This window comes from Sciurus vulgaris (genome assembly GCF_902686455.1).
Source record: "Sciurus vulgaris genome assembly, chromosome: 1".
Classification (NCBI taxonomy): domain Eukaryota; kingdom Metazoa; phylum Chordata; class Mammalia; order Rodentia; family Sciuridae; genus Sciurus; species Sciurus vulgaris.
This window is the reverse complement of record NC_136461.1, coordinates 207551705-207695883: the sequence shown is the minus strand read 5'-3', so window position 1 is coordinate 207695883 and position 144179 is coordinate 207551705.

Genomic DNA, 144179 nt, shown 5'->3' with positions numbered 1-144179 from the left:
CCGTGACCAGTCACGGCTCTCACCTTGTCTGACTCTTCCTCAGTGCTTGCCACCCACCAGAAGTATGTATGATGCACATATCACCAGGCTGTGCCTACGTAGCAACAGCAGCAGTGGGTACCAGTGCTATTATTTCTATTCAAATGAAGAGGCTAGATAATTAGATAAGTGATTATACATGTATATGTACATGCATGTGTAACAATATCTATATATAATTGCATTGCCTATATATAGTACATACAAAATATGTTATTACATATGTAATAGTATTAAAATGTCATATGATTATTATGTGATTATTATTGCCTTATTAAAATGTGATCTATTATTATAATCTTATTACAACATAATTATATATTAACATCACCTGTCACAAAATAGGTCCTATATCACTTTTTTAGTTATTATTCTTATCTGTTCTTAGTTAACAAAGCTAAGGTGGTAGAAATTGAATTCAAATGAGGGTAGTTTGATTCTAGGGCCCATTTAAAAAATGTTGTAATCCTTTCCTGCCTATTTATATTGTAGTAACAAATCTTGAAAAACACTCTGCTATGGTTTGGAGGTGAAGTGTCCCCAAAAGCTCATGGTGAGACAATGAAGGAAGGTTCAGAGGAGAAATGACTGGATTGTGAGAGTCTTAACCCAATCAGTGGGATTAAATGAAGTGGCAGGGCGGGGCTGGAGGAGGTGGGAATCAGGGCATCGCTATGGGGTGTATGTTTTGTATCTGGAGAGGGGAGACTCTTTCTCTCTGCTTCCTGATCACCGTGATGTGAGCTGCTTGCCTCCACCACCCTCTCCCGCCATGAGGTTCAACCTCACCTTGAGCGCTGAGGAATGGAGCCGGCCTTCTATGGAGTAAGCCCTCTGAGACTGTGAGCCCTAAATAAACCTTTCCTCCTCTGCAGTTGTGCTGGTCGGGTCTTTCAGTTGCAGCAGCAGGATAGCTGACTAAAAAAAAACTCCAAAATCTTCAATCCTGTTATTCCCAGAAAACAGGTGCTAACCCTGCCCTGAGTCACATCGTTAGCAGCCAGTAGACCAAGATTCATCCCGGACATGCCAAGCCTCAAACTCTGAGCGCTTGCCATGGCGCAGGGCGGAGCCCTGTGCCCAGGGGAGGCAGAGTGCCCGGGGAGCTCGCCTTGTGCTTCACCTGCAGGACAGGGAGACCATGTCAAGCCAGCAGGACCTAAATCTTCCTTTTCACAGAGTCTGCACCCTTCTGTTTCGTGATCAATGCTGCCTTTTGATGTGAATAACATTTATCTTTGTCATTTATTCTGGAGTAATTATTATGATTTTTCATCTCTAAAAAGCTATTAATGTCAGTCTTCAGCAAAAGAAATAATTAAATAGAAATATTTCAAAAAATGTCACAACTGATTGTAGTTCTAATTGTGCTTGTTCCCAAGTTTAGTGTGACATTGCACATTACTGAGTAGAAACAAACCATAAATTACTGTATTTATGACTCGCATTGCAGTATAGAACTGCATGCCAAATTCTTATGACAGGCATGAAAGAATTATCCAGAAATACTGCTCTGTTTGGTGCCAAATTCAGTGATAATTTATAGCTGCCCGAATTTCCACACCTGCTACAAATTCCCCTGGGTCCTCGAGTTTTACCGACTCCCGAGTGGTGGGATTTGAAGGGCATCATTTACGTGGGGGAAAATCTTGACTCCTTCACTGTGGCCCTTCATTACAAGAGCCTAAAAATCTCAATGTGCCTTTGCCAGGATTTGACAAGGGCCCCATGGAAATGTGTCTCATTCTCCTGTGTCCCAGGAGGTCGCTGGGCTACCCAGGCTGGCGGTGTGCTTCTTCCATTAGTCTATGGTGAATGGGGGTTTGGAAAACACTCAGTTTGGGCATGAGGAAACAGGATCCGATCTGTGCCTGGGTTGACTTACAGCCAACATTCTTAAAGGTATAGACTTACTTTAGAAACAGTAAAGGCATTCTTTCATGAGCTCAGTAATCAGGGTCTTTTTCCTCCAATAATAAAGTAGCAGTTATTATAGTAATTATTTGTATGTAATTTACTAATGACCTATTGTATTCCAATTTTTTTCTAGTATATCAAATACTCTCATTGTAATTCTGTAAAGCTGATAGCATTTGACTGTGTTTTAAGTGGGGGTGCTCAAGGCTCTGTAAGATCATGATAGGTTCGTGGCTAAGGAGAAAGAGCTAACACTGATGAGTGTCTCAGGCGTCCCTGCTAACCCTGTGAAGCGGCTACTAGTGTCCCCCACGTTACAAACGGAATCCGAAGCACAGGGAGGTAACTTGGTCCCTCACAATCGAGCAGCCCTTCCTCATCTCTTGCAGCTGTCATTGAAAGTCCAGCATTAATCCTTCGTATTTTTACATGCTTTGGGTGGTACTGCGGGGAGCCCTGTCTGGGGCTGCCCAACCTTGCTGTCCTCTGTGATGGATGAAGCTCTCCACTGCACCTTCTAGAAGATGCGCCCTATGCAGTGCTGCTGGGACTGCATGTCCAGGTGCCCATCCTACCATGGCCAGGGGCGGGATTACGATCCCAAGGGTGTTGACTGCCCTCCTAATTTTAGGACATCAGACGGTAAGGCCGGGCAGAGGACAGTTACAATTATCATTGTAGTTGTTATTTAACCTCTGCTCTGCCGAGCCCAGAGGCCGTCCTGGCTTTCCTCCTCTAGCTTACTCATTGACTTGCCAGCACCTCCACAGCCCTTCCCAAATTCCAGATGCCCCTTAGCAGCCTCCTATCTTCTAACAACTTGCATCTTTTCTTCATTCCTTCCTTGTTGGAACTGACCCTCTCAACCCCTTGCAATCTCCAGAGCAGGTCTCTGTCACTGGCAACCAAACACTCACGTTTAAAGGTAAATAAACCGGCACACTGCAGTTGATCTGTGCACCTCTTTTTATCCCTACCAGTTACATCTTCTTGAAACAGAGACAAGGGACAGGGGAAAGTGAGGCACTGGTGCAGAAGAACCGTAGCTGGGCAGAGCTGGCTAGCAGCCCTAGGCAAGCCTGCCTCCTCTGCTGGGGGCCCGGAAGGGAGTTGCGCTCACCGCCACCTCTGTTTGCCCATGCGCTCTGCTGGTCTGCCTGGGTGTGGGCTGCAGGGCGGCCTTGGCGCTGCATCAGCTGGACTAATCTCAAACCACTTTGGTTAATTCTGCTACAATAGATCTGGGAGAGGGAACTCAGCTCAGTGAAATAAATTAGTAAAATGTGGACAAAGGAGTGGACTGAGCCTGGGTCCTGGTACCTGCGTCTGTCAGGAAACTGACTTCATTTTCCTAGCTGCAGAATAAAAGCATTTGGAGTGCTCCTTTCAGGTCTTCACTTATGGCCTCTGATATTATGTTTTCATGATTTTTATTTGAAGAAATAGTAGGTACATTAAAGAAGTGAGGGTCAATGTGATTCACTGTGGATCTGGACATTTTGTGTTTTACAAACCCCTCCTCATAAACCATATTATTAGGGCCTTGTGACCCTCAGGGATAATCTCCTTTGTTGTAAAGTGTGTGGAGTGAGTTTAACAAGATGTCACCGTGTGCTGAGCACCACGCTTCCAAGCATTCAGGTTTGGATCAGCTCTCCTCAAGTTCCCACCCCAGCTCCGCCAGTTTACAGGATTGGCATTTCACCCTGTTGAGAGCAGCAATAAACTGGGGTCATCCTGCACATGCCCGAGAGCTGTTGAGAGGAAACAAGAAGCACGAGCCCACCTGGCAGACACCCTGGCCATTTATTCACTCTGACCATAAATATTAATTACCTCCACCCCCAAAACACACAGCAAGGTGGCTGTAGTCCATGAAATAACAGACCTTCATAGGCTTTCAGGGTACGGTGCTTTCCTTTGAAATGCACAGTCTGAGAAGAGAGGGAGTTTTGGTGAAGAAGCGTGTGGAAGGGCCTACCGTGCAAAGCGCAGATCTTTGTGCCTCATGTCAAGGCCCACAGAGAGCACTGGAAGGCCCAGAAGGCAGGATGTACAACCCCAGTGGATACTGACCACCACTGCTCTTAGCAACCCTGCTTGTTAGGCAGTGTCACCATGGTGACAGGAATGGATGCTCTGAATGGCCAGCAGCCTGGGTTCCCCTGGCTACAGCTAATGTAGCACCAGCTGCTACCGAAGTCTTCCTCTTTCAGCGTGAGAGACCAAGGCTGGGCCAAGGCATGCCGTGGTGACGAGCAGACCCGGCGAGGCGCCCCGCGGCAGGGTTGTCTAGGTCTTCTAGGTCACTGCGAGAGCTTTGCTTTTCACTCACTGAAGTAGGAAGCCTTGGGGGTTGGAGCAAGGAGGTGTAACCATCTGACTTGTTTTGCCGGGATAAATCTTACTGATTTGTTAAGTGTAGATTATAGAAAATAAGTTTGAATGAAGAAAAGTAGTGAGGAGGTTCCTGACATGATTTTGGTAGAGATTTAGGGTTGTGATATTAGTGGTGTAAATGGTGATAAATGCTCATATTTTGGATATATTTCAAAGATAAAGAGGATTCATCGATGGGCTATTTTGGGGATTTGGGAATAAGAGATAAATTCATGATAATTAGATTTTCTTTCTGGCTTGATCTCATAGAAGAATGAAATTCCCATCAAAACAGATGAAAATCTAAAGGAGAGGCAGCTTTAAAGAATAAATGAAGGCATTTCATTTTAGGCATGTTAAGTGTAAGAGGCCTCTTAGACCTGGTTGGAGATGCAGAGTGGCCAGTGGATGTATAATATGTAATTCAGGGCAACGTCTAATCTGAGGATATGATTTTAGGGACATCAGCATATAAAATGCCCCAATCCATAATAAGGTCATTAGGAATAATGATACAATATTTAAACTCAAAGGGATGGGAATACTGGGAAATGTGATACTCCAATACTTTAAGATTATGAAATAAGAGGAAACCAAGGATGTAAAAACAGAGTGTCCAGCAGGGTAGAAGTTAAGTCAGAGACGTACGGTATTAGGGAAGCTCAGTACATGCAGTGTTTTAAAGGGCCAGAGTCAATTCTGCCAGGTGCTGCTGAGAGAGCCACTAACAGGAAGATCAAGCCCTTAGCCACTGGGCTTAATGAAGCCCCAATCATTGGGGGCATTGACAAGCTGAGTTTTGCAGAGAAGGGGAAAAGGATGATTGGACTAGATTTAGGAAAGTATGAGAGGAAACAAGAGCCTTCCTACAAAGAGGAAGAGGTGGGTATTAGTTGCAGGTTGATGGGAAGAGCTTTGAGGGTTTCTGCTTGGAGACAGGGGAGACAGAGAATACTTTCATGTGATAGAGATGCTTCAATAAGATGATTGGAAAATGACAAAAAGTACTGACGAGAAGTAGATGATGATTGCTGAACAATGCCCTTGAGTAAGTAATGCAAAACTTTTCTTTTTTTTTTTTTAAAGCATCGAATTTGCGAACAGTGCCTCTGTGGCATATCAAATTCTTCTGAGTTGGCCACACAGTGCCTCCCACCCTGCACGGTTTTCTGCAGTTTGATTTTGTAACACTGATCCAGAGACAAAGCCCATCATCGTGATTTCTGTGTTTACTTTGATCAGCGGTACGTGGCGGAAGTCACGCTCTGAGAGTCTCAGGCAGCCCTTAATTAGACTGGCAGTGGCCACACCCTGCCTCTTGGAACATTTGTTCTTAGAAGTTCCAGCTCAGAACCAGCCAGAAGCTCCAAGGCGCCCATGCTTGCTATGCAGTGGACCTCTGCTTAGCTGAAGCCCACAGCCAGGGACAACTGCCAGCCCATGATGACTGACGTTCCCTGTTCAGCCACCGGGGCCCTCCGAAGACTTCACCCAGAATCTGAGCAAAACAGCATGAAAGGCCCAAAGCAAATAAAATTTGCCAGAGCTCAGGCAGCCTACTTGATCATGAGAAAGACAAAAACAATGATTTTAAGCCAGGAGGTTTGGGGATGTTTCTTTTCATGGTCAGCACAGACTGGCACTGAGGTAAAGGGAGGCGCTGCTGCATCAGGAACCTCAAATAGCAGCTCCGGATTCAGGGCCGGCGGAAGGTCTGCAGGCTGGCTGCTCCCATGGCCTGGATGGCAGTGGGGTGATCGTGGTCATGGGCTGGAGAAGCACAGTCTTCCTCCCGGAAGGCTGAGGGGACACTGCCAATAGCAGCATGAAGTGCACACTATACAAACAGTGAATGGATGTGTCCAGCTGGAATGACCAGCAGGGGACAGTTGCAGGCTTTCTTTGAGTCACATATAAGGTACAGGTAGACAGAGAGGAGTTAAAAAGAGCTGTTCAGTTTTCAAGCAGAATTTAGAAGGAACCTAAAGGACCCAGGACATGCCAAAATCCAAAAATGAAACTATTTTCTTATCTAGACTTTGCTGAGCACAAAATAAAACAAAGACAGAAACGGCCACTGGTAGAGATCCTCTCAAGTGTGTGTAGCTATGAAATACATACTCACATTAAAAAGAAAGTATAGAAATTATCTGCATGTCCCTCAACTGAAAATACATCCTTCTAAGGAATTTAAGGTTACTTTTGCATAGCACCCTGATTTTAATACCAAGGAGGGAAGAGGGCTATGGCAAGGGAGTTACTTATGTGGACAGACTCTTTCTAACAGATTGGACTTGAAGAGATTCATCGTGAACACACAATGTTCACAAGACAGATCCCTATTATTCCATCATAAACCCTGTCTGTTTAGATGACAAATGCACAGAAGTAGTCCAGAATGGAAAGAAGCTTCTAGACTTCAGACATCATCTGACAGGCTATAGGCTGGAGAAAATATTCAGCTGTGTTCACAGCTATTTCTTGTGGAGGATGTGTGGGTGGCTCAGATAGTGGAGCCATCCACCAAAGAGCAACCTGGACACTGGGTCTGTCTCTCACCAAAACCCTGGCAACAAGCGTCCAGTTGGATTTCAGAACCGCCATGGACCAGTGATTACCAAGCACCTCCTGATGCATATCCTCTTTGCTGGGATGTATGTGAAGACGTTCTCCCTCCTCCCGGGTGTTAGATGACTTGTATCCTTGCTTCTCAATTCCTCAGATGGAGAAAAGCGGTGCTTCCCAAAGTTGATTTTTAAATAATCTCCTCTGTTGACACGTGGATCTCCTGGGACTGATGAGACCCTGTACGTCAGGCTGTAATGGGACTATTTGAACCTGGATTCCTTGGAGGAGCAGCAAGCACAGTTAGCATGTGAGTTGTAGAGGAGGGTCATATTTCCTGCAGATGGTGCAGAAAATATGACCCTTCCTGTCATGATGCGGCTTTCATGTTCTGTCCCATGGAGTCTGAACTAGCCTTAGGATTGCTTCAGACAACAGGACTCAGGAGAAGGCATTTTGCCAGTTCTAGTGGATCCTCTTAAGTGGCCTAGTGCTCCCTCCTCCTTCTCATGGGTTGCTCACTGTTGAGCCACGTTCTTCCTGGACCCAGACACCATGCTCTAAGAAGCCCAAGCTGCTTGAAACTGTTTTGCACCGTCTTCTCTTTGGTGCTGCATCTGCTATCCACAAGGACCAACATAGAATCCCAGTCATAGGCATGCATCTCCCTGTATGTCAGTGTAGTTCAGATCTTCAGAGGACTCTGCACTGCTTCTGTCACCCTGTAACCACAGAAGAAAGTCCCTGAGAGGATGATCCATCCAAGCCCCAGTCACTGTGGGATGCTGAGGAAAAAGCAGCATTGTCTCAGCCAGTAGGCTTAGGGGCAGCAGGTACACACCTGCTTGATAACAGAAAGGAGACTTCGGTTGTGTGATGATTGGAGATGGAGATGTACCTTCCTTGCTATAAGTAAGGTTCATTAATAGAAAGTAAAAGTCATTACACTTAACTCTGTATAATGAATTCAGTACAGTCTGCAAACGCGACCTATCATTGTCCCACAGCACAGCCATAGATAACTGAACAGCAACCCCGCTGTGTGTCAGAGGCGATCAGGGAGTGAGTGGATGCACCAGGCCTGGCACAAATGCAACACAAAGCAACTGACCTCCATTCTTTCCTCTTTGTTTCAGATAGAGTTGAAGGAGAACCAAGTGTGGTATTGGAAAAGCCTTGATAATGCATGTCTTTCTCAGTATTTAGCATTGTTAAATGAAAATTCTCCCATGCTAGCAATTAAAAGAAATGGGAACAAAGTTCTCCTGTGCCTCTTGAATGTGCCACACCCCGTGACTCACCCAGGCATGCAATCATTGTCACTTATGACAGGTTCTTAATGAAGCATCAGATATCAAGCTCTCTGAGCCACTCTCAGGATACATGGGAAATGTCATATTCAATGGGAAATAAACATTGGAACAAAATTAAACCCACTTGTACCAGAAAGGAAACTTCCACTTGTGTGCTGTATTGCAGACTGAGATTTGGGTTTCTTGTTATAAGTAGGGTCTACTTATAGGAAGTAAATAGTTCGCTCAAATCTTTATAGCAACTCAATGCAATTTGCAGATGAGAGCTTTGTGGACACTGTCATCTATCCATCAACATGGAGGCTCTTCACTGTCAAGCGCTCATCAACCTAAGATCAAACACGAGTGTGTGATCAGTTCACCACCCATACTCTGCAACGCACAGCAAGATTCAAGTTCTGAAAAGCACTAGTGCAAACCATCAAACAGACCCCTTCTGTTCGCAGCTGCGTTTTGCTCAAGCTCAGGGGAAAGTTTCCTCATTGCTTGCACATCTGCATGCTGACAAGCTGCATAGGCTCTTATGGGCCAGGTGCTGTGTGCAGGGTCCCCGATCCCCTCTCCAAGCTGAATGTGTCCCCTGGTTTCTGGCAAAAGTGTCTGAAGAAGCTACACTGGTTAAACCTGAGGCTCCTGGTTACTGTCAGTAATGGGCTGGAGACAGTTCAGCTCTATGGGTGCTGGGATGCTCCCTGGCATGCTGAGCCACTGGGGGGCAGCAGAGGGCCATATTCCTGCAGGCAGCCCTGCAGCGCTGTCCTGAATCTCCATCCTATTTTTCTGAGCCCCTCCTGGTGTCTGGATATCAGGTTGGAGCAATTATTTGTCTGATCCAGTCTGCAGATCCCAGGATTTCCTGTTTTTACCTCCATTCAGTCTGTTTTTGAATGGGCTTGTCCCATTTCCTGCGTTCATTTGTTCATTCTTCAAGCGCGTACCTTCCAGGTTCTGGGCACTAGTCTAGAAAACACGTTCGACTAGTCCTTTCCCATAAGTCCCTGCTGGACTAGTTGTGGAGGCCATGTGACTTGTAGGAACCACCCAGGCAGGAGATGGAGACCCACCTGGGCCCAGCCTTGCCTGCTGGCCTCACTCGCCCAGCTCTGACACTGAGCACGTCATCTCTGGGATGCTCGACCTCTGGAACGTCCAGGTTCCCGGCATGCCCCATCCCTCCTGCACGTCCTCTCACCAGCAGTCCTGCCGTGACCATCGTCAGGTTGAGGCCAGGGTGGGAAGCTTACCACACTCGCCCATCAGGGAAGGAGCTCCTTTCTGGCTTCAGTTGCAGGACTTGCTAAAGTGCCCACTGTGTGCCTGACCCAGGCTCAGGTCCCGACGGAGGCAACAGAGTACCTGTTTTCCACTTGGAGAGGCTAAAGCCTAGAGCGGCGAGCAGCCATCACCTGGTGAGGGGAGTGTAGGTGGGGCAGAGGATTGAGCTTCCCAGGGGAGAAAGGTTCTTCACCTAAGGCATTCATTCGCATCGTGGGTGGTCACCTTGTATACCATGACCCTAGTCACTCCCAAACCTTTTTAATAAAATGTGTTTCCCAGTTATGTAAAGTTGAGGGCTTAGAGGATTGAGAGAAAGGCCATGTGTTCCTATCAGCAGACAGACGCAGGGATAATACCATGGAGGAGTGGCAAGAGGTCCTGGTATTGAGGACCTACCATGCCCCATGTGTCTTCGTAGCCCTTGAGAGAGTTCAGTCGGAGAGCGCCCTGCTGCGGCAGACGCAGAGGAGGAGCAGAGGGGCCACCTGGGGTCCAAAGCTCCTGCATCCAGCCTCCCTGGGATTGCCACACCGCCCTGGAACCCTTCCCTGGTACTGCCAGGTAGCAGCGAAAGCCTTCTCTGTGAATCGCCCTCACCTGAGGGTGCCGCCTTATTAAGCTCCGCCCTCTTCAGAGAGCACCTGTTCCAAATGATTAATCCCACAATGGAGGAGCATCAACCCTAGCCCCGCCTCTCAACTTGGGACAATGTGAACGTTGGTCCCATCAGCAGGGCCCCCTGAGATCATCTGAGCTCTGTTCATCACCCACGTTACTTCAACCTTTCCTCTTCCCAGTCCCCTCCCTCCATTCCTCCACTGGTGTGGATCCTCGGAGCTCTGCCTGCCCTCCCTCCCACACAACAAGCCCCACCTCAGAGACTCTGATCTAACGCCTGCTAAGCTCAGGGAATGGAGACCCAGACTGTCAGGGTCCAAATACAGCTCTGCCACCTACTGAGAGACAGGGGCAGCGACTGGACCCTGCCCGCCTCTCTCCCCTCATCTCCTAAGTGGAGATGATTCACTGTTCTCACTGGACCGTTATCAAGATGAACTGACACTGACGTGCAACTAGGAAGATAGAAGAGTCCCTGCCACACAGTTGGCCCGATGAAACTGTTCTCTGCTGTTATTATTGTTATTGTTGTGGCTCTGGGACAGGCTCTGTTAAGAATGGAGAGTCTACCAAGAAAGAAAAGCCCAGGAACAGACAGATTATCAACTAAGTTCTACCAGAACTTCAAAGAACTAACACCAATCCTCCTGAAATTATTCCATGACATAGAAAAAGAGGGAACCCTTCCAAACTCTCTATGAAGCGAGTATCACCCTGATACCAAAACCAAAGATACACATGCCTTAACCTTGTAAAAGCTATCTATGCTAAACCCAGGGTGAACATTATTTGAAATGGAGATAAATTGAAAGCATTCACTCTAAAAATTGGAATAAGACAGGGATGCCCTCTTTTTCATCTTCTATTCAACATAGTCCTGGGAAAACCTAGCTAAAGCAATTAGAAGAGAGAGGTTAGAGGGATACAAATAGGAAAAAGAAACTCAAACTATCCCTACTTGCTGATGACCTAATTCTATGTTTAGAAGACCCCCAAAAAATTCCATCAAAACTTTTGAATTCAAAAGTAGCAGGATGTTAAATTAACACTCCTAAGTCAATTGCATTCCTATACATCAGTGATGGATCAAGTGGAAAAGAAATTAGGCAAACTACCCCATTCACAGTAGCCTCAAAGAAAATAAAATATTTGAGAATCAATCCAACAAAAGAGGTGAAAGACCTCTACAATGAAAATTACAGAACACTAAAGAAAGAAATTGAGGAAAACCTTAGAAGATGGAAAGATTTTCCACATTCTTGGATAGGCAGAATTAATATTGTCAAAATGGCCATACTACCAAGAGCACAAGACAGATTCAATGTAATTCCTATTAAGTTTCCAATGATGTTCTTCATAGAAATAGAAAAGCAGTCATGAAATTCATTTGGAAAAATGAGAGGCCCAGAATAGTTAAAGCAATCCTCAGCAAGAAAAATGAAGCAGGTGACATCATACTATCAGACCTTAAATCACACTTCAGGGCTAAAGTAACAAAAGCAGCATGGTATTGGCCACCAACCAGAGTACAAGACACAGAGACAAACCCACATAAATACAGTTATCTCGTATTAGACAAAGGCACTATAAACATACACTAGATAAAAGATAGCCCTTTCAACAAATGGTGCCGAGAAACCTGGAAATCCACACACCTCTCTCAGACCTGCACAGTAGTCAAAGTGGATCAAGGACATAGGCACTAGAGAGACCCTGTGCCCACTAGAAGAAAAAGTAGGCCCAAATCTCCATGTCAGCTTAGGAACAAATTCCTCAACAGTACTCCTAAAGCTCAAGATGTAAAATCAAGAATCAATAATGGGATTTTTGCCAAACTAAAAAGCTTCTTTACAACAATGGAAAAAATCATAAATGTGAACTGAGAGTCTACAGAATGGGCAAAAATCTGCAACCTGCACTTCAGATAGAGCACTAATCTCCAGAATATATAAAGAACTTAAAAAGCTTAACATCAGAAAAACAAATAACCCAATAAATAAATAGGCAAAGGAACTAAACAGACACTTCACAGAAGAAGAAATACAGATAGTCAACAAATATATATACATATATATATATATATATATAAAGTTCAACATCTCTAGCAATTAGAGAAATGCAAATTAAAACTATACTCAGATTTTATCTCACTCCAGTCAGAATGGCAATTATCAAGAATCCAAGCAACAATAAATGTTGGTGAGGATGTGGGGAAAAAGGTACACTTATGGGAGTGCAAATTGGTGCAACCACTCTGGAAAGCAATATGAAGATTCCTCCAAGTTTAGAAAACTTGAAATGGGACCACCATTTGACCCAGTTACCCCATTCCTCAGTTTATACCCAAAGGACTTAAAATAAGCATCCTACACTGATGAAGCCACATTAATGTTTATAGCAGCTCATTTCATAATAGCTAAGCTATGAATCTAAACTATGTACCCTTTAACAGATAAATGGATAAAGAAAATTTGGTACATATACACAATGGAATATTACTCAGCCATAAAGAATGGAATTGTCATTTTCCAGTTAATGGCTGAAATGGGAGAATATCATGCTAACTGAAATGAGCCAGTCCCAGAAACCCAAAGACCAAATGTTCTCTTTGATATGCAGATGCTGACTTTCACAATAGGGTGCTGGAAAGGGTGGAATGGAGGTTCGCTGAATTGGACAGGGGTATTGTGGGGAAGGGGATTTAGGATGGGAATGAGAAAGACAACAGCGTGCAAAGGACATCACTTTCCTATGTTCCTATATGAGCACATGACCAGTGTAACTCTGCATCATGTACAGCCATAAGAATGGGATTCTCATTAGAGTAAGTTATACTCCATGTATTTATAAATAGGTCAAAATACACTCTACTGTCATATATAACTAAAAAGAACAAATAAAAATTTTAAAAAAAGAAAGACTGGAACTGGACTCTCATTCACAGTTTGCCTACAGGGTTACTTCATGAGCTTTTGGATTTACTTTCTGCTGGCCTCTGTGAACTGGAGATAGTAAAGGTGATTGTGGACTAAATTGTATGAGAATTATTCATCAGGGAGTGCTTTGTTTGTTTTAAGGAAAACAATTCTTGACTAATGGCCTACCCACATCAATCCATGCAGCCTGTAAAAACTTAAAAGCTAACACACAAGGAATAATTATTATAAGCCAGACAACATGCATCTGATTTAACTCTTATAACATCTCCATTTGATATAAAATCTGCCCCGAAGTCTCTATGCTGCATACATGAAACTACAATCCAGACACTGAACCAGCTATGTCATTGGAGCTACATGGCCCTGCTTCTAGGAGGCTGTCTCTGAGGGACAGCCTCTCCCGCCTTTCCACACACCAATGCACATGCTGCATAGGGTTTCCTGTCATCTGTTGCATCCCTACCCCCTGTTCTATCCCAAATCTCACAGCTCTGTGCTCTTCCTTTCCATGGATTTTATCTAGTTACCTCTTTGGGGACAAGGTCTCTAGTATTTGGCGTTGGGTGCCCGGTTCTGCCCCGGTGCAGAGTAAGCATTCTACAGTATTTGTTGATTTACTATGAATTCATTAGAATTGCATCTTATCATGCAGATATAAACCTAACTCTTGTTTTATGTGCACTTCAGGGTTCTGTTTAGGATATCCTGCTGAGTCCTCCTCCTGGTGAATGTCGTTCACAGGGGCACTCATTCTTTTTAATATTTCTCACGTAGACTGGGGTCATGGTTAAGCCCCTTCCCCCAGCCAACACCCACTACGGTAACTCTTCCTTTGAACTCGGAGGCAGCCTTCCTCCAAGGCATCCTCCAGAAGGGTTTCCATAGCAACCACCACCACTTCACAGGAGCAGGACTGTCCCTCCTACACCTGACATTCTCCTTCCCAACATGCCATGCAGGGGTCACCAAGCAGTTGGAAAGAGTCTCAGGTCACAGTGCCAAACGGCTCACAGCTGGCAGAAGCAGGTGCACCTATTAAATAAATAATGCAAGCTCCATAGAAGCTGGTGCCCAATCTTCCCATGATTCCACAGACAGGCCTGCTGCCACCAGGTCCCACCCATGAGAAGGCCCTGAGCTCAGTGCAAAGGGCCACAGTGCATGGTGGCACTCAGTGCCCATTAGCCAGTGGAGTGAGAGCCCATGTCCATCTGTTTCTCTTCTGATTGTTTAGTTCCTGTGATACGTTCTGCATCTGCTTCAATGACCGTGGTGTGAATGCCACGCGTGACCTCATGAGATACAGCATCACTTTCTTACACTCAAGGTTCAGCTCCTCAGGTGTAGCTGCCTCTCATAATCTGTGGAAGGAAGAGGGTGATTTGCTTTTGAATGTATTAACCCTTTTATTATGGAATTCCACACTCAGGAATGACCCCTCATTGTTTACAAGATCAAACGCTGAAGACCCAGAGCCAAAGGCTTAAGCGGTGGACAGTTCACTGTGGCTCACGCATTGTCTGGAGTCAGCTAGTCCAGCTCCTGGTCTGTGCTTCTGGTGGGTTACGGATGCCTATGACAGGACAGGAGAATACTGAGACCTAAGTTATGGGTTGATCCATGGTGGCCTTGGTTATTCTTGTCCCCTTCCAGCCCTCTAGTCAGCTCCTCTGGGCTTGTTCTCCAGTGTGAGTGTGTGGTGAAGGACAGAAGTATCACTTTCTTATGCTTCTGCTCGTTTGCAGAATGGCCAGGTCAGAGTCAGGGTGGAAGGTACTCTCAGAGGACCTGAACTGAAGAGCTGAGCTAAATGAGGGATTCGTGCCATCAAGCTGTTACCATGTGGCTGTCCACACAGCCTGGCCATGTTCCGAGCTCCTCCAATGAGATGAAATACTTGGATTTATGGCTCAGAATAAGGTACATTTTTAGATTGTGAAGAGATTCTGCTTTACTTTGTTTAATTCTGTAACTAATTGAGATCTTTTTTTCAGTACTGGGAATTAAACCCAGGGGTACTTTGCCATTGAGCTACATCCCTAGTCCTTTCTATATTTTATTTTGAGACAGCATCTCCTAAATTGCTGAGGCTGGCCTTGAACTTTCAGTACTCCTGCCTCAGCCTCCCAAGTCCCTGGGATCATAGGCATGCACCATTGTGCCCAGCAAGAATAATTTTTAATATCAAATAGTTGGAACAGGGTTCTGTGATCAGCCTTCTTTAATGTATGGCAAATTTTATCCTGCTTTATTCCCTTTTCGTTTGCCTTACATTGTAAATAACTGAGAGATGTATGTTGATATTTTTCACTGCATTGGGATTTACTAATTTTGATTCTGTGAATTATATGTTTTGGGGTACCTTATTAGGAGTTTGTAGTTGTATAATTAAATTTAATCGTCCGCATTAATAATAATTCTTTGGATCTGAAAGTCTATATAACATTTATAAAATAAGCCAGGAGTATTTTAGTTATTATTTGCCTGGCAAACTTTTTCCAGTTTTAACATTAAATATGTCTAGGCTGTATCTATTATAAATAGGAAGCATCAGTAATTATGTTTTAAATTGTATTTGAAAATATTTTAAATGAAGAGTTTGGTTTACTTATATTGTTTAGAATATTTGGACTTGTTTTCATTTTATTTATCTATTTCTACTTTATTGATAAATTTCATGTGCTTCTTTTTTCCTAAACTTCAACTATCCCCTTTTCCTTCTTTTAAACTGATTTATTTTATTTATTTTCTGATTGCATTCATCAATCTTATTTTATTATACTAAATTTTAAATTAGTAAAATTTATTTATGTTCTTTGAACTACTGCCATTGGATGTTTTTTATTTTTTTATTTTATTTGTTCTAATTAGCTGTACATGACAGTAGAATGCATTGATACATTTTGATAGATCATACATAGAGTGTAATCTCCCACTCTTCTGATTATGCATGTTGCAGGATCACATCAGTCATGCAGTCAGACATGCACATGAGGTAATAGTGTCTGTTTCACTCTATCCTTCCTTCCCCCACACCCCTTCCCCTCCCTTCACTCCCTCTACCTAATATAAAGTAACAGATTTTTACATTTGGTAATTAATCTTACTTTTCCAGCAAGACAATAGTTATATTCATCCTGATCTATATGTGACAATTCTTGAAAGTTTTCATTTGTACTTATTTTAAAAATAATAAATTTGAAAATATTATTATTATCATGCAGTCTTAATTCAAATATTGTTTATGTATCTTTAAACACACTTGCAAACTTCTTGCTGTTTCTATCACTTTTGATTCTTTTGGAGTTCTTTAATTTTTCCCAAAATAAATGCTTTAGAAAGACCTTAGAAACATTCTATTAAGGTTAGATCATTTTTCTTTTTTGTTGATATACTTTACAATGTCTTTATTATTCACATAGTGTTTTAGCAAATATTTAATTTCATACTCCCAGCTGTTTCCTTAGTTCGTTGAAGACACTGTTTCATGTTCTTTTTGACTTTTTGGTGAAGTGTTGCAATTGATCTCAGTACTGTTCTTACTGAATGCTCTGTCTCTGCTCTTGCCATTCGTGAGCTCACCTCTTTGCGGATGCTCTGCCTCTGCCTCCTGACAGTGTGTCCAGAGTTGGACTTCTTCCATTTATCTAACTTGGCACGCTTCGTTTCTCAGATTTTTGGTTCACATTTTCCAAAAGCCTGAGCATTTATTTAAAATGATTATGTCACACATTACGTTTCCTGTCATTACTTCCTTGAAGAGGCCGAGTATGTCAGACTTACATTAGACACTCATATTCTTAATGTCTCCTGACTTCCTTTATGATTTCCATCTCCTCTTTTTTTCCTTAATCCTTTATTTATTTTTTTATTTATTTTATTTTTATATTTTACAGACTACATTTAGATTCTTTGTATACAAATGGGGTATATCATTTTGTTTCTATGGTTGTACATGATGTAGATTTATACTATTCGTGCAATCATATATGTACATAGTGTAATGATGTCTGTCTCATTCAACTATTTTTCATACCCCCCTCTCATTTCCTTTTCTGTAATATAAAGTTCCTCCATTCTTCTCTCACCCCCCACTCCCCCACCCCATTATATATCATCATCCACTCATCAGGGAAAACATTTGGCTTTTAGTTTTTTGGGATTGGCTTATTTCACTTAGCATGATATTCTCCAATTCCATCCATTTATCTGCAAATGCCATTATATTATTCTTCTTTATGGTTGAATAATATTCCATTGTGTATATATACCACAGTTTCTTTATCCATTCATCTGTTGAAGGGCATCTAGGTTGGTTCCACAATCTAGCTATTGTGAATTGAGCTGCTATAAACATTATCATTCATTATTAAGCATTCTAAAGAATTTCCACATGTCTCTGTTCTTTGTACTAATCCTACCTTCTCCTGTAGTTAATCTGCTCTGTATCTCTCTCCTGGGTTTTCTGGGTGGCTCACTCACTGAGGTCCCCACTGAGAACAGCAATCTGCTTTGTCCAGTCTACCAAATGAAATGTTAGACTCAACCAGAAACATCCTCACAAGTCTACTATAATAATGTTTAATTAAATGTCGGGTCCCTTTATTGCACAGTCAAGTTGACACATAGGATTTATCATTACAGGTACACACTACTGCAGTATTACCTCATCTCAAATAATTACGTCTGCAATGACTGTATTTTCAAAACAGGTCATATTCTGAAATGTTGGAGGTCAGGATTTCAACAGGGGAATTTTGGGGAAAAGTGAGCAGCACAAGCAACCCATGATAGAAAAATTTTTTTTTCAGTTCCATTTTTTATTCTTAAAAGAATTTATAAGTTATTTTATATTCTGTATCTGTCACTCCTAATATCTGAAATCATAGGAATCCAAGTTTTCTTAAATTGTTCTTACTTCTTTCAATAATTTTCTTGTATATCTGGTGATTTTTTTCTTTCTAAAATGGTGCTTTCTTCAATTTAACCTATGGGGTTCCTGGAGGCCTGCATTTGGGGAACTTTCCTACAGAGAGGATTTGTATTTGCTTTTCCAGGGACTGCTTCCTGGGACATGCTTAGGGTCACTTAATCCCGCCCCAGGGGTTCTTGAGCAATGCCAAAATTAGCCTCCATAACTTCTCTTGTTGTCCAGGCAGAATTCCACTCAAGCTTTTGTTTGTCCCAGATTTCCAGAAGCGAACCTGTCTGCAGTGATGTTAGGTGAGAGTGCTTGATGACTCCTGCATACTTTCTCTCCTGAGTGGGACCTTGTGTTCAGACCTGCAAGAACAACTTAGCATTGCACTTGGCTTAGATATTAGATGTTCCCCAAAAGTTCCTGTGAAACAGCGTGAGAAAGCTTGGAGGTGAACTGTTCGGGTTATGACAGTCTGGACCCAATCAGAGCATTCATTTCCAGATAGGGATTAGCAGGGTGATAACTGTGGGCAGGTAAGGTGTAGCTGGAGAGGGTAGGTCCTGGGGGCATGCCTTTGGGGTTTGTATTTGTTCTTGGTGAGCTAAGCTCTTTCTCTGCTTCCTGGTTTCCTGTCGTGAGCTGCTTTCCTCCTCTATGCCCTCTGCCATGATGTTCTGCCTCACCTGTGGCCCAGGGCAATGAAGTCCACAGCTGATGGACTGAGACTTCTGAAACCATGTGTAAAATAAACTTTTTCCTCCTCTAAAATTGTTTCTTTTGGTCACAGCAGCAAAAATGCTGACTAAAACACTGGCACTATCTCTATTTTCTTGGGAGGTTTCACAAGCTTGTTTGGAAGTCGTGTTGTTGGTAAGGCACAGGAATAGAATAACTTCTTTGGAGGGAACTGGTCCTAGGGTGAAAAATGGCTTTCTATTTTGTTTTTATTAGGTAACTTCTCAAACCTTCATCCTCATCCTTCAAAGAAGACAGATTGGAGATACGCCCTCAACTCTCCTGAAGAACAGTAGGAGGCAACACACTTCACAAGGCGGCTTGAGGCCTACGTACTTTTTCCTTAATTCATCGAATTACTTTTTGAGTCACATATTGACCCCAAATCCATTTTTAAGGTGAAGTGCATTGTATACATTTGGAATTCACACTTGACTTTTAAGGATTGTAATGTGACCTTTATATCAGTCAGCATGATGTTTTCTCTTTCGTTTTTGAATTTGTTTCCTCTTGATTTCAGTGAGTGGTATGGCTGGAAACACCAATGAGCTCTGCCTGTAAAAAGGCGGGCAGGTATTGAAATCTCCCTGCAGACAAGCTCCTCTTGAACAGGAACAACACCGGAGAGAAAGAACCGCAGATGCGTCTGGGAAAAGAACTCCAAAATAGAAATCCGCCTACTTCACAAAAGGTATTTGGGTGAATTTGGGAGGATAGATGTGATAAACAAACAGTGTTCATAACTTGCTACTTCTCAGAAGACAGATGTAGCAGAGGGTGTGCTCTATCAATGTGCTTAGAGACAGTGGGTATAATACATAAAGATGAGGTCATCTCAGAAGTTGAGCATTCCAGATAAGAGCTGACCATTTGATATCAAGACCTGATATGGTTCCATAAGTCAGGTAATGCTCCCAGTCCTGTGCAGTCTGTAGTCCTGGTCTTGAGGAGCTGGGATTCCACAGCTGTCATCCGCAGAATTAAAAATGGCATCAAACAGTCAAATGCTGACAGGTAGCTTCAGTTACAATTAAATACGTATTAAGACACATTCACATGCTACCAATCTTACTTCCAACCAGGTCAGAGGTATGTAGGATGCAGCCAAAGCAGGAGCAACAGACGTACCCGGACTCCTCCCTCAGTGCCACTTAACCACACTCTACTCTTCTGCAGGTTAGTCCAATCTTCAGGCTCAGAGGTGTCGTGCCCTTGCCCTTCATGGCATATCTGTCCTGGGTCTAGAATTAGAGTTACTTTTACTCGTCTGCTTATTATGTATTAAGGACAAGTTAGATCTATAAATTGGAGCAAGGTCCTTACAAAATCAACTGGAGAGCTAGTATCCCTTCCCGGTGGCAGCGAACCTGTTTTGCTTCTTCTAGTGGAGACAGAGGAGGGTGAATGAACGGGGTTCTGAGAGCACAGGTATAGAGGCACCTGTCCTCTGCTCTACACGTCGGTCCCCTGCATTCTTTTTCCTTCTGTGATAGCCTGTAATATCCAATCTATTCATACAATTTTCATTTGTTAAAGCACAGCTGATTCAAGAAAAAAAATGTTTGGAGAAAGTAACTTGCCTATAAATCCATTTGCTTCACAATAATTAATTTGAACAAACTCCAAATATATGCTTTAATAACTTTTCAGATCCCAATTAGGGCCAAATAAATGACTTCCATTTATGACAGAACCAATCCGATTATGGTTCTTGTTTGGTACACTAGAAGCCTGCAAAATATCTACCCTGAGGGGCAGCACACGAAACCCAAAACTTCAGATTTCCTTAACCACAAATGCATATTTATAAATTGCAACAGACTTTCCTAATTAATTTTTCATCATGCTAATGACTTTGCTCTGTAACAACTGGTTGCATTGGAATCTCAGTCAGTTCTGGAGCCGTTTCCTGTCATAGTTAGTTTGGAGAAAAATGAAAGGAAACTATGAAGGAAGGAACTTTTAGGGCCATGGTTCTAGCTAGGTAATTACTGATTTCACCATTGTCTAGCACGCCCATCCAATCAATAACCATCTTTTAACAAGACTCTTTACATTGTCCATTTTGCAGGTAGATGTCCCTGCAACTGAAATGTTTTCTGCTGAAGAAAATCATTTTCTCAAGATAGATGTCATTGCTGGATGTGGGAGAATATCACACAACTACAGATTTTGAGAAAGAAAATTGATGATGACCCAAAACAGTGGGTGTTCTCTGTACATAGAGTATGTCATGAAATAAGCGCTGAACTAAGGGGAAATGATCTAGGTCCCTGTGTACTTCTGCCTCTGAGATTAAAGAGAATTCAGAGTTGGCCACTGGAGGCACTGGAGAAGGTTGGAGGGAAGGGGTGTGGGGCTGGCATGGCAGCAGGGAGGAAATGCACAGAAGTAGCAAGGACCAGCCTCAGCACTGGTAGAGCTGAGTGGTGGGGAGGGCAGCGCTGGATTCCTGCTGGAGAGCAGGGGCAGAGGTGTGAGTGCGCAAGGCAGAGCTGCTCAGGGGGCTGACTATAATCCACTAGAATGCAGTTCCAGTTTTGTGCAAGATGTTAAGTGAAATAATTCAGGCACAGAAAAGCAAGTATTACATGACCTGTCAAATAGAGAAGCTAAAAAACATCAAGCTGATCATAGAATAGTGGACACTAGGCATTGGGCAGGGGAGGGTGGGTAAAGGGAGGCTGGATTTGATCCATGAACATGTTGGAAAATCATACCAAACCCTGTTAACATGTACAATTCACACGAGTTTATCAAAGACCAAATAAAATTTAAGAGAGGCTCTTAGAATGCCATGTACTTATGTTTTGGGCTAGTTAGGGAGGTAAGTTAGTAGAAGCCAAAGGGATTCCAACTGAAAATCTCCACATTTTCATGCATCCGTAACTAAGAAAAGAGTCTGGAGTTGAGGGGCGGATGCTGAATTTTTAAACCATGACTCCTCAGGATTGAAGTAGGCTCTTCTGATCTCAATCACTCGTGTTGTTCTGTTTCTCCAGAACAAGCTGGATAGAACTACAAAGGAAATAAAGCAAGCAAGAAAGAACCACATCTCACCTTGTCAATGAAAGTTTCAGATTTTAAATTAAAATTGTGTTCAAGAAATCTCTTCTAATTGAATGGTGGCACCTGGGAGGAGACTTGGGAATCAGTAAGTCCACTGCTGTTTCTCAAGAGGGGCACTGCAGAGCAGAACTGAGGGTTTAGATTCAATAAGTCAGACTGGAGAATAATAGACGTGGAACACATTCCCCAAAGTGCCTGCTTATTTGGAGGCAAGTCTGATCAGGAGGACTTCAAATTGAGGCTTGGGGGAATCACAGAATAGGAAAAGAAGCAAGAAAACAGATTTAAGTGACTTGATGAGTGTGTAAGTTTATATTTTCTGGGTGTGTGCTTTAGTAACCTACTTTGGTTTGTTTAAGGAGAAAGGAAATTGATTTCAGGGCTAAGAGAGCTCCTTGTGATACGTAGGGGCAGGGCTACCACTGAGCTTGAGAAGGGATAAAATGAAGGACCTGGCCTTTCTTTGAGATCAGCCCATGGCAGAAAGCTGTGTCCATCATTCATGCAGAGCTAATAATCATCCGATAGGGTATTCCGACTGTTTGAGATCAGTTAGTCCCAATTTCTGTTGGCTGGGTCAGGAGTCTCTTTCGAGGTGTCCACTGTGGCAGTGGGTAGCAGGTGAGGTCACTATGCATTTTTTCCTTTGGTTCTTTTTATGTAAACCACGAGGACAGGAGGGATGTGGCAGTGACCTCTGGGAAGTCATGCACAGGGGCAGTTTTCCAAAACAGTGGGTGCTCTGTGTACACAGTCAATGCCACTGGATGAGGAGCTTAGTATTCTGGAGGCAAGCCTTAGCCAAAAGGTACAAAGTTTCAGTTATGCCAGAGAAGGAAGTTCTAGAGTTTTTGAAGTAGTAGCCTGTGCCTGTCACCAGCAATACTGTGCAGTGTACTAAAAAATTGGCCGAGAGGGTAGCTCTTAAGTGATCTTGTACCACACACTATAGTAATGATGAATCAAGAGAGCAGGAGGGAACTTCTGGAGGAGACGGATGTGTCATGCTGGATTATGGGGATAGTTTCACAGATATGTTCTTATCTCCAAGCCTGTTGGGTCATATACATTATATATTTTTGAAAGGTAAGGCAGCCTGTAAGTCTGATCACATCAACAGGGCCCCAGTTCTTTTTAGATATGTACAGATTTTTGCATGCCAATCATACTTCCATAAAGTGGGTTACAAAAAGGACACGGGGCATAACCATCATTATTTGAAGAAAGCAGTGATTTGGTGCATATAGGAGCCATTCTAGAATAGTGACTGGGACTCTGAGCTGGCTCTCTGGAGTTGAATTCTCAGCTGCAACTTTGCAGCTGGATTTAATTTCCTTTTCTTATGTCCCACACAGTTCAGGGCTTAGAGGGAGGGTCCCTGCCCTCCTGCCTTTCTCCCCTGCTTCCAGATGACTTTTCTTTCTCCTTCCCTCGAACAAAACAAAACTGACAGAAAACATGCACCTTGGAAGGTGTAATGATGACAGCTAGGTCATGAATTCAGTTAATTAATTAGTGTGAGCTAAGCACTTACTAGGGCTTAAATACACAGCATGAGCAGTCAAGAGTAGCCTCAGCATTATTATTATCCAAGTATACATCTTCAAAGTTATGTAACCTAGAAGTCTGGTCACATCAAAAGAGTCACAATCTTTCTGGAATATAAAGACCATTGCTTGAATGTGCTTCATGCCTTTGGAGTAATTCTCACCGAAGCAAGCTGGTTTTATATTCATGGCAAGCATTTTCAATTTTAATATGTTTGCTTACATGAGATGCAGATTGTAATTTAATGGCAGACTGTTTAATTATGCCTTCATTTGTATAAACTGTAATGTTGCTGCTGAATAAATGAAATAAAAATCTCTTTAATTTCCTTCTCAATATTTAATTTAAATCAATGATAAACAGTGGCCGTCTCTTTGAAACAATGTTAATTAATATTCAGAGGACTAAATTTGTTTTTGGATGTATGGTATGTGCAGCATGTTTGTTTCATAATTGGACTAGAAATAAGATTGATAGAGTTAAATAACTTCTAAAGAGGAAAAAATATTGTATAATTCTCCTCAATGTATTTGTGGTAATAGGAAAATATACAATATGAGCTTTGTAGTTTCAAACGTCTCATATGATTGTCACCCAATCTATAGTTCAGGCTATAGGTTTAGAAATATTTTACACACATCCCCCTAATTATTTCAATTTTGAAACATCAATTTCTCTCTCAAGTGGGTCTGGCCATCTGCACATTTTATTAAAGAAGTGATAGGGTGGAGAGGGAAGTGTGGGCGACGATTTTGTTCAGGCTGCAGATAGCAGGCACTGCACCTAGTTCCGGGGATACAGGTGGATCAAACCAGAAAACAAGCCTCTGGGAATTTACCATTCAACAGAAGTGTAGCCAAACAATAGATCGCTTTAATACTCACAGAGTGCAGCTCCCTAGAGAGTAAGGTAAGTGAGGGGCAGGGAAAGTCCTGGACAGAGTTCATGTGCCCCAGTCAGCACGAGCAAGGCCATTGGTGGCCCCCACTGTCCCTGTCAGCCTCCACAAGGTTGTTAGGGGCACTGTCTTCCTTTCGAATATTCATCGAGCACTGAGGTACCACTCTGAGGCCAACTGTGTGTTAGGGAACACATGAGCTCTCTCAGCTCTTATGTGACCTAGCACAGACACTCAGGTCAGAGACATCCAATTTTTTCCCTAAGAAGACAGAGCTAATGAGCAGGGACTGGGTCCTGGCACAGTGGACACGCTCTCCCATCCAATGTGAGCTTTACAAAGTGTGGTGGGAATTGTGGTGACAAGGTGTAGTTCACTGGGTTTTAAAGGGGTGGATGTGACAGGAGCTAGTTGCTGAAGACCACACCATGAATGTAGCTGGACAGCCTGGAACACAAGCCAACGGGGGACTACCAGCCTCGGCCAGAAATGGTATTCCGTGGACAGTCAGAGCAGCAAGAAGGTGTCCGGTGTGAAGCCACAAAATTTGAAGATGTCAAGGGTCAGCAGGACACTGGAAGATCCTGTCCGTTTTGAGAGAAACACTCACTGAGCTGTGGCTGGGCAAGGAATCAGAGCCCAGGTAAAGAAGAGGCCTGGCACACGTGAAGTCCCTGAGGAGGATTTAGGCCAGTGAGTCAGCAGAGGACTGGGTGGGGCCAGAGTGACAGTGGTCAGAGCAAACTCCACCCACGGACAGCTGTGCCAGCAAGGAGGTGGTGGCAGCACTGGACATGAGTTCACCACGGGTCACCTGCTGTATTAAGCCCAGGTCTGGTAGCAGAAGAGAACTAAGTGAGTCACATGTGACCCTGCAAGTGGGCTCAGCCACTCTGAGGATCAGAGAATGGAACTTTGGGGTTAGGTCTGAGAATGTCCTGGTCAGGATCACTGAGAAGCGAGGAAAGGCTCTTATCTGTAACTGAACACCAGGTGTGCCTCTTCAGATTCCAGCCAGAACTTGCTGGGGCAGTCGCTCCTCATGGCCCTGGCAACCCTGCACATGCACACTGGCCACACAGGCAATGGCTTCACCTGCACCTGCTCCCACTCCCAGGCTCAGGAGCATACTCCGTGGTCCTCCTAGAACCAGAGAGGACAGAGGGGTGCCACAAGAATGTCCCCACTCACTCTGCGGCTCTCTCCCCTAGAAAACGGTCATATCGTGGTTTCTCGTCACCTCTCCCCAGGGTTCTCAAGAAGTAGAAAGAGTGGCAGAAAACAAAGTCACTCGTCCACAATCCAGAAATGACTCCTCAGAAGTGGGGTGTGCTAGCTTCTTAGGGTTGCCATGACAAATTACTATAAACTTGGTGGCTCGAGGAGTAGGAATTTATTCCCTTAAGGACTGGAGGCCAAAAGTCCTGATTCAGGGAGTCAGCATTGCTGTACCTCCTGCAAAAGCTCTTGTTTAAAAAAAAAAAAAAATTGTTAAGGTGTTGACAGACCTTCATTTTATTCATTTATTTATATGCTGTGCTGAGAATCAAACCCAGTGCCTTACACTTGCTAGGCAAGTGCTCCACCACTGAGCCACCACCCCAGCCCCCTGCAAAGACTCTTAAGGGTGCTCCTTCCTCATGGCTTCCAGCTTCTGGAGGACCTGCAATGGATCAGTGTGGCATTGCTCCAGTCTCTGGTTCAGTCTTCTGCCTCTGTGTGTCTCTGTGTCCCCTTCTTGTGCTGTAAGGACACTGATTATTGGAACTAGGTTTCCCCTGAAATCCATGATCATTTTAACTCAATATCTTTCACTAATCACGTCTGCAAAACCCCAAATAAGGTCACATGCTCTTGTTCTGGATAGACAGGAATTTGGGGAAGATCTACTCAGTCCACTACACTGGGCACCCCTGTTGTTTCTGTTGCACATTGATGTATAGGGCAAAGACCTCAGGGGGCTGGCACCTTTGCTTGATCTTCCCTTCAGTATGTGAAATCTAAAGTGGTTTCATGTGGTGCTCCATGTCAATCCAGCCAGGTTCAGTCCTTGGTCTGACTTTGTCTTGTGGGTATACTTGACCATCACCCAAAAAGAAATTCAAACACAAATTTTAATCCAAATAACTCCTCCCTCCAGCCCCCAGTTTCAAACCCCCACCCCATCGTACGAGCTCAGTCACTGCTCCATCTGTTGAACTGAGATCCTGCCCTTCATCTCCACTGGTTTTTCTTTGTCCCGCAAGGTCTAAATGTGGCGATGAACTTGCCACATAGAAGACATGCAACGGAAGCTGTTTTCTTTCTCATCACTGTCTGACCCTGCCATGCATCTTCCAGAAGTTGCTATTCATTATGTTTGTAGATGAGTTGTTGAAACAATCAAGACCGCCATATCCTTTTGGAAGCAATCACCATAAATTAGCTTTATAATTCTCAAAATAGCTAAATGTCAACAGCAAGTTTATTCTATTTTTTTCTCCTGTAATTACCCTGAATGTTCCTCCTATTTCAAAAGTACTTTCCACTTTCCCCCTCCATGCAGTTCTGGACAAAATGCTGCAGTGCCCAGCGCTGCTTCCTGTCCTCCTCTGTCTCGTGCTCCTTTTCTTCATTTTTCCCTTCCTTTCCCATTTGAAAAGTAAAAGTCGTTAATGAGCTTGTGGACCGTGGTCACCACCTCCCCCCATAGAAGAGGCCCTCTCTAGAAGGCAGGGTGTCCGTCCATTTGTACTTCTCCCACAAGCACGTGTACAGAGCTCCCAGATGTTCAGGTGCTGAGCTGGGCGCTCTGGGTAAGGGGACGAGAGTGGGGTTTCTGACCGCTGCAGCCTGCTCTGTCCTCAGATTCTTTCCTGCCATTTTTGCTCCTCACACAAGCCTTCATGAACTACTTTAGTAATCCCGGAATCTTTTCTTCTTGAAGAATGATTTAACCTTCTATGATTCAACTGAAATGCCAACTGTGTCTGTTGCCTGTCCAGCAGAGCAAACTCCTGGCCACTGGGTTTCCCTCTGTGTATCTCGGACACTTCTGTTTCAATGAGCACCCACTGATTGCAGCATGGTCACTCTGCTTTGGCTAGCTCAGAAGCCTGCGATTCCTTAATGCATGGGCCCGCTTCCAAGGAGGCTATGTCCTCTCCTTCTCATGCCAGACCAGCTCACAGGACATAACCTCAGACTTCAAGGGGGGCCATGACCACTTCTCCATTATCTCAAAGAGGAAATGAAGGATTGCTAAAGGAATTGCCAACAGTCTCAGCAACGTCCTGCAGGAGAGATGCCTGTCCTCAAAGAGGAATATCAGTCTGCTTTGGAAGGAGACATCCCACCTTGCTATCCCCTGAGACATATCTGTGATGAAGCACTGTGATGCATGCACAAGGCAGGTGACATCAGGGTCAGGGAGGACAAGTAGGACCCTGAGGGTGTGCACTCAAGGAATACCTGAGGGCAGCATCTCCAGCACACGCTTTCACAAGGCATGCTGGGAAGCTCTGCTGTGGTCTTAGCTGGTATTATTCTAGTGCTTATTTCCAAATGTTGTTTGCCTGGCAAATCTATTGCAGTCATCACACAAACACAGAGGACGTTCCTGTCCTTGGGTGGGCTAGAATGGAAGCTTTCTCTGGGTGGTTTCTCTATTCACATCCACAGTCAGGAAAAAAGGCCCATGTCCTTCAAGCATGACCTCTGCCCAAACAGGGTAGAATAGAGAAGAGTGTCCAAGGCCAGAAGGAAGGGGAAGGCAGAGTTCAGCAGGCCAGGGTTGGTTCCATATGGGATGCTAACTTCAAGGGCCCTGCAGGACTCAGTTCTGCTCATGGGGTCAGGTTGCATTTTTGAAACCCTGCCTCTCCCCAGGATTATTGGATACCTGGTTATGAGACTCAGGGGAAAGAGGAATTCTTAGCCTCCAGATCCTGTGAGAATAGAATGCCTGACACCAGTTGGTGGTAGGGGTGACTTCTCTCCTTGTTGTTGTTTTTATTTATTTATTTTGGCAGTGCTGGGGATTGAACCCAGGGCCTTGTGCTCAAAAGGCAAGCACTCTACCAACTGAGCTATAACCCCAGCCCTTCTGCTTGTTTTGAGAGGGGTCTTCTTTAGAGGAAAACCAGTTTTCCTCTGTTGTTTCAAGGAAAGAGCAAGTTTTCTGAGTGGGGAGTTGCATCAGGACTGAGCCCTTTCCTTTCTGTGGGCTGTCTGCGTCTCTGCAGCAGGGAAGCACACACTCCCGGCAGTTACCTGTGAACTATTTATCAGTTGGACACATGAGAGGAACTGTCGGTCCCCAGTGCAGCAGTAACACCAGTGACCTGAATTCAGAGGTGCACTATATATACATCCTCTTAACTCACGGTCCTAAGCTCCATTCTCCAATAAAGCTTGATCAATAATAAAGATGACATTTTGGTCCCTGACTTTTTGAAAATATCATCTTTCACTTTGTTCTGAGACATAGAACTATTACTGTTTAAGCCTCTAAAATCATAAAGCTTATGATTTTTCACCCCAAAGTTATTCATGTCATTTGTTTTCTTCATTCACTCTTCCCAACGCCTATGTAAACAGGTCTTCTGTGAGGACAGATGCTCAAGAGTTATCATTAAGTCATAGCAAAATGCAAGTCACAGCTTCTCTGAGCCTTCCTTCTTCACCCTTAAATGGTATTAATGTAACTACCTTAATGGTGACTCCGGGGTTTGGACACCACATCAGAGTCCAGCACAGAGCCCGATGGACGGAAGGCACACGGAGAAGGCGGGGTTCCTTCTCTCTCTATTTCCTTCCTCCTTCCCTTTGCTTCTGAAGATGCCATCCTGAGTCAGGTGTAGCATTTAATTATGGAACAAGCACAGAACCCAACAGGACTCTGAAATAGGGGGTGGGAACATTTGTATTTAAAGGCCATGTGGTGATATTTTAGGTTATGTGGGCCAGTTAGCTTCTGTCACAAATATTTAAATTTCTTTTGTAACATAAAACAATGAGAACAATGCAGGAAAAAATACATGAGGTTTTGCTCCAATAAAACTTGATGAAAGACAATGTGGGGCCACATATGCTGAACCCGCTCTGTCCTGCTGTCGGAACATTACTTTGTTTCCCAGAAGCTGCCTCTTGAGATGTCCTGAGATGGCAGAGCCTGGGAATCCAGCAAGAGCCACACACAGCGAGCAAGAAGGAAGACTTACGCGGTCCCCAAACAATCTAATTTTGAATTAATTTTAGTTTGTCCAGATGCGATAGAAATGTTTTTCAAAGTAAATAAAAATAATAGTGTGTCATTAATGTTTCTAATAACCTCGCTCAGATATCTTTCCCTATTCTACTGGGGGCTTTTGGACACAATTTTATTGAGGCAAATATGGAGTGGCTGACCCCAGTGGCTCTGAGGTATATGAAGGGGACCGTTGTACACAGTGGCCTTCAGGAGCCTGCACGCTGTATCTGATGGAATTGCCGAAGGTCACACAGCATGTGACGGTGAACTCAGACCTGCAGCTTCAAGCCTGTGCCCTTCTCTGGCACCAACCATCCTTCGCAGTGTTCTTTGACGTTTTCTGAAATGTGATCTCTGAATTTGACCTCTCATTTGTAAGGATACCTGTTATGTTAGGAAAACATGTCATGAATTTGAAGAATCTCAGTTTCTCTGGCAATGAATCCCCAGAGAAAAAAGTAATTTTCCTTTCTATTTTAATATATTTTGGGAGAAAGTAAGTCACTGTGACAGCTTTCAGGGTTTGAGGTCAGAGAGGCCTAAATTTGAACCCTGACACCACCCTTTGGCAGTGGTTCCTCAGTTCCATCATCTTTAAATTGGTGGTAAAAAATATCTATTTTTAATTTATATGCAATAAGTGATCATGCATAGGTAATGACCACTACATAATAGATATTTGATACATGCAGTTAATTTTAAAGCATTTAAATATTTCTAATAAAGCAAAATTAGAATCATCTTCATTGTTTAATCTGAGTTGGAGAATGACTGAATTTGTTTCTATGCAACATGTCAAAACTTTCCTTCCATGGAGTGATTGACACTGCATTTGCTTCAGTACTGCCAATCATAGCCTACTTATGTGTGCAAAAATATGCATATGCATACATATGCGTATATATATATGTATATGAGGATTAGATGTATGTGGTTGTATATATACATATGTATGTGTGTGTGTATATAGATATACATGGTAGGTTTATTGAAATTAACCTGATTTTCCTGTAATTTCAGAATTACTGCACCATCTCCAGCAATGATTCCAGCAATTTCCACTGCAGACACTGGAAAAATGACTGAATAGGTACCGAAACATAAAAACATCAGCAATGGAGCAATTTTTGTGAACATTCAGTGGGAGGGAAGATGACAACCTTCATTATCCACCTGGAAAATTTAGTATGGAGCCTGCAAGCCTCCCTCAACTCATTCTCCTCACTTACCCATTGCTGGACACTAGTCCTCTGCTCCATAGCTGTGTGTCCTTCCCCCTTTGTGCTGCCACTTCTGCCCTACCTAGATTCTCATCATCTTTATCTGGAAAATGATGGTCATCTCCTGTCTAGAGTTCTCTCTGCCCGCTTTGCATCATCTGATCTGTCTAAAATGCAAATTCAATTCTGTGGCTCTTCCTTCGAATGCTGTGTGTCTTCCTGTGGGGCAGGCAGGGTCTGCTGTGACAGGGTGGCAGTCACTCTCTCCCTGCACACACTCCCGAGGCACCTGTGTCCCTGCTGCCTGCCTCGTTCAGGCTGATTGCTCACACCATGCCCACACTGGGATCCCGCGGTCTGAAGAGCAGCTCCAGCTCCTCCTGGACAGCCCAGTGCTTTCCCCTCCACCCCGCCCTCAGAGCCCTCTCTCCTCATAACAGCCACGCCCCTCCCTTGCGCTTCCACTTAACAGACTTCTCCCACTTTCTTGATGACCTGAGGCTCTCTCCAGCAGAGCACCCTAACACAGGTCATGGCTCTTCTTGTCTTCCTTTCTCCTCCGCTGTGGCTCTTGGAGAGCAAGTCCATCTGATGAATTTTATAATTCCAGATCTTTCTTTCCTGTTGCTACTTAATCCCTTTTCAGTCTTAGGGTGTACAGCCCACTGTGCAAATCCTGACCATCTGCAGAGACAACCAGCCTCCTGCCTCCCCAAGAAACACCATCTAAGAGGACTGTCCCATGAGTCCCCTGCACTTCTGTCTCCAGGTTGCTCTGTTTCCTCCTCTGGAGCTGCTGCCTCTCCTCACTACCCAGGGTCACCCACCGCTCACACATGCACCTCCTAAAGGAAGCTTCCACTAGTTCTAAGCTTTACATTGTCTTCTAAGCTTTCCATTGGAAGTTGGACATTTTGAAAGCTGAGGCAGGAGAAAGTGGCAACCCCTGTAGTTCTCAGTTAGGAGCTGCTGTACTCCCCTCTTACCTTGCCACACCCAGCAGCCTTAGCTCACAGCCTGGCAGATGAGTGGCAGATAATGGCAGGGCCATGCCTGCTTACTCTGTGGCCCCTGCAGGATGAGGCCATGTCTGTCCTTGCTTAATCAGGTGAGAGCTCAGACACAACCCTGCCTAGTTCCAGACTCAACCTGACCTTTGCAGTCCATGAAACGAAGGCCAGGCAGCACCCATCACCTTTCCCAGAATTCCTCCTGCTCCCTGACAAGGACCAGGAATCCCCAAACGAACTTAGGTGACTCAGAAATGGCTGTGTAACTATAACCAACCTAGGTTTCAGTTATAGATAACAATGGATGTGGCTAACTTAAACACGAAAGGGCTTCTGGGAAGTAAATCAGGGAACTGACAGAAACTGGCAAAACGGGGCAATCGAGCTGGTGCAAAGGACCAGAACTTCAAGGGTCAAGGTATCAAGAACATCCCCAAGATCCAAACGCAGGGGTGATTTGATTAGGATCTCATGTCTGCGGACTCTGCCTGCATATAAAGTAGGAGTAGAAGGAGGGCTATTTATTGACAGAAACTTGGTCACATGACTGAGGACTGTTTTAGGGGACAAGGAGACTTGGTCTTCCTTTGGAATCTTTGCCATCCACTGGGACTTACACTCCAATGTTGAATAGAATTTCTGTGCTGGGTGTAAAATACCCAGCAGGTGACAATAAAATACCTTTGTTTCTACCCAGGGTAGTTCCACCCCCTTTGCTTCCAACCCAACTTTGGAGGACAGCGCTTGTCCTTCAGAGATCCTTGTGCAGCTCTGTAAGGCACTCTTGCTCCAGATACATGAAGATTTGGCTTGTGCTGTGTGGCCCGCAGGAGCGGAACCAAGAACAGGTTATTGGGAAGCATTTCACAATGAAAGAGCCCCTGCAGCAGCAAGGGCCGCGCGAAGATGAAGTGGTGTGCTGGCATGGGGTCCTCAAGCTGAGGCCGCGGCATGTCCCCGCAGGAGACCCTCGACCTCCACAGCACAACTCAGGAGCCCGAATATCAACTTACATGAACTCAATTCCAAAATGGAGATCCTCAGAAATACCAGCTACGTTCCCAGGCTCTGCAGTCCCAGGTGGCTGCGTGTAGCCGGATCTGCGGCAGGGCCGTGAGCATTTCCTCTGTCGCAGCACATTCCTGCAGTCGGGACTGCTGTGAAGTCTCCAGCACAGCCACGCTCAAATGAGGTGGCCCTGAAGTCTGGCAGTCAGAGCAGCACCAGGGAAGCAGCGGAACTCAGGGTGGACAGCACAGGTGCTGTGTAGGAGAGGGCGGAGGAACAGAGCAGAAGCCACCAGGCAAGGCTGCATGCTGGAGGCCAGTGTGCCTCAAAACAGGTACAGCAAGTTGGGGGACAGCCAGGAAACGCTTTGATCTGCAGGGTCCCTGTCATGACTACTCACTTCTGCTCCAGCACAGAGTGGACACAGACAGCCCACGAACACACTTGTGACTGCGTTCTGAGAAGCTGTGTTCACACACGCCAGCGAGTAAATGTCACATGACTTTCTCATGTTACATGATATTTTTCTTTTTATTTTCTTCAAACATTTAAAATGTTAAAAATTCACAATTTGCTATTCCCTTTTCTAAAAAATTTCTCTTGTTTGGAATGATTAGGAAAAAAAAAAAAAATACTCCCATGCACTGACCAATCCTCTCCAATTGTTGCAATTTCCCAAACTTCTAGCATCTACTGAGGGTTACTGCAGGGTGCTGCACATCAATGCCACGACTACCCACTGCCCTGTGCTGTGTCCTACCACCCATGCACCTGAAAATCAATGTGGCTTAGTAACTAGCAGCACAGACTAAGCAACGGAGCAGACCTACTGAAGCATACTAGCCTTGCCAATTATTGATTAATTTGAACAATTTACTGATTGATTTTAAATTTTTGTTTTGTGATGTTACCGTTGCTCTTTTTAACTGTAAAATTTGGCAATATCACAACATGACTCTTAAGGTTATTCTGAGAATTGAATGTGATACTCCGGGTAGAATCTTTGGAAAATAGATGTCAGCTAAGTATTCCAAATGGAACACATATACCTTTGTTACCCATATCATAGAATGTAATAATGGGAATGAAAGTGGCTGAATTGACGTTCAGGTTTGCAAATGTAATGATACAATATTGGTATAGGTTACATAGGAAAACTAAGCTCTATCAAACAAAACCAGGCACTTTGTAGAACTTTGTTTTTCATGCAAAGATTCCTTCCCAAAAGGGATAATTTTGAGGGAGATGCCAACTGCTAAATGTCAAATAACACCAGGAAACTTAACTCTTAAGGGAACATTTGATTGCAACAGCATTTCCTCCAATTTGCAGAAAACTATGATTGCTTTCCTGCGAATGAAGCTCTAATTGGATCCACTCTGAGCTGATGAGCAGATCATGGGGCTACATCACGTGTCTCACGAAAGATTGAGTTGGGCTCAGTAAAGAGTCCAGGTTGGTCTGTGGCCTGACTGTGCCCCTGCTGGTACAGGGAGTGGTGTAGCTGTTTACTGTTTTCTAATTTAAGGGCAAAACCCCTTCAAATTATCCAAATTATAAAAGACAAGTCCTCAATTATTCTCCATGCATTTGTCCAGCCTCTTTTGATTATTAAAGATTAAAGTGTCAGTTCTGGTTCTTTTTTGTTTTGGGTGGGGGGTTCTGGGGATTCAACTCAGGGGCACTTGACCACTGAGCCACATTCCCAGTCCTATTTCATATTTTATTTAGAGACAGGGTCTCACTTAGTTGCTCAGCACCTCACTTTTACTGCGGCTGACTTTGAACTCGCCATCCTCCTGCCTCAGCCTCCCAAGCCACTAGGGTTACAGGCATGTGCCAGTGTTCCCTGGCTCAGTTCCTGTTCTTAATAAAACATCTCCCTGTAAGCATGCAAATGCAAACTAAACCACAATTAATCAGAATAAGTGGCAATTTAAAATTATCCAATTTCTTCTTGTTTTTATAATTTTATTTATGAATGTATAAATACAAATAAGCGTACAAATATAAATGCATAATTTCATATTGCAGAGAGAAACATGCACTGTGACTTCTATACATGACCCAGCATAGGTGCAACTCCAGGAGTTCAGTGTCCACTATGAAACAGCAACATGAACAGAATGCTTTTAGGGACATCAAGTGAGGGACCTCTGGGGCCTCTGAGTAACATTTAACTGCTCACAGCCACCTAGAGTCCTTTCCTGGTTACAGCTCCTCTCCGTGGTGACCAGGGTGCAGCCTGCCCCAGCTGCCCAGGCCCTGCCCAGGGTCTTAGCACAGGGGGACCATCCAAAAGGAAGGAACACTTCTCTTTGCAAGATCTCAGTGCATTTATCTCTTTTTCTCCTCACTCCTGATAAAAAAAAAAAAAATGCAAAGGTCGAAGACAAAGGAAACTCAGCACTCAGGGAAGGGAGGAGAGAGGGATGACGAGACAGTGCACGGGATGACTGTGTTCCAGGGATGGCTTACCTGCCCGAAAGCACTGCTCTACTGGCTGCAGTGGGCGACCCCCGAGCCCACCCCTGTCTCCAGCCTGAGGACTGGGCATCATGGCACTGCTGCCCCCGCAGCCAGTCCTGCATGTTTTCCTGTACATCACCTTGCTTAATTCTCAAAAGAGTCTGTGAAAAGGCCCTGCTTTCCTCTTTAGCAATGAAGAAGCAGAGACGTTAAGGTCCAGGAAGTTCATCCAGTAAGAGAGACTGCGTTTTGGGGTGCTTCATCACATTTTCAGGCACCGTAAGCTCTCTAACTTTCTGAAGGTGTAACACGTGTTCCAATACAACAGGGTAGACAACGGGCATCTCAGAGAAATTAAGCCACAAACTCAGGCTCTGCCGGCAAACCGAGCCAGAGTTGGAAGGGGAAGGCAGAGTCTGGACTCCAGCTCCCGTTCTATGTCCATGTCTCTTCCACTTCTCCACGTCTGCAGCGTGTCCATGTGAGCCACCTACCCAGACAGGCCGCCTGATGGAATTATTTGATATTATTTCAAATGTGAAGTTTTAATCTAACTTTTTAAGCTAAGGAAAACACATTTTCCCTGAGCTGTTGAAATGAAATGACTGCTTTGAATATTGCAAGAAGCTGGCCTGGTGCCAGAGAGAACAATACAATTCTAATTTAGTGGGTTTTCAAGTTTTCTTATAGAGATCACTGGGGGGAAGATGCTGTATTTTTCTTTTCTTTTCAAGCATGAACTGCATATTTGCTGCCTGAGATTATGGTCTTAGCAACTTGAGATCAGTTCACCTCCAAATAAACCTAATTTTCAGTATCATCCAACAGTCACAATCCATTCGTTCTGACCATTAAAACAAATGGCAAAGAAGAGTGAGCTTCTCTGTGGAGTGTAGGGCAGTGCCAGCCTTATGGGGAGGGGGCCCTGCTGGGCAAAGGCTGGGTCCACCCTTAACTCGGAGGAGTGGTGGGCATGAAGAGGAAACCAGATGAAGTAGAAAAGGACAGGCAGGAGGATGCCCAGGTCAAACTGAGACACAGACACACTTGGCCTTCAGACAGCCCTGTTCTCCATCCTGTTCAATTCAGTCCAATGCCCTCGATTAAAGCCAATGCTGTGCTGGAGTAGATGTGGTGGAGGGAACAAGAACAGAACAGGAGAGCACGCGGACTTCAGGGTCAGAGGTGGTTCTGTTCCCAGCCCAGCTCTTACAAGCTGTGCAACCCTAAGACATTTATCTGATCTCATTTGACTTGAATGTTTTCATCTGTGAACTGAGAAAATGATCTTGGAGGTACTGAAGTAGAATTTCAGGCAAGCAACGTACATAAACATAACTGGGGCAGAGTAAGAAAAATCACTCCACCCTATACTCTCATTCTCAAAGGAGTTGATCATGGAGATACCCTCTAGTACACTGAACACACATGGTGCTGCAAACACACACACACACACACACACACAAAGACACAGCTAAGTGTAAATTCGAGACGATAGCTGCATGAGTGTTGGAGAAGGGCTGATCTTCCTTCTGGGAAAGAAGGAAAATTTTTACACAGAGAATTAATGGCATCTGAATTGGGCAAAGCAAGGGCCAGCAGGACTTGAATGATTCAGGAAATAGGAAGAGATGCTATAGGCTAAAATTGTGGTCTAAGAAGCATGCAGGTGTGAGGCTGGAGATAGGTGAGGTGGTGAGGAAGGCGCCTGAGGGGTCCTAGGCAGGCAGGGCTCTGGGGAGATGGGATGCTGTGCTAACAGGGAGTTTTCTCTGTTTTCTGCACCTTGTGTACTGGGCAGTGCAGGGTTGATCTGGAAAGCAATGGATGGAGGCAGAAGATGGAATGATGGTGAGAACAGTAGTATAAGAGGGAATCTTTTAAAATGCATTCAGTAGACGGCCATTGTAGGCCCATGCACTGTGCTGGGTGCGAGTGATGAGCAAGAGAGACAGGCTCCTCTGTCATGGAGTCTAAGCCCTGTCAGAGTGACAGACAATAGAGAGGAGAAGAGATTATTTCAGGTAGCAGGACATACCCTGCACAAAGTGAGCACAGCAAGTGTTCAGGTGTGTGTGAAGCAAGGTGGACCCTTCTGCAGGTGGAGGAGGAGGGTGCTGCTTGTGAGAGGAATCTGGTGAGCTGAGGCCCGGTGGTCTGAAGGAATAGCGCATGGAGGGCCTGTGTGGCAGACCTCCAGTTATTCAGAGTTCAAGATCCAGAGAGGCCGTGTGGCAGGAGGGCAGGTCGAGGCCCGGAGAGTGGGAAGGCTGCAGTTGTGATGGAGTGGTCGGAGGAGCTGGGTCTCGGGAGCCGTAGGACCAAGCTGAGCTTCCTCTCCAGAGAAGCGTAGAGAAGGAACTGTGTTCAGAGGTGGATGTCCTGGGGATCATGCCAACAGCTATGAGGTCACAGAGGGGCAAGGACTGCAGCCATTGGTTAGGCTGGCGGACTGTTACCAGTGATGCGGGAGGAAGTAACCCATATGGCTTAGGATGTGCTGAATGGTGATTGGGTTGGAGTAGCAAAGAGTGGGGATGGAGGGAACAGGGTGGTCGTGGTGGGGGTCTGCAACCATGCTCCCTGACACTGCTGATACTGAGAGTGTGAGAGACCACTGACCTCATCTGATCAACCCCTTTCCCGGGGTATTTATAACACACAAAGCACTCCCTTCTGCCTCCTGTGAGCCACCACTGAGTATGAGATTACCTACTCTCACATAACAGATAGGGAATTGTGTCCCAGAAAGTGCAAACAGTTTTGTGCACGGTCTTTGTTAGTGAGTGGAAGGGCCTGGGACTGAAGAACGGTCTCCTACGCCGAGTGCATTGCTCATCTTAATACACCGCGGTGTTGGTGGCTAAACTCGGAAACTGAAATTCATTGCCTGACGTCTATCAACTCCCAAGAGGTTAAGATAATGCAAAGACCTGGGGTTTCAGAGCCAGAAAAATCTGAGGTCAAGCCCAGATCTGCTAATAACTCTCTGAGGAAAAGTTTACCTTTTTCTGAAATTAGAAAATAAAATATAAGAATTTAAAATTAAAAAAAAAAAAAGTTTTGCCCCAGTATCATCTGTACTGTGGGAATTAGAATGCTCAATTTCAAGGGCTACTGTAACAATTCAGTGAATTGCATAAACTACCTAGTTCAGTAATTGACAACTTGGTATAGCTCTTCTCCCTCTTTTTAAGGAACAAATGAGACAAGATTTACAGAGCAGTAGTATGATGGCTCAGTAGCATATAAGTATGTAGCAGCTTTTATATGGCTGATGTCAGCATAGCCGAACTCTTATCTCAATTATTATGACTAAGGAATTACATAATGATAATAATGATGTCAATTATAATGATGCTAAAATTGAAATAAAATTTTTAATCAAGTGAGGGATATTTCCCTATGATTTACAAATGTTTCTTTTGCTATGACTCAACATTCTTTTGGAAGTTAATCTCTAGGAGATGTCTTAATCTCAGCTAACAATTTTAGGATTGTTCATATACCTAGTATTGTGCTGAATTCAGCTTATTTTTCTTCCTCAATACACCTATGAATTCCAGTATTTTGCTCATTTTACAGATGATGAAGTTGAAGCACAGAGGAGGCAGGTGGCTTATTTGAAGTTTTCTCTGTGGTGCACAGGCCTGTATTCCCGAGTTTCACTGTGCCCTGATGCCAATGGATTAGCCCTGTTTCCTGCTCAGCATGAAACATGTGCCACGTGTTAGCTGTCCAAGTGCCCTCTGATCTCTGAAAGAAGGTCCTTACTACCTGTGGGTTCTTGGGCCACAGTGCCCAGATGTCATGGCACTAGTCCAGTGACTGTGCCTCATCAGTGGAGAATTAAGAGCTGACATCTTCTGAGCAAAACAGCAGATGCCAGCTTTTCACGGTGCATAGGTAATAGATAAATGCATTCTTAATCAATACTTAGTCATTGATGATAGTCAAAGTTCTGTTTTGGTTTTTCCTCTCGAATTGTATACATCAGGAGTAAAAATAGACAAAACAATTAAATGCTTCTCTCTACCATGATAAGTGAAAATAAAACTAATTTCCCTGGTAGTGATATAAGCACTGTCTATTGTACAGGCATTTGACAAGGACTTAAGAGATGCAGACTGCAGGGTCCAACAGCTCCAATTTCAAGAGCCTTCTGTTTGCCAAGAGGAGCTGGTTGTAAATGAGTGGGGTGGTATTCACAGGTCCAAAGATTTGTAAATAGGATGGGCTGTATCTCCCAAAGATAAAAATACTTTCACTGTAAGCTTTGCAGTGAATCTTATCCAGACCAAAACATCAGAGATAGTTTCCTGCTGATTATATCTATTATAAAATTAGTTCTTCTTATCCCAAATGTCTTGTCTTAGGTTCTTTAACAAATCATTATAATTTGTTGTATTAAGGAGTTTTCCAACTTGTGTCTACTTTCTTACCACAAGTGCTCCTCATCTTCCCAATGTCTATATACACTTTTAGGATGTGTTCTTCCCCAGCGTCCCTGATCTGGCATACAATGAATACATTACTGGTCACCAGTGTGTGTTCAGGCAATCTTAGATGATTCACACTCGTTAACTGATTTGATTGTTGAGGCAACCCTATAGGTAATCATATTATCATGTTGATACATTAAAAGAGCATACCAATAAATAAGTATTTAAGTTTCAAAAATGTTCCAGGACTTCCACATGGTCAGGATTCCTCAAAAGTCACAGCTGAAGTTCTCTGAAGCCACATTGGCCTGTCTCCCTCTAATTCCCACCAAAGTAACCTGCAGTATTTATGGTAGAAATGGTCTTAGGAAGAATTTTTTCATTATGTCAAATAAAAGAATTGGTAATTTGTATAGGTTTGAATAAAAGAAATGGCCATAAATCAACTGAGCAGTGGAAAGTTCACAGAATTGGGAGTGAGATAGAGCTGGGTGCAAATGTTCACCATCCTTTCTAAGATATGTGATCTCAGGCAGTTCTTAGTTTTTAGTGGTCAGTTCTTAATCTTTCAAAATGTCCAGCAGCGCCTATTTGGGGATTTGCAGAGAGTGTAGTAGCTCAGTTACAGGGAGCTCCCAGGAGAGCACCAGGGATGCAGTAGTGCTCAGTCCTCTGAACATGACTCTTCAGAACCAATTCAAATCTTTGCTTCTCAATAAAATATTCTCCACTAGAAAAGAGTTGTTTATTCTCATTCTCTTCTTTAACTTACTACTGAGCTGGTGAGTTGCACTATTCTTTTCTAACACATCTTCAATTACTTTGTTTTGAAACCTTCATAGAGGGAAGAACCAGGAAGTTCTGGCCAGAGGAATCACCTGCCTGAACAGCACTATCTCAAACTACATATATCATTGTTTTGGAAAACACTGTCTGGGGGGCAATTTGTTCCACTGGGAAATCTCATAATAAGCCACATGTCCAAAGGAGCACAGTGTGTCTCTTGTGGCCCTGAAGCTGGTAAAGAAGGTCAGGACCCTTCAATAGGAAGCCTCCTCTTGATTATTAAAAATAGAGCATACCATAGATTTGCTTTCTCTTTCAGTAAGACCAATTCTCCTCCTTATGACTAGTCCACTAAAAGGAGAAGATAATTATTATGGAGAGCAGCTCCTGCAGAGGTCCTGGCCAAAGACTGGGAGCATTTAATGCAGGTCAGTGTAGTGAGGAGAATAAGGAGGACCTGGATATGAGAGATGACTGGGCTGCAGAGGATGTCACCTGAGAAATTCCCCTTGATTTTTTCCTCTTAAAGATGAAACCATTTCCTCCCTCCTCTCATTCATCCAGAGCCCTTATTTTCCTGCATGAGCTTCGGCCCTCCATAGAGAGTCCATGTAGATCAGTCTGCCACCTCCCAGGGGAGATGGGGACAGTGTTGGCCTCTTGCATGGCCCTGTCTCCCCACTGCACAATAATCAGAAGTATCACAATGTTTTCTAAATGAAGTCAAAAGGAGTTTAAGGGAAGTCAGGCCATTTTCAAATGTTTTCTCATCTTTTTCTGTGGTGGGAGAAAAGGGATCAGCTGGCAGAAGCCCAGAGCGTGGCCATGGTCTTTGAAGCAGGAACTCAAACATTCCACCATTGTGAGCGGTAAGCGTCTCTCGGAGGCAAGTCTCTTTTCCCTCGTCTTCACAGTCACGCTCTGGTCTGTGGTGTTGAAGTCAGGCCGTCCGGCCTCGAGGGCAGCCCACTCTAATGTACTTGGTCAGGGAGACACAAGTACTTCTTGCAGTCCTGAGACTCAGTGCTCCAGAAAATTAGACACAAAGTCAATACCCAAAAATAATTCCATAAGGAAAATGATTCTGTGGCTTCACCTCTGGATATAGTGTGGCCTCTGCCCACATGGAGCTGATTACTTATTTACTTATTATCTTTTGACAGATCAAATCATTGCAGAGACACCCTTGCACTTATGTAACCTTCTGGAACTGCCATTTTCAATCACAGGCAAGAGCGAGCCATGACATTAAGAATACTAAGAAGGATGAAGGCTGGAGGGAGGAGGAGAGGCACTCAGGTTGCAGACTTCTGGGTGAGACCTCGTGCAGTTAGTGAAACTACTGCAATAATAACTCTGACACGTGCCTAGGTCATTTCCTCCTCAGCCCTACACGTGTCTTTGTGCTGTGTAGGTGTGGAGGGGGAGGTGAAAAAGAAACCTTTGAAAGAGGATGAGGAGGAAAAGGAGAAGAGAGGGGAAGGATGGAGAAGAGGGCAGGGGAGGGGAGAAAAGAGGAGAAAGAGTGGACAGAGGGAGTTTTTCCTCTTAGATGAAGGAGAACTTTTATATTCCATTCTAGTCTCCTACCTGCTGGTGTTTCTCAGCTGGATGATCTTATGTCATGTCAACCTCTGGTTCTCAAGTAAATTGTTTGCAAAATGGAATAATGCATGCAAGTTCTCTCTGCTCTAGTGAGTCATCACAAATAGCAAGTAATTGAGTGAATGTTAAGGTGTTTTAGCAGCTCACACTACTCTATGGTAGAGATGCAAAAGGACTATGCTATTGGTAGCTAACTACACTTCCTCCGACTTGGGTATCACTGATTTCCCATACTGGGGACATCAGCCTCACCTTCAGCCCAGCTATCTGAATCCCACACCCAAGCCTTTCCATTTAATGAAAAGGACCCAATATATGAAGCAGAGCACCTGTTCCTGCCACTGCATCACTTCCTCAGTGACCTTGAGAAGCCACGTCTCAGCTAGGTAAGGTTCCTGGGTTATTCCTATCTCACGGGATACTGGGAAACTCAAATGAGGTGGATCATGCAAACACAGATGCTCCATGGATGTTTACTATTGCCATTTCTAATAATTAGAAAGCATACACACTTTAGATGCATTTCATACTTTCTTACATGACCCCTTCCCCACTTCCAAATGACAAAGCAACCCTCTTATTCTTGGTGAACACTCTAACAACATTCTTCTTCTACTTGACTGATATTTTACTATGAAGATGAAAAGTAGAGGAGATAGTGAATGCAAGAGGCGGGCTAGAGTCCAGAGACAGGAGTGCACACATGGTCCTCCCACAGACACGGAGGTTCCCCATCAAGGCCTTTAGGGCATCTCATACCAAGAAGCTCTGTGAACACAACACAGTCTGTTGTCTCCATTCTCTTCCAGATACTGGGTCTTGGAAATAGCCTTCTGTCTGCAGCCTGACTCTCCAGAAAGTTATGCTTCTCGTGGTTCAATAGCCCAACTCAAGGTTTCTTTCAGGTGAGATCCTTCAGATTTAGTGTCCCTGTCACAGTGGAATGGTGTGCACTGTGTTTATGCAAGGGTATTCCAGGTTCCCGATGCATTCATTTTTGTTGAATGAATAACTGAAAGAACATGATAACCAATGAGATTTAGCAGCTTGATTGAAATTCTTTGATGTTGTTAAAATAAAATGTGTATATATATATATATATATATATATCCACACACATGTATATGCAAATTAAAATATATACATATATTATATCAAATATATAGCTAAAATTTTAAAAAAATTTTCCTACCTTGTTTTGCATATAAGGTAAACACACCATTTATACATTAGTGTCCTGCAACCTAGATAGAGCTCTTTAGAAACAGGTTATAACAGGTTATAGATGACTATTCTACACAGCTGAATTTAATATGAAATTCCGCCAACAAAGTTGATAACAGACAACAGTTATTCAAACATGGTTTATTTTAGGAAATCATGATTTATTAATAGATCACAAGTAGGATGACTTGGTCTGTTAATGTAAGTTAACTTTTCTGCTCTTCCTTCTATATGAGGCATACATTTTATTTTGTTTCACAAAGTTAGAGTTCCCCAGAATCTCTATGTTGGGACAGCCAGTACTCTTTGAGCTTGTTCCTTTCCTACAAGTGTTGCTTATTGTGTCAAGACCATGGGTTCCAAGATCATTTTACTCAGGCCATATCTAAGTGGTGTTTATGCAGCTAGAATCTTGTTCCTGCTGAACAAACAGCAGGTGTCTGCTAGAAAAGTAGTAGGTTCCCTTAAACCAGTGTTCCTCAGCTGTGAAGTAAACCCACTGCAAGTGTGGTGCTCATCTGTACTGTCATATGCTCCCCTCCCTAGGGCACTTGGGAGCAATGAGGGCCAAGGACAACATGAGGTGATACTTTTGCTTGCTCTACCACACATGATGGGTTTCTCTGTATCTGAAATAATCTTCTTTGCACCTTCTTTCAATATGCATGGAGATGTAACAGGCTGACTCTAGTAAATAAGGCAAAATAAAGTTTCAAAATCAATCTTCTGGGAACGTTTTGCCTTAATGGTGCAGTTGGCCTTGCAAGGAATGAACATGGCCAAAGTCAGCATCCAGCTTGGAGGATATTGCTCAGCTAAATGTCATCCTTGGCCTTGGCAGAGCTGATGTAAGGGTTGGGCAAACAAAAGTGCTGAGCAGCCTGTTTTCTCACACACACCACGATCTTCAAATATTTTGATTGCTGTATTCTAATATCTTCTGTCATTGTGAACCAGAGATAGTAAACAAGAACCATGTGAACATTGTAACTTCCTTTGACTTTTACAGCTTCTATAACCACTTTTTCAGTGAGAAGAGCACTGAATTCTCTAAAGTCTAAAAGGCATGGAGGAGGCCCAGGGAAGCTCCAGGGGAATCAGGGGAAGGAAGACAGGTAGGGAAAGGTGCCCACAAGGACACCATCCCTTGCATCTTCTGACTGGCAGTGGTGAATCTGACCTGGTGGAGTTCACAGTCAGTCCCCTGGGCCAGCATTTGCCTGGAGTGATGGCTTTAGCATTTTATTCTTATAATTTTTCTTCAGGTAAACTTTGTCGTCACCATCACCTTCTTACATCACCTTCTATCTAATGATGGAAACCTGGATTTTGGCCAAATCCTGTTATTTGGTAACTAACAACTCAGGAAAAGCTATGGCTCCCGTTTAAACCTTTTTGTAGACCTACATTCGAGGAAAATAATACTCAGTCAAGGGTGGCTAGGAGGCTGAGAGGTAATGCACAGCAAGCCCTGACATGGATATGCTCCGAGCTGGAGGAACTCTGTCTTGCTGTTACTCTTGGTATTGGTCACAATGTTGAATGCTCTTTTCATTTCCAACCTTATTTCCTGAGCTTTTACCACTGCGGTCTACTCTTACTGACTTCCAACTACCAGTGACTTAAACCCTTTACTAGGGGCTTTCTCCAGGCTCCTGGAGGGCATTCTGCCCACACACAGGACAGCTGCTCCAGCAGCCTAAGCCAGGCTTGGAGGAGGTTGGCTCTTAACGGACTCCATTGCTTGGCCCTCAGGTGGAATAGCTCTGAGGTGACTCCCAGAGTCTCCCCAGGAGCTCACTTCAGTCACCCATAGTGACCTGGTAAGTGGTAGTCAGCTTTTCATCACTGCAACCAAAACACCTGACAAGAGTAACTTAAACCATGAAAAGTTTATTTTAGGCTCACAGTTTCAGAGGGTCAGTTCACGGTCAGCCAGATATATTTCTCTGGGCCTGAGGTGAGGCAGAACACCATGATGGAGGAAAGCTGCTCAGGTCATGGTAACCAGGAAGAGGGGGAGAGAGAGAAGGAACCACAGGGAAGACGGACCCTTCCAGGACACATCCCCAGTGACACACCTCCTCCAACTGTCCCATCTGCCTATAGTTACCCCCAGTACAGTAGTCCTTTCATATTATTAACCCATCAAATGGATTAATCCACTGATTAGTTCATAGCTCTCATAACCTAATCATCTCACATCTGAACAGCCCTGCATTAATACAGGAGCTTTTGAAGGCACTTCACATCCAAATCATAACAGTGATTCAGCATTGACTAGTGGTCTCCTCTTGTTTCTACTGCCTATCTATGTGATCTCCAAACAAACTCCTTGTTCCTGGGCCTCTGCCTTGATATCTACTGGGAGAATCCAAACTCTCATGCTCCTTGGGATTTATGTCTGTTATGTGCATCTGTTTCATTAAAGAACAACAGGTAGTTTCTAAGCCTGGAAAGTAATAACTGGGAGAATTTATAGACTGGGATTCAATTTTGGTAACCTCCTGTGGTTCTTTTTTTTAACTAATTTTTTGTTTGTTCTAATTAGTTGTACATGACAGTAGAATGCATTTATACATTTGGATAAATGTATAAATGAAGTGCAATTTCTCAATTTTCTGATTGTACATATTGCAGGATCATATCAGTCATGCAGTCCTTTCTTAAGTTGAATTGTTTCTTTTCCGTGCAGAAGGGAACTTCATTGAGAAGTAGAGATGGACCGTGTCTGCCATTGTTGCCTCTTTTCTTCTTTTATGATGTTGGCATCAGAAAGTGGGAAAGGGTGCTCTGAATGAAAGAGGCTCAGGTCCTGGTGACTTAGGAGCATGTCAGGCTTAGACCACTGGATGTCAAAGCAAGAATGATTGGCGGAGTTAGATTGGAGCAGGTTATCAATAGAAGGAATAGGGACATAGACCCACTCAGAAAAGAGTAACCTTTTAATTTGAAAACACTTGACATATCTCATCAATCTATCATCTGCTTTGACTTTGTTTTGAGAATCAGATGATGTTCAGGCTCAAGAATTAATCAGAGGGGCACATTTTCACAAAGTTGTAATTCTTGACAGCACAGTATGCATACCAGTTCTTTCTAATTTCAATACTGTCACATTTCAATTGTCAACTATGTACCCAAAACTATTGTGCTTGATGCTCATCTTGCATGTGCTATTTCCTCTTTTGAAAGATGGTTCATTATTTTAAAAGCATCATTATAAGACTCCTGTCATGCTTCAGTTCTCCTAAAACACCCAGAAATCATGCACCTCTGCCACTTGAGATTATCCCTGTCTACATATCCTTACTCATAATAGGTTATAACTGACCCCGAGTAAAAATGAGCCTGAACCCCTGGGATTTTGAAGCCACTGGGGTTAGCACATAAGCAATTGTGCCAATGGGGGATTTTCATAGCTCATCACACTCCTTCACATTTACATTCCTATCAGAAGTTCCCCTTTCAACTCTTATTTATTCAGTAATTACATTCTTGAAAAAGAAATATCCTCATTAGAAATGTAAGCCAGGAGATACCATCGAGTAATATATATTTTTTAAATATCAGCAATATCCTTCAATGGCTTTATTAACTGATTCTTCCAATGACACTTTGTTGTGCCTGAGTTTTAAGAAATCAAATAAAGCCCAATGAACTCAAATTAACATCTCCCATTCCTGCGTTATCTTAAATTCTAGCACATAGAAAATGCTCAATAGATAGTTGTTGAATGAAAGTGAACAGTGAACCACTTGGGGTAAAGACATGAAAAAAGTTCAAGAAACCATCCAAATTGCTAGAAATGTGTGTTTTAGGCAGTTACATCTGACCCTTACATTCCCCGTGCACACTCTCTTTCATCACATGTGTTTCTCTACAATCCTCTGATGACCACCGATATTTCAGAGTGACCCTTGGACTCAATGGCTTTGTCATTCTAATAGATCTTCCAGAAAAATGAGGAATGTGACCTCCTATGAGAAGGGGGCTATTTTCCAGTGAGGCAGGTGGCCTCCTTACTAGCCGTGAAGGGAGGAGCCTCTGAGGGGCCTCCTGGGATGCTAGGTGATGGTCTCAGAGATCAGGAGAGTAAACACCCACCTCTGCAGATCGAGCTGTCAGTTACCAATGAGGAGGGAGGGTGAGCAGGAGTGGCGTCCTGGACTTGGTCAATGTCACGCCCACTTCTCAGTGCAACACCCTCCAAACACTTGGTGGGCGATGCAAAACATGGCCTCATAACGCATGGATCCTCTGAAGGACTGGAAGATGGAAACCACGAGTTGCCGTAGGAATTGTGGCGGGGGCGGTACAGCTGTGGCTTGTGTTAGAAGTTACCAAGTACCTGTGACAACCACCCCCAAAGTCAGATAGAGTTTTCACTTTTGAATATCATTTCAAAAGCTGCCAAACCTCCCCTTCTTCAACTAGAAATGTATTGATCTGGAGGATTGCTGAGGGGACCTAAGCTGTACTCCTGGACTGGCTGGCTAATTTCTCGGGTTCCTTACCTCACTCACCTCCATGACTGTATTGTTTTGGGGGCACGCGGTATTGCGAATGCAATGCTGATCTGGGAAGTCAGCTCCATCTTGCTACTTTTCTAGAATCTTTTCCACATGCTTTGTCCCTTGACCAAGGGCAGAGAAATAAGTTTTGAATGATAAATATACTTGTCTCTTCTCTGGCCTTGTAACTGATGCCTCATACAAAATAGCAGAGGAGTTTCAATGAAATAACCAGGTTTCACATAGAACTTACAGTCTTTTCCCTTCTTCCTGTTCCATTCTTCTCTATATTTTGCTTTCTTTTTCTGGATACACTCTTTCCCCTTCTTATTTTTCTTCCTTCCACCCGACTTTCCTGCCTGACTTCTTTTCTTCTTGTGCACAAATTCACTCACTTTCAATTATGTTGTATGTGCAGCGTGACACACCATTATCCTTTCTTTCCTATTGTTGTGTGTGCTAGCTCTGAGTTTATGATTCCTAACTCATATTTCTTTAATCTCTTCCGTCTTCACTCCTTCCTTCTCAGGGAGCTCCCATATCCCTGATCTTGGACAAGGTAAGAATCAGCTGTGGGTGTGAAATTCAACCATCTCAACTCACCCATCAGGACCCCTGACGGTCAGAGGACTCACTCAAGCCCAGGTCTTCCCTCCATCTCGAGCCCAGTATCTTCACCCTCTGTGTCACAGGGAGAAGGCCCTCTCTACCTCTCCTCTAGAGGAAGGACGTGAGGGCAGGCTTCCATGTCCTTTCTCATGACTCCTTTTCTTTTATTTACCTTGCTGCTGATTTTCCTTTAATTTTGATTTCTTACTCTCTTTATTCCATTTTATTTCCACTTACTTTTTCTTTATCCATCACTTTGATTTACAGACTTTGCTTTTTTGTCTTTTAGTCACTGTATATTCATGTCTTTCCTTATGTATTGCATTCTTTTATTTCTTTCCTTTCTTAAATTTTTCTCAAATTATCTTCTTTTCTCCTGATTGCCTCCTTTCTTCCTTTCTCTCCTCCTCGATCCTACTCTCTGCCTACTTCATTTGGCTTCATCTAACCATTCTCCTCTACTTCCTGTTTTATTTTTTAATATTGTGTCAATCAGTTAGAATTTCTTTTTTGTTTCCTATTGTGACTGGGTTTCTATAGGTTCTCTGCTTCTTTTCCTCTTACTTTACATCCATTAATCCATAATTTTAAATTTTATCTAAGCTTTATGTGCTTCCATCTATTGCCCTGCAGCGCTTGGAAGGGGCCTGCCTCCTTCTGCCTCTGCACAGGCCCTGTGTTCCATCAGAGGGAGAGAAGCCAGGGCAATGCAGGGCCACCCTCCCCCTTGTTCAGGAGAAGCAGGGAAGAAGCACAGGCACTCAGTTCCCAGACCAGAGGGCCGCCATGGAAAGTGCCTTTGGAGAAGAGAAGAAGTTCTACTTGTTTGAAACTGCTGCTGCCTGAGTAAAGGGAAGGGAGCAGGAGTGGGAACAGGGAAGAAGCCCCTTTGGGGAAGACCTTTTACCTCCCACTGGACCCAGGCTGCACAGTGCATTTCTCCCGTGGAAGGCGGTGCCCCCCCGCTGACACAGACACACCCCAGGAGGAGTGTGTGAGACCATCACACCATTCCTGAAACTTGGAAGCTTTTGGGCAGAGGGCAGAAAGCTTTAGAGCTTAGAATTCCAAAGACTGAGAAGCCTGGGAAGAGTCGTGGACACAGCCCAGGGGCTGGGGACAAATCTCTACCCCTCTGGAGGTCATAAGAACTTGGTTGGATTAGCTCCTGGCGATGACCACTTTTGTGTACAGAGGGCCTAAGAGTTTACAGAAAACATTGACACAAATTGCATTTAACTTATTGAAAGTGCTTAAAGTCTATAGCTGCTTTAACAAATGCTTTTCAAAAGCATAGTGTGCAGAACACAGTGGTAATAATAAAGCAACAAGGATAGACAAGTCCCTGTCCCTACGGAGCTGCATTCCAGTTGGGGGAGGAGAGAACAGGAACAACTGTGAACTGTGTTGTCTCAAGGAAGAGGGCGATGTGGAGAGGGCAGCAGGACATGCATTTAGAGCAGCCTGCAGTGGAGGGAGCTGTGTGTGCTCCTTCCCAAGGCAGCCAGAGAGGCTGTCTGATGGGAGCGACTGAGCAGAGACCAGAAAGGTCAGGGGATCGACCACCCAAGGCTCTCTATGTGCATCTCAGTGTGTGTATGTATTCTGACATTTGGGGAACAAGGCTGGGGGCCCTATAACAGACACAGGACAGCAGGGTTCAGTGTTGCTGGGCAGAGTGAGAAGGTGGAGGAGCCCACACCTGACCACACGGGGCTGAGTCCCTGGCCATGACTTCAGTTGCTAACCCGAGATCAGAACATTATTAGACGATTTTGGACAAAGACATGGTATGATATGACCTTCCTAAAGCAGGGACTGTTTTGAGGACCATTAGGGGCAGAACAGAGAGAGAGGCAAAAGAAGCAGGTAGCCCAGTGAAGAGGTATTGAATCTTTCAGGCAACAGAAAGTGGTTGAAACTAGGTGATCTGCACGAAGACAGAATTGAGAACGGGTTAGATCTGGGGTATGACTTGGAGGTGGAGTGGGTAGATTAGTTAGTAGATTGAATAGAACATAGAATTATGGGACAAAGAAGGGAATCTGGGATGATATTAAAATTTGGGGGTGAGCATCTTGGAAGATGGAGTTCTCATTGACTGAAATGGTGAATGGGGTGGGGTTGGAAAAGCCAAGTAGTAATGGATCCCGATCCCATGGGGACTGACCATTGTACAAATTGGAAATTTTCTCCTTTAAAAACATGAACCCTCACTTAGTTTCTGGGAACGGGAAGGAACCAGTGCAGCTGAGGGATCTGAACCTCAGCTTCAGCCTCATCCCATGCTACAACTGCCTCTGAAGCGAAGACTTCAGGTCTGGACCATCTGATCTCACACTACTACTAAGTGTCAGGTAGGGATGCTGCCTGGCAGCTCTTTGTGGGAATTAGGATTAGTGCATCTTTTGTAGGTATTAAACCTCTGGCAATAAACTGAGCATTAGAGAGGAGAAAGCCAGAGTGATGATCCGTGAGCACCCCCGGGTTTAGATGTTAGGAAGATGAGGAAGAGCTGCCATTGAGGTGTCAGAGGATGCGTGACCTTGACTTTTGATAAAGCCAAAGATCAGACCTTGAGCACTGAGGAGAATGTGACCCCCAACAGGCCGGGAGTGACCCTCTGGTGGGCATCATCGTTTCTTGTACTGGTCAGCATCACCCACCTCCTCGGACTGCTCCATCCTCAGAGCTGCTTACTGGCCATTTGCCCTTCTTTAGCTCCCTGGCTCTGTCTCCTCTAAAATAACCCAGGGTTCGATGGGCAAGCACTCAGATCTGAGTCTCCTCTTCTCTCACCATTCCTCTATTTGGAGATGCTGCAGATGAAGGCAGGACCTTCATGGGCTCCAGACTCCCAGGTCTCTCATTGGCCCAGGCCACACTCCCTAAGCTCATTTACACAGCTTTCCCGATATTGTGTACAATGGATAAATTCACCTCCAACTTCAAAGGTTCAAGGTAGAATGCTTGGTTTCTGCCACTAAGACTCTTCTTTTCCTTTCTTTCATGGTCAACTGCTTTAGCATTCACTTAGTTACCCAGAGAGAAAGCCCCAGAGACTTCTTGAGCATTCTCCTTGCTTCACTCCAAAATACTAATCTGCCAGCAAGTCCTGTTTGTCTGTTTCTTTCTACTGCCACTGTTCACATGCTGGTCCTTACCAACATCTCCTCTCTCCTGCACCACTGTGACAATACAGGATGTCCTGCTTCCACCTTTCACCGATCTGCCATGAATGCCATGCTCCATCACAAGCCCTGAGGATGATCTGGGTTATGCCACATTCCTGGCCACCCTTGAACTGCCTCTGATCTCATTCATATAACTTCAAATAACTAGTCATGGCCAGTGACTAAATCCAAAGCCAAATCCACAATCCATCTCACTTCCCTTAGTTTCTTCCAAACATTCGACTGCCTAACCTTCTACCACTCTAACTTTATTCTGTATTTTTAACAAGTCACACAATCTTTTTCTTGTCCTATCATTCCCTGGTATGAAAGGTTTTTCTCCCAGACTCCATGGAAGATACACTAGGTTGAGCACAGGTCTCATGTACCAAGTCTGATGTGGCTTTCTTCTTGTCCCCATTCATCTGTCCAGCTACTCTGTTTACAGTCCCTTTTCAGTTGGTCTCCTTTGTTGCTCATTTACTTGCTGATGTGAGATCTATGCACTTCTCTCTCTATGATAAGTTACATGAGAGTGGATGCATGTCTGCTTTCCTCTATGCAAAGATAAACCTCTGACACAAAATAGGTTTTGAAATTAATTATTGAAGAAGTGGTCAGATATCACATAGAGGGCTTGAAATGAATTCAAACTGTGTATTTAACACTTATCAATTTCATGGATGGTTTACAAGGGGCTGAGCTACATTGAAACAGAATCTAGTTGCTCACCTCCACTATCTTAGAGTTAAATTAGAGAAACACCCACCTAACCTGGCCAGAACAATCCCGTGTATTAACTGCAGGATCAGGAGAAGAAAAGGTGGTATGGAAGAACAGAATGAGTACTCAGTTTTGGAAAGCCTGGAGAAGTTTCAGGCTACACCAGAGTTGAGACTCCTGGATAAGCTTATATTTCAGGAAAAGGTGTTACATTGACTGGAGGGCAGAACTTAACCTGAGATCAGCATGCACAGAGTCCTGGGTGTGACATACTCACACATTTCTCATGAGGACAGAAGAGGGTCCCCATCAGAGGTCAGTTCCTATGAGATGAGTCTAACATGCCAGGCTAAAAAGGAGATCAGGAAGATGAAATCATAAAAGAACAGAGCAGAGCAAGGCGGGTGTGACAGGGAAGATCAGTAGGAGGGACAGGGTAGCCATGTACTGGAGAGCAGACACAGGTGAGACAGGTGTGGAGCAGGAGTGGAGCAGGAGCAGGGTTCAGGACAAAGTTTTTTTTTTTTTTTTTTTTTTTTTTTGGTGGTGCTGGGGATTGAACCCAGGGACTTGTACTTGCAACACAAGCACTCTACCGACTGAGCTATCCCCCCAGCCCCCAGGACAAAGTTTTAAGATCACATCAAAGAATCCCTTCTACCCATGGGCATATCTCCATGGTGCCAGATGAGGAATATCTGCCTTCAGTCACCTCTCTGGGGATTTGCAGGAATCAGGAGGGTAAAGTGACTGTTACAGTGGATTCAGCAAAAACCAAACTGGAACTAATAGTGTAATAAGGGGCAGAGCAAGCAGTGTCTGGGGAGTCAGTCCTGGTTCTGCCTCATTTGGGAACTTCAAAATCCCACTTGTATTTCTGGCAGCTTTCTGATCTTGTCTAGAGTGAATTTTGTAGACAGCCACATTACCACAATTGGGAGAATTTGTAGGATTTACTTCTGGGCTATCCCCAGTTCAGAACTTCAGAAACAAGTTACATCTTCTAGTTATTGCATGCTGGTCTTTACAGAAGAAGGGTTGGTAGAGCTAATGATCAGAAACAAGGTCTTGAGGCCAGGGAGAAGGAGATGTGAGCACTAGGGGGTGGGGATTTCTAATCTAGCTGTGATTTAGTCCCTGATCTGGAGGGCATACCCTGGTCCTCTTTAGATCCTGGTACTGAGCATGGAATGGAGCTCAGGAACACAAGTTCTCCAAACTCTTTTCTGACATTCTAGGAAACAAAGTCAAATGCCCAGCTGCTACTGAGATGTGAGCCTATGGATGAATTCCTGAGCTGCTGAGCAGGAGCTGCCTTCTGCTGTCATTAGGCCGTCTGTTCAGGTCACAGTCCTGAAAGCTTTTCAAAATATTTTGCTTTGTCTCTCCATTGATTCTAGTGTGCTTCAGTTTCTAGTTGGGGCAAGGTAAAAATTAAGGAGTTAAAAATAAGAAAATTACCACCTACAGTTGTTAAGAAAAGGATATCACCATAAATATCTTTGTCCAGGAATTCTGGCCAGAGTAAATTGACATCAAGAAGCATTTAGCATCATCTTCTAGTTGTCTAGCTCCAACCCAAACACAAGAGTGACAATGGGCAATAAAGCCTGGGTTCTGTCCTCCTGGGGCTTGTGAGCTGACACAGAAGAGGCACATTGGCAGAGCAGAGCCTGGTAAGTATGAAGAGCAGGTAAGCACAATATAGATAGATTCGAAATGGCCCTTAGTTCAATTTGAAGTTTATATTGTTCATCCAAGAATCCCCCAAGAATCATGGCTGACATGTGGATAACACAAGGTAGTTTACAGAAGTGCTATCAAAATGTGAGATGTAGAACACAGTCCTAATCAATTGCTTTAATATTAATTTTGCAAATTTTCTCAAAACAGATGAAGTATGTGAACACATTACTAAAGCCCTTCTAAGATGTTGAAATGTGCACTTGCAGATGAGGCCACCTAGAGCTTCAGTTTTACTACCTTCTCCATAGTTTGCAAGGTCCAGCGCAAAGTGGCCATGTAACTTGAAGGGCCAATGCAAAACTAAAATGTGAAGTCTCTTACTCTAAAAGCATCAAGGCAATCCGTGAATGCACTCAACCTGTAGCATCGGAAAAGACCCATGAAGACATTGAGCCTGTGTCCATGAGTAATGACAGACACATGTGGTATGAATTGTGAAATGGATAGAGTCCTCATTTTAGTTACCATCAATTACAAAGTTTCTAAAGCAGATACAGGATTTGGAAAGCTTTTGGAATTTGGCATTCACTGAACCTTGACCTTGATGTTCTTCATCATCTGACTTTGAATCTTCCCTCTGCAACTCCATCTCTCTGTCTCACAACTATAAGGAGCCTCCAGTAGGCCAAGTACTAATCCAAGTTACAAACTGCCAGGACAGGAGAATATTGGGCCCTCAGTGACGAGCCAGGGGACAGCAGGGATCCTCCAGGCAGTTAGCCTCAGGAACTCAGTCAGTGGTGGGAAGTTGAGCAAGAATCCTAGATGCAGGAAATGGGAAGCAGGATATGTAGCAGCAGAAGGGCTGCTACCAAGTCACCTGGGTCACATTCCTTACACACAAGTTTCTGGAGTGCTGAGCACATAAGATGGAAAGTTCTGAAATACCTCCTGAATCACACCTGAATAGATTTAAAAACATGATCAGGTAAATGGATGTCAGTCAGTCCAGTTTTAGAGAGCTGGTTAAAGTGAAGTCAGGAGATGAGGCAGGGGCTGCAAGGATTGAACCAGAATAATCCCGGGAATGAGCCATGAGTCCAGCTGATTGGCTCTTCCTCCCGAGACCTGTGGGAAGAAAGATCAAGGTAGACCTTGATTCGAATCCCGACTTAACTAATTTGGCAATGTGAAATATGTGCTAAATAATCTTCCTATAATCTTGGAATCTTTTATTTTTAAACAATGACAACCAAGCTGATTTATCCTTTTTGGAATGGGTTTTCCCCAAAGCAAAACCAGAAACTAAAGCTCCAGTTACACTCTTTGGAACACAGGCTAAGCATAGGACAAGAGCTTGGGGGAGAAAAGTTCAGGTCAAAGATGCACTGTGGGGTTCAGGGATGGAACTCCAAGCCCACGTAACCTCTTCAAGAGCCTTGAAGTTTGCTTTACTAGTCTGCTCACACTGTGCTCCCTGAATGCTCACCTCCCATTCACATGTAGAAATCATAACTCTCAAAGTGATGATAATTAAAAAGGGGAGACCTTGGGGATGGTGAAGCCATGAGGGCTCCACTCTCAGGAATGGGTCTAGTTCCTTTATAAAGAAGCTTGAGAGAAACCATTTGCCCTCTGCCATGAGGAAACACAGCTTGGTGCCAGCTCTAAAGAGCGGGTCCTCACCAGACGCCAGATCTGCTGGTGTCTTATTCTCCCACTCCTCATCCTATAGAATGGTGAGCAATAAAACTCTGTTGTTTATGGATTACTCAGCCGAAGGTATTGTCAGAATAGCAGGAATGGGCTGAGGAAACCCCATGGACGAGATTGCTTAAACAACAGAGATTTGTTGCTCATAATTCTAGAGGCTGAGAAGTTGAAGACTGAGCTGCTCACCAATTTGTTTCCTGGTGAGGGTTCTCTGTTGGATTTCAGATGGCTTCTTGCTTTGTCCTCCCATGAAACAGAGAGAGGGAGAAAAGAAAGACAAATTGCATGTCTTCATAAAGGCACCCCTTCATGAGGGCTCCTGTCTCTTGACCTCATCTAAACCTAATTACCTCCTGAGCCCCCACCTCAAGTTGCCATGACTTTGGGAGTTATCCCTCCAACCTGAGTTTAGGGCACACATATGTTCAGTCTGTGGCAGTGTCTGCTCATCCATGCTCACACCTTGCTCCTTGGGGTGCTATCCTGCATTTAAGCCCCCGTGGATTCCTGTGGTGTCTCCCACAGCAGTGCCAACCAGGAAATCCCAGGAGACAAACAGGACAAGAAGGGATCTGAGGCAGGGCTCTGTCAGTACAGGTTACTGCAGATGTAGATGAAATAAAGGAAAGACAAGGCTGAGGTTCAAAATACTACACAACTGCAGCAACTAGATGTGGGTTTATCTAAATATTTATTTCAAAAACAGAGATAAAGAGCAATCATCTACTGCTGAAGAAGTGCTACCTCCTTTCTCTACCTTTCCCACTTTTCTCCCTAGGTATATTCCTCATTCCTTACAATTCAGGTTAGACTCCCTTAGAAGAGCAGCCATTAGAACCAATCAAGTCTTTACAGATGATGGAGCCAGCATCTGATGTAATTATTAGACCTACACAGTTTATCTTTCTTTAAAATGTTTTCAATAATTGACACATCTGCTGAGTCTTAATAATTTTCCAATAGCTATCACCCCAGGAGCCTGTATTAATTCTATATCACAGTCGGCTCATCCTCATGAACACTCCACCTCAGTGAGATGCCTTCAATTCAATCAGTATGTGCCGCTTAATTTGTTCAATGAAAATCACTAGGTTTAATTGAATTCAATTAGACACAAATCAATATAAATCAATTCCCAGTGATTAGACTCAGCATTCATCAATAGAATTAAATTAAAATGAACATTGAGAAGATGTATCTGGATGGCTGACATGTTGCTAAAATCGCCTTTGGATTAGTATGGTATCAGGTTGTTGACAGGTGCTTTGGAGGTCACATATTGACTCCTAATGGGCCATGTCATCACTGGGGCCAAGGAAGAACTGAGGAAAACAAAATGCATGCAGACTACGCTCTGTGTTTTAACAGAACATCATGGTGGGAGGGTGTGGTGGAGGAAAGCCATCATGACAGCTGGGAAGAAAGAGAGAGAGACCAAGGAGCCAGGGAGGCAAGAGCTAGCTAGTCCAAGGCTTTTCCATCATAACCCACATCATCCAGCCACTCCTCAGCTGCCTGTGGTTACCACCCAGTAGTCCATTTGAATTTATAATATATGAAAATAATCTATTGATATGGTTATACTCCTCATAATTCAATAATTTCACCTCTGAGTATTTTCTCATTTCATAACAGAAGATCTTTTGAGGGACTCTTCATATCCAGACCCAAACAGCCATGATAGCTAATTTTATGGTTTATTTATAGAGATAAGCACACTCTAACACACTTCCATGTGTCAACTCTTATTCTTACGTCCACTATAGAAGTAAGATGCTCTTACTATCTCTTATACATACAGAAAGTAAAGTGCAAAAGGGTCGTGTTGGTCGAGTTTCTCCAGAGGAGAACTAACAGGGTACACATAGAGAGGAACAAGCATGAGCTCACTGGTTATGGAGGGCAAGAAGTCCCACAGTCTGAAATGTGTAAGCTAGAGACACAGGAAAACCAGTGGAATACTCTATATTGTCTGGAGGTCTGAGAAGCAGGAAAGCGAACAGTGCAAGTCCCAGTCTAATGCCGCAGCTCAGGCAGGGAAGCACTCTTCATTCTATCCTCGCCTTCAATGATGCATGATCCTGAATGCCTATCCATGTTGGGGAGGGTCACCTACTTTAGAGAGTCCGTCAGTCTAACAACATTCTCACCTAGATACAGCTTAACAGACACATCCAGAAAAAATATTTCTCCTGGTCCTCCCATGATCCAGTCAACGGGGCACATAAAACAAGCTTTCATGGGATTAGGTTGACTACGGTGTCAAAGCAAATGTCTGTTAGAGCCAGGACTCCGGGCAGTCTCACTCTAGGGTCTACTTATGTATCCTAAACATAATCACAGCACTGTTCAAAGCCCAGTGTTGACTTTTCATTAATCATTAGAATAAAATCCAGTTCTTTGGAAGGGTACTGCAATCGTGGGGTACCTTATCTCTGACCTCATCTTCTCATTCCTCACCTCTTCCTATGGCCCAGCCACATATGCCATCTGAAAGTTCCTAAGTCCTACCAAGTTTATTCTTTCCTCTGAGCCTATGATTGACTTCTCAGGGAGTGGGGACCACATATTCAAAAAAGATGGGTAAAAATAGATTGATGAACCCTATTCTTAAAAAGGCATGGGGAGCTAAGGAAAGTAAGAAGGCTATTGACTGCCCTGCGTATGAGTGGGTAGGAGAGCCCATCACTGAATGGGCAGAGGAGGAGTGCTTGCAAGGACTTGGCATTCCCACGGTTTTGGGGACTGGCCACCTTTGAAAAGGTCCAGGTAGGAGAAGCAGCACCAGGCACATTTCCGCTAGGAGGGAGTGCCTTGGGGATGACCTCTCTGGCCTCATTCTTCCCCTCTCATATCCCCAGTGATTACCCTACCACCCCAAGGACTGATCACAACTGGAAATGAAAGGCAAGCAAGGAAGGAAGCCTCACTGATTGGTCAACAAAAGCTTGCCCTCTGATGCAGATATGGGCAAACAGGGGTGACAGAGGGCAAGGCAAGGGGCAAGCAGACAGTTCTGCATGAAGAAGCCTTTCTTGAACATCCTCATAGATGACAATCACCTTCTCTATTTTGGGGACTTTATGTAATTGTGCTGCAACAGTAAATAGAAACCATTTGTGGAGCGCTGCTGTGATATACCATATTGCTATTTTTTATTGCTCTGCCGATTCACTCATCATTTCCTTTCCTCCCACTTGACCATGAGTCCCAGGGGATGTGAGTGCTTCTCTTTGGCTTGTGGTTCAGTGCCTAGATCAATGTTCTCATTAGAATCGGTCTTCGGTCAGGGTTCTTGAGCTCACGTATGAATGCTTGGAGAGAGACGAGTGTGGCACATGACACGTCCACTCTTTTTTTTTTTTTTTTTTTTACCAGGGATTGAACCCAGGGGTACTCAACCAGCCCTTTTTTTGTATTTTATTTAGAGACAGGGTCTCACTGAGTTGCTTGGGGCCTTGCTGAGTTGTTGAGGCTGACTTTGAACTCGCGATCCTTCTGCTTCAGCCTCCCGAGTCACTGGGATTATGGACATTCCCTCCGCTCCCAGCTGTCCATTAATGTTTTAGATAAAGTAATGTTGACAAGATGCATCAGCACTCTTCAGAGATCTGACGGTAATAGTTCCCCACATTCCCAACTCTCCAGCAGGCACCTCTTCAGGTGCATTTTGGAGTCAGCCCCGCTCCTGCCTCGTGCCCTGCCCTGAAATTACAAACCTCATCAATGAATCAAATAACTGAGAGGGACCTTAGTGACTGTTTTAGTTCATTCTCAGTTATAACAGAATACCTGAGGCTGAGAATGATAAAAAATTCAGGTTTATTTTGACACACGGTGCTGGAGGCTGAGAAGTCCAGAGAATGGAGTTGGCACCTGCTGGGTTTCTGGTGAGCACTTCCTGCTGTTTCACCCCGTGGCAGAGAGGAAGGGTGACTGCCACGTGTGGAAGAGGTGGAACACGAGGGGCACCCGGATCCGTTCACCCGTCTCCACTTAGCGAATGCTGGCCCAGGAGAGGGAGCTCCCACCAGGGAGAGGACACTGATGTCGTCATGAAGACAGAGCCTCCAAGACCCAGCACTTCCCAGGGCCATGCCTCCCGACACGGCCTCACTGGAGCCAGCCATGAATCCTGCACGGCATACCCAGACCATAGTTGTGGCTCTTTGGAGAAATGATCTTCAAACTTTCAAATTTCAATCATTTGGGAATTTTGTTTAAAATGCTAATTCCTTGGTTCCACCTCCAGAACTTCTGTGTCAGCAGATTCACTGTGGGGCTTGGGAAGTACCCTATTTTTTAAGCTCCCCTAAATGATTCTGGAATGGATGGTCATTGGACAGTGTTCAACAAGTGCTAATGAGGACCACCCTACTCCCTGCTGGGGCTCCCTCTGTACCCTGGTTTTCCGACTCAGCTTCTTCCAGGGGAAACAGGTTCACCATGCTACACCCTGGTCATCCTCAGGCTGACTTTCTGTGATATCGGCTCAGAAGTAGATGCCAAAATTCCCCCACATGCACTTTTATGTGCATATTATGTTAATTTACAGTTGACATCCTTAATTAATATGTTTCAGAGAAAAGATAGTAGGGGTTTAAAACAGAAAATAAGGGATGGATGTTGGGGCAATGTTCACCAACATCTAACTTCCAGTAGGCAGAAGAAATTCAAGAAATCTCTTGCATAACAAGGTGCTGTAGTTAATAACACTGTATTGTATTCTTGAAAATTACTAAGAGAGGTGAGTTTATGTGTTCTTACCATTCAAATGAAAGAGAAGTATTTGAAGTAATGCACAAGCTAACTAGCTGGATTTAGCCATAGTGCAATGCATATGTATTTCAGAACATGTTTTGTGGGTTTATTCCCTAGCATCTCCCACCCTGCAAGAGAAAAAAAAGAGGAAACTTAAAATGAATGAGAACCAGGCATCAGAGGTACAGAAGAATAGAAGAATATGTGGAGCCTGAGATCGTGATTAATGAGGATTTGAGAGGAAGGTGTTTATGATCATGCCTGAAAAATAGCCTCTTTTTTAGCTTGGAAAGTTGTGACTTTGAAAGATCTTCCTCATTAATTCCTTTATTCATTCAAAGGATTCAGGATACAAAAAAAATATTAAACTCCATCTAGACAAGGTAGAGTAGACTGAATTTAGTTTTCCTCTAACATGCATTTATTTTTTAAAATTTAGCTCTCTAGAGCTATCCAAATGTGTAGGATTTTCTAAAGGTGTTCTAATTCTCGAAGAAGAAAGTACTTAAGTAAAAGTTACAACCAAATATTCAAATAACATCTGTTTTCATTCTGCAATGTGACCCAGGAAGCCATGTAACTGGTATGTGTCCTTAACACAGGACATACTGACATATGTGTTTCTGAGTTCCAGGTATGGATTAGCATAGATAGCTTTGTGATTGACAAAATGAAATGTGCTGTATGCATGCAAGGTGCCTCAAAAAATGATCATTTTCTTGAGATTTCTGAGGTTTCAAAGTACTGGAAAGGACACAAAAAAAATATTATTAGAGAATAGTTGTTAGGTCAAAGTAGCATTGAACTTTCTAACATCTAAAGAGACTGGTTAATGAATTGTGCTATCTCAAAAACAGATAAGTACTTCATCCTATGAATATATAAAATAGTTTAGATATGTTTTTCCAGATATACACACTGTAGTCATTATTTCATATAACTTTGTAGTATATATGGTTATCATTTTTTGTAATATACATTATTAGAGGTGGTTTCATACTGGCTTTATTAAGAATAATAAAGTAGTTAATTAATCAACTATGTTTTCTTCTTGGGATTGAACTCAGGGCTTTGTGCAAACTAGGCAAGCACTCTGCCACTGATCTGCATGCCAGCTCTATGAATTTAATTTTTAAAACAAGTTAAATTCAATGTTTTGAGAAGGTAAAAAAGGGAGTGAGGGGAGGAAGGGGGCAGGGCAGTGGGAAAGACGGTGGCATGGATCGACTTCATGATCCCAGGCTTGTGTGCTTGGGAGAAAGGTATGACTCTGCATCACATACAACCTGAGAAGTGAATATTGGTGCTCCATTCATGCACGATGAATCAAAATGCATTCTGCTGTCATGTATAACTATTTAGAACAAATTAAAACATTAAAAAATAGGTTTTGAACATGTGTTGAACTCAGTATGTGGACATCAATCATATGGAGGTTTCTGGTATCATTGACTGGTTAATGTGCCTGATATTTTTTATTAGAAGGATAAAGAAGACAGACTCCAGGCCAAAGAGGTAAACCAGGCTTTATGTGAAGGAGACATCTGAGCTGATATCAATAAAAGTGAAAGGAAAAGGTGGTCACAACAGCTAAAATTCCAGGTAATTTTCTGCAGGGCTCCGAGACAGGCCCCACATCAGTACCACACATATGAATGTCCCAGCTCCTCTCTCTGTGTAGGAAACAGTCTAGAAGCGCCAAGCATGGGTATAGGTGATGCTGAGAAAATGAATACTATGGGCTGTGCTTGCTGCTATGGTTACAGATTGTGGTCAGAGAAGGAATGTCAGTTAACACTGTCATGGAGAGTTAATTGATGAGGTATGCCATGATTTGTGTGGGAACTAAGAAGTTTGGATTTGGGACATCCTGTGCATGTATCATAATACTCTGATGTCATGCCAGATCACAGAAGCTACAACAGACCTAGAAGGCCCTACATATATTTTTTTTATTTAGAGACACTAAGTTGCTTATGGTCTCACTGAGGCTGGCTTTGAATTCACCATACTCCTGCCTAAGCCTCCTGAGCTGCTGGAATTACAGGCATGCACCACCGTGCCTGGCATGAGGCAGTCTTAAATTATGAAAATTTACATTCCAAGCTCACCCTTCCTAAGCCTCTGTTGGAAACGCAACCTAAAGTGATGTTCAAGGTCAAGGATTTATCATCCAGCGCTGTCCACCAGATGCTCGTCCATTGGAAATTCCTTGAACAATAACAGTTGTCCTTGATTTTCAAAGATAGATGTCATTGTAGGGAGATGGTGATCATAAAATGGGAGGCTAGAAAAGAGATGGCCTCATCAGTGCTACTACTGTGATGATAAGATCTATGTTCATGCGACTGAAACAAGTCTCATGTACATGTATAACTCACAAGTAATCCATAATGCATGCCTACAGGTGTACAATATCTAGCCTCCACTGTAGGGTGTGCCAGGCCAGCTCAGGCACAGGTAAGAGCTGGCGGAGTCAGAACCCAGACCCCAGGAGCTGGGTAAAAGCAGGCTTGGGGTGAGCAACCTGTAAACTCATTTATTTCAGGAAAAACCATACATTTTATAGACTTTTAACCCAATCACAATGTGCCACGGGGGATCAGATGCCAGGCCCCTATATAGCTTCCCTTGGTAACACTAGGTAAATTTGGGGGCAGTTGTTTACATTCCTAGGTGGTCAGAGCAGAATGCTCCTCTCTGCGAGTTTACACACTTGAGACATTAACTGCTGCGAACCAAAAACTAGGATTTCTCCCAACACTCCACCACTATAACATCTGCTATTTGGTTTGTTTAATTTCTACTGTCCCTCTTCTAAATTCACTGGCTCATTTTCCCCTACTATGTCCCACATACTGCTGATCCGACCCAGAGAAGTCTTCATTTCAGCTATTGTACTAACCAGAAAGAGTGGTTCTAAAATTTGACTTCTTTTTACTAATTTCCATTTGCTTCAAGACTTTCCATTCATTTATTCATCATGATGATATTTGTATTCTGTCCGTAAAAAAACCTGTCATTGAGGTTTTAAGACCTTTTTTTGTTTTGATTTTTGGTACCAGGATTGAACCCAGGGGTTCCTAACCACTGAGTCACATGCCTAGACCTTTTAATTATTTTATTTTTATTTGCTCTTTTTAGATAGGCATGACAGCAGAGAGTATTTGAATTATACATACATGGAGTATGACTTATTCTAATTAGGATCCCATTCTTGTGGTTCTACATGATGTGGAGTTTCACTGTGGTATATGAACATAGAAAAGTCGTGTATGACTCATTCTATTGTCTTTTTTACTCCCATCCTCTCTCCCCTCCCTTCATCCCCCTTTGTCTGATCCACTGAACTTCTGGGTCTCACTAAGTTCCTAAGGCCTCGCTAAGTTACTGAGGCTGGACTCAGACTTGCGATCTTTCAGCCTCAGCCTCCCAAGCTGCAGGATTACAGTGTGGCCACCACATCAGGCTTGAACATTCTTGTTCGCTCATCCCTGTATCTGGAACATCTGAGAGCTTTTTACTGACTAATCCCCAGAATATATAAATAGATTCTACATTTTGGGGAAAAACAACTTAATAAAATAATTGCTAATGATAGGAAGTAATGATATAAGCATGAGTGTCAGACACTTAACATAATAAAAATGTACTAGAAATCAAGGGTATACAAATTACAAGAACTAAAATACATTTTCAACCCATAAGATTAATAAGAAACATCAAAACAATCACGTTTTGGTGGGGAAATACATGCTCTAATATGAATTTCAGAAGTGATTTTATAAAGCAGTGTGGCAGCATATTTTCAACTCAAAGTGTGCTTTTCGTTGGATCCGCAAGTCCTTGTACATAGTGGCTGCGCGTGACAGGAACCAGGATATCCCTCCCCACAGCACCTCCAATCACCATGCTCTCACTGAGCGGGGAGAGAGGTACAAAGGGCTGAAAATTGTTCCTAGTTTCCTCTGAAGGGGAAAAACACAATCCCTGAGAGAAGGATCGTTCTCTTGCACAAACTGTGATCTACACTCGAAATGAAAGGCTATGAATCAGGCTCTGTCTTTCCCGTGTATTTCCACTGGTCTGAGGTGTGCTGAGCCACTATTAATAGACGGTGTCAGTTGCTCCTCTGAAGAATTTCATGCAGTCCACTGCCTTTCTGTGATCTGTTGTTGGCATGCATAATGCTACCTGTTAGACTAATTAGTTGTGCTCCTTTGTTACAATTAATAAGCAATAACCATACTGTTGTTTGGAGATGCTAGAATTTTAATGTCCTCTTGTTATCTGTCTCACTTGGAATACTGAGGAACCTAATGGCCCCACAGAGTCATAAAGTAGCCGGACCCTTTTCAGCTTTATTGTTATTGCCAAAGCCAGCCTATTTTTGACTGTAGTCTAAAACTATTTCACATAATTGAGATCGTTACAGGGGTTGGGTAAGAAGCAGTTACGGCATGAATGTGAATGCAAGGTGATTGCATCTATCACTGTGTCTTCACAATCACAATGGCATGTTCAGGATCAGGAATTGCCTACAGCTCTAATGTTTGTGGTTCCATATGCTAACTTGATAGACCAAGAACCCTGAGGTTTGGGGTGGGTATTCACTAGCTGACTGATAGGATTGAGGTACCTCCAGATGTGGTAGCTCCCTGGTCCTTTCCACACAGAGGTGCCATCCACTCAGTATGTGACCCTGAGGACATAGTGCCACATGCTGGCCCTGGCCTGAGACTTGACCACATGTTCTTTACTTCCCTGTAGCTTCCAGAGATATTCACAGATTCTGACTTGGAGTTAATATTGAAAGTTCAACTCTTCGGTGAATTCTGAAATCACAGACCCTGGTGGGATTAGAGTTTGTTTTCTCTTCTAATTCTTTCAGCTTAGAATTGGACATCTCAAGTGTTAGAGGATGTTTTGTGTCTATGCTTCCAATGCAATTTTTGTGCAGCTTGGATTATTAACAAATATTTTATGAACTACTCTGTTCTTTGTTTTAGCTTACAAAAATTTGGAGGCATTACAAGAAGCCTTCCTGCTTGTTCTCAGGGGAATATTCCTTCATCACTTGAACCTGAGTTTCCACCCCTATTTTGTGCTCCTGTTGATCATACGATATAATTTGTCCTCCTTCAAAACCCTTCCTTTCCGATCTGCATGTTCTGTGAGTCTATATTGCCTCTAAAGTTTGATCCCTAAAATGGAAAAAAATTTGCCTTGACAGCATCTTGAATGGAAGGAGGGATTTTTAAACTGTGATTATCACATCCCTACAGAGGGGGTCATTGAGGTTTGACAATCACATCCCTATCCATTTTTTTTTTTATGTAAATGAACTTCCCATGAGAATCAAAGGAAAAACTCAATATATAGACCCTGTGACATGGGCAGTAGTCTGGCAAGGGCATCTTCTCACCTGTGCCCTGAGGAGGGTCTTTGAATGTCATTCTTACTGAAAACAGCGGTGGGTGCCTTGTTGCGTGCTGGGGGTGTCTTCCCCGAGGAGCTCAGGTTATCTGGTCTTAACACTTAGATTACACTACAAACAGTGATGGTCCTCAGCAGGGAACTTGGGAAAATGTCAATACGAAAGACAGAGGTGGAAAGGCTACTTTATATTATCCCAATGGACAAACAATCAAAGGATGCACCGTGACACACAGGAACCCCTTCCGCCGCAGAAGGTCGTGGCCTACCAGATGGAGGCACAGGGAAATCCAGTTGAGAGGAAGAGCAGAGAACAGGGTGCCGAAGACTGGCCGCTGCTCTTGCGGCAGCACTGAGTCCTGGGTCACTAAGTGTTCCTGCTGGAAGCAGATTTCCCAAAGTGGAAAACAATGCTCACGAAAATAGAGTCGAAATAGGTTCCATATTTCTATGTTGCCAGCATTGTGCTAAGAGCAACCCAAATTGTTTCTTATGCCCTGTTCAGACTCTAATAAGGAGGAATTATTTCTGCCACTATTTCCTACATAAGGGAAATTAGGATTTAGGGAGGTGTGTAACTTACCAGGTCCTCATTGCAAGCAAGCGGCATGGCGCAGTGAGACCCAGGTAGTGTGACCCAAGAGCCCGCAGCCACTACAACATGACACTAATCCTGTGTTATGCATGGCCAATCAATAACCAGTGGTTTATGTGATTGCCATTAGGTTTCAATTTAGCTAAAATTAGTTTTGACGCTGAATTATGGCTTTAGGCCACCTGGGGGTTTTCTGCCAACAAAAATAAAATTCCTCCAGAGGCTGGCCAAGTGCTCTCATGTGGACTGTCTCCCTCACCTGGCTGAAGGACCCCGCTCAGTCCTGTGCGAATCCTGAGCAGCAGCATCTCCTGGGACCTTGATGGAAATGCAGAGCCCCGGGCCCCACCCCGCATATGCTGAACGGGATCGCTCCCTCGCAGGAGGCCAGCAGGCGTTGTGCATGCACACTACGTTCAGGAGCACTGCTGCAGAGTGCATCTGGGATGGCAAAGGCTCCTCCACTTCTGCTGATGCACGGGACCAGGGTGCTGCTTCCTAGCTTCAGCTCAACAGGCTCACATCCCAAATAAAAAGCCATGCTGCCAACAAGCATGAGCTCCAGACACCGAGGTCTGACTTTACATAAACAGCACTGGCTCCAAGACGGCCCATACTGGATGACCACAGTCGCTCCTCTGGCTGGGCTGTTACGCTCCACCCCGCACAGAGCGCTGGGCGGGAGACGAGTGAGCCTGCTCGTGCCACGGAGGCTTTTGCGGTGGGAAGGCATGGCGTGATTTGACAGTGGCTGGATTGCTTGCTCTCCCCAGGGTGCACAGTGGTTATGGTGCACTAGAGAAGGAGCACCCTGCTCAAGGGCATCCGGGAGGCTGAGGAGTTAGTGACTGTGCCAGGGAACTCCCAGCCTCAGAGGCGTGGTGAGCCACTCCTTTCTCTTCTTCCTTCCTCCCTTCCTCTCTCCCTTCCCCGCCTTTCTCCTTCCCCCCACCCTCCCTTCTTTCTTCCTTCCCTCCCCTGTATTAGTCAACTTTCTGTTACTGTGACTAAAAGATATGACAAGAAGAACTTCGAGAGGACATGTTACTTGTGCTCATGGTTTCAGAGCTCCAGTCCATGGTGGGCTGACTCTGTAGCTCTGGCCAGAGGTGAGACAGACCATCAAGGCAGAAGGAAAGCTGTTCAGTACCTGAGATCCAGGAAGCAGAGAGAGCTCTGCTCACCAGGGGCAAAATATAAACCCCAAAGGCACATCCCCAGTGACCCACCTCCTCCAGCCACACCCCACCTGACCAATTTGCACCCTGTTAATCCATATCAGTAAGTTCATCCACTAACTGGGTTACAACTCTCCAGTCCATCATTTCCCCTCTGAACGTTCTTGCACTGCCTCATGCGTGAGACACCGAGGACACCTCCTCCTCTCTAAACCACCACACTCCATTCTAGTCCTCACCCTTCCTTCTGCAGATTTTATTAAAGCCTGCAAGGCCCTTTCAATCTAGACATGGGCAAAATGCTAACTCAGATACCTGTACCAAGAGGAAGATAAAAGCATTACGTTTGCAGCCTAATGAGAGTGACAATAAGTAAAATATGAACACAGCAATGAATATGCAATAATAAATCGTCACGTGTGATAAGAAGGAAAGAATTAGTGTGCGACAAGAGAGAGCAGCTTTGGGTGATCACTTGGGTAGGATGGGTGGCACAAGTGACATTTAAAGTGAGAAAATGAGATGTGAAGGATCTAGCCACATGAGAAGTAGGGCAGCGAGTACCCCAGGCAAAGGAAAGGCCATTGCCAATGCCCGAGGTGGGAAAGAATTTGGAAACTGAAAGGATGCCTCCAGAGGCTGTTGCACAGCAGTAGGACGATGACTTTGGAAAGTCAGGCAGAGAATGCCATATTATGAATGATGTTCTTAAGTCTAAAGCATGGAAATCATTTGCATTTTGTTCTATGTGCACCAGGAAGTCTTTGAAGAAGTTTTAAAAAAAACGTACCTTCAATCATTTTCGATTTTAAAATGGCCCCACAGGTTTTAGTTTGCTGACTGGATGGGAGTGAGTCAGAGAAGAAATCAGGAATAAGATCTATTAGAGGTTCATTGGGTCATGGAAACTACCTTGTCTTTCCCTGGACTCTACCCAATGGCTACGCCAAATAAGGATAGTCCCTAGGAGTATCCCTCTACTATGAAATGCATGTCCTCTCCTCAGAGTGTGGGGCGTGAGCTCAGTACCATCATTCCCCGAGTCAGGAGGCTGGGTCTGGCTTCTGCTGTCCTGCCGTGGGAAGGGTCTTTCTGTGCATGCCCTGGTAGAGCAGAGGATCCAGAGACTGCCTGCATCTCCCAGCCACAGACCCTACCCAGAACTTCCCATTGCCACGGTTCACCCAGCTGCAGATGCTGGAGGATGAAGTGGTTGTGTAGGCCAAGGCAGCAAACCCTTAATCTCGAGCAACTCTTTACCTGCTGATCTGACTCCCAAGAGGACTATACAAAGAAACTGATTTGGTCAAACACACACTCCTTATTATTACCAGAGGTCTTTTGTGTCAACCCCTGTCTGAACCCCTGATTTGGTGGGCTGGAGTAGAATTGTCTCTGTGTGCTTCAAAAAACTTCTTCAGTATAGTCCAGAGATGACCACACGCATGTTCCATTTTCCTAAACTCAATGCTAGCTCCTGTTGACCTTTTGGAAGGCTGGGAATAGGATCATTTCAATTAATTTGAGATTTCAGACTCCTACAACACCTAAAGCCAAAAGGGGTAGACAATAAAAGGCCAAGAGGAATACAAACTCTTTGCTTTTTCTAGGTCATACAAACAAAGAAACAAACAAAAAACCATATTAACAAGAACAGATACTGATACAGATTATCCTAGACATTCCAAAGCTATGTAGAATTATGGATGCATTAAGTTTAGCTTATGTTAGAACTGATTTATTTACTAAATGACTGCTAAAAGAATGTCTTCTATGTGCCCATGTGATGTGAGATGTGTTAAATCTGAGTGCTGCAGTAAGTGCTTGGACTCAATCTGAAGGTAAATCAAACCCCCTATTCTTTCCCTGTGCCCTGGGGTGTAGAGCAAAGGGAGATGGGAGGAGCTTTGAGAGGCCACTGAAGCTGGTGCTGTCAGAACATTTCCCCTTCCATCAGAGGGAAGAGGAGCTCGTGTTTGTGAAGGTTTTTCTCCTTTTACCCTGTTCCACAACGGGCTCTCGCTCGCTTCCTTCACAGGAGAGGAACACTGCAAATCTAAGAGGAGGGTTTCTCTAATGCAAGCCTTTAAACCAGGGAACAGGCGTTCTCCTCCCTATTTTGCTCATTTACTTATTCCCCACAAGTGCTTCCTGCCCTCTGTCATGTGCCAGACCCTGGGGACCGTAGAGATACTGCCAGGAACACAATCCAATGAGAGCGGATGGGTCTCACAGCGAGGGGATGTAGGTAGAGAACCAGAAGGACTGGTTCTCAGAGTACTCCCATAATTAGAGACTGAAAAAAAAAAAAAAGTCAAAAAGAAGAGGAGGACTGGCCAGAGAGGAGGAAATCAGAAAAATGTGTGTTCTGGGAATCATGGGGCGAACATGATTCAGGCAAGTGGCTTTTCCAGCTGTGTTATGTGGAGCTATCACTGAGGGAGGTCAGGACACAGGAATGGCCCTTGGATTCAGAAACGCAGAGCACACTGATGGTTTTGCTGAAGGGATGGGAAACGCAGCTGGCCAGAGGGGTTCAAAGGGGACAGGAGGTGAGGGAGTGGGGCAGACACAGGTCTTGGAAGAAAGCTGGCTTTAAAGAGAAGCAGGGAAATGAAACTTCAGTCAGAGAAGAATCTGAGCTCCAAGCAGAATGTTGGAAATGAGAGGTAATGTGTGACTGTGGTAACACAAAAATGCCAGACCATCGCTGCCTACGAATTATGGAGAGGGACCCCCAGGACGAACAAAGGAGGGAGAACCACCTTGTCCAGTGCCCGGGGAGGCCTGGCCTCTGTGGAGTCTGGATCACCTGCTCACTCAGGAGGGTGGAAAGACAGAGCGATGGAGCCCACAGGTCGCAGCTTCTGAGGGTCATGGTGAGGGCTGATGAGCAACTGAGGTGGACAGAATAATGGGCCCTCCATGAAAAAACACTGCCAACTTCCTACTCTTCCTATGTTCTTCTGTTTTCTCTGGATTTCAGGTGAGTTTCAGGTTTACAGCAAAATTGATAGTACAGGGTTCCCTCCCCAACCCTCCCTGCCACATGCAGGACTCTACATTTTTAGAGAGAAATAGGGTGGACAGACTAGTTCCAAACTAGTTACTAGCTACGTACTAATTTTCTCCAGTGTCAGAGCAGTGCAGTACAAAGGACTCAGTGAGAAGGGGGCCATGGGGGTGCTATCCAGTGCCTCAGGCCTACCAGGAGCCTGACTCTTCCGTGTGGCCAAATGCTTTCAGTAGAAAGGCTAAGTGCATATGTAGTTCACAGCGTCAGTTTTCACTGAACTAAAAAAAAAAAAAAAAACTGGAAAAAAGTCACCGACTTGTTGTTAGGAATAGAGATTACAACTAAGAAAGTCTGGACATGGAATTGGCTGGTCCAGGATTTGAGGATGCTTGCCTATGACCAAATTCTGTCTTGTAAACCCAGCTCAGCATGTGACAAGGCTCCGTGGTGGCTTGACCTTCCTGACCTGGCTTGGGGTTTCCAGCCAGCTTGGCTTTGCCATCCTTGCCCCATTTAAGTAAGAAGGCTCCTTTTCCTAAAGTGCTCGTATGACTGATGGTTTTGGAATCCCTTGCCTTTGAATGCCATTTCATTGATTATAGCTACTAATGATTTATTTTTGTCAGGCATAATTCTGATTTATAAATACACTCGATTCTCTCCATGACTCCACAACTTAGGCATTCTCAATATTACAACTTTAAGGATACGGAAATCTCAGGAGACTACATTGTACAAGGTAACAGACAGCAAACCCTAAAGCTCCAGTGGTTTGATTCCAGAGCTGGTGCTTCAAATCTGTGAGTTGAACAATGGTGTTAACTGCAAAGATCCTGAAACCATAGCGTCTCCAACTCTTTAAAAGTGCACGTGTCTCACACAGAGTGAGTCTGGGGCACCTCAGGACCAGAGCACTTATTTCCAAGAACATTTTCTCTAAATGTGGACTACTAACCTGAGGTTGTGGGAGGAAAGAAAGATAAAAGGTGTCATGAGCCACCCTATGATTCCTGAATAACCAAGCAGTACGGTGATCATTTTTCATCTATCTTTTGATTTTAATCCCTTACTTTTCCAAGGATTTTCACAGGCATCTCCCCAGATGAAGCACCCACCATCCTGGGAGGCACACAGGGTAGGGACAACAGTACCCATTAGATGGAGAAGACCACTGATGCCAGGGACCTTATGGGGCATTGGAAATCATGGTAATTTTTTGCTACAGGGAAGATAGATAAGCAAATCTTGGGATGCCACATGCTACCTTCATCGCACCCCTCTCCTGGTCCCTGGCAGACATTAGTAGTTGATCACAGCATTCCTCTGCTGAGCTCAGACGTAGCTTCAAAACTTTATATTTTGTCCATGCTGAGTGTTTTACATGAACAATGTTGCTTAAGCCTCATACTAGTAATATAAGTAGCCAAAGTGCATTTGTACCTCTGAGTCTTCCATTCCAGCCTTCTTCCCCAAGGAATGGCAAGGATGAACTGAATTATGAGTACACCTCACTCAGGAGCTCCCATTGGCACCTGATATATGGATAGGAAGACTCAGCTACTATGAAAAGGTGCGTTTTAGTCAGCTTTTCTGCTGCTGTGACTAAAATACCTGACAAGAACAATTTTAAGGAGTAAAAGTATATCTGGGGGCTCACAGTCAAAAGTCTCAGTCATAGACAGCATGCTCCATTCCTCTGGTCTCTAGGTGAGACTGAACATTATGGCAGAAGAGTTAAGTGGAGGGAAGCAGCTTACATGATGATCAGAAAGCAGAGAGAGAGAGAGAGAGAGAGAGAGAGAGAGAGAGAGAGAGACTAAGCTCAGCTCACTAAACATACACCCCAAAGGCACACCCCCGAGGACGCACCTCCTCCAGACACACTCTACCAGCTGACAGTTACCATTCAGTTATTCCCAAGGGATTACTTCACTGATTAGGTTAAGGCTCTCATAACCAACCATTTCACCTCTGAATGTTCTTGCATTGTCTCACACATAAGATTTGGGGTACACCTAATATCTAAACCATAGCATTATGCATTAAAATACTTCCTCAATTTGCATAATTCTTTGTAATCACATAGAACACTATGCAATGGACTCAGGTTTTTAAACATGGGGTACTGTGATTCTCCAATCCAAAGTCCTGCAGATTTTAGATGGTGGTCAGGTGCATATGTCAGTGCAGTCCAAGGAGACATGCTGTCCTCAGGTGCTCAGAGATGTGTCTTCCAGGGAGGTGAGGCCCACAGCTTTTCAGAAACATAATAAGCACCTAATTGAAATCAGCCTCTGGTTGATATGGCCTAGACTGCACGCCAATGGCAGCTCTGTTGTGATCTGTCTCAGTCTCCAGGATCCTGAAATTCAAGGGGAAGGACTAACTGATGCCTTGGCACTGACAGTCCAGCAAACACTGTGTCATCACGTTATCACACAGAGCAACTGCGCAGTGACTCACCTCTCAGGGACCACGCACAGACAGCTCATGGGAAGAGTAACCAGAACGCTCAGAGACCAGAGACCTCCTAAGCTCGAACCTGCACCCACATGTGATGCCTGCTTTGACTTAACCAAGAACAAAGATTAAGTAACAGTCCTTACAACGTGTGGTTCAGTCACTGAAGCAGTTTTATTGTCTCCCAGGGAGCAAAGGTTTGTGTTGCTTTTACTTGTTTCTAAATTGGGAGGTGAATCATCTTTCCTTCTGCTCAGTATTAGGAAAAATCATAACTTACCTTCTTTGCATATCAGTTAATGCTTAGAAAGCAGTCATCTCTCATTACAATCTGTCTTTTTAATCCCTTTGAAAATAGCCTCCGTAATCCTTCCTCACCCACCTAGTTTCCATTTCCTTTCTTCCTTCAATGCTAACAGCAATCACAGTTATGATGGAAAATCTTCCACCAAATTCTAGTCCAAAGTGCCTCCTTATACCTTCTAATGACATCCTGCATGCACACTTACTAACATTCATAACTAACATAGAGTTCCATTTATTTTGTGATTATTATCTTATTAACAGCCTCATTTTTGCTATGTTGTAACTTTTGTGAAAATGTCTATTTTTGTCCATGTTTTTCCTAAATGCCCAGTAGCATGTCTGGCACATAGTATACAGTCATTCTTTGTTGTAAGAAGAAAGAATTGATTAAAAACAAAGTACTGTTACATAGCTAAGGAAATAGGTTAATGCAATCACATATCATTTTATGAGTCAAAGAATCCGTAAATGGAAACACCAGTTTAGAATCTGTTTTCGTTGACTTTAAAAGCCCTCCTCTCCTTTCCTTTATGTGATTATGCTTTCCCTCTGATGGCTTAACACCATGTTGTAGGGAAGGAAAACACCCTTCACCAGAACCTATGTGCTGGTTCAGGAAAGAAAAGATACTACCTGGTGCCTTTTACTAGAGTTCACCTCTGAAGGTCACTTTCTGACCTTCAGAGACCCTGTCTCTTTCTGAGCACCCGTTGAGCCAATACTTCCTAACCTCCTGCAGCAAGACCTTGACTGTGCAGCTCAGTTTAGTCCTATGGAAAGTGAGTGGAAATGATGTTCCCCACGTCCAGGCCAGACCCTAAAATAAGCCTGCAGACACCCACATTCTCTATCTCATGCCTGTATTGCTGCAAACACATCTCTCTAAGATGGTGACATTACTGAAGGAAGGAGGTGGGGTGGCTTCCTCACCCTTCAGCAGCACTCCTCAGAGAGCATCCAAGCGCAGCACCATGAAATGGGAGGAGCTAAACTACCCGGCTTCCAGTCGCTGCTTAAAGTTACCTACTCCATCAAATCTGCACAGATCTCACAGGAGAGTCACAAATGAGACTTGATTAAAAGACCTTTAAGAATTATAAAGGATCAACATATTAAAATGTAAGATTTAAAATATTGCAGTGATGTTTCGTTGCCTAATAATAATCCACTATGTTTTGGAGATATGGGTGCTGGGGTGGGTCAAACTCAAATATTGTTGGAAATTAATCACCAAACCTTATGAATCCTGAAGAAAAGGTCTGGGATGCTTTTGGGCCATTTCAGTATGGTAATGGGAAGTCAGCCGTGAACAACACTGGTGGACCATGTGCATTCTCTGTACCTTATTTTTTCCAGTATTTATTAAGGGTCAAACCCAGGGGCACTTTACCAAAGAGCTTCATTTCCAGCCTTTTCTATTTTAAGACAGGTCTCACTAAGTTGCTCAGGCTGGCTCCCATCTTGCAATCCCCCTGCCTCAGCCTCCTGAGTTGCAGGCACTACAGGCAGGAGCCAGGGCACCTGGCCTAGAGTGGATCTTAAGCATGAAATTTTCTTACAAAATGAACATGTTGTTTTCGCTCACTAAGCCGATCATTTTCTTATACCTCCCCTTCCCCCAAAAAAGCACTCTTTTGAGTTATAAAATAATAGAGTTTTGAATGTGAAAGAAACTTTAAAATCCTCATATATATATATATATATAAAATCCATATATATAAATATATATATATATATATATATATATATATATGCAAACACAAACCTTGGAAGAAACATGGGGAAAAGCCTTACAGATTCCATATATTCTGACTTTGTGTTGGGCATTTAACCAGGTCTAGTGAAACCGTTTTTTAAAGCCATGGAGAAAGTTAATAACACACATGGGGATTTAAAAAAAAGGTCCTTTGACTTCATTCCCTGTAAATTAAAATGGAATGAAAGAAACAAAGACTACAAGAACTTCTGCATAAAGCCTTGGCAGAAATAATGGCAGCCAGTATATTCAAAATAGGTTCTTTTTCATCAAAATATATTTGAACTATTGACAAAAGTAGAGAGTCATTTATTAACTGCTTATTAAGAATGACTTAAGGGAGGAATGAGTCAACCTGGCAAAGGTCAAATAGTAAGTGCTAAGGCTAGAGGAAAACCCAGCGTTGTCCAACCTGCAAATGTGGGTGATTTCCACTGCACAGAAGAGTTTAGAAACTAGTTGGGAAACTAGCTGACGATCTGGGGCCGCTCGGATCTACAGTTTTAAGATGCATTTTAAAATCTAATGGAGGGACACCTGAGGCGTGCTGTGAAAATTCCTGCACTTTTGCCCCATCCCAGGTGCTTCCTCTCACCAGGGCTGTGGTGTGGGGTTCTGAGCAAACTCTAACTCATTTCCTCTTGTGGAGCCTGGAGACACCACCTTCCTCCTGGCAATATTAAGAGGAACCCTTTGCAAGCCCCTGTGAGCTGCACTAAGTCCCCCCAGCTGATAGCCTGCTGGCCTCCGACCTACGTCCTCTGAATCAATACTTATGGCCACAGAATCACCAATATTAATATAACTTTGCCAGAAGGCATCAATTGCTGGATTTAAGAGCTGCCACATGGAAGGGGTTTGGGAAAGCTGTGGACCTGTTTTGTCACTTCACTGCTGTGCTTCAGGGATTTACTCTTCCAACGCAAAATGGTCCAAGTCATGCGCCTCTTAGTCAATAAAGTTATAGCCCTTTGGGTCTGAAGGCCCGTGTCAGGAAGTCATAGTTCCTTCTGGCTGTTTCAGGTCTGCCACGTGCCTGATGTGGCACCCCTGCTGTGTGCATGGCTGACAGTCATACACGCCTGACATTATTCACGTAGAGCCCTGCCACTTTGCTCCTGATGTCTCAGTCTCAGATGTGATGTGGTGTTGGCCTCCAGGCACAGCAGAAGATATTTAATTCAGTGCTCACAACTGCAGAGGAGGTGACATTCTTTCTAGCCTGTTGTGTCAGTTTCCCTTTGCCGCATAACAAATCGCCAGGATGCACGGCTGGGAACAGCACACACTCATGGCTCACCTTTCTGCGGAGTGGACTCCAGCATGCACTGGAGGGTCTCACAAGCATGAATTTGACTGAGGGTACAATTCTCACCTGAGTCTTTGGTTCTTCTTTCAAGCTCACTTATTATTGGCAAAATAAGTTTCTTTAGTTCCTACTTTCTTACTAGCTCTGGCCGGTGACTTTCTCTTGGATCCTAAAGCCCAACCCCTCTTCCTGGCACAGGCTTCCACAGTAGCTCACAGCTCACAACCCATACATGCTTCTTTTCTTCTAGAAATCTCTCCGGCCTTGCCTTCTGGCACCATCCAGAGGAAACCTGCTGCTATCAAAGGGCCAGTCCACCCAGATAGTCTCCCATTTTATGGTCTGCTTGTGGAACTTAAATTTGCAAAGTCTCTCTGCACAGTAGCTAGGTAAGTGTTCAGTTGAATAACAAGGAGAGGAAGGTTATATCACTGGGCTGGAATCTTGGGGGCCATTCAGGAATTCTGCCTACCATAACTGGAAATACTAGATGCAAGCTCAGGGGCACGGTTAGCAGCCAAATAAAATCAGGTAGAAAGCAGCCGAAGAAAGTTTTATTAGAATTTGGCCCTCGGGCGGTAAGGGTAGGCAGCCGGAAAAAATCGCGCACGACCCTGACTGCCCAGGGTCTTTATAGGCCGGAATAGGTGGGGGGGTCCTGCTGAGCGACAGGTGGAGTTAAGGGAGTTAAGGGTCAGCAGGTGGAGTTAAAGGTCAGTGGAGTTAAGGGTCAACAGGTGGAGTTAAGGGTCAGTGGAGTTAAGGGTCAACAGGTGGAGTTAAGGGTCAGTGGAGTTAAGGGTCAACAGGTGGAGTTAAGGGTCAGTGGAGTTAAGGGTCAACAGGTGGAGTTAAGGGTCAGTGGAGTTTTCTTGTCCGTTTGATGGATCACCGTTTGGTGTGCTGCCCTTCATCTCAGTTGCTCTGCTATCTGTCCTACAGTCACCCAAATTCCGACCAGATTCCACTAGATACCAATTCCCTGGTATCCACTTCTACAGTAGCCAAATCTTCATCATTGGGGTTTGTAATTGTGGGGTTTCAGTCACTCTGCCTGTAAGTTCAGTTTCAACTGGGAAGGTTTGGAGCGGAGAGTAACATAATATTCCAATGGGCTGAAGCAGCTAGTGTGATGACCGCGTGCAGTCGGAGGTCAGAGGTTTGAGGGTAGGTGGCATTTGCACTGGTTCAGCGGCTCAGTGACATAATCAGAGACACAGAGGCCCCCTCATCTTCTTTACTGACCCCAGACATTAGATGGCCGCATGTGTGCCTCTCATATTATGATAAGCAATGGCCTCTGTTGTTCTGTGCCTGATAAATTCCCTGCAGATGACCAGGTAGAGAATAAGGAAGATTTATAAAGGCTTTCTCCTGGTAAGCCTCCAAGTCCTTATAAAGGAAACTAAATCTCTCTGACATGTCACTGAAGCCCTGCAGACTTTCCTCCACATCTGGGTCACATGACTACCTTAGTGCCAGGAGGGCTAGGGGTTTTGGTGGCCGAGCACATGATACGGTCAGGAAGTTAGGGTTCCATGAGCAAGGGAAGAGGGGCTCACAGGTCCTCAGCCTCCACTGCAGTGGAGTGTCTTGATTGACCTGAGTTTCTTGACTCAGATTTCTAATTCAGGTTCATAGTAAGTATAATAGAAGTTCCTGATTCATGTTATGCTTGGGATAAGTAGATGGGTTAATTTTTTTTCCAAAATATTTGAAACAGTTTCTGGCACTAAATTGAGTGTTAATAATATTATTGTCTCATTTCCCCAGAAGTGAAAACTCTGAGAATGGAAAACAGGAAATAAAGCATCAGAGGTGTAATTAGGGCAGAAGAGATGCTTGGATTATAACTCCCAGGACAGAGCATGTCCCACCTTCCCCAAGGCAAGCACCTCCCCTGTGAGAGTCCACTGCCCCTGGAGAAGTGAGTGTGAGGCCTGATCTGCTTTCCCAGCAGAGCTGAGTGAAGGCGAAAGTAAATCGACTACTAACGGGTCTGCTGAAATGCCCCAAGCTCCCCAGTGCAAGACGCCCTGTCAGGCTGTGGCAGGAAGAGGAGGTGAGAGGCATCCCCTGTTACGAGACCTTCATCTGAGTTTTGGATAAAAGCCACTGGAAATGGTACAGAAGAAGGCAGGAGCTCGAGAGCCTGCACCTCTAACTTTTTGAGGTGAAGACATTAATAATTAGACACTCACAATCGCTTCTGTAGGACTGCAGAGGAAGTGTGGGACAGTTTAGGAGGAGGTGAGATTTTTAAAGGAGACTTAATCATAACAGATATGTGAAGCATGTTTTCACACCATAAATTCAACTAAGTTTCCAGCCCTGTTTTGATTAAGGATTTCCTTCACCCAAGATGAAGGAAAATGTGCTCAGATTTGGAACCAAACAGAAGCGGGGTGTGGAGGAGAGAGTTTGAATCTTTGCTGTGCTACTGGAGTCTTCCATGGCCCTGCGCAAGTTGCTTAATCTCTCTGAGCCTCGGTGTTCTCAAATGTGAAGGAGGGGTGGAATCATGTCCGTCTCCATCTTGCAGTGTTTACATAGGTTAGCATCAAGCTCTTCACTTCAGAAAGTACTAGTTCAGAGTCTGTCACGAGGTAAGTGCTTACTATCCTTTAGCAAATATTCAGCAAATCTTGGCCATGTGTCTCGGTCCCTTTCTTGTGACCTGGAGCTACCTATAATGCTCTTGCTCAGCTTTGATTAGCTGATGTGATGGGAAGCTGATGTGTGGAGAGGTGGAGAGTCCTGAAGAGAAGGGAGCCTAACAAAAGTAGGTCCCATCACTGTCAGTGGGACCTTCCTGCAAAGTGGGGTGATGAGGTGGAGCCCTGAGATACAGCTCTCATTGCCTCTCATACTTGTCATAAGATGAACACAGAAACAAAGAAACGTGTCTTCCCCTGAGGCAGCGTGGATGGAGGTAAGTTTCATTCAAGGCCAGCGTACCTTTTCGCATACCCAGAACTGGATTGTAGTGGAATCACCTAGAAGAGCCGAGAGAGGTAGGTGCTAAGACACCACAGGTCACCCTCCATGTTCCTTGGGTTATTTCCTAGAAGACGCTGCACAGCAGGCTGAAGATCTTGTTTCTGGTTTTAGATGGTTTAATACTTGATCTCTACTTCCTTTTCAGAGAGTTACACATTAGATAAAATGTGAATAAAGTACTTAACATTTCTGGAAACCCCACTTTAAAGTTCTTTGAATGTCTTGGGAGTTCCACTCAAGTCTGTGAGCGCTCCTAAGTCTCTCATCGGCCTTCAGTAGCATTTGGTATGAATGCCATGCAGTGCTTTCCACTGATTCTGAGCCACCAAAGACGTGTGTGCAGGCAGCCACTCGTGACCTCCCAGATATCAGAATCTGCTCCCTCAACCCACCCAGGGCTTTCCCTGTATTTATGCCTCTCTGTAGTTCTAACTGGCAAGTACTAACTAGGGACTCATTGCCTACCTAGTACCTGGCTTAGGAAGAGGATGTGGTCTGAAGCCAGACAAAGCTGCAATCAGACCGTCTGTGCCACATCCCCATGACCCTGGTGGTTGTGGAGAGACTGGAGGCAGCCTCTGTAGTAGAGCCCAGCCTCCAGCTCACACCTTGCTCCAGGCATGCAACTCATTTTAAAAGGGCTTTTTGCATGCATCTGCCACTGTTTTTATTTCCCACATCCCTGGATGGATCCTTCTGAATGATGCTTCTTCCTAAGGCAGTCTTGCTGCTTATTGGCTTTCCCCCTCTTTGGACACCCCTTCTCCACCTGCTGCCTCCAAGCATCATCACTCTCAACCCCCTGGAACTCGATTCCCAAATCTACACCATCTAATTTGTTTTTGACATAGTTCCTGAAATCCTCCTCCATATTCCACCAAGAGAGTACATGTTAGTGCACACACACATTCACACACATAGATGGACATACGAAGTTTTAGGTTTCTTGGAAACTATATTTTGGCATGTTGTTTTGTATGACTTTATTAATGCATTCATATAGTCAATATTTGCAAATGTTTGTTATGTTGTATATTGGAGAAGATAATGATAAATAAAAATTGAAGATTCTGTCCCACTTAAAATATGAAAAACAACAAGAGATAGTCACTAAGCAAGTATGATTAGAGTGACTAATTAAATACAATTGCAGTAAGTACTAGAAATTCAAAGAAGACTATTGAACAGCACATGGGCCTGGACGTGAAATGTCCCTCCTTAGATGTAACAGACAACTAGGAGCTTGGTCTTTACAGGACCATGTTCAAAACCAAAAGGCATGAAGGACCCTGAATCAGAAGATGCAACAGAGGACCTGATATCAGAGCACCCCAGCTACTTGGTGTGTGTGGTTTGTGTGTGTGTGTGTGTGGAGAGAGAGAGAGAGAGAGAAACAGTGTGGGCATGATGTGGGATGAAGAGTAGAAATTAGCTTGCATATACAGGAAAGAGCAAGACCAGTTAGGGACTCTGGGAAACAGTGGCTATTTCAAACTTTGTTCTAAAAGAATGATAATACACTGACAGTTTCTTAGAAGGGTCTTTGCCGTGGTGAGATTGGTGGCTGCAGTTTGGAAATTGTGCAGTGTTGGAGGAGAGACAGAATTGGTGAGAAGGAGGAAAAAGGCAGAGGGAAGATGGACTTGCGTTGGTTTGGTGAGACCAGTCAAAGGGGTTCCCTGGAGATACATAATAGGTGGACTTGAGGGACACTTACAACTCAACAGGACCTGGTGACTGGGGAGATAAGAAATCTTAGGGAGCAGATGTGGTCAATAAAGAGTGCTCTCCACCTCTGACATGAAGCATTTGCCATTCTTGGAAGAACCCACTAAGGGAAGCAACATGGAACGGGGAGTCTGACAGAAAGGCAACAGAAGGCATTCCAGAGACGGGACCGAAGGTGCTGGGGTGCTATGCAAGCCCCGGGCGAAGACGGCGGGAGTGCAGAACTGCAGCTCAGAAGGAAATTTTTAATCCTAAGAGGAAAAAATTGCTGAAAGAGTGAAAACCAGTAGCAACATGGTAGACATCTTAGTGCCTTTGACAGAGGAAGACAGCATCCTCCTCTCCTTTTACTAAGGTGCTTCCCTGGGACTCATTCCCAGGGATGGGTCACATTAGGAAGTGACGTGTGCCCTTCCCAGGCTGAAGCATTTAGAGCCTGGTGCCCCATTCTTCCTCATTTTTCACTCTTGCTGTGTGATTATGGTGGCTGGGATGGTACAGCCATGGAATTGAAGCATCCTCTCTCACAAGACCAACGTGTGCAGGAAGCTTGACTACAGCCCGACTGGACCTCAACACACGCTGGGAGCACAAGAAACCAGCTGTGGTTGTGTTAGACCATTGGAGTTAAGAGGCATATGTGATTTGGGGACAGCTAGTCTTTCCTGGCTGATAAAATACCTCTGCATTGACAGAGGGACATTAGCCTCTAGACAGAGGGGACTTCAAAACTATGCATCAGAATTCCTGAACTGTGAAGGCAAGCAGAGTTTCCTATTGTTTTCCAGGAACTCGTCCAATGGCGGGCACCTTAAATGCTTGCAGGAGGGACAAGTGGATGTAGCTGTTCATGTTGACTGAAATGCACTTAGCACAGAAGGAACACCCTGGGGGATTCCCAGGGGTGTCTGCTTTTCACAGAGTGAGTGACTGTCACACAGGATTCAAATGTTCAGAAACTGTTCTGATAAAGCCCAGGGTTCTGTGGGACACAACCCTTGGGAAATTGCGTCTATTTGCCCACAGGAGGGAGAGTAGCCCCAGGTCAGAGGACAGCTTCAAAGAGGAAGTTCCGGGGAGAGCTTTTTGGGTAGATGGTCAATGTGTGGCAATACACACAGGTTTAAATACTATGATTCAGATTATATTTTTAGAGCACTTTTAAGCACTTATTTCTCTACTTTTTTAAAAAAATCAGATCTCTTTTGCCTCAGTTCATCATAAACACTTAAAGTCCTGGGGTTTTGCCCTGAACCTCTTTTCTGTCCCAAGTTGTCCCTAACTCTTCCATGCAGATGCTGTGATGACCTTTTAAGGCCCTTCCTTTGAAGACTCAGGGGAGCTGGGCCCTAAGCTAATGGCTTCATTTTCCTGTATCTTGCACTCCTTTCTATTTTCTTTCTCACAAGGGGGTATCTTTGCTGCTGGGGGTCCAGCCTATCAGAGAGATGTGCATGCTGCCTTGCCCGGTAAATCACACTCAGATTTCAAAAGCCCCACAGGATCATTCACTCCAATAGCTACATTTCATTCCTGGGGATTAATCCTCTCTGAAGTTTGTACTTCTCTTCTGGTGATTGGTGATTGGGACTGTAAAGAGAATTCAAAACTCCATTAGCCATCTTGCTATGAGCATAGATAAAAACCAGCCTCAGTAGCTCCTCCCTTCTCCTTCCCCAGCACATTCTCATTTACTAGATTTCCTACTAGTCTCGGCCACTCCCGGGCTAAAGTTTTGCTGGCTCCTTGCCCCAACGCCTTCCTCGATTGCTTTCCTGAGTGCCCAGCTTGTGCCCCGCTGTTGCAGATAAAGGAAGTTCAGGAGCGAAGGAGCTGGGCTCATTTCCCTCAGGTTTTGCACATTCCCATTTCGTGAGAGAGCAGAGGTAAGGCCACGGAAACTTGAGAGCAGAGCAAGTGCAGGGTGAGGGCGGGCTCCAGAGAAGAGGTGGCTTCTAGCTGGAAGGCCTGCAGTGAGGAGGGAGGGGACCACTGAAAACAGAGGACAATCAGGAAGGAGTGCCCTCTGTGGGCAGCAGAAGATGCCTTCCAGAGATCCGGAGGCTTGTGGAGGTGAGGGCCGGGGAGAGGAAGTGGGTGCTCTCTGCCTTCCCTTGGCCTGCAGCAGGGCAGAGGTTTACAAAGTCCAGAGGCACCCCCCTCCTCCTCCTGGAAGGGACAAGGAAGGCTGGCTACGCTCAGGGCGACGCTGGATGCTTGTGGCCTGAAAGTGGCCATGAAGGAGTCAGCAAGGGGAAGCTCACTAAGGGCCTTCAGCCGGTACCGGCTGCCTTTCTGCAAAGTCCTTTTCCTGTTCTTATCACTTCTCTAAATTATAAACTAGAACTTAAAGCTCTTTTTAAAGAACTACTCATTCCTGGGTGTCTCCAGGTATGTACAAGAAACACATGCTAATAAACTTCTGTGTGTTTCCCTATTGATCTGTCCTTTGTAACTGGGATCCTTCCAACCAGGAGGGTGGACATTCTCCTCTGAATATCCTTGATGGAAAAAGAAAGGAGGCAGGCAGAGGGAGGAGGTCTTCGCTAATTCTGCTTTACCTGCCAGAAGATGTTCATCTTCTCTGAACAATCCCAATTTAATGAGAAAGGGAAAAGGTGGGAGCAAAAACCAGTGTGTGTCCTTACTACAGGAGAGGGCTTTTGCTTCTGGAGCTGTCCTAGGACAAAGGACACTGAACTGGTGGCCGCTGCTCCCCAGCAGATTTTTGTAGCCAATTATATGGTAGCATTTGATGGAAAATGTACCAACCCCCGTGGAGAAGGTCCTGCTAGTTAGATATATATACACACACACATATACACACATACATATAAATATATTTATACACACACACATGTATATATATAGTTGTATAAAAAAGTGTAAAATTGGTTGCTTGGTGTCCTTTCCATTCTGTTTCAGCCAACTTTACATTTTTTCTCTGTATGAAAAGTATTCAGAACTGTAGGCACACATTTGCATAACACATGCAAAGAAATCCTGAAAGACAAGCACAACAAAAAGTCTTAAGACAAATTCAATAAGGTTAAAATTTTCTTATGAAGGTGTTAAACAGGAGACATAAAACACTAAAAACACATTCTACCAGGGAGGTACAAATACAACCAGATGTCCTTGAGTACAAGAAAATGACATGCTAATTCACAAGGGTGAAGGTTAAGGTACTTGAGAGACAGGGAGTTTATGCAAAAATGAGATAAAAGTACAAGGAAGAAAGTCTCTTTTCCAGGATCAGGTGTTGGAATGTGTCACGGAGCTAAGGAATGTTAGCACTACTGGTGATAGTGGTCGCCATGGAGCTGGGCTAATGGGCAGTCCTATTTGCATTTTAATACAAGTCAACAGGTATTTGATGGACACATGCTAATGGAGGACTACATCATATGCAGAGACTATTTGGGTCAACAGGAACATTTGATTTCAACCACAGGGAGTTTATGTTCTTCACAGGAGAGAAGCTTGGAAATAGGGACTGACTTCAAGAGGAGAAACAGAATGTGTCCTGAGTGCCATAACATTCTACATGGTCAGAGAGAGTCCTCCCCAACCACCAAACTAAAGGCCACTGGATTCTGTTTTTTTTTTTTCCCCCCACAGGGGATTGACCCAGAGGTACTTACCCACTAAGCCACATCCTCAGCCTTTTAAAATATTTTATTATTTAAGTATTTTATTAAATATTTATTAATATTTTTATTAAACTATTTTATTTATTATTATCTAAAATATTTTAGAGAAGGGATCTTGCTTAGTTGCTTAGGGCCTCCCCAAGTTCCTAAGGCTGGCTTTGAACTCTCAGTCCTGCAGCCTCAGCCTCCAGACTGCTGGGATTTCAGGTGTGCACCACTGTGTCCAGCCAAGAGCCCTGGATTTTGATAAGGATGATTGGCATGGGGTGGGGCAGGGGAGCCTGGGGACAAGGGGAGGTAGAGGAACTCAAACAAGCTAGGATTTAGAAGTAGAGGACCAGGTCCTTGCAGGGAGGTGCACCCTCTCTAGGGCATTTTCCAAACAGTGTCCTAAACGTTGTATCAGCAAGGCAATGTGGTGGTAAGATTTATACTAAAAAACTTCTCTCTCCGGAGTAACATGCCGTGACAGTGGAGGTCGATGCTGGTGGGAAGGATGACGTGCTGTTTACACTGCATCTCAAGATCCTGCCAAGCAGAAGAAATGGCTTGAGCATCCCAAGGCACAGTCAAAGGAAACAAAATGTGCTCTCTTCCCTTAGGAATCGCACACAGTTCTTGTTGGGGGTTCATGATATTAACCTTACTCCAGCTTCTCCTCAAAAGTTCATCTCAAATATCATCACCTACGTTTCACCCTCAGGATCATTTCAAGGACAGTTGGTTTTCCTACTCCTAAGACCGACCAGGAAGTCCATTCTGATATCTTCCACATTCTTCCTTAAAAACTCACTTTGGTTCCCTTTGTTTGATTTAGTTTGCTTTTATAATGTAGGTAAGGAAACTGTCTGGTCATCTTACCTGATTTTCCCTCTCAGAGGAGGCGGAGGACCTTACTGCTGTTGTTTTCATGTTATTGAGGTTTTGGCTTTCCATTAAGAAAAGCCAGGTAGGCGGGTGCTTCTCTACCCATGAGAGAAGCTGAATGAACAGGAGCAGGGGGGACGGACCCCAATTGTAGCTGGGAAGTCAGCCAGTGCATCCAAGTTTGGGCAAGTGGACATGAAGGAAAATTCACCAAAGCAGAGTAAAGAGAGAGGAAGGGAGAGAGTGGAGGGAAGAAAATGCCCCACCTGGGAAGTGCTGTCTACGGAGCACAGACAATGCTATGCGCACAGTCCTGAGGGAACAAAGCAGGACAGGAGATAAGAAGAAGCATTAGAAGAGCCCTAGGCCTTGCAGACTACTGCCATTTGAAAGGAAGAACAGAAAGCAACATTTAAACATGGCCCATCCCTAGGTGCTTCACAATCTAGGAGATCAACATTTTCATAGTAGACGGTCAAAGGAAAGACTCAGAGTGTTGCAGTAATGGATACAATTTAGAAATCAGGAAGCCCTTTTGCTGGACATTTAGGTAATGCAGGCAGGACACAGAAAAGTCAAGAGACTTCCCTAGGAAAGCATGCAGCTGCTCAGTTCAGACCCATGCAAAGGATGGGGCTCTCTAGTTTCCCAACCCAGAGTTCATTTACCCTGAGAATATTTTCTTAATCTTCAGCATGCACACCTGTCTTCAGCATGTGATACCAAAAGTAATACCCGATTTACCTGAAGGTAATTTTCTCAGGACCTTGCCAGGTCAAAGCAATCATGGACACCAGGAGCAAGTGGACTTAAGGGGCCCAGATGCCTGAAGCCCAAAGCACATCAAGCTGGAACATCTTGCCATTGCAACCAGAGGGGGTCTTGTTATGGATAATTATCTCCCCTTTTTTGACATCTGTCTGATCTCAGAGAAACTCTCTGCAATGCTCACCAGCTGTTTTATCAGGTGGGATGTGACATGACTCAGGTGGTATGGCAGCACAGAAAGGCATATGTAAACAAAGCAGTGAGTAAGAAACAGGCTGTCCATCTTTGCACTGAGAACCGTGTCCTGGGGGATTGACAACCACAGGGCTCCCACCAATCACTCATTCCATGCACAGCACCCTCCCCCACACGGTGACATGAACAGTTAAACAAGCTGATGGGACATCACATTTACACCCATGACTGATATTATGGCTGCTTTCTTAATATATTATGGAAATTGCCCATACTACACCTGCCACAGGTGAAGACTCTGCATGCACATGCATAATTCATGAACTTCTGATCCCAAAGGAGAATTGCAAAGAATGTTATTGTTCAGATGCTAGTTTTTATGGCAACATCTCAGATAAAATTTAAGACTCTGGAAAAGGGACCTGTCAGAAGGGGTTTCTCTGTTTAATTCCAGTCTGCTGTTAGGACATGAATGATTTGTAGATACAACAAATGATAACTTTCATGTCTATACATACTCCAAAACATGGATAACTCACATCACAAGCTTTGACCTTTACCATGTTCTTGCTGAGAAGTTCTTCTGTTACCCCTCTCTGTACATTTTAAATATGACTCATATCTTTAAATTTGTTATTATTTTACTTTCATTGACTAAAAATAAATCTAACATGAAAGAAATACACTATTACACATTGCAAATGTGTAAAATATTGAGATGCTATAGAAATATATACAATCACAAATTATAAAATATTTAGACATTATAGAAATACAGATTCCCTTCCTCAGATTAAGCATAAATTCATATGTGCTTATACTTCCAGGCCTTTCTCTGTGCATTTCATATACATATATGTCACAAATAACATTTACCATATAAATCATATTGAATAAATAATTATTATTTTTTGTCCCCTTTCACAATTTAAGCAAAAGTTTTTATTTAAAAAGAGCTTTAGATACATAGAAAGGTTTCCAGGAGAACAGCATTCTGGAGTGCCCCATGCCTGTCCCCTGCTGTGAACACTTCTCTGCTATACTTGTCACAACTCATGAGCCAGAGTCAGCACATTAGTAGGAACTGGCTCATCTCTGGCTTAGACATCCTTCTTGTTTCTGCACCTTTCTCTCCCAGTCTGCGCCAGACCTCCCGTGTTCTTTTGCAGCACCCTTCGGTTATCAGCTGTGTTGTCTCCGTGCATGAGTACCACCCTGTAGGGTGCTGCAGGTGTTAAATGTGTGTGGTGGGGTGCATGACAGCAGTCCTGACATTAAGGACAGGTGGGGTAGAAAGCTGCTGTTTTAACAAATGTATTTCCCCACTCATTTTTGTGTCCTGGGAAGGCACTTGTGTTGTTCATACATAAACTCTGGAGCATACTCTAGATGGCAACAGCCTTGCACACCACCGGCTGAAGGCAGAGGTGGGCTGAATGGACTTTGTGACAGTAAAACTTTCAGGAAACTATATGAGTTCTAAGATTTTTGTGAGAAATTCTGGGCAATATCATATGCATTTTATCCTTTGAGTAAGATGTGGACAATATTGCTAAAAGTTCACATTTTTGTGCATTTCTGTTGTTGCTTTTAATTGACAGTACGATTGTCGTGTGCCTTTGATGCAACAGTGACATGGGCTGGAAAGAGATAGCAGATGCAGCCTGCCTTCCGGAAGAGATGGCCATCCAGGAGGAAGGCCTGCTACAGACCACGTGGGAGACGTGGGAGCACAAAGAGGAGGTGAGGTAGGAGAGCTGGCACATTCCCTGGCGGGGAGGGTGTGAAGCAGCAGGGAAGGATGGGGTGACGTGCGGTGGCAGCCAGGCCTCAGCTGCAGGGACTGGGAAGCTCTCTGAGGACGCCTGCCACAGGCGGGGTCAAGGCCTCCTCTGGAGCAGTCACCATCATCGGTGCTTATGAGGCTCTGTGAGAAGAGGGTCCCCAAAGACACAGCCTCTAACCTCCAGATCTGACAGCAGAGGGTGTGCTGGAGGCTGCCCATTGCATGAGTACGGGGCAAGAGCTGATTCCAGGGGAGAGGGGACCAGGTGTACCCAGGGGCTACAGAATGCACCCCGGAGGATCCACCTGGTTTTATCACCGCCTTGTCTACAAAATCTGAGGATTGGCTTCCTCAACCCCAACACTGATCAAAGTATGAAAGCCTACTGTGCCTTACTTGGTGTGTGAGGTCCAGAGTCACCCAGGCCTATGGCACCCTCCCAGCCAGTACCCACTGTATCTGTTGCAAAGCTCCCTTCTTTTCAGCTGTGCATAAGCATGGAAAAAACTCAGGATTCACTTAACATTTACTCTCCAAGAAGCATGCATGAAGTTAGACTGGCTCACCTTGAAATCTCTCTGAAGTTAGTGGTGAATGTTCATTTTCACTTTCTCATTTGACATCTGTCCAGCATGTCAATGCCTTTTCTTCTTGAATTGAATTCAATACACTGTGAGTTTTTGCATACGACAGAAACCACTTTATGCCCAGCTGTGTGTGTGAGTGTGTGTGTGTGCGTGCGCGTGCCACAGAGTAAGAGAAAGGGAGTTACTTATGGTGTCATGTTACATGGAACAGATAACACAACCAAAAACACAAAGTGATGGGAAAAGAACAGATAGAAGTTGGATATAGCTTAATTTCTGTTCCCACACCTTAAGCTTTTTCTTTAGTCTTCCTGAACATTAGAATTTTTTAACAATAAAATGGAAATAAAGCAATCTACTGAACTGAATGATTATATGAATTAAATTGATATTTTTAGTTTGTACATAAGAGATTGTTAATTAATTTAAAATTATGTCCTTTTGTTTTTATATATCAGATTGTCAACAGTCTTCTATTGATGTTTTCACTATGACTTATTTCAATAGGTGAGATATTGTTCTTATATTTCTTTTCTGAGATCTTAGGGGTTTGCAATGATATTCATCTTCATAACAAGAGTGTTGAAGATGACTGGTATGTGGTCAATAATAAATGTTTGGAAAATCACATTACTATTATTTATAATGATTTTTGTATTTAATTTGCTCTAAAGTAGTTATGAAATAAATGCATACATTTTGTTCCTATATTGAGTCACAAGTCCGTGAGCTTTGATTTCACTTGGAGTACGCAGATGAAGAAACTAAGACTAAGAAAGGAAGTTTGAATCTTGGCCCAGTGCATGCAACTAGCAAGAAAGACAGTCTGATTTACAACCGAGTTTACATGCTAGTGCTTGGACTCTCTCTCTTACTTAGGCAACTTCCCATAGAAATAGGCAATCACCATGGAAAATTAGCATCCAAAATTAAGCCATTGCATTTGATCAGTTCAGTACTAGGTGTTTCTGAGGATTGGGAGATGTACAGGACAGTCAGCCATCACCGTGAATAAGTTAATCTCATGAGACAGTATCACTATCAACCCGAGTGAGCCAGGCCCCTCTGAAAGGCACAGCTGGGGAGAGAAGAACGGCAAAGGAAGCTTGGTTTGATTTTGTCAGGAAGCTCATAAATGTTTCATAAGGGCTCCACTGAAGATAAAACCTCCCCAAATGACCTCTTTTGATTGTCTCGTAATGGGGAGATTAGAAACCCAGATGGAACATCAGGCCAGAATGAAGACCTGCTTTCTGAAAACCCCAAAATGCCCTGTCAAAATCCATTTTCCCCTATCTGATCCTGTGTGAATGGCTTCTCTTTGAACATGAAGAGGAAGAAGGTTATCAGATTGTCACAGCAAGGACAGCCACGGGGTCACCCAGAAGGGAAACTCCACCCTCCCCATGGGTGGTTGGCCTGGTGGTCCACTCTGAGCAGTAGGCCTGACTGAGCGGGACTCCTCTGGCTCTGGGGACTTCCTGGAAGTCTGACGCCTACTAGCTATGCCCTGGTAGGTCGGGAACATATCCCAGGCTGGACTGCTCCCGGGCAAGCAAACCACAGACACCAAGTGAGACAGGCTGAAACTGCCAGTAAGCGATGCCGCCTCATGCAATATATTTCTTTAGAAAAATACATTTTCCTATTTTATTGGTAACAATTTTTGTAGAAATATAGAAATATGAATAAGTGAAAAGCAAAAGAAAAATGAGCATTTTCTCAAGAAGGGGACTTCATCTTGTGTGTTGTGACAGAGTATCTTCCCAGTATAAATGTTTTTAGGGGGCAGCTTGTATTCCTCTCCAAAACTCTTTTCATCAGCAGTTTCTGTTGTCTTTATTACAGGATGAATGGCATCCTCTTATTATACTTCTATCTACCTCTATGCATATGTGGATATAGATAGAGTACATTATATCAGTGTATAATGCTTCCGTGTGTAAATTGCCTGTATCTCACATTTGTTCATATTTAGTATATATACATACACACATATATATACACGCACTTATATGTATATGAATATTGCAAAAGATTTGTGTGTGATTATACACACACACAGAATTTTCACTGTACTGTGGCCAGTGTGCTTACCCTTCCTGCTGTATTCCTAACATTACCCACCATTCTCTTTTGCTTAAAATATGAAGATTTCTGTACACACAGAAATCTTGCTAAGTGGCCAGTGGGCACTATGGCCCTTCATGCTGTTTCTCATTCCAGTGCCACTGTGCACACACCTGATTTGCCCTGTGATGCATGAAGTCTTTCATGAGCACCCCGACTTTTTATCTTTGGGTTTTGCCAGTCATAGGGACCTCCCATTTCTCTTCCCCTGGTAACTCCTATTCTATCCTTCGAGGTCAGGTCTGGGTCCCATCTCCTTCTTGATACTTCTTTGAATTTTCTAATCAGAGTGAATACCCCATTTCTTTAGACACTTAGACCATGAACTTTTTGGATGTATTACTACATTTTCTTCTGATTATGCTTGCATAAGACACTTCCCATTTAATTCACATACATACTATCTTCCCAACTGTTCGTCCTTAAAGGTAGGAATCATAAAGGTATATGATATCACTATAGTACCAAGAGAAAGAGAGAGAGAGATTCTTCAACTATTTTATAATTGATGCATAGAATTATACATATTTATGCTATATAGTATGATATTTTTATGCATTTAATGATGAAATCAGGGATATTGATATTTCCATTATGTCAATATTTTATTATTTCTTTGTGTTGGGAATAAAGTCCTTTCTTCTATTTTGAAACATTTAGTATTGTTAATCATAGTCATAAAAATTACATAGGACACTATAACATCTTCTTGTACAATAAACATACAAAACTCAGTAGTGTTCCTACACACAAATAATAAAGTAGCTGAAAAAACTGCTATTCCATTTACAATGGCAAAATAAGGTAAAATAAAACAAACACCTAGGAGTGAATTTAATCAAGGAGGCAGAGATGTCCACAGTGAAAACAGTAAAGCATTAATCAAAGAATTTGAAGAGGACACTTGAAAAAATTATCTATCTCATGTTCATGGATTGGAACAATCAATATTGTTAAAAATATTCATACATGATCTACAGAGTCAATGCAACCCTTATAATAATACTGATGACATTCCTCAAAGAAATAGAATAAAACTAACCTAAATGTATAGAGAACCACTCAAGTTTGCAAAAACCTAAAGCAATCCTGAGCAAAACGAACAGAGCTGGAGGCACCAAGTAGCTGACTCCAAATGTCCCACCACGCCTGATTCACTAAAACGAGCTTGTGTTGGCATAAAACAGACTCATGACCAGTGGATGAGAAAGCCCAGAAATAAACCCATGAATTTCCAGTTAGCCACGTTTGGACAAAGGTGCCAGGAGCATGCACTGAAGGAAGGAGGGTACCCTTACCACTCAGGGCTGGGAAACTGCACAGAATAAGCAGAAGAATCGAATGAGGGCCTCCTCTCCACAAATACCAAAACAAACAAACAAACAACAAAACACAAAGAGGAGCCCTCACTTAAGTGTGAGGCCCCAAACTTAAGGACGTTGACAAGGGCAAGTGGGCAAAGATGTTCTGATAAAGCACTGTGTGTGTGTGTGTGTGTGTATGTGTGTGTGTGTGTTTCCCCCCTTCCTGGATTTGGGTGAGTTCTCAAAAGGAATTCCTGAGTCAAGGGCCTGGGGTAAGTGGGTATTTGGAAAGTGTTCCTGTGAACATTGGTAGGTGAGTTCAGAAGGAAAACCAGGTTGGGGAAGGAAGCCAATACAGGCTGTCCAAGGAGCATCCTCCTGCTGTGGACACCAGCAAACCCGTTCTGTTGGGACCTGCAGCCGAGAGTGTAAGGATGCCTCGAGGCTCAGCTGAGGTGCCAGCAGCTCTCCTCCTTGCAGGCACTCCCAGGCCTCCTGGTGCTGCTGTAAAGGAGAGCCCAGCTGCGGGTAGGATGTTCATAGTCTGCATCTGGAGAGTTCACCAATCTTCTCATGTTAAAGTCTTAATCCCAAGCTCAGTGCAATTGAGGGCTGGTGGAAAGATTGAGTTGAGCCAGTGGGGGGTTTCAGGTCACTGGACTGAGTCCTTTAGGTGACAGTAGAATTCCAGGCCCTTCCCCTCCCTTTCTTTCACCTTCTAGCCATGAGGTGAGCTGTTTTGCTCTGCCACAAGCTGCCTAGCATGATGTGCTTCTTTACCACCGGTCCAGAAACAATGGAGTCAATCCAAGGGCTGAGACCTCCAAAATGGCAAGGCAAAAGAAGGTTTTTATCTTGTGACAAAATTATAAGTATTTCATTACAGTGATGGAAAGGTGACTAACATAAAAATTATCGGTGCTTAGGCTATGACAGCATCAGAAAGTGAGGCACTTGCTGTGGGGATGTTCCTTGGCTATTGTCTGCTGTCTCAATGGGCAAAGCACTGCTATGGAAATGCAGATGGGTTCTGCTGTGACTTCAGTGCTGTCCAGAGGACCTGCTTCCACATGACCTAAATGCATTCAAGTGTCTTTCTCACCACCATTTTTAGCACGAGATACGGCTTGTGCCTGCGAAGTCCTGGGCTTTTGTGTCTCCAAATCTCCCCTGTGGACGTAAGCTCCCTCTATCCTATCCACAGCAGAGGCAGACCACGGTATTGTCCTCCTGGATCTGCACTCAAAGATCAACTCATTCTCCATTCAGTTTTTTCCTCTAAGGCTACAATTGTCTGTTCAAATACTCAGGAGTCCAATATCTTCCACAAATGATTTGCTGATGGATTTTACTGGATAACTATATTGTACAGGAAGTCACATAGGAAGACGGTGGCTAAAATAAGATCATGTGAAAGGACAAAAGGGACTATTTTTAGCTCCAATAAGAAATCAGGAAAATAGAGATGTTAGTGATCCATCAAGAAGTGGATATAATTTAAAAAGCCCTGGGGTTAATTTCTGCTACAAAGCATTTTGCGAGTTTAAAAAAAATTACATTACTATAATTCAGTTCTTAGAGAAAGTTTATAATGGGCTATATTTACCAAAGGGGCCGAGTCATAACCCAAAGGTGGTAATGAACCCCACAGTGTCTGTGAGGAATTACCTTCCACAGATGCACTTGGAACTCCACTGGGTCACAAACACTATAATCAGAGTTACCAAGATGGCTTTATAAAAGTTACAGTTTTTTATTTGAAAGGAAACTTTTACTCCCTTTAAGAAACAACAAAGAGTACAATATGAAATAAAACTGTTTCTTTCCTTTGGCCCTTGGCCATTCCTGCCAGGGGATTCTGTGCTGTCTTTTGATTGGAAAGGGCTACAGTCATGCTCAGCAACTCACCAGGCAAGGTTCCAAAGAGAGAAGATGATGCTACTGATCTGTGTCCTGGACCTGAGGGTAAGTCATGGCGATGGTTTTTATGTGACTGGTCTAAGCACTTTATGAGGACATATGTGTTGGTACTGAGCTTAGAATTTCATAGCATGAAGAAGCATCTGTTAGAAACTTGTTCTAGTCCTCTTCCTCTAGACCTTCTGATTTATGATTACCAGACTTAGCAAATACAAAGAATTCTCTTTGAAATTGGAATTTCATATCAACAAAACACACACACACATGCACACATGCATATACACACATGGAGTGTATACATACCTACACGTTTATGTGTACATACATTAATTTTGTTAGACTTTGCACCACAAAGTATTCAAGATACTAAATAAATGTTGTTAATCTGAAATCCAGATGTAATGAGTGTTCATTATTTCATCTGAAAGCCATATTCTAGGTTCCACTTCCCTTGACTGGGATAACCTTCTGGGTTCTCACCCCACTGCAACTCTTCCCTGAACCCCACTCCAGGTCAGAACAGAACTCACGACTTCAGGAGAAGACAGTTTTGAGGATGCCAGGCCTCTATGTCCCAAGTTCATGGAGTCTTGATCTTGGTCTCACCTCTATGTTGACCTCATTCTGGAATGTTCTGAAGCCTCAGAGACTCCTGAGGAACCATCTGGAACCTGCTCCACTGCTGGTGTCTGTCATTCACATCCTCACCTGTCATCAGGATGACCACAGGAGCCTGCAGCTCCCTCAGGTACCTTCTCCTCCACATCTGAGCATCACTCCAGGGACTCAGTACTTTTCTCCATTTTTACCAATAGAAAAATATCTGCCCCTGTGTAGCATTGACTCAATTTCTTTTCACTGTTAGCAAGTACTTCTTCGTCCAGCACTCACATATCATTTTCTAGGACATTCTCTGAGCTTTGTGGGTGGATTCCTTCATCATATTTTTTCCCCATTTTTTGTTGATGTTTTTTCACTCTCATTGTTCTTGGGCTTTGTTAAGGACCTTAGCCAAATCAAATAGTATAATTAAACTGCTCAGGGGCATTAGTTTCGCCAAGAAGAATAGAAAAGCATCACTTGTCTACTGCCCCCTCAGATAGCAAAAAAAAATTTTGCTATACAATAATATCTCAAATTATTATCAGAAACCTTTGCAGACAGGAGAGTTTGTAATTAGGGAAACCCAAAAATTATCCACATCAAAGATCAGAACATAGGAAATACAAAATTCTCCTCATTTATTGTTTTGTCATTAGAAAGCAAAAACAATAAAAAGTGTGAAAAGAAAATATTCTGCTATCTAAGGGTTTTGATACCATGCCCAAACCTGCAAAACACATACACACACGCGCGCGCGCACACACACACACACACACACACACACACACTATTTTTAAAGCCAGTGTTTGCAAATATGTAGAAGAAATGTCTGAATGTTTGGCTGTTAGTTTCACTGCAGATTACAAGTTCACCTGACATTGATCAAGCATAAGATTGTAGACAAGAAGCAGGAAAGAAATTTATAGGAGAGAGATTAAGATTTTATGAGACTAATAAACCAAGCTACCCCTGATGGCTGTCCTTGACCTCCCAGGGTCTTTTCCCAGTCCCCCTGCAGTTAGAGAGGGCCACAGGTCACACAGGGCAAGGGGGCAGCGGACGTGTTCCTCCAGGTCTGCCCTGTAACGTGCTCCCACGTTGACCTCCTCTGTTTTACTTTCTGTGGGATGAATGGAGGGACTCTGGGAATCTAGAGCTGGAGAAAGCACAAGACAAGAGACAGAGCTCTGCTGGAGGGAAGTCACCTGGGGCTGTCCTATCCTGTAACATAGACACTGGCACAACGCAAGGGCAAAACAACTCTTTATTGAAGCAAGCCGTCACTGTTTTTTGTTTTTTTGTTTTTTTTCTTTTTTACAGAAAGCTAACTGTCCAGTGTCCAGAGTAGTAGAAGACGGTTGTTCTTCATTTATTCATTCATTCATTCACCAAGCACACAAACAGCTCCTCAGATGTGTGCCAAGGGTTTACTATGTTACGGAGACTCCACAAGTTAAATTTGTTGGCAAATATATGTGGACACGTGTCTGCCATCATGGAGCTTGAAATGTCCTGAGGAGAGGGACAGCAGGGAAAAATGGGGACATGGTGAAGTAAGCAAGCAGAGATACCTCTCTCTCTCTCTCTTTCCCCATATATATGTCATACTGACTGAGCTGTGAACGTCAAAGGTATATTCACATGAATAGGCTGTAATGTTCTTCCTCTAATGTTCGCCAGATGCTGTGCTAGAAGTTGGAGGTAACTAGAAATCAAAATCTTGTCATCCAGAGACATGATAGATACGTCATAGTCAACTTCTTGGAACGGGAACAGGTGTGTATGCCCCAAGCTGTGACCAATGAGGAGCCTGTCACACATAGAATCAGGGAGGGGAGCTCCAGGTGAAGGGAAGACCAGCAGTCTTTGAAGTGGGAAAGGGATTTGTGGGGAAAGAAGCCCTCGCTGCTGAACCGTAGGAAGGGAGCTGAGTAACCGGCAATTGGAAAAGTCACCAAGGGGCAGGCTGTGTGTGAGGGGCAGGAGACACATAAGGACTCTGGAATTCAGTTTAAGTGCAGATATGTTTGTTTATTCCTTGAAGGAATTTAAGCAAGGAATTGGTATAAAAAGATTGATATTTTTAAATTGTCTAAGTTGTTGGGTGCAGTGTTGATTATGAGGGGTGACAGTACCTGTAACCCAGTGGGATCCATGGAGAGGAGCATAGGTGAAGAGATGTGAGACACGGCTTGGAGGTGCCATCAGCGGACTGAAGGACAGGGTGTCCGGTGCAGAGAGGGGATTAGGAGTGGTTTTCAAGTTTGCACCTTGGTCGCATGGGTCAAGTGAAGTACCATTTCCTTGACTGGAAATAAGATGGGAAAGGCAGATATGAAGGGAAGACAAGGCTTCAGGCTCACCTGGGAGGAGTTTTGGACTTCAGTTTAAGGTGCAGAGTGATAAGAAGAGAATCGGGTAGGCCGTGGGCATAAAGGATGCAGTTCAGCAAGGGTCCAGTGGGCGAGGTAAATGTGGGCACAGTGAACACAGGCACTTGTTTAAAACATGAGAGGAACAGGCAGCTGACAAAAGACTGTAGGGAAATGGGAGGCTAAGGACGGTGCCTGGGAAAGCTGGCCAGAGCCAGATTCTCACCACGTGGACATCTGCTGCTGGTCAGTGTTCCAGGCGTGGGAAGGGCATCCTGGCTCTGCTGTCCTGGGCAACACACTTCTCTCTGTGCAGCCCTAGCGATGGCTGTGTTTCTTGTCACACTGCAGGCTCTCCACAAGTGACAGGTGGAAGGAAGGGCCACTAAGCCACTCATGATCTCACGCACCTTTACAACCCTCAGTTCTCCGCACCTTTTTCTAAATTAAGGAGTCTAGAAGACAGCCCAACACTGCAGTTTCCAATGCCCAGCCATGAAGACAGACGTACGAAGCCCCCCTGGCCCTCTGTATTCACTCTGGAAACTCAAAGGGAGACATTCTTAAGACTAGTGTGTCTGAAATGTGCCCGAGAAGTTCTTTGGCATTGCTGAGAATTCCAAATTGCTCATTACTATTCTCCACTTTTAGTGCCATAAAATTTTTAGTAACATTCAGGGAAATACACTTCATGCAGCACTGATTATGTATTAAGGGAAGAGTGACTTGATCCACTTTAAGACTGAAATATTAGAATTAAAGCATCCATTATAACCCCTGTGTAAGCCCTGCGAGGGGAAATCCCACCCTGTAGTTACCTCTACTCCAATCGTTCACTGGAGATGTGAAGGAACACTACCTAGTTTATGACTTCTGTTGTAAACATCACCCTGGAGGGAAGTAAATGTTTTGTCTAGTCCCTTTCCCTGAACGTGTCTCTCTCAGCCTCACTTCTCTCTCTGGAGGCTAACAACAAACTGTAATTTATTTCCATTGTGGATAATCTACAGATCCTTCCCATACTGACTGAGCTGTGAACATCAAAGGTTTATTCAAATGAATAAACTTTAATGTTTCTCCTCTATGCCAGATGCTGTGCTAGAAGTTGGAGGTAATTGGAAATCAAAATCTTGTCATCCAGAGACATAAAAAAATACAAGTAGGAGTACGAATGACATTTAGAGGGAGAGGAATATTGAGGATTAACCCAGGATATTTTACTTACCTGTTTGGTGAGCAGCGGTTTGGACAAAGACTGGGGACATGCTTTGGCTATCGTGGACATATTTAGTTTAGGTACATTAAGAAGTAGAAAAATATATGTCTTTTAGGCAGTCATGTACTTGGTCTGGAGTTTGGGAACACATTAAATATGAAGATATAACACATGCTAAACGCCTGACTTTAAGCAGTATGTCAAGGTGACCCTCCTGTGAGACCAAGACTGCAAGCACATTAATTTTTGCCCATTGAACAAGGAAGCTGAGGTTCTGGGTATGGAGGAACCTGATGCTGCTGAGACTGATCCTTTGGTCTGACATAATTGAAATCCATGTCTTTGTTCTCTTCAGGGACTGGGCTGCCCGTCAAGGAGTCAGTTGATGTCTGACATCCTATGCAACACCTTCATCTTAGATTGCAGGGCAAACATCTGAGAGGCATTATTTGACTTTGGAGCTCTGACCTTGCATAGGGAAGGAGTTCAGATGCTTGCTTTACGAGTATGTGGAGAGAGGAATTAATGAGAAAAGATCATCCCATTTAAAATCACTCCAACAATATATGAAAACTTATAAAATCAGAATGTGACCACATTGTACCAATTAAGAGTTTCCTATATCAATGAAAGAATAAGGCACAAAATATTTAAAATGACCCTCTACCTACTTTTCAATATGGCCCAACATTTATCTCCAGGTTTTCACCCTGCCATTCCTGGCTTTTCATCCGATTGTCATTTGGCACCACCACTATTGCCACAGAGTGGCTTGCATTGACTGTTCCACCTTAAAGATTTGGGAATTAATTCCCTCTTTCTTTCAGGCCCACTGAAAAAGTATAGTGGGTGGGCTGGAGAAAATGAAAGAACATGGAGGAAAAACCAAAGCAAGATTGATAAATGAGCTATTTACTGTTCAGGAAGATTACTGTTAAGTACCCACAGGACGATATGAGCAACCATCGGGAATACACCTGAGAGACCTAGGGAACCATGGGGAGGGCTGTTTGTCCTTGGAGTCCTACTCCCTCTCTTCCTGAGACCAGATGCATTAGTCCCCTCATTTTCCTGAGACCAGATGGCTTTTGTGGCAGAAGACTGCAGGTCAAAACAAGATGGGAATGGCCAGGGTGACGCCAAGAGCTAGATAATGCTGGCGTTCAGCTGATTGATGTGAGATGACTGCCCCAGAGAAGAGGAGCAGGGGACCGAGACAGCGTGTAAAACGTTTCCAGCACAGGCCGTCAGAGGCCAGCAGGTCTTCCCAAAGCAGTGTGATGTAACGGAAGAAACACTCCCATTTGAACAAAAAGGTTTAAGTGTGGGTCACGATTTGGAGGAATACCAGAGACGTCACGGCAAATGGGATACTTTTGATACTAGTGTTAAAGAGGACAGGGGGCAGTCTGAGGGGGAACGATGTCCTCATCATGGGCTCCACACTTTCCACTTTGCTGCAGCGCACACACTTCCTGTTTCGTTATCATCGAGAGTTGCCATCACCATGACATACGACAACGTTCTCTATGGATGTGGGGCCCTATGTGATATGAGAGGCAGCTCTGTGCTTTAAGAAGTCTCAGGAATCAGACGCCCAGGATTTAGGTTTGCTCTGCTATCCGCAATGTGCTGTGACCTTGGCCTGACCCCTTGTCCTCTCTGATCCCCTTTTTCCTGTTCTGTAAATGGAAGACTTTCGCAGACTCTGCCCACCAGAGTAAACAGGGGAGCATGGGTATGAAGGCAGAGGAGCGGTGCCTGCACCCCTCTTCATGCGTGATGTGCAGTTCTACAGTTTGATTCAGATCCTAATCCCTGCGTGAATGAGTCTGGCAAGCTGCCCCCAAGCTCCCTGATGCAGTCCCTTTCAAGAGGAAAAACATTTTCACACATTAAAACAGGAAATGCAAATGAGTCATTCCCTCCCTGGCGACCAGCATGTTTATTCAGTAAACATTTCCCCCAGAAGCCCCTTTTAGAATCCCTGCTGTGAGTTAACATTCGATATCTTATTAGGCAAAGTCTGAGCAGCTATGACTCTGGACTAATGGGGTCGCAGCCAATCTATTTTGAGGATGGATTCATTAGAGGCTAATTGCACCAAGAGTGTCCAAGTTAATTCCCACCTCTGCTGTTTCTATAATCCTTGGCCCTGTGCAGTAATAGCTAAACCCATCTATCTCCATAGAAACAGAGGAAGCTATAAAGGACCAACTGAGTTCCACTATGCTGGGGAGAGAGTCTGTAAGCAGAAAGCAGATGCTTTTAAAGGAGTCTCCTGTCAGTTCTCAGGATAGGAGCTTCACACTCAGATGGAGGAGCAGATCTGGGAGGACACTGGGGACGTACCCCAGAGGTCTGGCAGCCACTAAAGGATCCACAAGTGGAGGGTTTGAAAGATGATAGGCCAGGTAAGTGGTAGCTTGTCAGTTACATTAAAACAGTTGATGAAACTCAGATTTCAGGAAAGGGAATGAGGACCTTCTGTGGCATCCACTCATTCAGCCAGGAAATCCTGTGACTTGCTTATTTCTTACCTATAACTGCAACCTGGGGCTAAAACAGCAAGCAAGATGGGCATTCAGACATGGTCCCATCCTCCTGAAACTGGCCTTCTCTCAGAAGAAAAAAAGATATCGAATATGAACAAGCTGCCCAGAAATAGAAGTAAACAACACAGCAGGCAATGAATTAATCTGACAAACCAAAATTTGGCTCTGGTACACAGGGACCTAGCTTGAATTTATTAAGTGAGTAATAACTTTATAAAATATTGGCTCACAAAGTGATATGACAACTTTTTAAAACTGTTGCCATTTCTCTTTTAGATGTTTAATTTCCTTGACTTATTCAGTTTTAGTGGAAAAAAAAAACTTCATTATCTTCTTTTCAAATCATTTTCTAATGATTACATTTGCTGCCAGATTCTAAGTGTATCTATAATCCATTTATTTGGCAAAAGAACAATTGAGCTTTCAGCTTTTGATTAACAAAGGAAGAAGCCTTCAAATTCAGGATTAATATTGAGAAAGTAGAAGAAGTCTTAAGTATTGAACAATAGCTCACACAATGGAACTTTCTCTGAATAATAATTAAAACATTCAAGAAACTTGTCTTCCTGCCCCAGATTTTCCGTGAATTATTCTCAAAGAATTGAAAAATTCACATCCATTTTCTGGTTTTTGTATTCTCAGCATACTGTTCATCAGTAATATGGGAAAATTTATTGAAAAGAGGAGATGGGGAGGGCGAATGGATCGAGAGACACCAACTCGAAAACTTTCCTTTTGATTCAGTCACAAAAAAATCCTATTTATTCTATTTTCTTACTGGAATATGGATACTTTGTTAATGAGAACTCCATAGTGGGAAACATATTTAAAATCCATCAGCATAAATCACCTCAGTCAGCCTTTCTACACTGAATCCTAGACCCAGGTGAAGTGACATTTCATCTTAGGTGTCTGAAGTTGGAAAACACCTTCTGGCTGTGTCACTTTGGCTGCAGTTTTACTTCTACCTGGAGAAGCCGGAGACCTTGCCCCTTCCCCGGGCTCTTCCCTTCCTCTTTTGTTTTGGGTCTGTCTTGCCCAAAACAGTCGATCAAGTTGACAGCACACTCCAGATATGATGTAGAGCTGTTAGTGCTTCAGGGAAGTATGTAAGCGATTCCAACCCACAATTTATGCCATGCCTTACAGGGTAATAACTGTGATTCATTTCAGAAATGGGCATTATAATCCTGCCATTAAAATTCCATAACAAACTGCTCCACGCAACCATTAAACTGGAATAGTGCATGTTTTGAAGATTCTTTTTAATAGTGAAAATTGTTCTGTTAGCTATTTGCTTTGTTGAAAGAACATTAAGCCTTCCTGTGACAGGTTCCAACAGAGACAAGTTTCTCTAAGGTCATAGTCTAATCAAATATATGCTAATAGAAATTAATGAAAGTCATATAACTTTCTTAATTAAAATTCTTATTGAAGACACAAAGAGTGTACCAAAGTACATATTAACTTGTAAAATACATTGACCAGAGATGATTGGTCTAAGAATTTTAGACACAAGGAAAACTTCTGATTTAATACCAGAAACAGAACTTAGTTTTAGGTCTGTGAGGCAATGGGACAGCTCAGTCAGGGGACTAAATTAGGCTCCCCAATGTTAGCAACCTCGGTTTAGACTTGGAGCCACACCTTTGATTCTGGATCCCACATCTCTTGCCTACAAGCTGACGTGATTGGACTGTGTATTCAAAGAGTTAGTTCAATGAAGGCATTGACATGCAATTAGACAGTGAATAATGTGAATGAAAATGTGATACTTTTTCACCTTCCAGTGGAACTCAAATTCTAGTGTATGCATGTTGTACCCAAAATTAATTCAATTGATTTAATTGAATATTAATTTAATTTAATGTTAACGTAAAGCTGAAGTCCTTCCTGGATAGGTATAGCTCTCCAAACAGCTGGAGGATTTAGGAAAGGAAATAGTCCCTGCATATGGATCTTCTCAAGCGTCAGGAGTGCATGGAACAGATTTTTTATTGTTTGTAATCCTCAATGTTATCATTTGAATATTGGGAAAGTTGTGTCCTGTGTGAAGATTTCTTTGGTGAGGAATAATGCAGAAAATGAAATACAATGCATGTTGCTGGTGCTCAATAAGTAGTAGCTGGTTATGGTGTGGTAGCAAGTTTAAATGTATGAGAAGTTGTGGTGCTATATGTGTGTATTCAGTCAATTGAGTATGAGGTTATTTGTTTAGCAGTGATTGCCAGGACACATCATAGAAATCAAAAATTTTAGGTTCAGTGAGAGGTTTGTTGTTATGTGTAATTGGGAAGGGCAAGGATACAGCTGGAGATTTCCTGCCACCTGGAATGAGTCACCTGTCTTCCATCTTGGCATTGATCTCATTGACTTTACTGTCTGTTTTCTCTACTTGACAGGATTTGACCACCACCAGCTTCTAGGCTCATGCCTTTACATGTTATAGCTAGAAATAAAAGGAGCTTATTAAGCCTGGGTACAATTGAAATAATTCTGAAGAATAATCCAGATGAATCAAGCTTGGGTCTTATGTCCACGCTGGAATCGGCCACTGTGCCCAAGAAGTGGACACACTTAGTACTGCAGTAAGATTCGGATGACACTTCTCAACCTAGTGTAGTAGCTGAGGTTTCTTTCATCTGAAGGGCTGAAGGGTCTGATTTGCGTCAACTTCAAAAAAACAGAGTTTACAAAGATAGAGTCTTTGGGTGAAAGACCATATATCCTTCATAATTTCTGTGGTGTCCAGGAAGCCTCTTCAACAATTAGCAACTTGGATTTAGAGAGTTCCAAACACAGCCTTTGCAGGTGTTTCCAGCTGCATCAGTCCAAAGGTGCATGAGGCACACTACCCCACATTTTCAGTCAAACTAGAGTACTGCTTCCTTTAGCCCTTCGCACGCACACGGCACTGTGGGTCACGCACAGAGCTGAGCATTGCACAGGGCAGCATTGCAGACTTTATGATTCTAGTCCAGGCTAGTCCTCCTTTATGGAGGTTCTTGGAGTCATTGAGTCATCTTTGTGAGCCTTAGTTTCCACATATATAAAAGCAAAAGTCCAAAACATAGGGCCTTTCCAATTTTATTTTCTCTAAACTTTACCCATATACTTGTTCAATTCAATGATACATTCTGGAGTTTTTCAATGACACAAAATTTTCAGACACTATCATATTTTCTTATTGGGATATGCATATTTTTTTGTTGTTGTTGTTTAGTTTTTGGGTACCAGGGATTGAACTCAGGGGCAATCAACCACTGAGCCACATCCCCAGCTCTATTCATATATATATATATATATATTTATAATTTAGAGACAGGATCTCACTGAGTTGCCTAGTACCTCGTTGTTGCTGAGGCTGGCTTTGAACTTGTGATCCTCCTACCTCAGCCTCCCCAGCTGCTGGGATTATAGGCATGCTCCACCACACCTGGCCAGGACATACTCTTATAAATTTCAGGGAATTTTTAATTTTGTGTGCTTTTTGTTTAGCAATTAGCTCAACATCCAGCTCTATGAGGCTATCATTGGTGGCTATGATTTCCTGAGAAAGGCCCTTCACTTTCTTCTGGAACTCCTGGGCCAGGTGTGGGATGAACCCACGTGCTTTTTCAGACTTTATCCAGTCGGTCTTCAGAGCCCTTTTCTGTTTCTGTCCCATCAATGTATAGAGTAGTCTTTAAAAATTTCAATTTGAAGGAATTTGTATGGTTTTCACTATTCACTCAGAATTCAAATTTGACACACACGCGTGTGCTTTGTATTTTCAGGGGTCTTGTGTTTTTACTATTAACAACCCCTAAAAATGTAAGCCCAGAGGGCGGATTCTACATCTACACTTCACTAGGTACTTCTGGATTAGGGGAAGTTCATGAAAGTCTTAAAGAATCTGAGACCTGCTGTAGCAAAAGTATACCACACTCCTATTTACAGACATCGTAGCCAAGGAAAAATGTTTGTGACAGAATGAAGGTGGGCTAACTTTGACTTTTTCTTATACTTCCATTTCCTTTTAAACATTCCGGATGCAGAGACTGTGACTCACTTGTTCTCATTGCTTTCCTGAGCCTAGCAGATGGGTGCACACAGCAGATGCCCAATAAATACACGTTGGAAGAGAGGAAGCCTCAGGCCTCTGCTTTGTAGAGGTGGGAGGTAAAGGTGCTGCTTTCTCTTAGTCAAAACCCTGCTACCATGTCGGGGCATTCCTGTGCAGCTCAGCTCCGTGAGGAAGACAGGAGCTAGCCCGTGGACTCCAGGAAGTTGGAAAGCCACTGGAGAAGTTTGGCACAGGTTTCATGAAAGTTCTTTGCTATTGATTTGATCTCTTCTCTGCCCCACGAGTGCTCCACATTCCCGGATGGGAAGACTCTGGTCCTCACTCCTGCGCAAGGCACTAGTGGGGGAGTAAATGTCCTGGAATGTCATAGAGGGACGGTACCCTGCAGGGTAGCAGAGGTTCCTGCCTCATGGATACGGGGAGCAGCCCTACTGCTGCTTTCAGGGATTATCCTCTTCAGCGTCACCTCTTTTTGTTAGGTCAGCAGTCATGAGAAAGCTCATATTGTTCTGGTTGTTGGCCTTCTGCCCTGGAATGGTCAGCGTGGTCTCCAAGAGGTAGTGGCTATTCCCTGTGCCACACTCTGCTCTGTAGGTCCTCTTAGTCCTTCCCATGAGAGTCCTGTGAGGCAGGTGTCTTACTGCTAGTGCTAGGGGAATGCATCGCTACCTGAAGGAGGAGGGGGCCAGAGGGCCCACACCACGTACCTGGTGGAGGAACTGGGTGTCAACCCTCAACAGGTGACTCATAGATTTTATGCTGTGCAACTTCCTCAATGAAGCCAATCACTCTGGCATATGTCAGAGGGAGTGATCAGACACTCAACACCCACCGTGTATGAGGGCTTCCTGTTAATCTCGCAAGAGCCCTCTGATACTGGTGTGCTTTTCCCTTCTTACCATCCAGGAACAGTAACACCGTCACTGAGTAGGTTTACATAGTCACTTGGTAGCAGAGCTCAGATTTGAACTCAAGCAGTCTGACTACATGAACCAAGTTTCCACATGATCTGACAAATCACCTCTTGGTTCTGGAGGCTGGAAGGACAGCTATCTTGGGACAGAGCAAAAGTCACTGATGTGATAGACGCCCTGGTGAGATCACCACAGTCTGAGTCATGGTTTAGATGGTGATTCTGCCAAGAGTCAGTATCTAAAACAGCCCTTGCCCTCAAACTGTGACTCTGCAGAGCTTCTTCTTGGAGGTCCTGCCCTGGACAGTTCCAGGATGGCTCACGCTCCCCCAGCCAGACCTGGATCTGCCATGCCCATGTGCTCCCATAAATTCCCCCTTAGGCTTTGGTCCTTCCTTAAGACCTGTGTCAACTGCAACAGGCCCACTTAGCTGTCTCATTCCTTACAGCAGCGAGTGAGGCGCCTGCAACTGGGAGTCTTGGCTTACAATGCTTTTTCTTCCCGTCTTCATGTATCATTATCTTCATTTCTTTCCTGGAAACTGAGATTCAAGGCATTTAACTGTAAAGCTCTGTGTGGTGCAGGTAGTAGGGGCTCATTTGCAACAAGTAGCTGGGACTTCCTAGGCCAGGTCCAGTATCCTTCACGCTTTACTTAGCCATGTGGGGAGCAGTTCCAGGACCACTGTAGCAGAGCCACCTTGCCAATACAGGTCTCAATCTGCAAGCGAATTTACTGTGAAGATTTTAAATCAGGGTCTAGAAAATTGCTTTATTTTTCATTGTTGAAACCACTCCCATATTTAAAATACGTCAGATTCAAATTGAAACAAGATCATTTTTTAGTATTTCGTGCAAACTGATTTAAAATAATAGGCACATATGCATTCAATAAAACAATTTCTATTCTTTTAAAGTTGGGGAATATTTTAATAAACCAGGAAGTGTAAACCATAACAGAGGGGAAATTAATTTGCTGTAACCATGTCAATTTTACCAACATACATATTTGAATGGGAATAGAAAATGTCAGAGAGAGGCATGTGCACTATATCAATTTCTAGTTGAATTATAATTAATGCTATAAAATGTGGCATGCTGAAAAATTTGGAAAAATAAAATATGACAAGAACTGGCACCTATGATATCAAAGATATGAAGGAGCCAATGAGAGCCAAAGGAAACCTTATTTTATGAACACTTCTACAAGTGTATCTGTATTAAGTGCTCTTTATATCAGACAAGTTAAATCACATGTTTAAATCACCAGCTAAGTTGCTGCTTTGAGCATCACCTAAAATGGGAATTTTTAAGGTATATAAAAAATAGACACTAATCTAAAATTTCAAAATAAAATGTGCTTCAAACACCCCCCAAGTCTTACTGCTTATGCAAATTACTGATCCTTCTGTGGATTTTCTGTAGTGATCAGCATTTGCATGGGAATGGTGTGGGGAGGCAGCAGGGAGCAGCTCTTGACAGAGCTGGTATTTCAGATCTTAGCAAACATCTACATTCACCAGGAAAATGCATTATTTATGAATTCATGGCATATGATGGGGAACTACTGCTGTGAGCACGGTATTCTTTCAATGTGTATATTTCATTGTGTTTTCCTTCAGGAAAATGGAATAATAAAAATATTATAAACTGCATTCGGTGTGTTCACAAGTATTTGAATCCATTCCCCCTTAACTTCCCACTTAGACTGATTCCTCAGAATTAGGTCATTTCTTGAGATCAAAGAGTAATTGTGTAAGTTGACCACAGTAGATGTTTTGCCAGGATTCAAGGACATCTTTAATTTCTTTCTTATTATCAATTGGCTGCTTGCACATCATTTCATACATGCAGTTCTCTTTTATTAAAGTGATTGTCTTTCTGTACATCTTGTCAATGGTGATACTGACACTGAGGAATAGTCATCCTAGATATTTTATCTTCCTTTTTTCCCAATGCCAGTGTTCCATTTATTGAGCACCTATTATATTGATACTTATTTCACATTTATACTGTGATATAATTAGCATACCATAATGTTCATTGACCTAAAGGTTATCATACAGTGGGTTTTAGTATATTCACAAAGTTTTGCAACAGTCACCACTGATTACAGAATATTTCTATCACACATCCATAAAAAATACATGCTTGAAGCTCCATTCTTTTTCCACCTCAAACCCTGAAAAAACACAAATACATATATACATATATATATGTATATATATGTATACATATATATGTATTTTGTGGATTTGACTATTATAAGAATTCTTACAAATGAAGATATATTTTGTCTTTATGTGTGACTTTTTAAAAAAATTTCCCTAGAAGTTTTGAATTTTTGATGTTCTCTCTGCAGTTGCATGTAGCAGTATTTTAATCTATGTTATACACACACACACACACACACACACACACACACACACACACACACACATACACACTACAAGGACTGAACCTTAGAGCACTCTACCACTGAGCTTCATCCCCAGCCCTTCCTTTATTTTTCATTTTGAGACAAGAGTCTTGCAAAGTTGCCCAGGCTGGACTTGAACTTGCCATCTTTCTGCCTCCCTGGTAGCTGAGATGGCAGGTATAATCCACTGTGATCAGAGGGCTGAGTAATTTGGTTTATGTATTCGCCTGTTGATAGACATATGGTTTGTGTGCTTTGTGGCTACTCTGAACATCATTGCTGTGCACATTCCTCTAGACATTTGTGTGTGAATATATGCTTTGGGTTCAATTGGGTCCCTGGGTGTGGGGTTTTGTGAATCATACGGTGATGAGTGTTTATTAAGGAATCAGAATTTCTTCCAAAGTGTCTGACCATTTCACATTTACTTCATAGTTATGTTTCTGATCTTGAAGGAAAGCTTCTCTCCTTCACCATTAAGTATGACCTAACTATAGATGTTGAGATGCTCCTATCAGGTTAAAGACTTTCCTTCTGTTCCTAGATTTTTAGATGTTTTTACCCTGAAAGAAATTGCCAAAGTTTTTGCTATGTTTATTGAGATGAATATGTCTTTTGTTTTGTTTTGTCTTATTAAAAAATATTGAATTTTTTATGGATTGATAATCATATATTGAGGCACCTTTTTCATTATAAATCTCAATCATGTTGCATTTTATGTATATATATATATGTATATATACACACATATTTGTTTTGCTAATATTCTGTTGAAATTTTTTTATGTTCATATCACTACAGATACTGGTCTGTATTTTTTTGTAATATCTTGTCTGATTTTAGTATCAAGTTAATACTGGTTTCACAGAATAAGATAAGATTTGTTCCCTATTGTATTGGGAAGACTATGAGATGTTTATTCTGTTTGGGTAATTCTTCTTAAATATTTGGTAAGATTTTTTTCAGTGAAGGCACTCTGAACTGTCCTTTATTGGAAATTTTTGATTACTTGCTCTCTCATATACATGTTGAAGTTTTATCCAGATATTATTTCCACATTTTTATTGGTACATTATAATTTTACATAATTGTGGGGATTCATTGGCACATATGTGTGCATGCATACAATATAAAAGTATAATTTGGCTAATATGATTCCTAAGAATTTCCCCTGTCCCCTCTTTCCTCCTTTCCCCTAATCCTTTTCCTCTACTTTATTTTCTTTGAATTTTTATGAGATTTCCCCTCCAACAAACATTTATTTTTCCTTTTTCTTCTCTAGGTTCCACAGATGAGAAAACCATGTGACATTTGACTTTCTGAGTTTGACTTATTGCTATTAACAATAATGTTCTCAAGTTCCATCCATTTTCCAGCAAATGACATAATTTCATTCTCCTTTATGAATGAATAAAACTTCATTGTATATGTATACCACATTTTCTTTATCCATTCATCCATTGCTGAACACCTGGACTGGTTCCGTAGTTTGGCTATTGTGATTTATGAAGTTATAAACATGGGATATGCATGTATCACTGTAGTGTGATTACTTTAATTTTGGAGAATAAATACCAGGGAGTGGTACAGTTGGTTCTTATGGTGGTTTTATGCCTAGTCTTTAGAGGAAGCTCTACTGATTTCCATAGTGGTCGCACCAAGTTACCATCCAACCAAGAATGTCAAAGTGTTATGTTTCTTCACATCCTCTCTAGAATTTATTATTATTTGTAATATTGATGGCTGCCATTCTCACTTGTTTGAGAGGAAATTTCAGTGTGGTTTTGATTTTCATTTTCCTAATGGCTAATGAAGTTGAATTTTTTTTCATATATTTATTGACCCTTTGTATTTCTTCTTTTGAAATGTGTTTACTTAATTCATTTCCCTTCTATTAATTGCATTTTTGGTGTTAAGTTTTTTGAGTTCTTACATATTCTCAATATTAATCCTCAATCAGGAAGAGGAGTTAGCAAAGATTTTCTCTCACTCTGTAGGATCTCTCTTCATGTTCTTAGTTACTTCCATTGCTGTGCTGAAGCTCTTTAATTTGATGCTATTCCATTTATTAACTCTTGGCATAATTTCCTGAGATTTAGGGGTCCTGTTGAGAAAGTAGTTACCTGTGCCTAAATGCTGAAGTTCTGACCCATGTTGTCTTCTAGGAGTTGCATAGTTTCTGATCTAATTTCTAGTTCTTTAATCCATTTTAAGGGTCTAGTTTCATTCATCTACATATAGATAATCAGTATCCTAGAAATATTTGTTTAAAAAGGCTGCTTTGTCTCCAATGTATGTTTTTGAAATTTGTCAAGAATCAGATGACTGTAAGTATGTGAGTTTGTCTCTATGCTGTCTGTTATGTACCATTGTTCTATGTGTTTTCATGCCAGTACCATGCAGATTTTACTGCTCTCTAGTATAATTTGAAATCAGGCATTGTGATGTTACCAGCGTTGCTTCTTTGACTTAGAATTTCTTTGGTTATTCTGGATATTTTATTCTTCCAAATTAATTCTATTACTTTTTTTTTTTCTAGTTTTGCAAAGACTATCATTAGTATGTTGGTGGGAATTGCACTGTATGTTGCTTTTGGTAGTATGACCAATTAACCCTACTAATTCTGCATATCCATGAACATGGGAGGTTCTTCCATCTTCGTGGGTTTTTTCAATTTCATTTTTATTTTTATTTTTCATTTCTTCTAATTTGTTGTACATGACAGTAGAATGCATTTATATATTTCAATAGATCGTATATAAGTGGAGTGTAATTTCTCATTTTTATGATTGTACATATTGTAGGATCACATTGGTATGTAGTCACCTAAGTACATGAGGTAATGATGTCTGTTTCACTCTACTATCGTTCCTACTCCCATATCCCTTCCCCTCCCTTCACACTCCCCTATACCTAATATAAAGTTAACTCTGCTCTTCTCTATCCCCTACCTTATTGTGAATTAGCATCCATATGTCAGAGAAAATATTTGGCTTTTGGCTTTTTGGGTTTGGCTTATTCCACTTAGCATAATATTTTCCAGCTCCGTTCATATACCAGTAAATCCCAGAATTTCATTCTTCTCTAAAGTTGAGTAATGTTCTATTATATATAATAGAACCCATTCATCTGTTGAAGGGCATCCAGTTTGGTTCCATAGTTTAGTTATTGCACTGCTATAAACATCAATGTGGCTGAATCACTGTAATATGTTAATTTTAAGTCCTTTGGGTATAAACTGAGGAGTGGGATAACTGGGTCAAATTCAATTTCTTTCTTCAGTTTTGTATAGTTCTCTTGTTTTCATTTTAGAGGACTTTGACCTCCTTATTTGTTTTTTCTTGTTTTGTTTTTTGTTTATGTCTTGTGAATGAAATAAATGGGAATGAGATTGTTTTCCTGAATTTTTTTCTCAGCAGGTTCATTTTGGCTTGTAGGAAAGTTTTTTTTTTTTTTTTTTTCTGTAGGTTGAATTTAGAACCTGCTACTTTGCTGAATTTGTTTATTAGCTCCAGGAGTCTTATGTTGTAGCTTTTGGATCTTCTATGTATAGGATCATATCATCAACAAACAGTGATAATTTGACTTCTTCCTTTTCTATCTGTATCGCTTTCTTTTTCTTGACCTGCCTAATCACTCCAGTTAGAACTGCTAATACTATATTGAATAGGAGTGGTACAAGTGGACATCTTATTTTGTTCTGAAATTTAAAGGAAATCCTTTCAGTTTTCCCCACTTATTATAAGGTTGATTTGGGGCTTATCATATACAGGCTTTATGATGTTGAGGTAGGTTCATTCTATCCCTGATTTCTTTGCTGTTTTTATGAATGGGTGCTGAATTTTGTTGAAGGTATTCTCTGCATGTATTGAGATTACTATGTGATTTTTGTTCTTAATTCTATATATGCAATGAATTACATTTATTGATTTTTGTGTGTTAATACATCTGGCAACCATGAGATAAAATTAACTTAGCCATATTGTTAATATATTGTTGAATATGGTTTGCTAATATGTTATTAATAATTTTTACATCTAAATTCATCAAGGATATTGATCTGTGGTTTTCTTTCCTTTATGTGTCCTTATCCGGTTTTGGTATGAGGGTGATACTTGCATCATAGAATAAATTTAAAAGTATTCCATCCCTTTCTATTTTTTGTAATAATTTGAGAAGTACTGGCATGAGTTCTTCTTTAAAAGTCTGGTAGAATTCAGCAGAGAATATGTATGTTCCTGTGCTTTTATTTTTTTTAAGGATTTTTTTTTTTTTTTTTATTACTGCCTCTACTACATTAGTAGTTATTGCTCTGTTCAGAATTTCTATGTCCTCTTGACTCAATCTTGACTGGTCAAATGTGTTTAGAAATGCATCCATTTCTTTTAGGTTTTCCAATGTACTGGAACATTTGTTTTCAAATTATCCCTAAGGATTATCTGGATTTCTGTGATGTCACTGGTAATATCTTTTTCTTCTCTAATTGTATTAATTTGAGTCTTTTTGTTGTTTGGTTAGACTGATTAAGAGTTTAATCAATCTTCATTATTTTTTCAGAGAACTAGCTCTTTATATTATTTATCCTTGTATTGTATCTTTGTTCTTTATTTCATTAATTTCAAATATGATCTTAACTATTTCCTTCCTTCCACTTGGCATTGGTCTGTTCTTTCATTTCAAAGGCATTGACGTACATCATCACACTGTTTATTTGGGATCTTTCTGATTTTTTTTTTTATGTAAGCACTCCTTGCTTTTAAATTTTTCTCTTAAAACTACTTTCATAGTGTTCCCAGAGATTCTGATGTTATATAACTATTCTTTTTTAAGTCTAAGAATTTTTAAATATTTCCCCTGAGTTCTTTTATCACCTATTCATCGTACAAGAGTATAGGTCAATATTCATGTGTTTTATAGTTTAGGTAGTTTTTTGCCCTCTTTGTTTTTGGTGTTGATTTCTAATTTTGTTTCATTATGACCCAATGAAATACAATAAATTATATTAATTTTTTATTTTTGAAGAGTTGCTTTGTGGAGTAAAATATGGTCAATTTTGGAGAAGATTCCAAGAACATCTAAGAAGAAAATGAATTTGAGTGTTGTTGGATGAATAGTGTGTTTATGTCTGTTAAATCCATTTAATTTATAACGTTTTTTAGGTCTGCAGAGTATTTGCTGAGATTACATCTGAATGACACATTTTTTGGTGATAAAGGTGTGCTGAAATCACCCAGTATTACTGTACTGTGGTCTTTTTAGCTCTTTAATTCCATAGGGTTTGTTTAATATAAATAGGTGCAACAATGTTCAGGGCATAAATATTTACGATTATTGCATTTTCATGTTGGATTGTTCCCTTTAGCAATATACAGTAGCCTTCTTTTTCTTTTCTGATGAATTTTGGCTTAATGACTACCTTGTTGAATATAGGAGTAGCCACTCATACTTGCTTTGGGGCTCCACTTGCTTGGTATGTCAATTTCCATCCTTTTCACTTTCAGCCTGGCTATCTTTGTCTGTAAGGTTAATCTCTTGCAAACAACATACATTTTAGGCTTGTTTTTTAATCTATTTTGCCAGTTTTTATCTTTTAATTGGAGAGTTGAGACCATTTACATTCTATATTATACAGATGTTTTCAATTCCTGATATATTTGTTTATTTTTAATATTAAATTTGTTCTTATTTTTCATTTAATTATCTATTCTTTAAGTGAAACTTGTCCATTTGTGAGTTCCGGGCTTGCTTATGATTACTTCTGTCTGTAGTATATTTTATAAGTAATGTCTGAATTGTTGACTTAGCAGACATGAATTCTTTTAGTTTTTACTTCTCTTGGAATGTTTCATCTTTCCATTCTGAAGTATAGATTTTCTGTATACAATGATATTGGTTGACAACAATTTTCTTTCAGGGTTTGGAACACATCATTCCAAGCCCTCCTGGATTTTTAGTTTGTGTTAAGAAATTAGATAATTCTGGTCACTTTGCCTCTAAATGTGACCTGATATCTTTTTCTTGACACCTTTAAAATTCTACATTTTTTCAATATGTTAGGCATTTAAATTATAATGTGTTGTGAGAAGTTCTTTATTGAACTCCTCTATTTGGGTTTCTGAATGCCTCATGTATTTGGAAGTCCATCTCATTTTCAATGTTCAGAAACATTTCAGTTATTATTCTCTAAAGAGATTATTCGTAACATTAACCTGCTTCTCAAAACCCCCCAACATCCCAATTATTTTCAATTTTTGTTTCTTAATGTTTCCTGAATTTCTTGTATATTCTGGTCATGTTTACTTTTTCTCTTTATTACTGTCTGAGTATTCAGGTCCAGTCACTCTTTTCCATCTCTAAGGTACTTTTCAACATGGTCTCCTCTACTAGAGAGACTTCTAACTAAACATTTTATTTGATTTATTGTGGGTTTTATTTCTCAGATAGCTGTTTGGTTCTTTTTCATTATCTTCGTCTTCTTACTGAATTTTTCACTTACATCCTGTATTGAGTTCCTTAATTTATTCAGTTGTTTTTCTGTATTCTCTTGCCATTCAGTGACCATTTTTATAATTATTCTTTTAAATTCTTTGATATTTCATCTACTTCAATATGTTTGGAGTCAATTACTGGTGAATTATGAACTTTAGGAAGCATCAAATTACCTTGCTTTTTTCATATTTCTTATATTACTGTGTTGAGTTTTAGCCATTTGTTGGGAGGGATTTATCTTTCACTCTTATGTTTGGGACTTTATAAGGTACATCCATCTCTCCCAAATTATTCTTAGATATCAAGATTTTGTAAATATTTCAATATATTTTATTTTTTAAAATTTTTAATTAACTTTTTATTTATTCTAATTTGTTGTAAATGACAGTAGAATGCATTTATACATTTTGATAGAACATATGTAAATGGAGTGTAATCTCTCATTTTTCTGATTATACATATTGTAGGATCAATATATTTCAAAAAGGGATTTAGAGTATAGTTTCTCTGCTAATTCACTCATTGTGGTTAGTGTAATTTTTATACAGTGTATATTTGGTTAGAACTTGAAGAGTCTTCTTTTCCTGTAGGTCTCAAAAGAGTAGGGTCCTCCCTGTAGATCGCAATGCTATATGCAGCTGGTTATGGGGGATGCAACTTCTGCCATTCATCTTATTCACTTAACAACTCTGCATATTCTAAAGGGATGTGGGTGTGATCCCGATTGTGACACCTCACATTTGTGCTGTCCATATCCTTTGTGTCCTTTGGTTTTGCTATAGGAGTGGGTGTCCATGAACGGGACCTGAGGGCCCACCCCTAAGTGTTCCCACTTGGAGACTACTCATTAGTTTAGGGTTTCTATTGTATTAAAGAATCACTGAAGTTCAAACAGGTTAATTTGCACATGGAGCAACGTGTGCTGTCTCTTGACTGGGTTTAGTTCAGCAAAGTATGAACTAAACACATACAAAGTATGTGCCCTCTGAACTTGTAGAGTTTCAGTAGATTCCTAGAACCTCACAAGAAAGGGTAAAAGAATACCAACAATAGATACCGACAATATACAACATTAAAAAAAAAGAAAGTTTGGTGCCTACTCAACAGCTGTAACACTATTTACCACAAAAACAGAAACAGTGAAGTCAGCAATTGCCAAAAGCAAAAATAACAAATATCCATGAACAAGATTTGACACTGAAGTAAACAGCAGGTGTCTATTATGCCATCCCTAGTACTAATGGCTGCAGCAAAATTAATGGAGAGAAGTAGATAGTTCTAAAAAATTCTAAAATGTTTATTAATAGTAGATGTTCAAAATAGAAAGAAAGCAGAAGAGATGTAGCAAGTGATGGATATAAAGAAGGATAAAAATGAATAAAATGAACAGCCTGCAGAAAGGGAAGAGAGAAGTAGAGAATTTGACCATCAGAGGAAAAAAGAAAGCAGAGAAAAAGAAAGAACATAAACAAACAGAAACAAAAGAAATTTTAAAAAACAAAACAACCTAACCCTGAAAAAAAAGAAGAAAGGAAAAAATAACAGTCAAAAATGCTAAAAAAGAGGAAAAAAAGAAACGGATATATATCTATAGATATATATCCACAAAGCATCCCAGCCTTTGGGCGGGTCAGATGCTGATCTCTGCTGAGTGTGGATCTCGGAAGTATCCCAGGGAGCCAGCCCTCCACGGGTCCCAAACATCCTATGACCCCTGAATAGCGCTTCCCAGGCTGGTGCCATCAAGTTGCCCAGCGTTCTTCAGCTGGTTCCCTGCTGGGAAAGAGAATTGCACTCCATCCTCCCTGTAGATCTCCCTTTTCCTCCCTGTAGATCAGGAGGACTTGAGTCCCCGAGTATAACCTTCTCTGTGCCTGTTTCACTCACGTTCAGTTCCTCTAGGTACGCCCTAACCCACACAGTGGGCAGTTCCTGCTTGGTATCTACATCTTATTTACCAATTTATCCTCAGTCCTAGTTAAATGTAAACATAGTTAAATGTGTAACATAGAATGGACCCTGGATATAATTTGAAAACTAATGGACATATTAATAAATGAATAAGTGAGCGAATGGAATTCTAATTTTCATTAGGGATCAGGAACCCAGAGTTCAAATTAAGCCACACGTATGCATATATACGCAATCCTGTGTGCACTCATGTGCGCGCGCGCACACACACACACACACACACACACACACACAGAATTTCATAGCATTTTCTAAACAAAATAAAAATGACAAAATGAATTTTTCTCTTGTTCTGGTTGAAATGATCCTATTCTTGTCATTCCTATTTTTCTTAAGATGCCAACGACCATCACAATAAGAACTAAAACATGAATATCATTTTTTTTGTTTTTTTTTTCTTTAACCAATGAATATTTTTCTGGAACCCATAGAGGCACATTCACTCACTGAAGTTTTCATGTTTGACTTTATTTAGTGACTTGACATTTCTGTCCAGGGTGTCTAATGAAGACAATTTCTGAAACAACTAAAAAAGGGGGAAAAATCTGGCACTTCATCATGATAAGTGATTTGGAAGAGAAGTAGCAGATGGAGCTATTACTCATGTGGATGGATACAATATAGGGTCACCAGTGTGGCTGACTGAGGGTCTCACACCTGCGGTCATGCAGGGCTAATTCCATGACATTTTTTCAATTCCTTGCTTTGATGACCACGATCAGGACGACTTTTCGACTTATTTGGGTGTGATGGATCTTTGTTGAATAGATAGGATATTTCATTCCTGAGACACAGGCATCAGAATACCATTAAAAATAGGCACTTCCTCAAAAAATTAATAACTTTCCCCATTTCCAGTGAAATCATTTCTCTTATTGTGTCATACCTCAGTTCTTTTTCTAGACATGTAAGAAAGTAAACCCTTGAATAGAATTGTGTGCTTCAATGACTGGATTATAAACATTGCATAGAATATATGAGGAATTTGAGGAGAAAAATTCAGGAAAAGATACTGTATTAGTTTTATTTTTCTCTCCTGAATCTCCAATATTCATATATAAGCTTCTCTTATTTTTTCTCCTCCATTCAATAATTTCCCCAATTAATTTTGAAACATTTTAAAATTAATAGTTGCTAAAGTAAATATCATAATTTAAATAATAATGATCATTAGGATATCTGTCACCTATTTGTAACCAATTTCAGAATTATTAAGGTGGCTTTTAAAATGCATAGTGGTATTTATTGCTTTGGGTTTTACAGTTTCAAAGGACATGGTGCATAATTTTTAAAAATCACAGAAGCTTTGAAATTTTATATGATCCAAATTTTAGCTTTATTATTGATATCAACAGCTTTGTCAAGCTTGAAATAATGATAATCAAAAGGGTATGTTGTTACTTGCATCTCTCAAAATATTTCATTCCCTGAATCATTCCCCCTACTTCTCTTTCTCTCTTCTTCCTTCTCCTTTTCTCTCTCCAATAATATAGTTAAGATAAATATGATGGTTAATTTTATGTGTCTGTTTCATTGGGGTAAAAGATGCTGAGATCAGTGGTGAAACATTATTTCTGGGTGTATCTGAAGGTGTTTCCACAAGTGATTAGCATTTGACTTAGTAGGTGAGTAAAACAGATTCACTTTCCCTGGTGTTGTGGGTATCATGCAATCCACTGATGTTCAAATTGTACCAAAGGATGGTGGATGGATACATTTTCTACTCCAAACCCAGCTTTCTGCTCAGGGCTTCAGTTTTGCATGCAGAGTTACACATTTGCTCTCCCATTTCTGAGGCATTCAGATTTAGACTGAACTACACCAGAGGATTTTCTGGTTATCCAACTTGCAGACAGCATATTATATTGGTTTGGCCCTCCATAATTGCATGGGATAATTCCCTTGATAAATCTGCTTTTATCTAGACATATATGTCCTCTGGTTCTATTTCTTTGGGAAAACCTGATAGAATATGCCAAGATTTTTGTTTTGTTTTGTTTTCTTTTTATCTCTCCTGTAAAACAAATGACAATCCAGATTCTAATTTCACATGTCTTGGAATGAGGACCTTATTGCTAATTGCCGTATCAAATTTAATTTTTGGACAGTTCTGAAAATAAATTTAAAACATTCTATTTTTACCCCTCTCAGCCCATGCTATGCAATGTTGAGATGAGCACACATTTGCTTCATAATTTTCAGAAATAATAAACATTAGAAAGCAATAAGATGTAATAAATTGATGACTATTTAATCTTTCTAATGGAAAACCAAGAGCCCTAACATTTCTTCTTTTACATGTAAGCGTTTTTCTCTCCTTAATAGTTAAATAAATACCAGAGTCCATTACTTCAATCAATTGCCCAATCTGTTATTTCTTTTGTCCTGTTAAAGTAGTAAAGGCAAAAAAAAGACTATTTCACATTTGGCTTCTCTTCGCATGTATTCTTGACGGCTATAAAAATCAATCTTTCAAAGTGTGGTGCTAGCTGGGACAGGATGCATAATTTAGGTTGCATAATTTGATAATAAAAATAAAAGTCCATTTACTGATGTGCAGCCTTTGTTACTGGGATACGTTCTCTAGCAATGATTACAAGTTTTGGTGCTGAATGATCTTTGTGTAACTTTCTTTTATGTAAATTTAAGAAAGAAAAATATCTTTTAACATCTCAAAAGTATTCGCCATACTTTTCCAGGTTTCTACATTCTCAGTGCTGGAGCTGTTTACTCTGAAATATTAGAAGAATGAATAGTGCAATTCTATTTGGTTATAATATGCTGTGCAGGTTTTCCTCTTAATAGGGAGCAAAATATGAACACATCTTGCTGCAGCAGTAATTACTACTCTTGAGAGGACCGTTCTTCTGCCCTTGTGGGCACCACCCCCAGCTCTGCCCATCTCAACACTAACATCCATGACAACTGATAAAATGTGCAGATTATCAGAAGCAACGTCACAGCACGGGTGTAGCCTCCTGTTGCCAGCAATTAATAATTAGAATATACTATGCTGTGGCCAGGTTCTCTGCCAGTCAAGAGTTTCCACTGTCCATATGTGGCTGACTGTCTGTCAGGGGAGAGTGCCACCTAGATCTATCTCCTTTGAGAAAGAACTGCTGAATTCCTATCCCATCCAGGATAGCATGACAGGAAACATATTTACTCTGTGTACAAAATATTATCAATAAAAATGTATGAGCATGTGCTTTCAAAATCAGTGGACATGAGACATTCCTTCAAGATGGGAAACAGTATCTCAGTGAAGTTCACTTTTACGTGTATCTATAAGGCACTAATATAAAAAAAAACACTAAATAAGTAGACATAGAAGAAAGAGAAGAGGGAGAGGAAGGAAGGAAGAGAAAAAGAAAATACTGGAGACTGAAGTGGAGCAAATTGTATTCCGTGAATGTATAATTATGTCAAAATGAACTCAAAATTATGTATAACTATAATACACTAATAAACATTTTAAAAAGATGAAAGACAAATGAGGTCATCATCACCCCAGTTTACTGTTTTGAGTACTTCACAGATAAGGAAGACTCCTTTGTTAGAAGAGATGGCACAGAGTGTCAGAGAGGAGACTGCTGAACAGAGACAGGGTGAGCTGCACAAAGGAGGGATCAGAGAGAGAGAGATTTAAATACCTGCAGAGTTTCCCCTTTAAATCTTCAACTAAAGACTGATAGTGACATGTGGGTGAGTAGGATATCAGAAGACGATGAAGGAATGAGTCAAGGAACGAGGGGGACGATTCCTGAGTCTGAGTGGGACTGACAGTGTTGCCACCAGGCAGACCATAATACCTAACTACTCAAGGGACACCACACCCAGGACAAAGAAGATTTTTTTGCCTCAGTAATGATACAACTTTAGTTCTGAACTTGATGATGCTTTTGTCCTCCCTAATGGAGCATAAAAGAATCAAAGGGCTCAAAATATCAACAAAGGAATTAGCTGAGATCCAGAACAAAGCTCAAGGGTGTTTGTAATCATCTAAAAATAGCCAGCATGCACAATAAAATTCATGAATGCCATCCAGTAAAAGACGATTCATACCAAGGAGCAGGAAAACGTGAGAAATAATGTAGAGAAAAATCAGAACGGAAGCCAACCAAGAAATGATGGTAGGATTGGTGGATAATGACATTGACATAGTTGATATAAATGGATTTGACATGTTTGGGTAGGCAGATGAAAACTAAGCATATTGAGTAGAACAAGAGAAAATAATCAGAACTACTAGATGAAAAATCATATTAACTATAAATGATCTAAAACCATAATTTAAAAGTGGAAACTATCATACTGCATAAGCAAACAGGAACTCACCACTTTATAGTTACAAAATACCCACCCACTTTACCACACGAGGACACATACAGATTGAAAAAAAATGTCAAAAGTTACATTATGCTTCCATTAAAATATTGACTATTTTATACCAGACGTATATATTTCAGAATAAGAGATGTGATCTTCAATAAAGTGGGCATAAAATAATGAAGAGGAAATATATACTTTTTTATCATTCTGACAAATAGATTTAAAATATGTTGGTAAAAACTCATAGACTTGCAAAATAGAAGAAAAATATAAAAGACTAATTGGTTAATTTAACACCTCCTATTCAATCATTGATGATAAAACTACACTAAAAAAGAAAAGTAACGGCATATGAAAACATAAACAAAATAATTGAACATAGGCTGATATTTAAATAGAGAGAACACACATCTTTTCTAGAGTGTAGGGAACATTGACAAAGATGGACCATATTTGAAGCCATAAATAAATCTTAAAGAATTTGGAAATATCACAATGATACAAACTATAATCTCTAACAGTAATAAAATTAAATTAGGAATAAGTACAAAAGAAGTTCTAAAAGTCTTAAGAAATATTAAAAAAAAACCTAATCATCTAAATACAAATATTTAAATACAATATTTAAATACATCTAAATAACCAAAGAGTTAAAAGCCACTGAAATTAGAAAGTGTTATGGACAGAATGAAATGTAAACATATGTAGAAACTGAGAAGCTGGGTAAACAGGACTTATAGATGTATTTATAGCTGCAAGAACCAATCTCATAAAAGAGGAAAAGATTCAAATCCATGAATCGATCTTCCAGTTTACAGTTGCAAACAGGACAGGAAAGAAAAAGTTAGGCAAGAAAAGAAAATACACATCAAAATTGAAATTAATAAAATAGATAAAAAGAAGAGAAAAATAAGAAACAAACTCATCTTCATAAAAGAACAGTAAAATTGATAAAACTCTGGCCACACAAATAAGAATAAAAATGATGAATTATCAACAAGAGCGGTGACATTGCTATAGAATAAATACCTGTCAAAAAGGTAGAATGCTCTTATGTACAACATTATCCCAGGGAAAGTGAAAATTAAAAATAAATGAGCAGATTCCTTGAAGGACAGAAACTACCAAAGCTTATCCAAGATAAAATAGATGTTTCAAATAGCCCACATCTAACAAATGTGCTTAATTTTTACTTAAATGATTTCAAATAAACCCCAAATCCAGATTGCCTTTTTGATAAATGCTATGACTTATTGAAGACCTTACAATAATTCTACACAAGTACTTGTTTAAAACTAAAGTTAATATTTTCCAATGATTCTTTGAGGACAGCCCTACTTTGATACCAAAGTAGACAAATATATTATGATAATTAACTTATAAACAAATACCCCTAATAAAATATATGTAAACATTCTTGTTAAAGTTTTTGCAAATATAATCCAACAAAAAATTGTATAATAAATCATAATGAGAATTTTCTCTCTAGACTGTTATTCTTTAACATTCAAAAGTCAATCAAAGTAATCCATGGTATGAACAGAATAAAGGAGAAAAAAAAAAACTAAGCTCTTCTGAATACACACAAAAGAATTTGAAAAACTTCAAAAACAATTAACACATTTTTAAGGGTGAACTTCATCAACATTATAAATGACAACAATGGATAAAGAAAGCTACTTAAATGCTCCAATGCTGTCACCCCTGAAGGAGGTCACAGAAGAAGGATGTCTGTCTAATATTGAATGGAAGTTCTGGTAGTACAATTAGAAAAGGAAAAATAAATACAAGGCACCAAGATTAGAGAGGAAAAATTAAAATTGCATTTATCTATAGATTGTATTGCACATTATGTAGGGAAGTTCTTTGGAATATGAGCAAATCGTTGAATCAATAAGTAAGCAAAGCTATCACCACTAATAACAATGAAAACTTTCAGAATAAGTGATCAATATTTTTCATAAATTGTTGACGTTTTTAAAAAGTAGGCTTTATTTCTTTGTGCAGTTTTGTGTTCATAGAAAAATTAAGCAGAAAATATTGAGTTCCCATAAAACTCCACTCTCTGCCACTTTTGGTTCCTTATTATTAGCATTTTATGTTGATGCAATGCACTTTTTCTTTTCTTTTGTGGGGGTACTGAGGATTGAACCCAGGGGCACTTGACCACTAAGCCACATCCTCAGCCCTATTTTGTATTTTATGTAGAGACAGGGTCTCACTGAATGGCTAAGCATCTCATTTTTCTGAGGCTGGTTTTGCACTTGCAATCCTCCTGCCTCAGTCTCCAGAACCACAGGATTACAGACATGCACCACCCTGCCAGGCAGCATTTTTTACTCTTAATAATATCAATACATGTTTTAGTCCACTTTTATGCTGCTATGACTCAAAGACCTGACCAGAACAACTGTGGAGGAGGAAAGTTTACTTGGGGACTTGCAGTTTCAGAGGTCTTGGTCCTTAGATTGCTAGCTCCATTCCTTAAGGCTCGAGATAAGGAAGAACATCATGGTGGAAGAGTGGTGGAGGAAAGCAGCTCACATGATGATCAAGAAGCAGAGAGAGAGAGAGAGAGAGAGAGAGAGAGAGAGAGAGAGAAAGAGACTAAGCTCAGCTTACCAAGTATATACCCCAAAGACATGCTCCCAATGACCCAGCTCTTCCAGCCACACGCTAACAGCATTCAGTTGCCTCTCAGTTAATCCCATCAGGGGTTTTCGGTTCACAGCAATACTGAGCAGAAGAGGAAAGCTTTATCAATTCAGATTTTCTTTTTTTCACATTTTCATTAGTGCACTATAGTTGGACATGTGAATGGGATTTGTCCTTATGTATTTTACATGCACACTTTATAAACCATGTAATTTGGCCAATATTGACATCTCCATGACTCATTTATTTCCATTGCCGACTGATAATTCATCATCTGAATATATCAAAGTATCCATTCACCTCTTGATGGACATCTGGGTTGCTTTCAAATTTTGATGATAATGAAACAAAGCTGCTACAAATATCTTTTTGTGGGGTTTTGTTTGGATATATTTCTAACTCAGTTGCATACACACCAAAAGTAACGGTATGGTTACATGCTGACATTAGTTATCACACTGTCTTCCACGGGGTTGTCCCATCTGCACCTGCATTTCCACCAACAAAGGACAGGGCTCCTGCTGAGGGACTGCAGCAGCACCCCACTCCTCAGTGCTTTAACTTGACGTGGATCATCCTCACCGGTATGCGGTGTAGCACATTGTTGTTTTAATTTGTGTTTCCCAATGATGTATTGGCTTCATAAGCTATTTTTCATGTTTATTTGCCATCCATATCATCTTTGCTGAGGTGTCTGTTTAGATCTTTTGCCCACCACAGTCAAAATTTTAAAAAATAGATTGTATTTCTATATATTAACAATTAATAATTGGAAATTTAATTTAAAGACATTATCAGGAATGATAGGATGAAAATGCTCACGCTTGAGAATAAACTTGGAGAAAGGTTTAAAGGACACTATGTTGTGAAGTAGCTTGTTGTTGAAATAGATTTTTGATGATCTTAACTATGTAGAGAGATGTAACTTGCTCATGGGTTAGAATTCTCACTACTGTTTAGATGTCAGTTCTTCTCAATGTATCTACAGCTTCAATACAAATCTCAACAAGTTCATTTGAAAAAAATGACAAATGTCTAAAATAAATGTGTATATAAGAAATGTAGAGAATAAAGTAACTGAATAATATGAACATAAGAGGAGAGTTTACACTGACTGATCTGAGACTGAACTAACATGTTAAGATAAGTAACTCTTCATGATATTGGAATTAAATCAGGCAAATCTATCAGGGAAACAAAAATGAGAAATCCAGAAAAAGACTCATGTAGGAATGGTCAATTGATTTTCATCAAAAGGGCAGAAGCAATTTAGTAAAGAATTGTTTCACATTATTCTCAAAATTAGCTCATAAAGATTCATAGTCATGAATATAAAACCTGAAAATATAAAAATTAAGAATTCTTATTCTGCTAAAGATATTGAAAAGTAAGCCACAGATTAGGGTAATATTTCTGCAAAAGTGTCTCTAACAAAAAACGAGTATGCAGAACACATGACGGTTTCTTCCAGAATGCAATGATCAGTAAACAACAGCAATAAAAATCATGGAAAGTTGAAACAAACATTTGACAACAGATGTACATATATCAAGCAATCACATGAAAAGATAATCGACATCGTTAATTGGTGGCAAAATGCAAGCAAAGCACATTGAATTACTATGACACCCCAATTAGTAGTTGTACAAGTAAACTCAAAACAAGATGAAACAAAACAAAACAAAAAATTACCATATGTAATGTTGGCAAGTACGTGAAGAAACTGGAAGTGTTTCCCTGCTGTATAACCTGTGTAGAGACTAATGTGACAGTTCTTAAGACATAATGTATCTAACATGTGACTCACCCATTTCAATCCTAAGAATTAATCCAATGGAAATTCATGTAGGCATTGTAAAAGTGTTTTAATATGCATATCCATAGAATCCATAGAACAGTCACTTAACAGAGCTAATAATTAGAAATGACCGAAATATCCATCAACAGATGAAGAAGCACATCATGGTATATCCTTATCATGAACTATTACTGTGCAGTTAAAACAAATGAATTATTGTGACTTTCTACAACATAGATGGATCTCAAAGTAATTATGTCATGTGAAATAAATCAGATGAGTCACATTTCATCATTCCATTTAAATTAAATTATAGGAAATTCAAACTTACAATGAAATAAACCATGTGAGACTGTGGAGGGAGGGTCATTAGAGATGAGAGGTACTTTAATGCAGTGTAAGAAAACATTTTGTGATCAATAGTAGTGTCTGTAATATTGGTTGTGGTGAGGGTTTCACAGGAAATAGTTACAGATCAAAACAACAGATTTCAGACTTTAAATATGATCATTGCATTGTACCTGAATTATAGTTCAATTAAAAAAAAACATATTTTAATGAAAGACCAAAACCTTTGGGGAGGTAAATCACATCAAAAGAAATCATGCAGTCTCTGGTGTGATTCTCTGCTTTCTGCTGTATTCATTTTTCTGTAAGCATTTTCCCTTGATTATGGAATAAATACTACACTGATTCCTTGTGTACTAGACTAATCTCAGGTCAGAACCCCTGCATATAAATTGGGAGTGCCATGAAGAAAAAATCTGTGCAATTGAATTTGCTTATTACCCTCACCCCCATTTTCCAACATTTTAGTAAACATTCACATAGTGCAAAGTGATTGGGACTCCAAAAATGGGCTATGATTTAGTTTACCACCTTCCATATGAATCATATTCTTCTTTCATGGAAGATCCCATATGAAGACATTTTTGTAATTAATTCGGGGGTGGGGTGGGGCTCTTTTTCCAAAACAGAAATGTCTGCAGTCCATATTCTCAAGTACTCTGCTCATTTAGATTATCTGGCAATTACAGATACAAGAAGACAGAATTTTATCGATTTGTATAGATCACTCGGATTAGTCTACTTACATTTACTGCAATGAAATATTAACACTGGCCACTTAGGAGGGAAAGGGAGGATCATTCAACTCACCATTTTGGAGGTTCAAATTCAAGATTAGGTGGGACGAGGTGGGGAGGGGTGTTCATTGATTTGTCCTCTGCTGTGGCACATGGTGGCAGAAGTCGGTGTTAAAGGAAGTAGTCACACCTCAAAAAGGAACAGAGAGAAAGAGGTCAGGCTGGGCCTGACTTGGTTCTTTAATGAGAACCCTGCTATCAGAACTACCAAGGACTCACATTCCTAATGATCCAAGGGACTTCTGCTTGAATCCACCTCCCCAACTCTGCCACTCTGGGAAGACATTAATCACAGTGGACCCTTGGGTGACACAAACCATATTCAGTCTTTAATTATGCATTGTGTTGCTCTGGCCAAAATGCATGACGAGAACATCTTCAAGGAAGGAAAGTGTATTTGGGGTTCATGATTTCAGAATTCTCAGTCCATAAAAGGCCAACTCTATAGCTCTGGGTCTGGTGAGGCAGAACACATTAAGGCAGAAGGATCTTGCCAAGGAAAAGATGCTCAGTTCATGGTGAGGATAGGAAGCAAAGCAAGTCAGGGAAGGGGCCCGGGAAGATGCACCCTTCCAGAGCATGGCCACTGTCAACCAACTGCTGCAGCCACGTGTCTCCTGCCTCAAGTTACCACCCAGTTAGTCCATTTCAAGTAGGATGGATCTAGGCTAAGGCTCTTACAATCCAATCATTTCTCCTCTGAACATTTGTGCATGAACAGCAGGTTCGGGGGCACCTCACATATCTAAACTATAACACAACCCACAGCTCCCTTGCCTTCACAAATTCTACCAGTGTGATCATGAGTAATAAGCTTTCCTTTATGACAAAATACTCCCTTCTGAAAGCACTCTTTTCCATCAAATGTTTTCTCTACCTATTACATGCTGTATTTTTTTCTGTACTTTTTAGCTGTTTTTAATTTGAACATTTGCCTCCCAAAGACTGTTCTTCCATTTGGAGTTACAGAAAACCAGAAGTATGTTCTTATTTAATCTTGACTTTCTCACCTTAGCAAGACAAACAAGGTGGGCAATGTAGCTGTTCCCTTGGGTATTTCCAATCAAGCAAGGATGAATGAATCGTATATGATTGCACACCAGGCCATCTATGACAATGCTAGGAAATAGATGTCTCCAGACTACAAGAGGTTGGCCATAGACAACAAAGCTTTCTAGGGCTACCCTCCAGAGACCAGTGTCCTCTCACTAATGGGGGGAAGCCTTGGGCTTGAAGGTTGATTATGGGTAAAGAGTGAGGCCAAGAATCACCTCTGAGCCACTTTCAGAGCCCCTGTTCACTGTATGGAGTAGGTGCTAGCTGTCAAAATATGATATGTATTGCATGTCACTAAAACTGTTAGTTACAGTTGGTAATGGTTAGTCAGTACTTTCCATTCTTTAACAAATTATTATATCGTAATTAGTTATAGAAATCATATGAATTTGACCTCAAGAAGAGGATTTTGTAAAAGTAACAGGAAACTACTGTTAGTAACTTTTTGGACCAGGTTTGTGAATGTTCTTTCATAACACTTTTGTTTTTGCTTTGTACATTTGCAAAAAGTTTAAATATAGTAGATGATTGCCAAGGATTCTTTTGATTCTAAAATTTTAGGGGTTGTCAAGAATTTAGATAGTTGTGTTAGTAAAGATGATGCTGAAATAAATATATTTTTCAATTACCAAGGAAAAAAAAAGAAGAAGAGGATTTTGCAGAATTGACATACATAAAACAGAATTTTCAGTCAAAAGCCTTGATTTGGGAACTTGTATCAACTACTTCGTACCCTGAAAATGTCACTTAGTCTGTAGAAGTAATCTCTACATTACGAACAACAAAGCTCTGCGAGTTCTGCTTGGAATGATAATGTGAAGCTGGTACTGCTTTTCTGCCCAGACCTTCCCTTCTTGGGGCTAAAGAGACCATTCATAAACTTGCTCATACAGAGGCACAGGAATTGTGGAAGAAATATTTCTATGGTTGTTTTCTCCTAGGGAAGTCCTCAAACTCTAATAATTGGAGAGATTTAATGGTGCACTGGGAATTCTAGTTTATATAAAAATATAAAATAACATACTCCTCCCTCCTCTTCCCTCCCCTCTCTGCCTATTGGGTTTGGAACTTGGGAATTTCTGCCTCAGAATATGACTGATATTATTCCATACAATTATTCATTTTCACAAGTGCAGTGACCTAGAAACAGTGAACTAGAAGCTTCATGTCATAGAAGATGAAAGCCAGGATCCCACCAGTCATTTCTTCTTATGGAACGTGTGACCAATTGATTGTTGTAATACATCATTTTAGGCCACAGTGACAAGTGATCTCATTACCAGAATTCTGTGTATGATTATTAATTTTGATCTGTCCTTATTTTTTGGTTCAATTCCTACTGTTCTCAGAATGATTATGTTATTTATATTCACCTTTAGCTATGTTTCCATACTTGAGCAGGCAGAGAGAGATCTGTGCTAATAGAAAGATATCCACTAAATAACGAATTAGCAGTAACACTTATCTTTAAGGAATTTGAAGTCTTCCCTTCTTAAGCAGATGTATGGTCCAAGGGGCATAGGTCAACAAGGATGGACATATTTTTTTGTCTTAATGTACCAGGAGAAGTTTCCAAAACTACAAGGTTCCCAAGTTTGTTATTGTGCATCCATCTGTCTTCTCTTCTCATTTTAGTTGTCTCTGCATACTTGTGCATGTTGTAATGCCATAAGTAACCAGCTTAGCTATGTGCATGGGATTCAGGAAAGGTGATGGAAGATGTGTTTACAGGAATCAATTACCAGTAAGTAACTTCATTTCCGTCAGCCCTGGATACTGCAGGAATAGAAGACATCTGCTATATTCCAATCTTATGAGAAGTGACTTCTACAGACTCTTGCTCCTCAGAACATATTTTCCATAGTTGAATTGCTTTCAAAGATCATGGGATGTAGGTAATGTCTCTCTGCATGTGGCCTCATGTAGATTTCTTTCTTTTATTGAAACATGAATCCAGGAATTTACTATTTCTGATAATCATTGGGTCCAAGAGTGTAGAACATCTGTCTTTTGCCATTTTCTGACTTTTAATATTTTTTTTTGAATGTAGATGGCTTCCTGTTTCACAGTTCTGTCATCAATGAAAACAAGTGTATTTATCAATCCTTACAGGTGATATCAAGTAAAAAGTCACCTTCATTCTACCTCTCATTCCTTCCCTCATGTGTTCATAGTACTTAAATTGTAGGTTTGCCCTGAGGCGGGTCTGTTCTAGTTCTCTAATCTGACAATACTCAGATCTATAATGGAATTCAGTATCCTGAGTTCAAGTATAACTGATTTTTCGGTCCTTAAAATTGCTATTCTGAACCCAAAGACACTTTAAAAATTACATTTCTTAGCAAAAAGAGCCTACCTTTTTAAAATACATTATCTATTGCATTTATCAGGAGAAACATTATTGTAGGAAACTACTCCTTCACCCCCTGTTTCCCTGTCCCATTTGTCTGTCTTAGAGAAGACCCCAGTAAGAGAACTTAGAAGAGGCGGTTTCCATGGGAGATGATTGCAGAGAGGGAACAGGACGCTGAAACCTGAGCAGCTGGAACCCAGGCCCACAGGGGTCTCTGTGAGAAACTCTGGAATTTCTCTACCAAAGTCAGGAGATGTGGAAGCCATTTATCCACTGTCTCCCAACCCCAGCAGTTGAACATAACCCTGGCAGCATGAGTTGCCCTGTGCTTCTTGGTTTTGCTTACAAGGTAGACCACACCTGAGAGGCCAGACCAAGCCCTCAGGCAAAGAGGTAGAGACAGGAAGCCATTGCCTTTTAGCTGGTAGCAAGTCATCAGAGCTACAGGTTTAACAACGTGGACAAAGGGATATGGATTAGAAGAGACATGGCCTGCTTTGCCACCAACTTATGCATATGTTGAATGTCAATTTTTGGCATCAATGAAGGAAGAGGGTATTTAATGCAATGATGAGAGTGAGGCTTTAAGTGAGAGCTGTATAATTTTCAAAGACAATAAAACCTTGCGATTAAAATAAGCACCTTCTTTTTATAGTTGATGTCGAGTTTGCATTTGAAAGGACAGGTTTCATAGAACAAAGGCTTTTAAAAGGATTATTCCCCACCTAGGGCCACAGCTTAGGCACACCCTAAAGTCCCCTGTGCCATGGGGTCAGTGAAAACTCCTGACCTTTGTTGTTGAGTGTCTTTCCTTCAGCTGTTCCTGTCCAGGAGGATGGGTCACAGAGTCGATGCTGACTTATATGTCCCCTCAATGCTTTCCATACTGTTAGTTCTCAAGCACAATTTTAGTGAACCAATGGATATTCTCTAGTATTTATTAGAATTTAGATACAAAACATGAGGCAACTTTACCCTGGATAAACTCCAACATGATAAAAATAAAACATCCTCAACATTGCTTGTCCAAAACTCAAGGCCAAAACTTTTGGCATAAGAACTTTTCAAGATTCAGAAAAAAAATTATATGATTCATAGAAAAATATTATATAACTCAATGTGGTCTAAAACATTCCAATATCTAAGAAAAATAAATGAATATTCATATGGAGAAAGTAGACTATACATAACCCTTGTGTCAGTTATATGTTACTGCATATTAAAGTCCTACAAAACTCGGGCTTAAAACAATGACATTTATTACATCTTTTGCACGTGTAATGGATGAATCACTTGTCTCCAATTTAGTATAGTGGTTTCCAGTTTACAAATGAGTTGGGCCAGAGGGTCTCAGGTAGTTTTTAAAAAAAATTTTTTGAAAAATACTAGAGATTGAACCCAGGGCATTGCACATGCCAGGCAAGCACTCTACCTCTGAGCTAGGAGCCCAGCCCCTGAGGTAGTTTCATTTATAAGTCAGTTTCTTGGAGGTGGGTCCAGGAAACTGCTTCTATCTCACCAACTAGAGCTGCTATCTGAGGGCTTTTCTGCAGATGTGGTCTCAGGTTGGTCAGACTTCTTAGAAGGTAGTTTCAGGATCTGAGAAATATTGTTGGGAGAAGCATCAGTATCTCTTACCGCCTAGCCTTAGATGTCTCAGAATATCATTCACTGCATTCCTGGACAAGCAGGTCATCAAGTTCAGGCCAATATAAATGGGAGAGAGATTTGTCTTTACCTATTCAAGAGAAAAGTAAAAACAAACAAACAAACAAACAAACAAAAAATGTGTTCCCCAGTATTCTTTCAAAGTTCACCCAATGCTCACAAATTATTTAAATTTCCCAACTTGAAGAGTATATTTATCCCCTCCCCATTTTACACAGATCCTCATGCCAGTGTTCAATGAGCTCAAATGACAGTAGTTGCATAATTTAAATCAGATCCAGACTTAGATGAGCATGCCTAGGTGTACTTCCTCAAGTGGAGTTGTTGAATGTAGTTTCTTTGGAGGATCTTCAAACTGAGAGACACATATCTACCCACAATAGAGATAATATAGCCTGGTGATTCAAGGATCCAATAATTACAATATCTAAAGTCAGTTAAAATGTGAGGAAAATAGAATACACTAATGTCAGTATTCCAGGGCAATTTTGAAACTCAGTTGGCAGGCGCTGCTGTCCTTTCATTAAACTCCAGTCCTGTTCCTCAGAGTTGATTCTGCAGCTCTTGGCTTCAGCTCCTGAGGATCTTCATTCTGGCTCCTACACCTGTCCTCTGGTCCCATGTGAGTAGTTAAGTCACTGCATCAATCAATCTCCTCCCACAGAAGTTCACACTCTCGAATTTTCTGTTGTTTGTTTTGCTTTGTTCAATTATGAGGTGCTTCTGCTTCTTCAGTCCATGCTCAGTGGGATTCCACCAATGGAGTATTCCCAAAAATTACTGGGTGGGCTTTCTCTGAATCTTACTGAGACTCATTCCACTACACAAATGTCATACCAGGAATGTCTTTGCGAGGGGATTCTCCACAGCCTGGCTGAAGATCCAGGTGCTGTGGGAAATGATTTCAAGGGTCTTAGATATCTATTTGTCCAGGTAAGAACATTCTGTGGCCCACATTCAGATCTTCTGATGTCTGATCAAATCTGGCCTGCAACATGTTTGTGTAAATAAAATGTTACTGATACGTCTATTTAATTTCCTCTTCCTAGTCTTGCTTGCACATTAAAATTTCAGCACTGAAGAGTTTCAACACAGATCACACAACCCAGAAGTCACTCGGACCCTTTGTACAAAAAGTTTGCCCAAACTGACTTGAAGTTATCTTAATCCTGCAACAATTTCTTTCATTGTTTTTCACAACCTGGAGAGTTGTGGTATGAAAGTGAGATATGTATTTTTTAATATGCACACCAAAATCATTTTATATTTACTTTTTAATTTTTGCTTGAGGAAGGAGAAATTTCTTTTTAAAGCTTCTCTTTCTTTATCCACATCTTGTGACATATGGCCACAAACCTAAACAAAAACTAAACACAAACTATAATGAACACAAATCCCTGTCTCGTTGCTAACGCTATGCCTCTTTACCCAAATCTCAGCTCATTGTTTTCCCTTTTATATGTGACCACAGGTGCCAGTGCCTCCAGATTTCAACTTCTGTACAGTAAGGGTCTTTTTAACCCATCTGCACTAGTATTTTCCTTTCCATCTTCCTGTTTTGCCAAAGTCTCTTTCAGACTCCTTTTGCTTTCATTAAAAACCTCCAAAAGAGTGGGTGCCATTTTTAAATATAGCGATGTGACTTAGATGACACAGGAGCTAATGCTAAGCCAAGGACTAGAAATCAGAATACTTTTTGAATCTATAGCATTTTTCTCTGGAGTGTGATGCTTCTACGTAGTTGCACCTGCTGCTACTACTACTCTGATCTCATCTCCTACTGAGCTCCTTTGCCCTCCTTCTACAATATCCACACCCGAATTGGACTCAGATATCGGAGACCTAGCCAACAGTGTTTTATAAACTAAATGGTTATAGATAAGAATCATGGAGATTGAAGTGAGGTTATAGAAAGGGAAATAATATAGAGAATTGACTCCACCATGAAATCAAGAAGAAAAATAAAAATATTAGTCAGGTCCTTTCCATTCATCTGAGATTTGGATAGCCATCCTTCTCAAACGCACTCACATTAACTCAAAATCCCTGCCAGACAGACAGATCCTGCAAAAATCCAAACTGTCCCTTAGAGAAATAAAAAGACTCCACACCCCCATTAGATCAATGATCCAGAAAGTCAAAGGTCTGTGGTTTTGACATTTGATTGATAAGAATAATGTGCTCAGTATTTCCAACTGTGCTGATATGTTGATATTTGACTTTTTCAGAAAAAAAAATATACAAAAGGATTTTTCTTTTTGTGAAGGGAAAAACAACCAGCTGTTTTCCTATCCACTAAAAGAAATTACAGTATTTCCCATTACCACCACATACTTTATGGGTCTGGGTTATTTATTGACCCACGAAATCTCAGTTCAGATGCACCATCTGGTTGCTCAATGAAGTCTTACATTGTACACAATTTTCCACCTGGACTCCCCAGAAAATACAAATCTAGACTTGATATAAATGTCAACCACTCTTTTATGTCAGATTAATTTATTTCCAAACTCTTATAAAACTGTTTAACTGTCAAGACCTTCTACATTAGGTTCCATCCCAACACCTGTCCCCTACCCTGCCCTCACCCCAAGGTGGATTCTAGCATTGATGGGGAATGGACAGGAGGGCAAAAGTGGCGTGTGCAACTAGGAGCAGAGAGTGGGGTGCAGGCAACCCAATGGCGTCATCTTCCCTGCCCTGTTCTGACCTATTCTTCATCTCTCACCATCGAGGTCACTTACACTGGCCTGGAGGCAATGCACTGCACATACATACTTTTCAGCCACTATTTGTGCATGTGTGTGTACGTGCAGGCATGCACACAGGGAAGGGGTGTGAGGAAGTTCTGAGGGGTCACAGGCTCAGAATCTGACTCCTGGTTATGTGCTGGGCGCAGGACGCACACATAATTTATTTGATTAAAGTGAAGAGTGAGGTGCTTGTGCCTGAGCAACTTTCTGCTTAATAGTCTCCATCCTCATCAGACTGGAAGCTCTGCAAGGGCAGGAAGGTGTCTATTTTGCTAACCACTGAGACATAGCATTTGTTACAGTGACTACAAATACAAAACATGGAATAAATTTAACAGCAATGTTTTTTTATGGTAGAGCAATGAGATGAGGAAGGATCCACCTCCTTCACAGTTCTGAATACTCCTCTCTATCTTCTAATCCCTGATTTTGAAGCCTAATTTGTAACTTACACACAAATGACAGTCTTCTGATTCTTCATGTCATCCCCAGATTGGGAAAGTTCAGCTATTGTTCTGGTTTCTGGTGCAAGACATCATGAAAATGCCGAATCAGTCCAGCTCAGGACCTCCAAACCCAGGCACTTTCCCGGGGGGTGACTTGGTGCTTTCGTGTTGGGGCTAAGTGTCCCACTGCCTGCACCTCCCACTCAGCAGCTCCTTCAGGCTGCAAGAGACACTCTCATCTTGTGCTGGATGGACTGCAGATCTCAGGCACTTGCAGTTCACTACCTCCCTAACTCAGGCTTTCTCTGCACCTGCAAGACACACCTATCAGCGTTCACTTGGGAGGTCAGAAGTCACTTACTGGTTACCACTCTCAGGTGGCAGATAATTCATGTGAAGTAATCCTTTAAGGACTAAAATAAGAATAAATGGCTGCCTAAGTCCTGAAGCAGGTATGTGTTAGTTGTGTGATCTGGGACTCTGTTACTTAAATTCACTGAAGTTGAAATTTTCTCATAAGAAAACATGAGGTCTGGGGATAGACACAAATTAGCAAGTGTAAAAATTGGAAATTCATTCCCTTTCTTTTGTCATATTTTTAGAGGCATCTAGTCAAAAGTCTTCTACCCAAATTCCCCCAAAGTAATCACCTGATTTTCATAACTTGTGGAAATAGTTTTTAAATAAAATAAATTATGTGATACCATTATTAATTAAACTTTTAAAAGTTTTGAGATAATTATAAATTCATGTACACTTGTTCAAAAGAATATAGAAAAAGGTCATGTAATGTTCATCTTGTTTTACCTAGTGGAAAATCTTGACAAACTCTAGTGCAATATCTGAACCAGGGTGTTGACTTCAATATGATTGAGATAGTTTCCACCCACATAAGGCTGTGTCCTGTTATCCCTTATAGCTGGGCCCACTTCACCTGCCCCCATGCATGATTCTGGAAACATGAATCTCTTCATCTCTATAATTCTGACATTTTGATCACGTAGACAAATAGAGTCACTCAGTCTGTTAGCTTTTGTGATTGGGTGTGTTCTTTTTTCATTTAGATTTGTTTGGATAGTCATCTGATTCTTGTGGATATGATTGTTTTTGAGCATGTCCTCTTGTACTGTGTTTTATTTAACAACTATGCTACCCTCTCTCTCTCTTTGTGGGTTGACCAGGTCATTCCTCCACTGGTCTCAGTTGGGCTTATTCACAGGGTTGACATCAACAACCTCAGCTCTCCTGGGATTGCTGTGTCTGTTTCTCCCACGCTTCATCCTGGTATTCTCCATGAGGCAGTGCCTGGGAGCATACCCGAGGACAAAAATGGATGCTACAAAGACATTGGCTCTGAAATCACACAACGCTGTTTCCACTTTGTATTATTGGTTGAAGTGTGTCAAAACAAGGAGACTTCCGATGTTCAACAAGGTAAATAGATTCTGCCATTTCATGGGAGAAGCTGGAAGGAATTGTGTCCATATTTAGTGAACCAAAGTCAGGGAGGCTAGTTTTTAGAGCACAGTGTAGCAGTACCTGCCATAGGTGCGAGACTTCTTGCTGCACGCGCCTGCTGACATCTCACACGGGCAAGTGAGAAACAGACAGACAGACTTGCCTGCGTTCCTGCTCCTTTATCCTACCCTACTGGTATCATACCTTAAGCATTTTCTCTACATGCATCATAACCACCTCAGGCAGTGTTAGACTTTTGCATATGCCTCCAAATATCAGTTAGAAAACTCAAGAGGAAACAATAAATCTATGATATCTCCTGTTATCTTCTGTTTCCTGAGTTTCTTCCTCCTTCATTATGTCCCAGGATTTCTTCTTTTATCATCATCTTTCTGCTTAAGAACTTCCTTTAACAATCCTTAAAGTTAAGTCTGATGGCAAAAAATCATCTTGTTTTCTTTTACCTAAGAATATCTTACTTTTTTTCCTTCACTATTGATCAATACCTTTATGAGATATAAGATTCAAAGTTGACATTTCTCCTCTTTCAACACTAATAAAATACCCTGCCAGTTCATTCTAGCTTCTGTGGTTTCTAATGAGATAACTGCTATAATTAAAAAATATTTTTTCCTATAGGTAAATTTTCATTAATTTTTCATTGATTCCACAATTTTCCCTTAGTCTTTAGCATCTAGAAATCTGCCTATGATGTGGATTTTTTTTAAGTTTTTCCTCTTTGGACTTCTGCTCAGCTTTAGAAATCTTATACTGTCTATCTTTGCTAAGTCAGTTATTTAAGTGCCTATTAAACCTCCTTTTTATGGATCTCTTGAGACTTTCCATTTGGTTTCCATTGTTTTTTTCTCTGTTGTTCAAATCTGGTAATTTCTATTATTTTTAATTAGAGTTCACTGATTATTTCCTCTACTTTTTAAGATTCTTATAACCTAATTCTAAGTCTATATCATGATGTGGTTGTCATCTGTTGATTATCATTTATAAAGCAAGTTGAGATATTTCTGTTTCTTGGTATGGTGAGTTAATTTTTAGAGTTGGAGAACATCATGCTACGCAAAACAAACCAAGCCCCAAAAAACCAAAGGTTGAATGCTTTCTCTGATATGCGGATGCTAATTCACAAAAAGGAGGGAGGGCACTAGGAAGAATAGAGTTACTTTATATTAGGTAGAGGGGAAGGGAGGGAAGGAAGGGGTGTGGGGGAGGAATGGTAGTAGAGTGAAACAGGCATTACTATCTCATGAGTGTGTATGACTGCATGACCCATGTGATCTTACAACATGTATAATCAGAAAAATGAAAAATTATACTCCATTAATGTATGATTTATCAAAATTTATAACTGCATTCTACTGTCATGTACAACTACTCAGAACAAAAAACAATTTTAAAAACACCAGAAAATATTAACTTACACACTCACCAAATTAAAAAAAAATTTTTTTGATTGAATAATGGTTACTTTGAGAATCACTCTAGAAGACTCTGGAACTTTCTTAACCCTGTGTTTTTGCTGACTCACCCAATGTCTCTCCAGCAGGGCAGTGTCAGGTGTGGCCAGATGGGGCAGTTGGTCATCTTCTCTTTTTGACCTCTACTAATACCAACATGGCAGAAGTTCCTATTAATGCTGGACTTGGGTTGAAGTCATAGCTTCCTGTAGGTTGACCTTGACTGATACCACCAGGGCTGGAAGGGACAGGGGCATAGCCTTACGCCTCCTGAAATGACTCCTAGTGGCACGCCACAGGTGCATCTGCCTCATTATCAGTGGTGGTGGACCAGGTCCTCCCTCTACTAGAACCCACCTGATGAGAGAGCATGCAGGGAGAGGGATGCTTGCTGCTTCTGCTGGATAAAGGAATCCCACGCTCTTCATGTGGTCTCCACAGGCACTGCCTTGGCTGGTGATTATCACCCAGAATGGATGAAAGTCCAAGATCCCTACCTGACCGTCTGCTCATCACGCAGAAGTGGACATGGTTTCCCAGGTGCCTCATTCCTGTTGGTGGGAACCCTGGCCCCTGCTCATCTATTGAGGTGCAGGAAAGAAGGATGGTTCCACGGCTTTTTCAGCAGCGCTGGCTTGGAAGAGAGTGGTTGTTGTGGAACAGGATTTGTCTTTGTTTTAGTTAGCTATTTTTACTGCTGGGGCTAAAATACCTGACAAAGCAATTATAGGAGGAAAAGTATATTTGGGGCTTATGGTTTCAGGGGTCCACAGAGAGCCAGCTCCATTTTCAGGTTCCAGTATGGGAAGGATGTAATAATAATGGAAGAGCGTTGTAGAGGAAAGTGGTTCAGCACATGACCCCAGGAAGCAGAGGGAGAGCTCAGATGGAAAGGACAAAATATAAACCCCAAAGTCATGCTCTCAGTGACCCACGTCCTCCAACCACACCCCACCACTATAGTTAGTGCTCACTTAATCCCTATCACTGGATTAATGCACTGATTAGGTTAGAACTCTCATAACCCAATCATTTCATTTCTGGAAATTCTCGTATTGTCTCACACATGAGCTTTTAGGGGACACTCATATCAAAACTTTAACTGTCCTGCTGAGCTGCCCCTTTCCTCACCACTGCTCTCAAGTAGGCTTTGGTTGGGTTTTCGAATTGTCATACCCATTGGTATTTCTGTATTGCTGTCTATTTCAGCTTTGAACCTGAGATACATGGGATGAAACAAAACCCAGAGAACTTATTACTATGCTGTTACTTGGGTTCCAAAGCCCCAAGCCCACCTGCCTTCTGCTCTTCATCTTTTAGAGTCTGCTCCTGTTTATTTTATATGTAATATCAATCTATCTCATTGTTTTGAGCAAAGGAATCAAGGAAAGTTCCATTTACCCATAAGTCCACAAGTTGAATTGTAAGCATAATTTTTAAAATAATGAAAAGACTATTTACATAAATGATTTATTCTAAATTTTCTAAAAGGAAATTAGTTATATTATAGTGCAGATTATTAGTGTCCATAGTTTAATGAGTATATATTATACCAAGTATCATTTGCTCTGGCACATGCATTAGATGCACTAATGACTAATCCTTAGAGAACCCTAGCAAATACACTGCCATTGCCATTCTAGATGGGCAGTATGATTCTTAAAGAGGTACAATAATTTGTTCAAGTGAAACTTACTTTTTTTCAAGTAGGCATTATTGTCTACTTCAAAACTTTCCTTAATTAACATTTCTCACAGGTGAAAGTTGAACCTCTGTAATGTGGCATTTAATACTGTTATGGTTTAGATATGAGGTTTAGATAGAGGTGTCCCAAAAGCGCATGTGTCCCCAAAAGCTCAAATGCAAGAATTTTCAAAGGTGAAATTAGTAGATAATGAAAGGTATAACCTGATCAGTAGATTAACCCTGTGATGTGGATTAATTGTGCCACACCTGTAGGCAGGTAGGGCATGGCTGAAAGCTGTAGGTTACTGGGGACATGGCTTTGGAGTTTATATTTTGTTCCTGATGAGTGGAGCTCTCTCTCTCTGCTTCTTGGTGGCCATACCCTGAGCTGCTTTCCTCTGTCATGAAGTTTTGCCTCATCTCTGGCCCAGAGCTATGAACCTGGACAACCACGAATTGAACCTCTGAAGCTATGAGCCAAAATAAACTTTTTCTCCTCTAAAATTGTTCTTGTCAGGTCTTTTGTTCATAGTGATGCACAAGATGACTAAACTAAACACATTTTACAGTATGAATCAAGTTTTAAATCTCCCCAATCTCTTTTCCTCTCAGCTGTAAGTCATCATCAGATCAACAAAGAGCTACTTGTTTTTTCAAAATAGGAAGATTGCTTTTTTCCCTTCTGCTGTGTTCTCTTTACTTGTATATCATGTGACTATCTCCTCTAACCTTCTCAGTTTCCAAACCAAAGTCAATAGCTATGATTTATTCAGAGTACAAAACTCAATGGTTGGCAGGTTAAAAATCAAATTACCTAACGAATCAATGAGTTATATAAGAGGAAGACTTATGAAGAAAATAATAATAACCCATGAGAAAAGTTATGGATTCTCAATAAAATCATCTTGATAGAGGCATAAGGAGTAAGAATTCTAATTATACAAATTATCTTAAAGACAAGGATAATTCGAGATTTGCCGCATGATTGTTGAACTCTATAAAGTGCTTTAACGTGGGTAATTTCATTTGATTCTCACATTCTGCCCTAAGGTAGATAAGAAGTAGTTATTGTTTTTGTTTTCAGACAAGCACCTTTGTTTTATAAAGTGGCTCCTTATCTAAGCGTGACAGTGCCTAAGTGGCATTAGCAGGACCTTGATGTCTACTCCAGGCCCTTTCTGTCCCCGGGGGACGGTTCTGAAGCCAGGCTGCAATGTTGGAAGTGCACTCCTGTGAGATAGCCAGCCTGCATCTGCATTCTACTCTGCATGTGCTCGCTTCTTTTTATCTTGTTGTACAGGATGGCATCCATGCATCTAGCTCACAGAGCTGTTGCAGGAATTAAGATTCTTATCGTATCATATTTATCATATAGTGATGTAGGCTTTACTACAACCAGACTTTTTATATATAAATCAGACTTTGTAAATAGGAGCCTTTATTATGAGAGTCAAATGGACCAATATAACAGCAGATTCCTGCTCGATTGGCACATGAAGCACAACTGGCGACTAGTCTCTAGTGATGTTCAGGACAGCAATGAGGGAGAGTCCAGTAAGTCCCTCTAGTGTCAAATGGGAAGACAAAAGGGGCCAGTGGAAAGATTCAAATAAAAATAACATGATAAAATAGGTATTTTTTAAAAGATTAATCTTTCACAAGTGTATGTGGGAAGTGCATCTGAGGCAAAGAACACTGACTTTCCAAGTCAAAGTCTACAAAGCTGACACATCTCTTTGGTTCATTTTTCATAAGAGCTCTTGTATAGATCACTTTTAATAAAATCAAGCTAAATTTTCAAATAGCATACATATTAGGCTTTAAGAATTCTTTGTTCATTGCAAATAGTCCCTGCAATAAGAAGATTAATTCCAACAACTCCATGAATGTGGTTGTAATGGGTTCCCCTGAAACATGATTTTATACCCTATCACTGAAGGAGAACAAATTGAACTCAATTATTTCATTCTTTCACTTATTACTGAAATATTAAGGCACAACAAAGATACTTTCCCCCTTAATTGCCTTATCTCTAGCTACTGGCACATTGCTGAGCTTCAACATTTTGAATATTGATGTTGAAGTGACAATCTATATTTCTACCCCACAAGCAAGTGTCAGAAATAAAAGAATTTCAAGAGAAAGCACATTTCATGTCAAGAAATATCCTGCCAGTGCACTTCCTTACCAGGAACAAACATTGCTCACAAAAGGAGAAATAAAGGAATGCCTGGCTCTGAAGTGACATGGAACTTGTGCTGGAGGCTCATCTATCACAGCGGGCAATCAGGACCTTCTGGGTGGCGGCAAGAGACCAGTGATTTGCAGGCTGCCACCTTGCCTGGGTAGAAAGCCTGAGATCAGCAGAATCTCCTCCAAAATATATTTCACAATGCCCAAGTAGAAATTGCCATAGTGAAAAATAAAAATAAAAAAAAATCACCTGTGCACGTTTGCAGATGACTTTTTCCAACATTTCATAATGCCACGCAACCCAGGGTTGTTTATAAACATGAATAGGGAAACAGAGGAAGGACAAGTCAAGAAAGGAGAGAGAGAGTGCAAGAATAAAGGCAAAACACACTTTTAATTACTCATACTGTGTTCTCCCAGATTCTCAGGTTCTTGTGAGACTTTGTTCATGGCTGATAGTACCTGATGCTGTGGTCCTTATAAGCAATTGGCTATATTTCTCTAGTGTCACATAAAAGTTTTACATCCATCATCTCCTTGTATCTTGCCAGCGATGATGAAGTAAGTAATACCAGTAGATGAATACAGACGTGCTAATTGAGCACAAAGAAATTATCTTTCCAAGGTCAATTATAGAACTAATACTTTGCAAACTTGTCCCTTGGCTCAGTCTCCTGGTCCAAAATACAGTACATTTTTGCAACTGGTGTCACCCAGATAAATAAATTGTCTGAAATAGAAGAGCCCTGGAAACAACAGTGTCGCTTGAGTCATCGAGTTGAGATGATTTCCTAATTCTGTGACCTTTTCCCATAGATAAGCTGTCCTTCTCCTATCCAGATAAGATGTCTCTTCATCTTCCAGAAACTCATTTCACTTTTTAAGGATTCCCACAGACTTCTGGATTCTTAAATGCAATGTATTGCAACATCTTTTTATAACTGTGTTGATTACAATTCTGTTAATTTTGTAATTGTTCTATTTGGTTGTGGTTCGGAGTTCATCTGATTCCTGTCTACTTGACATGCTCCCAGCAGTCTTCAGTATGTTCTGTACATTCAGGAACATGATCTCCCAGGCTTGCCTTATGCCTTTCCTGACTTAGAAGTGAGAACAGCCATTTGTCTAAGGAGCCCTCATTTATTTTCATGGTATATGATATTTGCAAATCAAGAGCTAGGTGCTTAGTGGGCTTATTACTATGAGGTTGTCCTTGCAGTGCCAAATAAAATTCAAAGCAGGGCAATGCTCTCCACATTTCTCCTTTCATATTTGGATGGATCCATGCATGGCCTAACAGCATTTCAACCAAGGATGGACTGTATATAGGACTATGTGCCCAGAAGATTATACTGGAGCTGAAATAGTCTATCTCTTAGTGACGTTGTGGCAATCATGATTTCATAGTGCAATATTATTCACTTGTCCATAGTGATGCTGGTGTAAATATCATGCAATCATTCACATAAAATTTCAGCACACACAATTATATACACACATAATGTTCGATGATACTTGATGGCTATGTTACTGGTTTGTGTATTTACTATACTAATTTTATCCCTACTTTATAGTCCTATTATAAAAGGAAAAAACATTTACTCGAGACAATATGCCCTGTTATGGCTGCAACAGACTCGTATTCTGTGTTGGATGTGTCTCTTGATTCAGTCAAGAGACCACATTGGGTAATGGACCTGCGCCTTTTAGGTTTGAGTAAATACCTTCTGCGATGTGTGCAGGATGACCACCATTTTCCAGAATGTATCCCCCTGGTTGTGGAACACAACTGTGTCTTTTTCCTCAGAGTTAGAAACCAGTCTCTTATAGTGTTCGTAGATTTACTCACTTCACCTATTCCACACATTCAATGAACAAATACCACTCTATCAATTATGATGTTAATACATTTCAAGATTTTTTTGTAGTTTTTAACCAAACTCCATCAGCTTAGACCCAGAGCATGTAAGAACATCCTAGATCACGTCCTTCTGGCCAAACTCTCCGAGAGCAGAATTCCCATGTAACCCACAGAAATAAGAGAAACGATAATGGTTTCAATTACGAGTATTGTTTTATAATTTTAAGCTGCTCTTTTGTGGGAGGCATTCTGTCAACATTAGAATGGCTCTGACGTAATGTGTCAACCTGGCCAGATTGAGGACATTTCATGG